The sequence below is a fragment of the Haemaphysalis longicornis genome, unplaced genomic scaffold (genome assembly GCF_048455015.1).
Source record: "Haemaphysalis longicornis isolate Haplotype H1 unplaced genomic scaffold, Haemaphysalis longicornis Haplotype H1 scaffold_10, whole genome shotgun sequence".
Taxonomy (NCBI): Eukaryota; Metazoa; Arthropoda; class Arachnida; order Ixodida; family Ixodidae; genus Haemaphysalis; species Haemaphysalis longicornis.
The window spans coordinates 49,591,209-49,735,387 of NW_027526204.1; the positions used below are offsets into that span (position 1 = coordinate 49,591,209).

Sequence of the window (144,179 nt, forward strand, 5' to 3'; positions counted from 1 at the left end):
TTGGCGGTGGCTTTGGGTGGATTGTGCGATTGGCGGACACCAATTGCAAAAACATGATTCTGTGATGTCGAAATAAAATTGCAGGAAGCGACTGGACTTTCCCACTGCTTCACGTATTTTGTGAAAAACCTGATTTACTTGTTTAAAATTTGCGAAAAATATGATGTAGTTGCTATCAAGGCAAAGCAGTCTTTTTAATGAACCAATGTTGTATGTTGTCTTCATGGCCCCTTTAATGCAAATCATAGCGGTGGAGGCAGGTTATTTGAGTTTTACGTAATAGCTCTTGTTCACTTGCACAAAGCCACTTAGGGTATTTTTTATAAATGAGGTCAGGAAGAGGTAAAATTTTCTCAAAATTGACGAATCATGCTAGTATTGAGACTTAGGGCAAAAAGAAATTTACAAGGGAATTTTGAGTATTACAATTCTTTTCATTGGTAACCTGAGGTCATTCTGACATAACGATGGGAGATGGGGACATATTGTTCTTTGTCATCGCGTGACAAACAAAAAACAAGCAATGATCTCACACTTTCATTACTAATTTTCCCATGTGATGAAAAGACCAAATGCAGATGTACACAATGCAGTGAAAAAGACAGGCTTTTTTTTAAAAAGGCACTGCTTCCCAAATGACCACTCTGCACTAGAGCTGAGTGTTTGTTTTAAAAAAAGGCTGTGTCTAGCGTTCCGTCCAGACGGAACGGCAGCTGTCACTAAAGTTCCGCCCAGAGGAAACACAACTCGCGTTGAGAGCAGTCTCTTGAATTTTACCCAACCGGCCAAACCGCTACCGCTCACTGACTAGCCAGAATCACTGATAATTATTAATCATTATTAATAAGTACAGATGGTCGGACTAACTCTAGCTCTATCCGAACGGATCTCCAAGCCATCACCCGACGCCTACTTCACAATATTTCAGTGAGAGCAGTCGGTCTCGATTTTTACCTAACCGGCCAAACGGCTTCTGCTCACTAACTAGCCAGAGTCACTGTTAATTATTAATCACTGGTAATAATTACAGATCGGGCGTAACTGGCGATGGCTACGTCGACCTTGGCTCCAGTGAGCGGAAGCGGTTCGGCCGCTTGAGTAAAAAACCAAGACCGACTGCTCTCACCATGTGAATTGTAAAGCGGGCGCGGCCACACACACACACACACACACACACAAAAAAAAAAACACGGTGCGAAAATCGAACCACGGACTACAACGTCCGTAGTCAGTGGCAGAACCACTACACCAAATCCCAGAACGAGAAACGGCGGCTAATCAGCTGGTTTTGATTTGGCGTTCAGTCTGGACGGAACTTTAGCAGCTTTTAGCGTTCTGTCTGGACGGAACGCCAGACACTTTCTTTAAAGAAAGCAAAAATAGGCTGTGATGAAAACATTTAGCAGCGATTGGCAAGGAGTGAATAAGAAGAAATTCTTTCGAGACAACTGTTTATACCTAATCGAATATTCTCACTCTAAACTGTCGAAGAACATCTGGTCAAGCAGATAAGTAATGAACGTAGAGTGGCTCTGCACTCGCTTCCCGTCTAGACGACGGAAGCGAGTGCGGACGAGTAGACGGTCTACTAATTTCGACGTCACATAACGCACATTAAGAACAGTCGCAAATGCAGTATTTCGTTAGAACTAAAAGAAAACACATCAGTACTCCCAAACACGGTCCGAACCGACATTTATTCCGGTGTTTTATTTAAACACTATGGATTTAAGGCTTTCCTAGTTCACAACAACTGATTAGAGCTACCGAAAATTCCACAATGGAACAGCTGAAGAGATTCACTGAGTAAACTTGTAAATCGAGCCACTGCGATTAGAAACTGGTACGTCGAAAAGGTGGGGGCTGTAAGAAATCCCCTTTCTGTGACGTTTCTGCGTCAAAAAACGAGGGGCAGAATTACTGGTCTTTGTTAAGCCTTCGCAGGCAACTGCTGTGAATACATGCATAGCACAACAGGGCTAAACACGCTTGCAAATACATGAAATAGATTAAAGGAAGACCAAAATACCTTCAAACACCATCACCATGCACTGCACTAGCGGGAACTCACGACGAAGCGCAGGACGCCGCTTCGTTGAGGTCCCTCGTTGCACCGAAATTCCAGTGCCCACACACAATCCTCCCCTCAGACAAAGACTGAGCACATAGTATGGTAGAAATAAGCAAATCCTGGCTTCCTGCCGCGTACAATACAAGTGTCGGATGCTGCTCTAAAGTTGAGAGGGTTAGTTTAGATTAAAAAGCATTGAACAAGTTAAATAAATTGAAATTACGCATGGAAACGCTCGAAAATTATCCCAACGTGCCTAGCCACACACCTCTTTGGCCGCCATTCCTTTGCCTTTGCTTTGGCTTCGGCTCCTATCGTCTAGCTGCTGGCTGTACCGAATGTTCAGTTACAGTTTTTTGTTGCTGTTGAGGTGCTTTACAAAATAAATAACTGTAGGAGATCCCATACACCACAGAGTAAGAGAGTCATACACCATACAGTTTCTCTAAGATACTAAGAAATTTTATGTCATAGACTAAAAAACGTACTATCGGCGTCAAATGAAACGCGAACACGACAGTATGAACCGGAACGGGCTAAATTGAAACATACTGTTCATAGAGTTCATATAATGGCTTGCTATCAGAATGTTTAGAAATCCACTTTTCCCAACCTTGTTTTTGTCATTTTGTCACGCGTCATTTTGGCTTGCATGGAAAGAAATAGCGCAATTTCTGTGTTCAGGTTCATTTTTCGTGTTCGCGTTTCATTTGACGCTGACAGAACCTCGACGTGCATTTGCTAGATCTATTTTGGTTTCACCCGTTCCTGCCAACCCTCACCCCACTGCTGAGCGCAATCGCTGCTTGAATAACTCATGACCTCATTAAAAGATGTCAAGTGAACTTCACAAGTTGAAGAGAAAAGTAGATTTTTATGCGCTACCTTGAGCTTGTCAGCTGCTTTAAAATGAGATTGAAGTTAAATATTGGCTTCTTCGTAGCATGAGGCCGTGGCTTAAGTTGTCAGTACGCCTATGTGTAATTGCAACACATATATTTATGGTTGTTTAGCAACCTAACCAAAAACAATTTTCAAATCGTTTTCGCATACTTTAGGAAGTGACATTTTTGTTAATAAGAGCTTTCAGACGTCTCACGTGCGGCTTGAGGAAGTTTAGCTGACACAATTATATGCAATGTGAAAGGTGCAACATTGCAAAAAGGCGGGTGCAGTACGCGAAGCAGCAACTTACAAAAAAAAAAGAATGAAGCCGAAAAGTCGAAAAAAGTGGCTGGAGGGGGAGGAGGAGGCTAAATCCTGCAAAATTAGAATAGGTGATATCTCAAACACTGATGGCATGGCTCCTGTTAGTACGTAAGGGTCACAAGTTTTGTATTTATGTACAACCGCGCGAAACTGATGCATGGGTGCCTTAAGTTACAGGAGGGTAAGGGTGGGGGTAGCCTGGGAGAAAATTTCCGAATTTTATTGTACCACCAGCCGCATTATAAACAAGGGGTTTTGGCTAGAGTTGGAACTGCGACTCACCACTGCGTCAGGAAATGCGTCGCGAACACGGCTAGCGGTTTTCTTTTTTTACCAATCAGACAAAAAAAGGGATGGACGTCCGCATGCGGAAGTTTATCATCTTTGCTCGGTGGAGAGATCGCCGAGAAAGTAAACTAAATAAAATTTTGTCATACCTTTCACCTGAATTCTGACACCTCTGTCTAGAGCTAAAAAGTGTCACTGACCATCCACCTCCACAGAGTGGAATGCATAATAACATTTATACGGAGAAAAAGCACCTATCCCCTTATCTTCGCTCTCCTACCCCTCCTCTTCCCGCAGTTACATTCAGCCCGACTTTTGAGCCGACAGTAGACTTTCGATTGATTGATTGTAGGGTTTAACACACCGACGCAATGCAAGAGATGAGGCGCACCGTAGTGGACGGCTCCAGATTAATTTCGACCACCTGGGGATCTTTAACGCGCCCCGAAATCTCATACACACGGGCGTTTTTGCTTTTCGCCCCCATCAGAAAAGCGGCCGCCGCGGCCGGGAATCGAACCCGCGACCTCGTGCTCAGCAGCGCAACGTCTAAGCCTTGAGCCACCGCGGTGGGTGACAGTAGACTTTCACTTCCTGCCCTAAGTTTTTAAACAAGCCCATAGTCTTGCACAGAACCGATGCTTCTTATTTCTATCTTTCGAGAGAGGAAAAATCCATAGAAGTAGCTCAAAAGCATTTTAGTAACCACAAAGGTCCGCTAGGCCGGAAATGTTCGTGAAAAAATAGGAAGCGACCCGTTCAAGAGTAGATCGCACGTGGGAGAAACCAGATGGAGGTGTAGGGGCAAGCATTTTTGTGTTTAGGCAAGAGGCGACCTCAGGCCGGATCTTCCTTCAGCAGTGTCACCCGTAACCTCCATTGGTGTGTCGTTCACTTTATAGATGGCTTGTCACTGACGATATAGAATATACTATTTAAGTACTTGGCCAACTGATAGCCTCACAAGGAAATGGTACGGAAGTAACTATTCATAATGCTCTCGTAATAATTCATTTTGGAGACAGATTAGATCACCTCGGCTGTGTTAAAACGGCGGCAGTCAAAATCGTGAAGAAAGTGTTCAAATGCCCTAGTTTCGCTACTTTGAAAAAAAAAAAGCCGTGATACATATGTTGTTGGGTGAGAATATGTTTGTGGTAACGACATCGACAAGATTATTAAAGCGATAATTGAAAGCATGCTATGACGTTGCAGGGAAACATTGCAGAACATTCCTTTAAATCTCCATGTTAAATCTCCAGAAAGCCATGTTATAACACGCATATACATTATTTCCAAATTCAGGACGTGCCCAGCACGCGATTTCGCACTTGAGGGTATTCACAATCGTCGTATGTATAGCTTCGATTCAACAACCTCTGTGCAACCTCGTAACGCTTGTATTATCCTCTGTGCATGTCAGGAGAGTTTTTATGCCCTGGGTGCCAGAAATATAGGGCTTCGCAACTTCCGTGGTTCCCACCATTTTTGATGAATAACTCACGTTGGTTCAGAGCATTCGCGTTTCATATACATTAGAGCGTAAAACCTTAGCATGGCCTGTAGCTATCGTAAAATACATATGTCGAATCCTCGAAGGGTTCTTTTTTTTGTCCAGGTACTGAATTCTATAGGAAATATAACCGAAATGAAGCGTCAAGGATGTTCCACTCAACAATAAGGAAACATCGTGTTTTCGGCAAAGCAGCTGGATCACAAGACATTGTGGCACAGCTAAGTATGCAGTCATAGATAGCAGGGCTAAGTGGTATGTTGTTATGATAACGCAAATTTAATATTATTTATTAACACAGCACATGTCTCAAATGAAAGGCTGATGTGAACCAGTAGCGCCACGTATCCCGGGCACTTAGCTGTATGGTAGGAGCTAATGCATGTGCGTGGTAGGCTGGGAAAATGAAAATTAAATGACTGGTCTACATGCTCATTGCCTGTTTTTGCTTTTATTCATGGGTATCACGCCTGAAGTAACCAGAGTGATGCGGTGCTTCCAAACACAACACGAATGCTCCTTAGATCCATTGCAAATGCTGCCGTTTTTCGTTTTTGAAAAAAAAAAAGAATGCCCTTACGTCGCCTTTGCGGCGCTAACTTAATATCCTCGCATTGATGAAAATGTAGCATTTAGGTGTACCTTTTTGTTTAAGCCAGCTTCGGCGCGAAAAATATGTTTGAAGTTTAAGTTAGCATCCCACACACTAGTATGTCAGTTAAAGCAAGTCTGATGTCAGCAGCCATACCTGCTTTATCAGAGCTTATTAACTAAAGGAGAGATCTTTCTGCCTATAATGGCCATCATTAGCTGACTCACAGAAAGGGAGATTCGCGGTAGAGGTCACTGCCCCCGCCAGGCACTCGTGAAGCTACATACCATGCTACTGCATGCCATAGAGTCCCCGTGGATAAGCGGCTCGTTCCCCCGCACCATTATATTTCCCGCCCACCGCGACCCCTCCTTCCAGAGGTCGTCACGATTCTCTGTCCGGAGATCTTTTCTAGATAAGTGGCCGCAGAGAAAACGAGCATTCCGTGGCCAGATGCTTGACATCCGTCTTCAGATCTTTGTTGGCCAAACAGTAAAGAATTGGTGTCCAGACTGTTGCCATTCGTGTTCCGCCTTCCGCTGGCCAAATGGGAAACGATTACTGCGTGGCCAGACGCTCTCTGTTCGTCATCAGACGTATGGTGGCCATGAAGAAAGCATGTACTCTGTGGGCAGATGCTTGCCGTTCATCTGGGGACCTATACTGGCCAAACAGACAACGCAGCCCCCATGGCCAGATGCTTGCTGTTCGTCTTCCGACCTCACCTGGCCAAAAAGGAAACAAGTAATCTGTGGGCGGATGCGTGCTGTTCGTCGTCGGACGTATGGTGACCAATGAAAAAACAATCTCCGTGGCCAGACGCTTGCCTTTGGTGTAAAGTCCTCGACTGGCTAAACAGACAAGTATTCCGTGACCAAATGCATGCTAAAGAACATAAGTTCTCTGGCAGTCCAAACTTTGCCAATGGCCAAACAGGCCAAGCACGATATGATTCACTATCAGTTTACCTAATTAACAAGTGCGTCTTGTATACCAGTGCGTCTTATACACCGGTGCGACTTATATACGTTTTTTTTAGAAAAACTGTCATTTTGAAGCGGGTGCGACTTGTGCAAAGGTGCGACTTATAGACCGGAAAATACGGTATTCTCCATCCGTGTACCTCATTAACAAGGCAGCATGCCTGACCTTGGGATGAACTAGCATCCCTAAGCCGTACCTGCCACGTTCGCCGAGATGGCTGCAGGGATATTTAACGAAGGGGGGGGGAGGTAGGGGGGAGAGGGATAGAAAAATAAGTAGTGACAGAAGGGAATAATTTACATGCATTTTTAATTTAGTTACAACAGAGTAGTACTGAACTGTTTCGCCCAAATTACTAACAAGCTCCACCACTGGTGAGTTGCTAATCTTTGACGCGGCTGGCGCTGCTTTTTCAGGAAGTCCTGGAAATACTGTAGGGCGTAACGATGTCCACTCTTACGCCTGTTTGCCAAAAGAACGCGACTGAGGCTTGTGTCACTGAATGCAATTTTTTTTGCTATGCTGAGCTACCTCTCGCATTCAGCGTTTCTGTGTTACTGACCGACCACTGGTACTGGCCGGTCATGCCTTTTAAGCTCTTCACTGATAACGATGTCAATTCGCGTAGGATTGGAGTGGATTGTCAGGCAGCTTTGGCGCAATGCGGCCAAACTTGGAGAAAGGTTTGGCAAAACGTGGGTGCTGATTCGGGAAATTTGTTTCGGTCGTACACTCGTACAACACCATGCAAATTCGGGATTCTCCCGGACAATTCGGGAAACCTGGCAGCTATGCTAAGCATACCATACCAGCATACAACTGCATGAAGACCTTTTTATCAAATCTAGAGAAGGCCATATAATGCACTACGTGCATGTAATGCTTTTGACAGTGGCCATCTGCTGTGGCTGATATGCTCGTACAGTTTGCCAAGAAACATGCTCAATAGCATTGCCAGAGTTTTTATTCGTCAACCTCTTCCTGTATTGCATGTTGACTGTAACAATTTCTGTACTAAAAAGACATATAAAACAAGGCAACTATGAAAGCAGGCAGACGAGAAACTATAATGAGGTTGTTCGGCTTGACTGGTACAAGTGTGAATTATTATTCAGGACAGACAAAAAGGGTGGGGGCGTCGCTCTTTACACTAGGAACACAATTTTTAATGATATAATTCCAGAATACACTATTGTGAACCCTAACTTCGAATCGCTGCTTGTAAAAACGAGACAATTTATTGTTTGCATTATCTAAAAAACTTTCTCAGGATTGTTAGGCAAATTTAATCGCTTGTTCAAACTTATGTTGGATGAATTCTCAGCGTTAGAGATTATTGTTATAAATAACTGAAATATTATTCTTCTGCTTTCGTCCAATTCAACTTCAAACGGTATTAAAGCACCTAGCCGTATTAGAGAACATATAGAAACATAATTCGGGCTATGTATAACTAATCTAGGTGAAAGTCAGTCAGGACAATAACAAGCGATTTGAGTGATCCCCTATCCATATTTTGATTTATTTCGAAAACCTCGCCCTTAGTTCCAAGATCAATTAACACATATTTACCGACTCATGTAATGGAAGATTCCAACATTCATTATATTTGCCACTTGGTAGCAAATGTAAACTGGTTGGAGCTATCTGCCCCAAAAAATCCGAAACACTTGCACAATATATTCCCACAATGAAATAGCACTGGGGGGCTCACACTTTCAGCAAGCTGCTGCCGCCGCCAAGCAGCTGCTCGGCTTGATGTGCGAGATGCTTGGCCTACTTGGTAAGTGTTTTTCTTCCTCTCTGCTGGATTCGGCTGCTTCCTGTTCCAATCGCCGCTCTTCACTCATTTAAAGCCCCTTTCCATCTGAAGACTGCTTTTTGACGTGACATTTTGGAGTATAAAAATCTCGAATTAAAAAAAAAATAAGAGAAAGACATAATACCACGAGCTCTCTTGGTTGCAATTGGTCTCTCTTGGTTCACCGTGGTTTCAACTGTCAGTGGTGCCACAGACGGTGCAATAGGCACGACACTCATGGCCGATAGGGTGCGCATCAATTGAACGGGCACAAACACCCTCGCAAGCGAGCAAATCTTCGACAAGCGAGGCATACCCCGATGAAAAAAAAATAAAGGGCCAGAACAGTGCACACGTGCGCTCGCATTATACGCAAGTGCTTAGTGCATCTGTGAGTTGTCACATGGTTAGTGCAACTGCTAAAACACTTGCACAGTTCATCAAACACAAAGTAATTACCACCCCATTTGGGGCCTTGAGTTACTTTACAATTGTCACTGAAGTTACTGAACAGTAGTGCGGTACTGTAAATGTTAGTGGCCACCTCGGAAAATGCCTTGACCATGTCTGCAGCTGGCCACTTTTGCCAACTATACAAATAATTTACATCAAAATTATCACGAGCAGATATCTGCTCCATGAGCGTAAATTGAAATTTGCGCATTGCTTAGTTACCACCTTTATAAAGGGCATCTCAGAAACAGAACACCAAAAAATGATTCCTTCCTAGGCAACCTCCCCGACACATGATGACATGGGGTATTTGCTGGTATGCATTTTCTCGTGCTTGAGAAGTGAACATTTGTCGGCAAAGTTTTTTTGACACATGTAACACACACAGGGCCCACTCTCCACAGTGAAATCTTTCATGACAAACCAGGTCAGATTAAAAAAACCTGTTTTGAAAGGTGTTATATCCCTGTCACATGGCAGATCTAATGATATTTACAGCAAATTTAATTCGCTCTAAATGTCATTAATTCGGCGCTACACGAGAATACCGAATGACATTCAAGGCGAATGACATTTACCGGCTAACTGAGGTCCCGGACCTCAGTTACACCTCAGTTGGCAGCCGAATGAGTAGTTTCGACAGCAGTAGCGCGCCCCTAGACAGGAAAATTCAGTAACAAACCAAAGAATACTGTTTCTAAAAACTGTCAGTAAACTTATATTTTCTTTTTTGTATTGTTGTTCTAATAAAAAAAGACCAGCAAGTGCTAACAAAAAAGAAAATCTCGTCCCCAGTGCGCATGCTGCCCTAATCCGGATTTTTCGCAGACTTGTCTCAGCTTGTGATGTCTACTGTCACCTAAATCGGTGGTTTTCTTGTTTTTATTTTAAAAAATATTCCTTTGTTACTCTTTTTTAAATATTACATGTGAAAACATTCTATATGCGCTTGAAATGTAATTTTGCAGTTTTGCGAGCTCACTAATCGTCACCACTATCACAATCAAATAGCATTTGTTCCGCCGTGTAGACCCGCACGGCCGAGCCGAATGTCATTTACAGCTAATGTCATTCAGTTTGAATGACATAACATTTGCCATGTGACGGGGGTATTACACACATAGGCTTCACGCCAGAGTGCATTCTTCCACATTAAGCCGGCTCCCTTTTCTAGTACAACTCTTCTGACAGACACAACACATGGTGTTTCTTCCCAGAGTGCCTTTTTTGCCTTATTAACCAGGTTTTTCTTTGCTGTAAAGGTTTTCTGACAAGTGCTAGCTGCATAGGGCCTTCCTTCACAATGCAATGCATTGTGGTTAACCAGCTTGGATTTTTTTGACAGGTGCTACACTAAATTACCCTCTCACCAAAGTGCAATCTTTCAAGCGTGTCAAGGTGGCCACTTTGAGTAAAGATATAGGACAGAGGTTACACACGTAGGCATCTCAACAGAGTGCACTCTTTTATGCACAACCAGGCCTCTCTTCTGACAGAAGCTACACACAAGGCTATTCACCAGAGTGCACTTTTTCATGAGCAATGAGGCAGTCTCTCCGGGTAAATGGCTTCTGACAGATGTTACACACGTAAGAACTTTCACTATAGTGCAATCTTTCATGCTTGAGCAGGTTACCTTTTAGAGCAAAAGTCCTCTGACAGATGCTACACACATAGGGCATCTCACCTGAGTGCCATCTGGCATGTGTAGCTAGTTGGGCTCTTGAAGTAAAGGCCTTTCGACAGATGTTACACACGCAAGTGCTTTTGCTAGAGTGCCACCTTTCATGATGCGTGTCCAGGTTGCCTTTTAGAGTAAAGCGTTTCTGACAGATGCTACACGCATACGGCCTTTCACCAGTGTGTGTTCTTTCATGTCCAACCAGTTGGTTTCTTTGAGAAAAGCTTTTCTTACAGATGCCACACATGTAGGGCTTCTCACCAGAGTGCACTCTTTCATGCCTGGCCAGGGCAGATCTGAAAGTAAACCTCTTATTACAGGTGCTACACACATGGATATTCCTGCCGGTGTGCAGTCTCGTGTGATCCTTCAGGCTGCGTTTTGTATGGAAGATTTCTTTACAAACAGTGCAGATGAAGGGTGCCTTTGTAGCACACACTTTTCCATAAGTGGTCTGGGGATCACGTTGTCCACAGGATAGGCAAGAATGCAGCTTCCCTCCAAACTGGATATTTTTGCCATTGGTGGAAAAACTAAGAGGGAGAAATGAGAAACAAGGTTGGAAATAATTGTGTGAGATTAGGAAACAAGAAAATTATGACAACTGCTTTACTTGAAAATTGCAGTGTTCATGCGAACACTCCCACTGTATACAAATCAGAAAGGGGCCAAGGTTGGCAAAATTTACTGAGCATATCATGCCCACATATATTCGTTGACAATCTAAAAAAATACTGAGTAAACTCTACATGCACAAATCACACACAATGTCCAGCATTTTGTATTGTTGTCAAACGAAACCTATATCTAATTAAGCCATCACAAACAAGCTATTGAGTAATCAGAAGTAATCTTTGAAGTAATCTTCCTACATGAATAATAACTGTTTCACTATATGGTCGAATAAAAAAATAATATCAGGTTCTTTTGTAAGTCACAGTATGGAGAAGCAGATTATTTCTGCACTTTAAAAAAGACAGCTTCAGTAAAGTACCCAAAAATCTCAACTGCTAAGCATTACTGCCCACCACTTGGGGAAGAAGCCTAGTGTCTGGTACTTGTAACAAAACTTAGGACACCTAAACAGTCCTAATTTGTCAGAGCATCAACACTAAAGTTGCACATTTAAAAATAGTTTCTCCCTTTTAATAATGAGGCTCAAACTTGTAAAAAGTGTGTCTGGAAATCTACAAATGCATTTCACTAGTCAGTCTGGACGCTGATCAAAAAAGGAAGATGACAGCATTATGCTTATTTGACAAGATATATAGCTCACCAACAATCCCACAGCAATGGGTAAAACAGTTCAGTTCAAATTCAACACAGCCAAAAAAAACCTAAGCTTTCGCTTTTCATCTGAGAAAGCATGAGCATCACTTCTGGTTGCACTGTGAAACCATATATGTGGGTGGGTATGTCTATCAGGTTAGTGGCCACCTCCACAGGGCATGTGGCAGGGAATAGTACAAGGTCCTTGCTGTTTAACCCCGTAAGGCTCATTAGAAACACAATTATGTACCAATATTGCCAAATTTTCTCATGACGTGAAATGCCTCAGCAACATCCTAAAACAAAAATCTTTGCAAAAGGGATTTACGGCACATAAGAATGTTTTATTGGTCATTCCTCACTCCACGTGTAATACCCCTCCCTAAGGCATTTGAAATGTACTCTGCAATAAATTCAGTCACTGTACATCAAGCCCTCACCATTATCTCCATCACCTGAATTAAACACGAAACCGACATCCTCATCACCCACGCTTGCACAAGAAAGCCGCACGAGAACCCAGCACCACAGTTACAGTTAAACCTCGATATAACGAAGTCGTACTTGGGGATGAAAATTTCGTTAAACCGAGAATTTTGTAAAATCGAGGTTTCGATTTTACAGTTCATTTAACAGTTATTGAGGTTTCAAAACCTTGCCCATCACCCAGAAACAACTGCTATGTAGTTACCTCTACCCTTAAAGCGAAATTGGTACTAAAACTGGCCGCGAAAATTGTGTGAATTAAGAGTTTCAACACTTAGGCAATTGAATTTGGATAGCCGACAGTAGTTAATGTGTCGCCGTAAAACCGGTGCTTTTTCCGCAACACCTCATTAAATATGATACCAGACTAGGTTTCCACTTTTTCTTTTTTTCATTTCGGTTACTACTAAACGCCACTGTTAGTCAATTGAACCCGCGTCCATGACCCTTGAACTTTACTCCGGCAAGGTGCTGGTTCGAAGTTATGCCTCTTTTCGTCCGTTCGGTGGTAGTCTTAGGCGCGGCACTGAGGGGTGCGGCAGGTAAACAGCGGAAGGGTGCTATGAAACTTTCGAAAAACTTTTTTTATGTACAAAGGCTCTCCAGTATGCGCGCATGATGCAACCACGACACTTGAGATAAAGCCATGATTGTGAGTTGAGTGGAGTACACGTGGACCACTTCACTGTGTGGAGCAGCGCTTACGTGCGCCCGCTAAAGCAGAAAGCCTACATTAAATATCTTCCGACCAAATTCGATTAAGGAATTACTTTTATGCCCAGTAAGCCCTAAAGAAACCGATTTCTCCGCATCGCAGCTAACGAACACGGGTGAAACGAAGATGACCACGTTCAAAGAGAGCAATTTATTGCCACCAGCACTCGATGTTCAAGCCGTAGCGAAGAAGTCCATAAGCAGTGTTGGCGTTTCTTGACCAGGATAGGCTTTACGTGACGCTCGTATGCTGACAGCGCTAACAAGGCTTGCTCTTAAACATTCGCGTGCGCCTACGTGCCTCCACAGAACGTCGATGGCATCCATCACTTTGGTGGCCGTCGGTTTCCCCAACACTTCCTCAGGCTCTTGTTCGGAACACTTTTCTTTTCCTTGGAGTGCTCATGCTGCTTACGAGACTTGCCTAATGATGCACCAACAAAATATTATTGTGGTTATCAGCGAGCACAACCTAGAGCACCAGCACCGTGAGCAAGGACGCGTAGAAAAAAAGCTTGAAGTAGGGCGCTGGCGTAGGGTCAGAATAGTGGCCGCACTATTAAACGGTCCATGACTGCTAGCAGTTTGAGCAGCTTCTTTCATCGCTTTTAATTGCTGTCAACCGCAGATTTCACCGCTTTTCTTTCATTGTAGCCTTTTAAGAGTTAATGCGAGCACTGAATGCTTTCAATGTAGGCTCTGAGAAGCAAAATAAAACGTGCCTCGACCGGAATTTCGTTCTTCCTTTCTTGCCGTGACTTCATTAAATTGGGAGCGCTGCACGAAATTACTTCGTAAAATCCAGATAAAACTACATGCATTTAGAACAATTTTGATAGAAAACTTGAAAAAAGTTGTTATATCGCGAATTTCGTTATATCAAGGTTCAACTGTAGTGTCATGTTTATAACGCGCGGGAAACACAAGGCATGCATTCCACCATCTTGTCTGCAAACTCTCAATGAATAAAAGCGCCAATGACGAAACCCATGCTGCCATCTATGCTTCACATAGAAAAGCACCATTTGAAGAGCTGGGCTGTAAACTTCTGCAAAAACTGTCCCAGAGGAGAGTGCAAAGAGCACTTAGATGTGATAATGCGAGAGCAAGTCCTCCGTATATGTACTGGTTGTGCATTAGGTTTGCAGGCTTAACGGTTCGACTTTCCGAACTGTAATTAGCCCACTTAGCTCTTCCACCTTTTGTTTATATGCGAAGCGTCTTTTAGTCAACCCTCCATCGTCCGGCGTCCGCACCTCTCCACAACAGATGTGATAACGCCGCTCTCCCTGTCCCCTCCTCCTCTCCACACCACCTGTGCACTAGCGCGCGCTGTTCCTCCTCTCCCCCTGCACACCAGCTGTCCAATCACGTGCATGTGCGCTGCTCCTCCTCTCCACTCCCCCTGCTCCGGAAATAAACCCATCTGCGCTCCGCTCAGTTGCTTCTGCGGTACTGTGCCGTCCGATGACTGGAAATGGACGCCAACGATTCCGTCAGCGAACTGGCTGGCACAACTTCAACTAGCGCCAGCCAGTACAGTGTCAGAACCGCGAGCACCTCCGAAGACAAGGCTGCACAGACGAGAGCTTGCGACGCCGAACGTAAACGGCAGCATCGAGCAGCAGATTCCTCGCTTCGAGAACGAAAAGCCGCTTTGAAACGCCAGCGGTGAGTAGCTGATCCAGATGGCGTTCGGCAACGTGACAACGCTTCGAAACGCCAGCATTGAACAGCGGATTCCTCGCTTCGAGAACGAGAAGCCGCAAAATGTTCCCCACTACTCAATAAATAAAGAAGACATTTAATACGATACTACACGTGTCTTTACTCTAACAACCAATTAACACGGTACTACTCCACGGCTTTTCATCCCCTCAGGGTTCCCACGTGGTAAGATGGTGTAATTTTTTTATACCCTCTGTGGATCCAGTTTAACCAGGTGTTTACATTTATACACTAAGAAGAAATTGCAAAATCAAACAGTGCCTTGACCACTTTGAGGATTGCCCTGAAGAGACGCTCCGTTGGAAAATGCCAATTCAATTTTGAGGTGAAAATCGGGCATTTTGTTGGTGGGTTCCTGGGACCTTGGTAAATGACTTCGTGGGGGTATTATTCACTAGTCAACAAAGACAACGCCAAAGCCTCAGCAAAAAAAGCTGGTGAAAACAACTGTTGTCCCGTGCACACAACCAGAGCATCAACCATCCACTCTGGGAGAGTGCAGAGAGGTGGTGACTGCAGACTCCCTCACTACCCATAACTGCCTCCATGCAGTGCCCTACGGGCAATGCCAGTTCCATAGGGTGTGTACCGGTAGCTGAACGGCATGTGGTGGTACACCCATGTGGTAGAAAGAAAACTGGTTTGTTCCTTTCTGAGGGACCCATGGCTAATGCAGTCATGGGTACCTGACCACTACACCATTTTGGGATGCAGGTAATATTGGCTTTGACTTCCTCTCCTGGCCTCTAAGGGGTGGCCACACACTTGACACCACACAACACATGCGCGAGGCGGCAAGTGATGGTACAAGTCCATGAGTCCCTCAGGCAACCCAAGAAAACTCAGGTGTTTTACGGTTGCCCTTGGAGAACCTCAGATCGGCTTTACTGCGGCATGCAAATGTGGTATATACCGGAGGGAAGCCCTCAACTGCAGGCACACTATGCGCAGCCGTAAAGGAAGCACATTGCATCTTGTGCATCCCAAGTTGGTGATGGATGGAGTATGCCCAGTCACACGCAACTCTGCAGGTGACACTCCAGTGAATGGGTGGTGCAACGTGCAACCACCACCTCCATCGACGTTCACCCTGGCACCCCAACCGACCGGCAGGCTGGTCAGTAGACAGTCCTCTACCACTCAGGAATTGTAGCAAATACAGTCGAAAGTCATGTTATTCTACCTTTTTCTCCCCAGGATGACCCAATAACGACCCCCTGGATGGGCCGATCAGTCTTCTGGTTTCTCCTGGGTTCGTGCAAACCTCTGCAGATTCTCTCCACCACAAAGCCTGCCTCCTGCTGAGCGGTGGGTAAATATAAATGTGTGATGTGATGGAGCACAACATAAAAAGTGTATAGTCAATCCCTACAAGATGCGATGTGCAACACAACAAAGGCGATTCTGGTTAAGAGTCCTAATCAGGATGCCGAGAAAAGAGAAGAGGAGGAAGATGGTGGGAACCGGACAGCCCAGCGCATTCGCTGTAAGCGGGCAAGTCGTCAGGTTCTGTGGCCTGTTGACCGGATGGCCAGAACCACGGTGTTTTGCAGCTGTCGATCGGACAACCAGGCACCACGTCCTCATCCTGTACAATGGCTCGAGGTATGACCATTGTGCCACTGTTCCCTGCATCCCCTACTGGCCTTAACCATGGCCCTGACATGATGACAATGCCACCATCGTAACTTCAACTGCCTTCTTCCCTGCGTCTGTGACTGGACCCATTCTTCAAATCTGCAAGACTCAACCGGCATTCACTCACTTTATCAGATTTAACTTAGAACCTTCTGTATTTAGGAGTTAACCACAGTATTTCCACGATCCAAGCGTATCAACTGTTTTCTATGCCTATTTTTGTTGTGCCTTTCTCAGTCTTAATTGCCACCCATAAATGTTCTACCACGCATAATTACAAAACTGTGTTACAGTCTCTGACCTGTGTCTCCAAGTACCTCGTGTGGTGTCCCAAAAACCCTATAACGTCAGTGTTTCGGTTTGCAATAAAGGTGGCAGAATGTGGCCGAAATTTTGTGGTGCTTTTTCGAAAACTTAATGGCCTCGGCTGATGCATGAACTGAGATGTGATAGGTGCCATTTGCATAAAAAAGCTCTAACCACCTCACTGTTGTGACATAGGTGACATTTGGCTCCCTTCCTCTAAAAAGATGATTTTTGTCAGACAAGACGCTGCAAAATGATTGTTTGTAGCAAGCTTCGTCATTCCTGCCACAGCGAGTCATCTTGCCATCCTGACTCGTGAATATGAATGCTCGTGCACAAAAGCTTAGGAAGGGCACCCCTTGAGAGCTTTGTGCCCGTTTGATATCAGTAATTGCCGGATGTCCACTCACTCGTATAGCTTCACTTTTTCTATTTGGTGTTCATTCACTCTTTGCATCTCTCCTTCACTGGACTACTATAGAATAAACTTTGTGCTTTGAGCCATTGCAGTGTGGTTTTTCCTGGTTTCATCGACAGCAGTTTATAATTCCTGTAAATGTTAGCCAACTAACCAAATTACCACCTTTGTCCCTACTTAAATATGCAGTGGATTAGGAATAGGCATGGATATCCTTTTGCAATTTTGGTGTAAATAATGTTGGCTGTGATAATATTGACATCCATATTCAGTGCAGGTTTCTTAATTCCACCTGATGCTAAAGAGGCTGTTTCCACTTGTACAGGATCATTATCAAGTACGTTTGCTGTATAAAACCTCTGGCACTCAGAAAAATGAATTCATGTTTTCAGCCCAGGGTCTGCGTACTGTTTTTTCTACAAGCAAAGACATTACAAGCATTGACTCACCCTGTATTACCAGAAGATGCATGGCAGGAGCACGTGTGAGAACCAGCTTTTGCCATAATGTCAGCACCATCTCCAGCTTTGTCCACATCCAGAAGTGAAAAAAAAGAAATGTACATTCCAGTCCCCTCAATGCAATTACCATTGTAAAATCATCAGAGACACTTTTTGGTTTAACGTTTGGGAAGTAGGATGAAGAAAATAATTGTGAATAAATATGACGACATACCTGTAGCCACTATATTTTGTATTTCTTTTGCAACACAAAAGAAAATATGCTAACTTGTGTTGAGCAGAAATATTTTTCATCAGCGGTTATCTTACAAGAAAAGTCTATTTGATTTGAAGAAAATGGTAGTACTACTTTAAATCCTAAAACTTCTGGTAAGAAAAATGGCTGAAACTAGGAGTGCTCATTTGCTTATGCAAGTCACAGATTCTACCTTCTTTTTTGTGATATGACGCCAAGCAGTCTCTGCCAACATGATTTCGGCTAATGCTATAAAGGCCAGCAAAATGCCGGAAGTATGCGAAGATTTCAATATTCTGTAAGTACCGTCTCTACATCTAGCACAGTCAGTGTGCTCTTACATGTTTGGTCGGCAGCACGTTCCGACTGTTGCCATTTCAACATCACAGCTGCCACAGAGACACCATTACAAGATCAGCATGCCATTGAGGGGTAGGAAATGGGTGGATCCAGGTGCCTACTTTGTGGTGGGGGGGAGGGTTCAATCATGTTGACGGGAGACGGGCGGAGGAGGGTGCAACCAACCAAAATGTAATTTGTTTTCAGTTAAACACCTAGTGCTTTTTTAAACAAGATGTTACAGACAACCATATGACTAGTTTAAAAAAGGCTCCCTCCTTGCTGCCACGCTGATGGCCGGAATAAGCCTGAACGACTGTCTACTCTTTCAAGCGGAAAAATTGGCTAACAGGAAAGAGCAAGTTGCACGCTCTCACTTAATCAGCAGTTGCGTTAGCCAGTATCACACCTAACAAAAAGAAATGAGGGGTGCTTTGCTCACCGCAGACATCAATGGTCCCCGCCGCGGTCTAAAAAATTACATGTGCCAAATACCAGTATCCAGGTTTGTGGAAGGGGGGCGTGGATTAGTTAGTGGCATTGGGGAGGGCCAATCACCCAACCCTTGGATCTGCTACTGGTAGGAGATACAAGTTTCAAACCAATATTGAAAACAGGTGAAGCGTGTTAGATATTGCCGCGAACCATGTATGGGTTTTTGTTTTTTTTTGCCGGGCCACGCCCAGCTGTGTTATCTGCGTTCCAAACAAAGCGCGTCTTACATTCTTTACTTTTATGCCGCACGGGCTATCACATTCAGGTAAGCAGACTGTTTCACCCTAACGTCACTAGCCCAGAATATTCTTCTGTGATCTACAATGTTCTGGATGTGAATCGACGGTTCCAGAAACACTTGCACCGAAAGATAAAAGCCTGCAGAGCAGACGCCGCGGCATTCATTTTACGACACTCGCCTGTGCTAGTCACTTTGTTGACCGCTGCTTCGCCGCCTCTGTATTCTTTTGAGTTGTTAGGGGAGCACAAGTTCGCTCCAATAAACTTGTTTCTCCTTCAAGACAACTGCGTCGTCCTTGGCTTCGTGACAATATGCTAGATAGCACCTCACATATGCATATAAATTACCCTAATACCCAAGGTATTGCATACACCCCGCAACCTGAACCCTCAAATTTAAAGAAGCCAGGTTGGCCATGTGTAAGACCAAACAGAAAAACTTGAAAAAGCTAAGCAAACATTAATTTTTTGTTTATCTTGCATTTCCCCACAAGAAATACGCTCACATTAAACTACAGAATGCTAGTTTCACCCAAGAAAATACAACAGTGTTACTATTTGTAAAATCTGCTTAACTCAACAGTGGGAATATTACACTGTGGGATAATGACACTTAAATTAACACTTTTTGAAGAAAGCACCGCCTGTTGCACAGGCCCAGGGTCGTATGGCAGTCTTCTTAAAACGTGTGCGGCCAATGAATACTATGGTACAAGGACAGAATTACCTCCTGGTCTATACCAAGCCCACAAAATCTTGTGCCGGCAAAAATTTGAATTCTTACTTTTGTTTCCTCAATCGATCATTTTTCTTTTGCATAACACCCTTTAAAATTGAAGAGGTGAAAATTTCAGAAGATGCAAGAACACCTTTTTTCATTTTCAGTGACACTTTTCGAATGATATTTTTCACAAATCACCGGTTGCTTTCGCAATGGCTGGGCAATGACTGTGGTTTTGACATGATCGATATTTGTGGTTGACAATGCTTAGAAATCCGAGGTGACCCAAAACATTTCAATACGACCGTCAGGTTCCCCTCAAATCAAGAGTAGAAAACTGGTATCTGACTGTGCTGTGTGTGCCGCATGTGAAAGAAGCCATTCATCTTTATTTGAAAAGCATATTTGTATGGGAAAGTTGAGTAGCAAAAGTACGCATCTTGTTTCAACCCTCACTGTATAACCGCAAGCGTAGTGTCTTAGATTCAAGCCCAAATTACTTGTGCTAATACCCTTTCTAAAAACGGCCATCTCACATGTTTGCTATGAAGACAGCGGTTGCACACAGTATAACAGCAACATCTTGCTATGTTAGTTAATACAACCACACACTAAACATTTGCGCACAAGAAAAAGTGCCGCAATCTCAATCACCCTCCCATCCATGAGGAAGGCAGCATGTACTATTGGTGTCAATGAAATGCGAACACGAAAATCTGAACCAGAACGTACATAATTGAAATACACTGTTCGCAAGGTTCATATAATGGCATGGTATTGGTATATTTAAAAATATACTTTTCCAAACTTTGTTTTTGTAGCTAGGCCACGCGTCATTTTGGCTTTCATGGAAAGAAATAGTGCTATTTGTGCGTTCAGGTACATATTTTCGTGTTTGCGTTTCAGTTGACGCCGACAGTACATAGGAACAGTCCAAAATTTCATTATAATGACCTCTTTTGCATCAAAGTTCTGCACCTCCCATTCACAAATATTACAAATGTACCTGCCAGTAATAAGGACTCATTCAGGATAGCCTGCATTTTATCATATGAAACGCGACCTTTGTGGCTGTTTTGTTCTCAGAACTGGCATCGCACTGCAGTGATTGGCCCACAGAAACTGTGTGGTATCTTGCTGGCTAATTGAGCTTCAACAGCATTGCATCATGCTTAATTATGACAGGCACTATGAGGATGCTTGGATTTTGTATTGCTCAGTGTCAGCATCACTGCCCAGATCCTCTTCAGAGTTTTTAAAATGTGTCCAGCACAACACCACCTACCACCACATGCATACTTAATGCAATTTACATTCCATACATGAAAAATCTTTGTGGCTTGTGGATACCACCATGCGTAAAGCAAAAAAAAATGGTACAAAAAATGATTTGCAATGCAGCTAACAATCACAATGTTTCAATGCTTCTTTCAACTCTGAAGAGTGCTTGATACTACAATGTTCATATGAGAAGAAAACACATCAACCCTAACCTGCAAATTCCTCTTCTGTTTGGGAGCTTGCACTGATGAAGAACGTCAGAATGGACTGCGTGCCTGCAAAGAAAATTCAGTCTGAATTGCACACCGACTGGCACTGAAATGAAAGAGGGCGGGTACCTATGGCACTGGTGGGAATGGTGGCTTGTGTCTTTCGGCTGCACGATACATCCCAAGTGGAGGCTTCATCCGCATCCACTGATGTTGCCTGTGCCAAGGTTGCTGTCGTCGTTGTGCCTTCTGGAAGAAAAACAAAAACAACCACCAATAAAATTTAGGTACTAAAAAGCAACAGGACTGCCCGTAACCCTAGTCGCAGTTTTACTACAGCTTCACTTACAGCAGATGATGGCATGCAGACCATTTACCCTAGACATGACTTCGGCAAACTAATGATTAGAGCAGCTTCCTTTATGCAGGGGTGATACAGCTGAATCAGATTTGGGAGCAGTTTCTGGAGCAGCGAAATCTCGATTTTGGAGCAAAAAAACCTTGACTTGGAGCATTCAGTGACATTTACCATGTCACCTTAGCTGCCTCAAAAAAAATCAAATTTTTGGCAACTCGGAGGGGGGGGGGTTTGAATGTGTTTTGAAGGGTTTTGAAGGTATTCGGTTTTGAATGTGCATAACACTGAAACAGCCTTTCAATAAAGTTTTTTCTACCAGGGTGTCACAAGGTACGAACTGCACTACCTTTTTACAAACCATTTTTAAATTCTTAGGCTTCATGCGTAGATAGTGTGGAGTGCCGTTCAAAATATAGAATTGAAAAGTAAGCAATGGTAAGGCATATTTATTATCATGTGAATGCTGAAATTATTATTTTTGTAATTCCAGACTCGGTAGAGCCATGGCAAAAGTTGCGCGATGCGAGATGACAGTCGTCGCACCGCACCAGCCCTCCCATTTCAATCCCTAAGGTGCACGTTCACTACGATCTTAATTTGAGTAATGGTGGAATGTTTAGCCACCTCCGTTTTGGCAAGAAATTTCGCTTTAGATAGATGAACCATTATTACTAGCGTGCAACAATAGCCCGTTCCACTATCAGACACTGCTTGAACATTTTGCGGGGATGTAGCCTCTGCCCCCACTTGTTTCGATCGTTCCGTTGCCGCCGCTCACAAGCTCTTTGTCAAAGGCAGCAATAACTCATCGCTTATAACATTGCAATGAGTCTGAAATTTCACTTCAAGCATGCACCGAGCCTCACACTCCAACTTGGCGAAATCACGGGAACCACGTTGTATTTGATAACTCCATCTTTCCAGTCACCCAACTTCCCGACACAGATCAGACGACTAAATGCAAACCCAGCCACCCCCATAACCAAAACCATGGTAGGTATCAATAAAGAGCACTTTGCTTGAACCACAACCAACTGGTTCACCCGGCAGCCATGTTCTCCAATATTTGCCATACCAAGATGGCGGCGCCCAGTAATGTCGTTCCGGAGATACAGCACTACGAATATTGCCGTTTTTTTCCTAACTCGCACAAGTTATTTGCCCCTGCAGTACACATAACTATTTTTTCTTCAGGACTTTGCAATGACTTTCGTTGAGAAAAGTTTAAAAACGCATGGAATATAACACATGCAACCCGACACCTCAACTTTCGAAAAAACTATTTCGGGGACAATTATAGCGGGTTTTTTATGCAGTGATCAATCAAACATTTACAAAGAGCATCACCTTGGGGGTCCTGGCAAATTATGCCATTTCGAAAAAACTATTTCGGGGACAATTATAGCGGGTTTTTTATGCAGTGATCAATCAAACATTTACAAAGAGCATCACCTTGGGGGTCCTGGCAAATTATGCCATGAGTAAGCATTTTTGCCCCTTGAAACTGACAGCAGAGTTAACAATTTTGGCTCTCAGACTGTTTTGGAGCAGTTTGGCACGCTTTTTGGAATTTTCAAGCTTTTGGAGCAGCCTGGTGCAGAAAAACAAATTTGTATCAAAACTGCACAATTGCGAGCTGCTTCAACCCCTATTTATATAAAAAACTGACACAGCATGCATGCATTTTTAGGCCCTTCTGTTCGAAACACGATTTTAAGCCCTATCAAACTATCGCTCTGCGTGCAACATACATGTTTCGCTGTTTTCTTGCAGGCATCCGTCACACAAGCTTTTTTCTTGGCTGTGTCAGCATTCCGTCAATACGGAACAATAAGGCATGCTAAAGCTCTGTCCACATAGAACTGACGTGAAGTGCGTACAGTTCCGTCCAGACGAAAGAAAAACCAGTTAAGTAGATGTTATTTGCAGCACTAGCATTTTGTGTAGAGGTTACGCCTCGGCTTAGGGGTAGTATGGTCCTGGGCTTTTTTTTGTGGCCACGGCTGACGTTCCGTAAAAGGTATACTTTACGTCAACTTTACACTTGACACAGATCAAGCAGTCGGTCTCAATTGGCCACACCACACCGTTCACTAAATTCAAGGGGACGTAGCCATCACCTGAGTTATGTCCAATCATCGGTAATTATTAACAGCGATTAATAAACAACTCTGGCTAGTCAGTGAGCAGATGCAGTTTGGCCAGTTGGGTACAAGTCAAGGCAGACTGCTCTCGCTGAGTATTGTGAAGGAGGCATGGAATAGTGGTTTGGAGTTCTGTTCAGACGAAGTGAGAGTTAGTCCAATCATCTGTAATTATTGCTGGTGATTAATAATTAAGTGATTGTGGCTAGTCAGTGAGCAAAAGCGGCTTGGCCAGTTCGGTATATATCAAGAAAGAATGCTTTCGCTGCATGTTGTGAAGCAAATGTAAAGTAGTGGTTTGGAGTTCCATCCTGTTCGAGTCCGATCACTATTTTATTACCAGTGATTAATCATTAACACTGGCCCTGGCTAGCCAGTGAGTGGGAACCGCTTAACCGGTTGGGTAAAAATCAAGAAAGACTGCGCGGCTCTCACAGTGAGTTACATTTCTCTGGACAGTGACAGCTGCGTTTAGTCAGGCTGGAACTCGGCCCTTCATTTCGGGTTCCGTCTGGTTGGAACTTAGTATTCCTTATCGTTCCATAGGATGGAACGCTAGACACAGCTTTCTTTCTTTACAGGTTAAATGGTTGCAGTGTCAGAGTAATGAAGCAAAATGTTTAACACACTCCCTATTCCTGAAATACAGGTAAAGTAACATTTTTATATGAAGCTATTTTTTCTTAATTATCTGTGTTTTAAAACCCTGGATATCTGTCATCCTATAATAAATGATATCAAATACATAATAATCATTATGTTTGGAGTAACATAGGCAATTCCTGCAGATTCACATTAGTAGCACTGAAGGATCCAGGGCCTTTATCTGCTGATTATGATGCTTTAAAAAGTAAATTCCAAGCAAAACAATCCCTTGCATACAAAGGTGATCATCGAAGGAACTCCACCTGTAATGTTTTTCTTGAGCATTTAGTGGCCGTTGACAGGTACAGCCCACATGCAGGCACATATGCCATTTTGTGATTTTAAGTGACAGAGAACCATTCGAGGCAATACATGGAGCTACTGCATCAGTGAACAGCAGATTCTTGCATATTATTTCTTTAGTCATTCAAATCCAGTGCACATCCTTATCAGGTTAATGCAGTGAGCAAAATCAACAAGCAACAGATGTGTCGCGGCAGCCAAGCAATTTTCCCACATCTTAGACATTCAAATTATGGGGGTTTAATGTGCCGAAGCTACACCTGAGCTATGGGGCGCGCGGTAATGGTGGGTTCTGGATATTTTGACCACAAGGGGATCTTTACTGTGCGCCAAAATGTTGACGCACAGGCGTTTTGGCTGTCCACCTCCATCTGAAAATTGGCCAATGCAGCCGGGATTGAACTTGTATCCATCTCAGCAGGATTTTTGTAAATATTACCAGAGATGTGACGGACGCAATTGGGGGGACTGGCTGATGACACTAAACGAACCTTGTGAGTAAAATAAAATCAGTGCTTCTTTTTGGCGAGGCCCTCACTTTTTCTCTATCATGTCCACCGTGCATCATAAGCCCGTTAGTACTCAATAAGAAAACATTCTATGACCCTCGACAACCTAGCCCAACAATCTTCCTTGAATGTCCATGATTGCTGCTGTACTCCATACCTCCAGTCGACGAAAACTATGCAAGTCATCACAATTTTCCATTTGCTGTGCGTTCCGCGTATTTTTCACGTGCTAACCAGCTGGAGGCATGGTTCTGGTCTCAAGGGCTTACCCCATGCAGCGGCTGTGGTGAGCGACGTGAAAAACATAACGCAGTGGGTGTACAGCAAACAGGAAGGCAGACAGATCTTTGCAGAAGCCACCACGAGTACCACATTGATGCATTAACAATTGCTCATGAAACCACAGGGAAGTTTTCTTAAGCACACAGTGCATTAGTCCGGCATGGTTGGGCGCTAGCACAAGCAGTTTTTCCCGCTCGCTTGATCGCCATAATTGAAATAGTACACAAAACATGATAAACAACGGAACGACAAGAAACGAGAGCCTAAATGTGGCAAATACTCGCACTGCAATTGGAAGCCCCGTAAAACTAACGTTAGTGTTGTATTCTTGACTAGGTAGCAGTCAGCCGGAGTGAGCAGACCGTCTTTACTGGTCATAGGATGTAGTCATAGAAAAACCCAGAAGGTTAGGAACTGCTCTTTTTATGTCGATAGCCACAGCAGAGAACAAGGCAGATAATGGCCCTAACTCAGCGCGCATGCGCAGGGACCCGCGGCACCAATGACCCAACATCCCTTCCCCAACACGAGGTTCATCAGTAATTAGTGGTACGGCTTGCAGCATTCCGGGGGTTGTCTTTTCCGAGTGCTGCGTCTGAGCCACAGTGTAAGATATTCGCTTTGAGGACATACCGTGGCGCCACCTATAAGTGACGTCACTTGTAGGACGCCGAATCGTGTTTTTTTGTTGTGGCCACCGTCTCGCCCCCTCCTGGTGATTTGATGCAAATTACGAAGAAAGTTGTCTGTAAACCAAACAATCCGGGCAAGCAATTGGCAACTCGCTTGTTCCCGGCAACATGGCGGCGTTCAGGTAGTTGCTACCATCGCGACCCACAGCTCATATACGCAGCCAGCTAACTCCAAGGACGATGCAATTGATGCCGAGAAAATTCATTATGAAATACTTGTGACAGGGCATGTGTGTGCAAGGAAACACCTTGTAACAGCGACGGAAACGCGTCGCTCACTTATGGTCTCACCATGCGAACTGCTCGTATTCCCTGGTAAATGAATGACTACGCGAGAACGGTCATCAGATTGCTTCGCCGCACATGCTTAAAAGTATTGTTATGTCTGCAGTTTGGCTTAATCAGTGCCTATTTCCCCTATGATGTTTTTATAGTCATGCCCGGATTTGAATAACGATCACTGCCATAGCCTGTACTCTGCACGGCTGATGTCTACTTTTCGCGACTTGTCCGCAATGTATCAACAGTATGAAAGCGAGTTTTTAACGCCTTAGCGGATTTGGACAAGGCTATATTTAGTTTTCATTAGGTGCTCGGCATGGTAATTTATAATTGCAGCGTGTTTTGTATGTTTACAGTGAGCCGGCCTTCCTCAAGCATCAATTTTGAAACTCACGACTGCTCACAGAAGGCGAGGCTGCGTACGAGGTGAAACACGTCGTAATGATTTCGGGTAATGGGGAGATTTAGAATAGGAGAACCGAGCGTTGGGGGCCCCCAAGAAGTTAGAGGAACGCAAACTCAACACGCGCGTGCGCGACAGGAGGGCCTTCTCCAACAGCTCGCAGCCGGCTTCGGATGCACGTAATCGAATGTTGGGAACTTTAGGCTTGGCATCGCAGCAGATATTTCATCGCCGTTTGAGTTGCGTGTGACAGTTCCTAACAGAACGTTTCACCGCGCTGGGAACTCTGTAAGCGCGGTAATTTCCGTTGAAGCGATCGATGATCAAGATACCTGCACGGTCTCGGCCGATTCTTGCGCGCAAGCATAGCCATCCTTCGACCGCTCGCCGCACCGTGCGGGAGCGGGCCGGCGCTGCCGGGATCAACCTCCGCGGCCGGTCGGCGTAAATTGCGGCAGATATTTGAGCATCGCTTTAAAAACCAGAGCTGATGACACTACCTATTAGAATTTTTCATCACACTAACATCCACTTTCACCAATCTCGAACTTCTTTTCCACAGACTTGTGTGATTTTAAAAAGCGGTGACAAGTTGTTACTGCCGCGACCTGCATCGGTTCGACCCGCACCGTCGGCCGTGCAGGCAGGCACGGCGGGTGCGTGTGCTTCTGCGAGCAGCTAACGCGTCACGATTTCCTGCTTTATACATTTCTTGCAAACAAGGGAAATGTAGAAAATTCACTCGGCGATCGTCGTAGTACACATTGCTGATCGGGGAAACATGCCGCTGCTTATGCTTCGGTCGCATACGTAATACACCACCACGCTCATGGTGTTTGCGGATAATCTACCACAGTTGATACGGTTATAAAGACCCCATGAGGTCAAACTGCGCTTGATGCACTGAGAATTAACTTCAAACGAAGGAAATTAACACGAAAATACTTTTAGAATTCGCTTCCTAAGCAAAGTGTCACGCGCTGCAAGCCACCTACGAAGCAAGATAGGAACGGTGATCCTACAAGTGATGTCAAAACGATCGCAGCGCCGGCCTCTCCAGTGGTGGGCCTCGCGGCCAATACTTTTAGGTGAGGACGCACCTGGCAAAACCCGTTTTCATCGTTTTAATCAAGTCGCTGAACGGACACCGCCGAGACCACTGACTGCAGCGCCCTCTACCACGAGAGAAATGAATCTGCTCAAGTGCCAGCTACTTGGAAGCATTCGGATCTTTTCCGCTCCCCGTCAGGTCTTCTCGGCAGCCTTCGTGAGCGGTCGTCTGCTCGCCGCTGCTTGGCCGATTCTGGCGGTGGAGCAGACGATAAATGGCCGTGCGACATTTCATGCATGTCACTTGGCATGTAGTTGCTCTTACAACCTGCTTTTTGCCAACACTTCGGGACGGTACCGTTTTAACAACTGATGTAGCGTTAAACTGACGAGCCTTCCTGGCAGCTTTCGTAACCAGTCGTCTGCTCCCTGTGGCGTGACCGACAACGGCGAAGGAGCAGACAATAATTTGCCGTGCGACATTTCGTGCTTTTCACATTGCATGTAGTTGCTCTTCTAACCTGTTTTCTGCCAGCGCTTTGGGACGGTGCTGTTTAAACAAGTTATGCAGCATTAAAGCGAAGTGCATGTGTTCCGCAGAAGGAAACTGGGGTAAGGGAGGCTTCACGCTTAGGAAAAGAAAGAGATGGGATGCAAATGCTTCATAAAACAGTACACATGGAGCTGTCAAGAAAAGGTGATGTTATTTAATGTTCTGCGCGATCCCAAATAGAGGCTGCAGCAGCCTCACGAGCCTGTTTACAGAAAAAGATGCTATTGAGTCGGCACTTCCCTGAGAGCTCGCTTGTGTAAAAGAGGTACTTTTCAGAGTTCGGAGGGGAAGTGCTGCTCGATGCACCGAAGAGGTGTGCACTTGCAGACGATGCCGTGCCATCGATCTTCCCTTCAACTACCGCACCCCCAGCAAAGAGAAAGCATCCGGCAAAGAAGTCACTCTGAAATACAGCCAGAAAGGTAATGGAAGCTGGGAGGGATGACACAACCGGTGACTATACAACCAGCGGTCAAGAAAACACGCCGGCCGAAAATGAATCAGTGGCCAAAATATTTACGGCAAGTGTTTTAAGGGATTCTGTTGTGACAACACTGTGTTTAGAGCCCTCAGTGGCTATCTTGCCCAATGCTGCGTGGAATCACCACACGATGCTTCAGGACGACAAGCATAGCTTCTGTTTTGTGGAATCAGCGCTGTCCACTTCCGGAATGCCTGTCTCTCAAAGTTATGGTTGTTCAACAGGTGCAGGGAACGGAGTTTATCCTAGCAGCATTCACACTGAATACATAAATCTCCGCTGCTGCCATTACAAACTTCTGCGACTTGCACCAACGGGACGACTGGAGCATTGTGGGTGCGGCATTAAAAGCAGTCCATGACCTCAAAATCTGCCCCGGAGGACCAGCACATGAAAAATACAGGAATGTATACCTTGAGTGTGGCTATGTTGATGGAAATGCTGTTTGGAGATAGGGCCAGTGCTTGGTCATAGCTGACGATGGACGATTCACCTACTGCGCGAGACGAAAAACCCTTCGCACGCACCAGTTGAAGAGCATGTGCAATGAGCTATGACGTCTGAGAATACACTAAAGCCCCCCTCTAAGCCCAAGGTTGACATTCTCAGAAAGCAACACATTGCTTGCTACAGGTCAAACTGAAGCCATTAAAAAGCAGAAATAAGCTGGCCAGAGAGCTGTCTTCCTGTCGCGACTAACTACAGATGATCACAGTGAACTTGCTGCGGAGCAGTTGAGAAGGCTCACTTTCCAGAAGCCCAACAAATGCACCTGGAAAAGTGCTTGCCAGCCATGCGCCATGGATTCCCTAAAGGGAGAAAATAGCCGATAAGTGGCTGTTAGTGTGCTTGCTTTTCCACGTCCAAACGCAACGCCAACAGGGTAAAGGTTTTTGCGCGATAATGATGTACCCCCCCCTGTTCTCAATCAAGACCATACTGAGATACATCTATGCTGTTGGAAAAAGCTGCGCCTTCAACCAGTCGTTCTTCTCTGCCCTAAAGAGGAAACTGCGAACAAAGCCCGAGTTTTGTAGGCACGGCATGCTTTTGGTGGACGAGATGCAGGTGCGTCAATGGAAGCGTCTAAATTCAAGGACCCTCAGATACGACTTAGTCGACCACAGCAAAACAGAAGCGCCGAGCTCTGATTAAGCGGCTCACACCCTAGTGTTCATGTTTTGTCCATTCGCTGACAGCTACGCACAGCCGGTGGTCATGTTTGCTTCAAAGAACACAACCCATGGAACAGTTCTGTGTTAGCTTCTCTTGCAAGCAATCGTCCTTCTTGAAGAGGCCGGCGTTGCTGTCGACAGTGTGGTGTGTGATGGGCCAGCCCAAGTAGGACAATGTGGAAGCTTCTGGGTGTAGTGTAAGTGGTGATGAGCACAACGGCAGGCATTACCTTGAACACCCCGTGGACGAAGAGAGAAAGGTTTACATGCTTTCTGAAGTTCATCTTTTCAAATGTGTCCAAAACCAGCTCATGAAGCAAAACCACCTGAAGGTAAACAATTAATTGGTCAGGTGGTCGCATTACGTGTGTAGTGAAACAAGACAAAATGAACAAAGGGGCTGCCAAGGTGAGTCCTAGAATAACACGACACATTTACCCATCTAGGCTACGTAAGTTTTTACCAACTCGATGGCTTGTCGTTTGAAGTACTACCAGGAAAGAGGTCTAGGACATCTGCAGGGCTGTGATGACACTATTGAGTTTACAAGAAAACTCAATGACTTGTTTGATGTCTTAAACGGGCAGCACCCCACTGAAGGAATAAGACAAGGCAGCAGTGGCTTCAGGGTCATGAAAGAAGGCCTAGAATGGCTTGACACCTGGAAGCAGCAGCTTGTAGGTGGGCACATAACTGAACAAAAGTTCCTAGCAAAAACCCCAGTTGACGGCCTCAGGGTGACATTGAAATCAACTGTCGACCTTCGCAAATACTTGCTGAGTGAAAAAAAATTCAAGTACGTCCTGACCAGGAAATTCAACCAGGATCCATTGGAACGGTTTTTGGGAAAGCCCGTCAGGCTGCGGGTGGCAATGACCACCCAAATATGCCGACATTTTTGCAGGTGTACCGAACACTCAGCATGTAGACGCCTCTGAATCCACCAAACTTCGGCAATTGTGAGGTTAATGAAGAGGTGCCCATTGTCGACTTTACAGCATTTCAGCATGCTTTGAGGACAGCAAAAAAATTTCTCCCAGACTCACCTTGCAACCAACCGCAAAAAATTGGATGGGTTCATTGAAACAGATGCATGGGAGTGCAATGACATCCTGCCTGCTGCTGGGACCTCTGTGGACACTACAGAGTGCGTGAACTATTACGTGACTGGCTACCTGCAGAAAGCGCAGTGCCGTCTGCGGAAAGCGCAGTCTCACTACCCCTCGGATAATGTTGGATGAGCTGCTTCACTGGAGGAATGCCAAGCGCGCGAAGCAAGCGCCGGAGACTGAAGAGCGAGCCGCTCGACTCTGAAAACGCCGGTAGCGGGACCACAACAGTGGACAACCTCCGTCTTTGGACGAATAGTATAATAACTAGAGCTAAATGAAAGGTTGAACAAGTGAAACCAAGAATTAACCAAACAAAGCCATGCTTATGCTTTGCATATCCAGGGTTAGCTCAGCTAAGCCGCAGCCATTTTTTTTCCATCGTCTTTCCGCTGTTCATCGTTTTCATCCCAATCACTTCCATCCAATTTGAATTTGTGTCCACGGGCACCAGAAATTTCTGTTGCTCACGATACGTCGCACACAACTTCACTGTTCGCTCTGTCTTGAGTTGACCTCGGCCACCGCACTAGGCTCCTAGACAACATTTCCATGCGCATCATTCCCAGGCGGGCCTCATGCAGCGACCTTGACACAAAGCGAAACAGGCACTGTTACGCGATTTTTCCGTGTTACACAATCCTAGCCAACAGAAAGTTTGCTACGCCGTACAAAACAAGGGGCTACTGCGCCGTACTCACACATGCAAAGGCCAGCGGTTTTGCGCATTGTGTTCTGCTCTTTTCGTTTACCGCCGGTGCAGCTACACGGTGCTCCTATGCGGTACGGCCACAGCTCCTGTGCTCCAATTACTTTTCACGGCACCTGTAGCTTCAAGCTCCCCAGTCTGCATGGGAACGCCCCCGTACATTCAAAGCCTCGTACGAGAACCAATACTTCACGAAAACACATTCAGGTACAATCAGAACTCCAGCCCGTCCTTTAGATTTGCATTCTCACACTTCAACCTGCCACTTTAACGTTCACCGTATAGCAGAGGTGGCTACTGTCACAGGCAAATATGTTATGAAGCACAAGTCCGTCCTCACCCTTCATGGTGTCTCGGTTGTCATTGACGTCGTCCACAGCTCGCACCGCATGTGTCGATGCAGCCTTGAAGACCCTCGCCAGATGTCCCACTTGCTTGAACGGACGGCGCTCGTCTTTCCGGAACGGGCGCGATCTTCCGTCGTGGGATGATCCGCCGCGGCGGAAACACTCGGCCGCTTCGGTGGGGTGTTTCGTTCCGTCGGCTGAAGCTCTAGCTGCGGGCTTTGCCCCGCACGTCTGACAACCAACGGCATTCACTTCCTCCGGTTGCCTAGTAGCTTGTTGAAACTCGGCCCGAGCTAGTTCAACACATTCGGCGATGTCGCATGCCGAGGCAAAGGTCAATGTGCTCTTCGTGATAAGTCCCGCTTGGGTGGGTTCGTCTTTTAACCCGGCCACAAAACGGTCCCGCAGCGCTTCTTCCAGAAAGGGCCCGAATTCGCACGATGACGCTAGCCTTTTTAATTCCGCGGCGAATGCAACCGCACTCTCGCCTTCGTGCTGGGACCGGCGATTAAACCGGAACCGCTCCCCAATCACCGTCCTCGACGGGACGTAATGCTCCTTGAGAACAGTGACCAGCTCGCTGTATTCCTTCTCCTCGGGCTTTGACGGAGCGAGCAGGTACTTTAGCGTGCGATAAGTATTTTTGCCCATGGCTGTCACGAATGTGGAGACCTTCAAGTCGTCGCTTACTTTCACGGCACGGACGTAGTGTTCAAAACGCTCCACGAAGGATTCGAAGTCCTCGTCCTCGTCGAATCGCTCGAACTGGCCAAGCGACGCCATGTTGCTGTCTCCGGCCAGCTGCCTCCAGGGTCACGGCAATCCCATTTTCGCCGCAACTGTTGTATTCTTGAGTTGACGGGGGCAGCAGTCCGACGGAGCGAGCAGACTATCTTTGTCACAGAATGTTAGTCGAAGGTGAGGTGAGACTCCAGCAGGACTCGTGGTCAATGACACAGAGTTAGTATTCACACAGAACAGGGAGGTATACAAAGTGTTAGCCAACAGGGGCTCTATTGTTCGGCCTTTACGCCGCGCTGGATAAACAGCGCTGCAAGCTTACGTTCAAACTCTATTCGACGGCTCGTTAACTGGGCTTTATATCGACGTCTTGTCCACAGTCCAATGCTTTTCAACATCTTTTCAAAAAGCAATGAAAGGCTGTGGCATAACCTTCGCGCTTATTTAATTGAAAACTAATTAAGATAGGCATTTAAAATATGACTTCAGACACATTCAAAATATGACCAACTTTGCTTTTGTATTCCCTCGTGAAACTTCCGCCAAAAAAGCATTCTAGCAGAAGAACCAAGAAAACACACTGAACGTTGCTGGGTAACTCTTTTTAGTGAGACACAAACGCATCGAACCGATCAGATGCCTCGTAAAGTTCGACCTTACCCTGTTTACGAGCTTCTGCAGCAAACGCATGCCTTCACTTGGCAGACGACACCACGAGACACGGCAAATTCGGGGGAGAATAAACAACTGAACAGTGAAAATAACGTAATGCTTATTGTGCAAACTTTGACGTAATATATACGTTTATTCACATCAATCAAACTAATTTATAAACATTTTTATCCGTTCATCCGCCTAAACAGATCACTTGGTTTAACTACTCTCAGCCTGAAACAGAAGTGCTAATCGATAAGGCCATGAAAAAATATGCATACCTAGCGCCCTCAACGGCAACCTCCTTCTCGATGGCTTTTGGAGCAATAGGGTGGCTTTTTCACTATGCGATTGTGCGTGTAGGAATTTTTGGCGTCGTGTTTCGTGGTTCTGTCAGTTCTTGGTTCTGTTGTGTTGTTGTGTTCGCAGTTTACATGCCGGCGAACAGGTGTGCGTCAAAGCAGTCTCCGCGGGAAGGTGTAGTTGAAGAAATGAAGTCATGCTAGTGCCTTGAACTAACGTCTTGTGTGCTTGTGAAAACCCCGGTGATCTCGTCAGCTACTGCAAGGAAGACGCTTCCGAGAACGTCTACCTTCGCGTTTCGCGTCTCTTGCCTAGAGGTCTGCATCCCAAGTTTCCTCCACGCACGTCCACCCTTCGGTGCCGTGACGCCGCTCAGCCGCCAGTCTCCGCCACGGTGGAGGAGTGATTACGCCTGGAAGTGTCTTCCGGAAATACGCGATTTCAGGTAGCGTCACTCGACCCATCCTCTCGTAAAACCTGCTACGGTTCCGTGAAGCGTACTTTCAAATCTGAAATAGCATTTAGCGTTCCCGAGTGGCCGCCAGTACCTCCGCGAAAGCTGCGCCAGCACATACGGGTTCTATGCACGCCGCTTTGCTGATTTATAAGATTCGCTGCATGCTTAGCATAGCAAATAGAAAATCATGGACGACCCGTGATGATGTTTGGCGGCTTTTTACTATAGTGTTGTCTCGAGAAAAGGCATAAAAACAGCCTTTACTGGACCAGCAGGACTTTTAGATGAAACACAAACTGACGGCAGAACCATACAAAGCTGTCGCGCTAACGCGCGTCAACCATGGCTTCTTCGTCCCCCCACCTTCCTGCATACCCTGGCAGCGATAATGAGCTCATGCCATAGTGCAAATGAGGAACACCTGCGGCATTCAAAAGCGGCGAGTATTTGAAGTTATAGCTTGGCTACGGACAGTCGCTCATTCCTCGTAGCCCAAGAAGTGCTAGATTTTGCGAACAGGGAATGCATGTTCTTTCTCCGAATTGGCACCCTTCAGCCTCTTGGCGAGGAGCTTAGCATGTTCTTGGAGCAGTTGCTGTTTAACTCCAACACTGGCCGAAAAATGACGGTGGGCTTAATTCCCCTGTGAATAATGACTGCTTCCTAGAATGCAGGGTCACTGTCAGTAATGACTGCTTCCTAGAATGCAGGGTCTGATGGAGGCGAAAAGCAGAAACGCCCGTGTGTACGACATTTTGGCGCATGTTAAAGATCCTTAGGTGGTCAAAATTAATCCGGAGCCCTCCACTACGGCCCGCCTCATCGCCTGAATTGTGTCGGCGCGTTAAACCCTACAATCAATCAAATCAATCTGGAATGCAGGGTTCCGCAAACCTATGTCAGGCATGCCCATTTGAACAGAGCACAACCAGCACTCTCGACTGGAAAAGCACCAGATGTTAGTCAAGATGACAGGATGTCTGCAGTCGTGCCTGGTGCTTGGACGTGGCTGGAAGCATGGGAAATGTGCTACTCAGCCTCCCACTTCATATCTGCAGACAAGCTTGTGCATGGGTTCGAGAACGCGAGCGATGAACACAGTTTACATCAAGTGAAACTACAATGAGCTCAGTAATTTGCGATTAGAAGGGTAGGTGTGGGGTTATCGACTTCTGAATCTTTATCAGTCGAGGCGTAGTAAAAACAGTTAAGCGTAAGCACTCTCTACGCCGAACATGCAGACTCAAAGAAAAGGAGACTAGGGCTCTCATCGATTACATCTACACCGGTCGTGCAAAAATGTAAGCATTGGTTGCATTCCTGCTTCAAGGAACGGGGCTTGCAGTTAGCTAAATGCAGGATGCTCCTTTCAGGATGGGTGGCAGCATACCTGCCAACCCGTTGGACAGTTCATTCATCGATCGAAGTCAGGCAGTGTTCAAGTACTGCCCTAAATTTTGCTTCGAAACAGCAAAAAAGAAAGCTCATCGTGCTTGCGTTTGTTGCACGGCCTGCTTCGAGTCTGCGGTTGTAGGAGGTGGGAACAGCGCAGTCCAGAATTTCGATGCGAAAACAATGCTGGCTAGTCCTTACAACAAGGTGTTAGCAAACCCACAAATCACATAGAAAACACCGTCCACACAAACATTCTTGCCAACACCACGTCACAAACCATGTTTCACGTTTGGAAACGGGGTGCCTGTGCGGCAGAGGACCTTACATATGGTGTCGGCGCTGCCATGCAGGTAGCGCTACCCGGTGGTCGAACGCCCAGTGCATACACTCTTTGCACAAATTAGCAAAGAGATTCACACAGCACTGAATTTGTTTGAGCTGAAGACATAGAACAGTGCTAGCACACGTTTCCCACGGCTAGTCTATTTTGAGTTGTTAGGTGCACTAGTGAGTGCAATGGAAGCACAGTGAGTTAAAAAAAAAATGTGGGCTGCAAGGAATGCTAATTTTTAATTTTTAAAACTGCACAAAAATATATTAGGGACTAGAGAATAAATCTTGCAACACAGGTTTAGTCTGCTAAATTTAAAAATTTAGATTTAGACTAAATTTAAAAATTTAGTCTGCTTTCCATCACAGTTTTAAAAATTAACCAATGTTGTGAAGCCGAGCTTGTTGCAGACCTATACTTTCATGCCTAATGTGTGACAATACTACCTTTTCACATTTAACCAAGCTCTTCAGTGCCATTCCTCTACATGATAAACTAATGGGCGTGTTTCAGCCATAGCTACACCAGCACCACCACACACATTCACTGCACATAGAGCAATGAGTTGAGATAGCCAAATGGAGTGGTGGAGTGCAGCACCTGCAAAAAAACGTGCCCTCCTTGGTTTTGCTGGCACAGCAGGCAATGAGTTATTTTCATAGCTAACAAGTTGGCCCGTTTAATTATTGGTTGCAGTAGCATGTTGGTGAACTAAATTTTTCATGCCATTTTCAGCAGGGATATAAACAAGGAATTGGGTGAATAGGCTAAATATGGGTACACTTAACGCGTAGTGCTGTTGTGTGAACTTTGACGAGTGGTTTTTTTTTGCTTGCAGAAGACGCAGCAGTAACAAGCGTTCCACATGCATCATCGTTGATATTAGGGAGCAGTGTCATGGCAACATCCACGGATGGAGTCTGCAGCCGGAATGCATCCTGCAGCCAATACACACAGGCAACCATTACCACTGGTGCCACAGGTGCTGTCCTTGTTGTGTCGACTCACTGGGTTCTATGCATAATGATGTATTTCCTTGTCAGGTTCACAGTGCTGCCTGAGGTTTCGCGATGATGCAAGCTCCCAGACAGAACAGGAATATCCAGGTGAGAATTCTGGCCTTTTCATCTTTCATATCAATGCATTTCGAATAATTTTTTCTGCATTTGTGTGCATTACGTATGGTGACAATCTGAAGTCATGTGGATAGTTCGTGTATGGGGAATTCAGATTAAATCAGGCCTGCCACTTCTAGGAATGACATGGGAAACAGGGTCTGCCACTGAACACCGTACCACTGTTGTGGCTAGGTGGTGTTGGAAAGGCGGAATTTTTATTTTAAACTAGAAAACAATAGTGGCGGGGTATCTAATGGTACAAAAAACGATTTCTGATGTTCTAGATTTGGTTGTGAATGTCATTAATGCTGTATTTTAGTTTGGTAGCTTTTTCTCACGTATCAGTAAAAATAAAATCTAGCCACTTTCCAGTACATTACTTTCTGCAGACCTTGTGTCAGCTGGACTTTATCTTCTGTTGCTGTGTGCCTGTGCCATCCATATAAGGAACATCTATCACAGTTTCTAAGGCATTGTGCTTCTAAGCCCAGAAATTCGAGATTGATGCTGGCCATTGTTGCTGTTTTTTGGTTAGATGCGAAAATAGAAAACACTATTGTCTTCATATTTTCACCGACTTCAAAGATCTTCAGGTAGTAAAAAAATCTTGCACCTTTTCAACTAACGACGACGATGGTTGACTGTGAAAGTTTCTTCATGTGAAATTAAAAGGCAAATGGTCAAATTCAAAGGTGATGCGATCAAAAGTCCGAACTGAAATACTAATCAAAGTAAAAGCTGACCTGAAAGTTTAACCATCTGCGAGTCAAAGTCCTAACTTAAACAACAACCAAGAAATTCCTCATGGGATAGCTTTGCGTTCAATCATTGTCATCATTACACTGAGAAATGCAGGATTTTTTTAGGCGTTTCCATGTGTCATCAGAAAAATTTGGCTTTTTTTCAGTGGCTTGTGGTCTGAGTTTGGTCTGTATCTTGTGGACGGTTTGGACTTCAACTTGTTCAGCTTTGACTTTTAATCGCATGCAGTTTGGACTCTTGATGGATAGTAGCAGCCTTGACGCTGACCGTTCGCCTTTTTATTTTGTTTGAAGAAATCTTCCCATCGAACCATTATTGCCGTTAGACTGGGGGCACTATTTATTGTCAAGAAACTTGACTTTTCTTCAGTGTGTTGTTGCCCGAGTTCGGACTGACTTGTTGAGGTTTGAATTTGATTTGCATGCAGTTTGGACTTGATCGTAGTGGCTTTGACTGTGAGCCTTTGGCATTTGATTTTTCGCAAAGAAAGGTTTGTGTTCCACCATTGTCATCGGTAGGTGGGAAGGTGCATAATTTATCATCAGAGAACGTTAGCTTTCCTGCAGCGGGTTGTCATCTGAGTTTTGACTTTGACTTGTAGGCTAGACTTTGACTCATTGAGCTTTGACTTTGGCTCGCACACAGTTCACACTTTTTATTCCAGTGGCTTTGCCTTTGACCCTTTGCTATTTGATTTCGCACAAAGAAAGCTTCATGTTAAAGCATTGTCAGGTGGAGGGGTGCATGATTTTTGTCTAAATTTGCACTACATGTACCCCTCTGCAAATCCAAACTGATTTGGCTGTGTTAGAAGGGAGCAATTGGATAGATACTAGCTTCATAACGCGAGAGACCTTGATTTGATTCCAACCACGGGAATTGTGTTTTTCTTCAGGTTCTTCAACGATCATCATCATTGTCAGTGAATGTTGGATTTTCAGTGTGCTATACCCAAACACATGGACAAAACCCTCAACAAGGAAAGGAGAGTAGCAAGAGCAAATTTTCCAAGAAGAAAGTTCAGAAATCATGTAAACACTGTCTAGGCTGACGCAAGTAAACGGCCACAAGGCTCTTCCATTGCAGCAGTTGTCCACTTCAAATGCTCCCCCATAGATTACGCCACGCTTAGAAGACAGTACACTGACGAAACCGAAATCAGTGCTATTCTGATGGCTATCAGATGGGGAGAAGGAAACAACAGGAGCTTAAACATCATCACGGACTCGACAAGAGCCATCAAAAACATCACTGCGGGGGTAATACCGATTGGCTCCAAACACATCATCCCAAGGGAGCTGAACCGTGTACACAATATTTTATGGTGCCCTGCGCACGAAGGCTTGGAAGAAAACGAGAGTGCTGACTCGCTTGCGAGAGGGCTTACGAACCTTAGTGACGCGGGCCACTCCTACGCCCTTCCACCATACAAATCCCGTGTAAAAGTTCTGAAAAGAAAAGGGCTTGAAAGGAAAATGCTACCCACTCCTCACATGGCACCAAACACCCACGATGCGCAAACATTGAGAAGAACACACACTTTCCTACACAAATCAAGGCTGGCGCTTATGTTTCCAGACAGATTTAGTGAGGACTGTTTTCAATGTAAAGAAAAGGCCACCCTTTTCCACACCATATGGAACTGCCCAGTTATATGGCAAACTGAGAACAATACATCTCATTTACTAGAAACGTGGGAGGCGACTCTGGCCAGCAAGGCCTTGTAAGACCAGCGCCAGCTGATCGACAGGGCCTGGGCGGGTGCAAAAGCTTCTGGGGCCCTGGAAAGAGGCCTCCACCCAAGTTTCTCACTTTAGCTCCTCCCCAACCTCAGTAAACTTTTACTGAACTGAACTTGGGCGCTCACGGACGTATGAATGAGACATAGAAAGCCTCGGATTAATAATCTCGAGTCCTCCACTACAGTGGCCTTCATAGCCTAAATGCAGCTTTGGCACACAACTCCCAAATAGAAAAACATCTTTAGGGCTACCATTTCTTTTTACCAACTCAATCTAAGAAAAAGTGTCAGGAAAAGATTCACTTTTTTGCATTCCCTGTCCTGCATGGAAAAAATTTGCAGAAATTTCCAAATGGGGATTGTCAGATAATGCATGCTGCTGTCTTATTTATTGAATTTTCCTGTTACTTTTGAAAGACAATGAAGTCAGGTGTTAATAGTGCAGATTGCCTGTGCTTTCATGCATTTACTTGTGCAGGTGCAAGCCGACCTCATCCTTCTTAACATTCCAACCATGGCATTCCACCTTAGCCAGCCTTAGCCTTAGCCAACCTTAGCATTCAAGCTGCACCATCTCATACACTGCTCATACAATTTGTGAATCCTGGTTTGGGAAGAAATAGATAGATTGGTGGATTAAAAAACCAGGAGCACGTGTACCTTTTACGGCACGAGAGTAAGGCTTAGTCAAGTGTGCTCATGTTGCTCCGGCTTTAGAAGGCCACCATCGTTATTCCTCTCTCATGGGCCCCGCACACCATGCCAACTGTTCTTCATGCATTGACTCTCGCTGGTAACGTCGCTCATTTTAGCTGTGGCATTAGCTGCCTCTCACTTCATTTGCAGTCCACTTATATTGGCACTTGATCGTCCTCATTCCTGTTCCATTTTTTTGCATCTTACTCAGCCCTGCACCTGTGTCACACTCCATTTTACAATGTGTGCAATTCAACTCGTGGAGAAGCTGGATGGTAGGTGTTTCAGGCAGGGGCAGCACTGTGAGCATGTAAAGCTTCCGTGGCTAGGGTGCGAGTAGTTCCTATGATATTGTCGCGAAAATGTAGTCACTTCTAAACAGTAACGAGTTATTTAATTAGAAAAGGGACCAAAAATTCTAGGCCAGTCTAATAGCGAAGCTGTGACAGCTGAGAAAAGCCCTTGAGAGACAACGTCCTCTTCTTCCTCAAGTCGGTGTGTGCGCACGCACCCACTCTCGAACGAGGAATTGATGGCACCGCCCCTCTGCACTGCCATTGAATGACTGGACTGTGGCATTTCCCCCCTCTTTGGAAGGAGCATCGTCCCGATGTTCGAAGTGCGGTTCACCAGGAAGTAATAGACGACGACCCTAGAACGAGATAACGCAATGCTTCATTGCCGAAGGGCAACCATCTCAGGGGTTTGCCAGAGAAAATGTTCTGTCCATCGCCACGTTCCGAATTCGCGTGGTGTAGACAAATGCGGCTGTTCTGTGTCATAGTACGGCTTTATTCGGACCATGTACACTACCTCTGGAGTTGGCCGGACGCGTCATGAGCAGGGCGCCCTTCCAGCAGGTGCCACTTCAGTTGACGTCACTAAGGCAGTGAACAACTTTATATGGCCCAAAATACTGACGGAGCAGTTTATCCAAACGTCCACGCTGTCGTACTGGTGTCCAAACACAAACTGCGTCCCCGGGTTCGTAGAACACGGCCCGCCTGTGCTTGTAGCGAGTAGCATCGAAACTCTGCTGACGTCGAATTCGCTGCTGGGCTAGCTGGCGTGCTTCCCCGGCTCTTTGCACAAAATAGTCGACGTCGCCGTTTTTATCCTCAGGAACCAGTAGCATGCAATCAAGAGTCGTAGTGGCAGTGCGACCATAAACCAGCTGAAACGGAGTCATTGCTGTGGTCTCCTGAATGGCCGTGTTGTACGCGAATGTTGCGTATGGCAATTGTTGCGTATCCCACGTTTTATGCTCTATGTCGGCATACATTGAGAGCATGTTGGTGAGGGTCCTGTTAAGTCGCTCAGTTAAGCCATTGGTCTGCGGATGGTAAGCAGTTGTTTGCCTGTGAGAGGTGTGGGTTAGTACCATGACGGTCTGCATGAGGTCAGCTGTGAAAGCAGTACCCCTGTCTGTCATGACAATCTGGGGAGCTCCATGCCATAAAACGATGTTGAAGATGACGAACTGAGCTACCTCAGTCGCAGTCGCTCTTTGGACAGATGCTGTCTCTGCGTACAGCGTGAGGTAGTCGGTCACCACCACAACCCGTCTGTTCCCCTTCGTGGAGGGAGGAAACAAGCCCAGGAGATCCATGCCGACTTGCTCGAAAGGGGCAATTGGTGGTTGTACAGGCTGAAGAAGCCCTGCTGGTTTCAAAGGTGAAACCTTCCTCCTCTGGCACTCGCGGCAGCTCTTTACGTAGTGCTGAACTGTTCACAGTAGCTTCGGTCATTAGTATTTCTGGCGGATCCTCGCCAGTGTACGGCTGACGCCCAGGCGCCCCGCTAAGGTTTCATCGGGGCAGGCGTATAAAATTTTCTGGCGCATCGCTGTTGGCACGAGTAGGAACGCATCCGGGCTATTTCTGAAATTCCGCTTGTGCAACACTCTGTTGCGGAGGTTAAAGGACAAGATGTTTCGGCCAAAGGCATGCGGAATTTGAACATTGAGGCCTTCTAAATGCTGGATGACAAGAGGCAATCCAGGGTCTTCTCGCTGCAGTTGGGCCATTTCAGCAAGACTGACTCCGAGAAATGGGAAGTCTTTGTCGGTGTCTAGGCTTGCCGAGTCGACAGGCGCCCGTAACAAGCAATCAGCATCGCTACGCTTCCACCCTGACTTGTAAACGACCGTCATGTCATACTCTTGTAGCCGGAGACTCCATCTGGCAAGGCGTCCAGTTGGGTCTTTTAGGTTTGCCAGCCAGCACAACAAATGGTGGTCACTGATAACTTTTAACGACCTGCCACACAGGTATGGCCGGAACTTATTGATGGCCCAGATGACGGCAAGACACTTTCTCAGTGGTGGAGTAATTGGTCTGCTCTTGATAGAATGCGGCTGGCATAGGCTAAAACTCGCTTGGCTCCGTCCTGCCACTGAACGAGGGCTGCACCAATACCGATTTACAGGCATCGGTGTGGATCTCTGTATCGGCGTGTTCTTCAAAATTAGCCAGTATTGGCGCTTTTTGTAGCCAGTCCCACAGGTGATTGAAGGCTACTTCTAGCTCTTGCCATGCGAAATGTACGTTGTCTTTCGTCAGCCGCATCAATTGTTCCGCCAGGTCAGAAAAATTCTCTACAAAGCGTCTGTAGTAGGCACAGAGGCCTAGAAAGCTCGTAACAGCTTTTTTATCACCTGGTCGTGGGAAAGCTCCTACAGCTGCTGTCCTGGGTATGGTGCGACACCTTTTGAACTGATGACATGTCCTGTGAACCGCAGCTGTTTGTAGCCGAACTTGCATTTTTCTGGTTTTATTGTTAAACAAGCCGAATTGGTAGCATTGAGAACCAGTCGAAGCCTTTGTAGACGGTCATCAAAGGTGGCAGAAAACATGATGACATAGTACAGGTAAACAAGACACGACTGCCATTTTAAACCGGCCAAGACAGTGTACATCATTCGCTGGAACGTTGCGGGTGCCGAGCAGAGACTGAGCAGAAGTACTTTAAACTTGTAAAGCCAATCAGGTGTGACAAACGCGGCCTTCTCTCTGTCTCACTCATCAACGTCAATCTGCCAGTGCCCACTTTTGAGATCTAAAAAAAGAGAAGTACCGTGCATTACGCAGCCGGTCCAAGGCGTCGTATATTTGAGGAAGAGGTTATACATCTCTTTTGGTTACACGATTCAGCTTCCTGTAATCGATGCAAAATCGTAAGGTTTTGTCTTTCTTTTCAACCAGCACAACAGGGGATGCCCACAGACTTGTCGACGGTTGAATCACGTCGTCTCGTAATGTTTTCGTTACTTTGCTCCGGGTGGCTTCTCTTTTCTCATAGGACACGCGGTGGGGTGCTGGTAGACTGGCTTGGTCATTTCGTGGACGATGATTTGATGTTTGGCCACAGGCGTTTGTCGAACTTTCGATGAAGTGGAGAAACATCCTTGAAGTGAAAAGTGAAGTGAAAATCCTCGAGAAGGAATATCAGCTGCTGTCGCCGGTCTGGTGACAGGTCTGGGCTGATGTGGATTAGCCTGACTGTGTCCTTCGGTGCCGATGCTTCATGCCAACCTGTTCCTACAGTGCAAACATCTGTCGCTTGAACGAAGTCATGTATGGAGGCAATGGCGATGCCTTTTGGGACGTGTTGAAGCACGTTCCCACAATCTGTCAGCACCGCATCTGTAAAGCCTCTACGCAGACAGATAAGGCTCTTTGCAACACAAATTTTCTATTCTAAAAGCAAATTCATGTTGACTTGTACTAGCCGTTCGCAACTTTCAACCACGTCCCGTTTTACGAGGACCATTACGCTGCTTCGTGGCGGTACCACAACGCTGGCATCCACTACGCGGTGCGCACAGAATTGTCGTGTTTCTGAATCGTTTCTGGCGATCGCTGGTTCTGTGGAGAATGTAACACTTGACGTCTGTAGGTTGATGATGGGGCTGTTCGTTCGCAGGAAGTTCATACCCGGTATGATGTCCCTCGAACATTCCGGGAGTACGATGAAAAGTGTACCACTGTATAGTCACCCTAACTGTGCATCGTCCTGTAGGGGGCCCGCCGTGCGAGTGTCATGCTCACTACTCTGCGTCAGCACCTTCCTCAGTTCTCTTGCCGAATTGCGGCTGTTACCGAATAATCCGCACCTGTGTCCACCAGCGCTGTCATGTTGTAATTGTTGATACTCATGGCGAGGTCACACGTGACTCTTTTCCCGTAATTTTCTAGCTGCGTCGGTTCCTGTATATGTCAAACATGATGGAGAATTTTAGCTGGCGGTCTTTTCAGCGGCCCCACCTCCAGAGGTCGCTGGTTTCAGTTTTCTCGATGTGGGCTGGGCGAGTGGCGCCCAGGTCAACTAGATAGGGACGAGGGCTTGGTGACCTGTAACGACGAAACGAGGCTGGCCTGGTTTCCGGGTGAGAGGGAGCATGCTGCGTGAACAGGTATTGTTGAATTTCGACAGGTCTTTCACCATAACGAGGGTAGGGTGCATCCGGAGAAAAGCCTCGAAGGACAGCGCGACGGTATGGGCACGACCTGTACAGATGACCAGCTTTACCACAGTGAAAACAGTTGTAGCCCGTCCGGCGCACGCCACAGGTCTGTCTTCTGTATGGCATTCTGTCCAGCAGGAGGGGCTGGCCGGTTTCCAGGCTGCCGATGAATAAAGACGCCAGTAGTCGTGCGCGCCGGTAGTAGCAGCGGCGAAATTTGAAGCAGCCGTATGGGCTTCTTGCAGAACCGTGGTGTATGTCGCCATGTTTTCTGAGATGCGTAAGGGAGGCTGCAGGTCGAGGTTCACCAGTTCTTAAACCGCTTTTTTTACCTCCTCTTTCATAAGTTGGGTCAGAGATGCCTACATCAGTGTGGCCTGAGGCAGTTGTAGTAGGTGAAGCTCCTCCATAATTACTAAGTGGATGAGCTTCCGCAACACGTCACGGCTGGTCCCCAATGCAGCAGATAACACGTTCACTGACGCGCAAGCAGGGTGACAGTCGTATTGCCTGGCATGGTGTACTATACGTCTTTTCCATCATCGCTTCTGTAATTACCACGGTCACGGTATGCGGCGGATTGTGTACAAGACCAGCGAAAACCTCCCGTTTTACACCTCACCTAAGGTGACGCAGTTTTTATCAGCTATGCTCGGGTCTGCACGTAGAAAAGACGGGATATCTCCTCGTGACGCCAAGCTAAATGTAACTGGTAGCGAAACTTCCATAGAAGCCCACACGTTCAGAAAATGGTGGCTTCTAACCCTGTCAGGGTCACGGACGTACATATACGTTCTCTGCAAGCACCTTCAAAATAGTCAATAACGTATATGTACGTCATCGCTTGTATATTTAAAAAGTGCCCCTTTTTCGCCAACTTCTTTTGCTTGGCATGTGCTGCCACACTGGGGAAATATGTCAAATTATTTTCTTGCACCAATGCTCTTTATATTTTTATGATTTACTTCAGCGGCGCGCCATCTATCACTTGCACATCCGGTAACGAGGGGGCGCACTGGGTATCGCCCACCGGGCGCCTCTCACTTATTGCGCCTGCCACAGACCAAGGGCACCTGCAAAACTGGTGAGGCTCTTTTCTCCTTTTTTTGTATTTTATAGGAGCGGTGCACCGGCTATCGCTCGCGCATCCGGCTGCACGCGCGCAGTGGCTGGTTTTAATATCATCCTCCGGGCGCCTCTCACTTTTTGCACCCGTGAAACTCATGTCGATCTCATTTCGATTCACTGGAAAGGTGCTGGCTTTGTTACTCTCCCGTTTATTGCTCACCGGGGAGCGGTTACACTTGTTTCCATGCAGGCGCTGACTTACACAAACGATGCCGCCGTGGTTGCGTTTCCTATTTCGGGGACAAACAAAAATCAGTTCCGTCTTGTTGGTGACAAGGCGAAGGATTATTGAGGTTTCACACCTATTTTGCTTTCCGGATGCTTGCACGACCATAGTTTTCTCCAGTCTGCTCACCTAAGCGGTTATCTGACACTATGGAAGGGCACGCCGGTTTCTCTGGTGCAGGAGAGTTTGTTGTCCCAGCAGTGTCCCTGTCACTTTTTGTTAACAATTAGTCTTTTGTTTCCAATTTCAGCTGGTTTCTTCTACACTTAAAAAAAAAATTCTCTGCTGCAGGTGAGTCCAGTGGTGATTTCTACGGAGTGGACTACTGCCCAAGTGCGGAATCAGAATCTGATTCATCGGATGTCAGCCCGTCGGACGAGAAGTTACTTACGAGTTCCGACTTGGATGTTGACGAAGGAGCGAGATCTCAAAAGCGTGCGCGGCGAGACGACGCTAACTGGATCGAAGGTGACTTTTCTCCGTCTGTGTTTCCATTCGACGCCACTCATTCAGGACAAGTGTGTAGCTCTGCATTGCCACCTGATGCAAGAGAAGTAGACTACTTCAAGCTTTTGTTTGATGAAAGGCTAGTCTCGCTGGTTGTAACCGAAACAAACAAGCAGGCTAATAAAGCTCAAGAGGGCAACCTGCGTAGAAAGTCACGCCTGCAGTCATGGCAGGAGACTGATGTTGCAGAGCTTTACTGCTTTCTAGCTGTTGTATTCTTGATGGGCCTGGTTCGGAAAAATACCCTGAGAGACTACTGGTCCAAAGACACAATGACAGAAACTCCATTTTTCCGGTCAATATTTTCGGTAAACCGCTTTTGCCTACTTATGCAAGCACTGCATTTTAGTTCCATTACAGATGTGAATGACTGCCTAAGAACAATCAGACCGATAATGGATGCAGTACAGGAAAAATTTTCCGCCTTTTTTGCTCCTTTTGAAAACCTGTGCATAGTTTAGTCTCGCATGCCTTGGAGAGGACGTCTTTCTTTCCGCCAATATATTCCCTCCAATAGTCATCAGTTTGGAGTCAAGATGCTTGTTCTTTGCGACGTTCGGACTGGCTACATCTTGAGATTCTTTGTCTATACCGGAGCCACTACAGCTGTGACGATTATGAAGGAGATAGGATTCACAGGCTCCATTGTCATAGAGCTGCTGAAAGACTTCCTGGACAAGGGACATTCCCTTTTTGTGGATAACTGGTTCACCAGCCCAGCACTGTTCGAGTTTCTTCTCAGCAAGCGGACGAATGCTGGTGGGACGTTACGTGCAAATAGGAGGGGACTTCCAAAATTTGCAGAGAAGCTGCATCAAGGCGAAGTGGATAGCTACCACACGAACACCATGCTGGCCCTGAAATGGCGTGACCCGACGAGACGTGCACATGCTGTCCACAATGCATGGGGCGGAGCTTGTCGAAGCTGAAAAGGTAGATTGGAAAACGGGTGAAAAGAAGAAGAAGCCGAAATGTGTGCTTGAACACAACCAAAAAATGGGACTAGTAGACAAAGTTGACATACAACTGAGCTTGTCCGAAAGTGTAAGAAAGACAATGAAGTGGAACAAGAAATTTTTTTTTCACTTGCTCGACTTGTCGCTGCGCAACGCATACATTCTCTTCTGTGGAAACGCTGCATCCACAATAACATTTGCTGACTTCAAACGGCGGGTAGTAAGCCAGCTCACTGAAGAGCATCACACAGAGGAGAGCAAGCAGGGAAGGCCAACTGGAAACAATCCGCTTAGGCTGACAGCGCGACACTTCATACAGATGTTGCCACCCACTGCTAAGGGAAGCAGGACCCAGAGGAGATGCCACGTCTGTGCCAACACCACTCGGCGACAAAAACGTCGCAAGGAAACGCGCTACATGTGTGTGGAGTGCAATAAAGCACTCTGTGTGGAGCCATGCTTCGAAGACTATCACACACTGACCAGGTATTAGTGTGAGAGCACGAACATTTTTTCCAGAGAAGTACCTGATGGGCTTATTTTGTATATCAGTGAACTATGTTTATTACAATGCATCATTTTGTAAAAATAGTGTAAGGTTTATAGAATTTTTTGTGTTACTCATAAATAAACCACATGTATGTAACAACACAAACGATCTTTTGTCACTTTATGCTCACCCTTAAAAAATACGATAATTTTTCCTTGAAATAGATTCATCCAAAAAATTTAAACCAGCAATAGCAAAAATCGACCCGGCCTGGGGGGTAGCATTTGGCAAAAAAATTCGACTCTCAAAGGGTTAAAGCAGTACTGACATGAAAATTTTGTTCCACTTTTATTGCTTTTATGGATGCTTAATGGTCTGGCGAACCCAAAACAGCACCTTAAATACTTCAGCACGCGATAATTAATTACATTGAAGAGCGTCAAAATCCTTTGTTTGAAATTCCTGCGCTTTCATCCCAAAAAGCGCATATGACAGAATCCCGGCATGACCTCACCGCTTTGTGTAGACGTCAAAACACTGCAAAGGCTGTTGGGGGCGTTGTTTCAACCGCGCCGCCACCGGAGCTGAACGGCTCAGCTGCCTGAAGGTGATAGGCCGACCATTGCGACGAAAATTCGATGACCGCTTTCAATAAAAGTCCTGATGCCTACTTCTATTGCGATTCCGGGCTATATTATCACTGCGTTTCCTGCGTGTGGAACTTTATTTATGCCAACAGTGCCTTTCTGGGCAGTGGTTATGCCTGTAGCTCTGGCCATGTGCGCTGGCTTGTGAATGCGCTGGCGCCCACTCGCCGCTTGCTGGGCCGCGCGCATGAAGTGACATCACGAGTTTTTGACGAGCGGTCTGCGCGTCTCTTCTTTTGGCTACCACGGGATGATGTCACGCTGATGTCCATTTGCTGAGTACCGCTCCGTGTGCTGTTCTGTCGGCGCAATAAATGAGATCCAATTAGAGTATGTGCTTCGCGTCGCCGGCCACTCATATTTCAGCCAGGGTATTCTGTTGATTAAACAAAGCGAACTGTGCATATTAACGCCGAAAATTGGTGTCAGTACTCCTTTAAGCTGCTCATGGGGCTTAGCACCATCTGTGTGAGGAGGGAAGACTTCCTGTGAAACAAAAAATCAACCAGATGTGACGCAAGATCCGGTCAAAAAGTGACGTTATTGTGGTTGCATTAGCGCGAAAATTTGACTTCAAAATAGCTTCAGCAGGCCTCTGATCACTGAGGGCTCATGTCATTGCCTTCTGACACAAGTTGGCGAGCCCTTGGCGTGTGTGCTTCAAGTCAACCTCAGCTTAACTAGTAGAGACTCGTGACTAGATAAACGTACTGAAGCATACTGTCGTATGATTCGCCCCGGTGTTGCTGAAAAAATCTTGCATTTTCTCTGAAACTTTATTCTGTATTCATGCCTTCCACTGCTATATAAAAGCAATCAGTTGTTTACCTTGATTGCAATGGGTGGCAAACAGAGAACCGGGCACGTCCTCCCCCTTCCCAAAATTTTTTTTTCTGCAATGAGATACAGAGCACACAATGGCTCGACCACTTTGCCTGCCCCCACCCCCTTCAGATCAAAGATGTGCCTCCTCCTCACCCCGATACAAATTTCTGCCAACGCCACTGCTGGGTTATTTAATTCCGTCGCACATACGCAGGTTGCGTGCGGGCTTTAAGTATAGATCAAGGTTATATAATGCTTACTGGGTTTGTGTGCTTCAGTTCTAAGAGAAGAAATAACGCATAGTCATGCTACAATCAAGACTTTTGAATTTTGTTCCAGGATAAGCATAGAACAATTTTACCACACTGTACAAAATCAGCACATATACAAATAGGTACAAAATGTTTGTGGAAAGTCACGGGTTCGATTCCCGGCTGCGGCGGCCGCTTTTCTGATGGAGGCGAAAAGCAAAAACCCCCGTGTGTAAGATTTCGACGCACGTTAAAGATCCCCAGGTGGTCAAAATTAATCTGGAGTCCTCCACTATGCCACGCCTCATCACCTGCGTTGCTTCGGCGCATTAAACCCTACAATCAACCAATCAACAAAATGTTTTTGGGCACTACATGCATTATGATTTTCTTTACACCGAAAAATTGACTTTACACGTACCAAATAGCATTATGAGCAATGAAAGCTTCAACAGCAGAACTACTTCGAAACAAGAGAAGATGACTAGGCACTGCATCTTGACGCAGAAAACCGAGCCACAAAAATGCTGGTTGACGAAAGTGCAGCGAGAACACCACTCTGAACTGCAACTGTCCTGGTGTCTTATCAAGTAGACATGGGTTTCTACAGAACTTCACCCAGGATTCACGGCTGCAATTTCCAGGTTACATTGTTTAGGCAAGTGTTGCAAATGATAAGTAAAAAGAAAAAATAGATCAATGCAAAATAAAGCGATGGCAGTAAGTAAAAACACATAGCAGGAAAGATCTGGCAGCAGCGCAGCACTGAGCAGCACAACACAGTGCTGCACTGGAAATATTTCTTGCTCATACAAGCGTGGGAAGCAACAATCACTACAAGCATTGTAATGCAATAGAGAAGGCACCGAGATAGACAATTAAAGCGAATGATTGGAATCCGAGAGGTGCACAGTATTTGCACTATATGAATATGCCGAGAAGTCCTGGAGTAATTGACACCACTTGCTCCGAGCCAACCTGAGGTGAAATCAAGAGATAACTGTGACATAACAAAGCTTTAGCCCATTTTTTTTCGAAGTACCACCACGTCCCCTTGCACAACCCCCCGTGCACGTATTAACAGTACTATAGTTTCGCGTTACCTGTAGCAATGAGAGGAAGATGGTGCAGGGAAATGCCAGGCGTACGGGAGTTGCTGTTGCAACCTTGTACAGCACATCGTTTCTGTAGGTATCGAAGAAAGCGCTCAGCTCCAATCGTTGGCAGATCGTCCCATAGGACACCATGCCTGCTGGGCACAGTACAGCGCACCTCGCAACTCCACGCACGGCAAACATTAAGTGCACACCAAATTAACAAGAAAAACATGCAGACAAACTTTAGGCGCGCCTTTCCGAACACTACAAGGACTGCACACAGAGCAATGACGTGCCATTCTTCAGAGGATGCTACAAAAAAAAGTTTTTTAGAATAAACAACGTTCTCATAAATTCTTTGCACACTGTGCCTACCGTAAAATACCGAGCAAGCGCCCCCCCAAAACTTGTCGATAATTGGCATAGAGATAGGGAGGGGGGCCTTATTCAGATCGGGCCCAAAATTTAAGATGGCGACACAAATGGCGGCGATCGCGAGGAAGGCACTGTAGCCTCCATTACGAAAAATGTTTATTTATGAGTCATGACACTTCTAGGCAATGCTAAAAACGTAAATTCTGACATTCACTTCAATCACTGGTAAATCCGCAAAATGATTCTTCTGAATCCGATCCAAAAATGAGGTTCAGGCCCTCGGTCTGCAGCTGGTTAGGGTCCTCGGGGACAACGGCACCAATGCCTGACAGCCGTTCATGGAGATTACCCTCCTCGCACCCGTCAAGCACGTTTGAGATGCCACACCCTCTAAAAGAACGTGTTAGTTTCTTCCGCGACAGAAGACCACGCCTCCGCTATGAAGTCGAGAACATCCTGCCTTGATGGCTTCCGCAGGTTGCCTTGGGGCGTTTTCTCCCCCTTTCACATAAAAGCCTCCCAGGTCCGGCGAAGACTAGCCTTGAAGGTCTTGTTCCAGAACACGTCTGCAGGTTGGAGCAGACTGGTGCAGCCGGCTGGCACGTAGACTACGTCGGTGTCGCGTTCCTCGATGGCGTTCTTGGCCGCTAAAGTCTGGTGTATGGATGCCGGATCCAACACGAGCAGCTGCCGCACGTCGTCAAAATTCGAGCCCCAGATCTTCCTCAACCACTCTTGAAACTTCTCCGACGTCATCCATCCGTTTGTCGACGCCGTCACGCGAACGTTCGCTACGGGTAAAACAAAATAAAAACAATGGTTTAAGTATGCGACCTCAAAATGCATCGCATTCTGTATTTGTACGAGACCGCGAATGAAAAGTTGTCCTTACCTGGCACACGGAGACTCTTTAAGGCCCGTTCTGGAATTTTCCCGCTCGGCTCCTTGAGTATGACGAACGCTGGTAGCTTGGGACCAGAGGTGCAGGCTGTCAAAGCAACCGTAAATCTCCGTCTAGCACAGCCGGTATTCACAATTCGTATCGTACTGGCTCCTACGAAGTCGTTGGTCCGATTCGCGGGCGCGTCAGTATGAACCATTGTCTGGTCCATGTTTGCAATGTTGTGCAAGGTGTAATCGTGACTGCTTCGCAGTGAGCCAACTGCAGAGTGAAATGCTCGCACGGCATCGGCGCAATCTTCGAGCAATTTTTGACTGTCATTAGTTACCTGTCGCGTGGATACTGCAAACCGTTGCTTCCATCTGTTCAGGTACTGGCTGGACGCCTTGAAGTTACCCAGTTGCAGCTTCTTTGCGATGAGGGCTTCCTCGGACAACAGTCTATTGCTCACCGCACGTCCGCAGTTCCTTTCGCTCTCAAAAAACTCGTACAGGGTGTCGTCGAGCATTTCACTGAAGACGGGGGCACCGCTGCTCAATTTGCGACGAACCTTTGATTTCCCGAAGTTTTGTTGAGCATAACTTCATAGTTCTTATCCCACTCACGTACCCTTTTACGGTCTAACTTGAAAACGCGAAAACTGAGGTGCACGTTTCTGCCATTTTTCCGATGCCAGTCCACTACTTTGAGCTTCCTTTTTACCGTGTACGAATGCATAGCGAACAAAGACAACCGCTCCCGAAAAAATGGCGGCGATGACTTGTAACGCCAGTAACGCGTTCTCGTAGCAGCAACGAATTGGGTTGCATTGGATTCGGCATGGGCTTTGAACACGGTGGCATCCAAAAGCCCGAAAAAAAAAAAAACGATTTCGGAATGGCGGGAAGTGAGAGGGGGCGCTTGCTCGGTCGTGTACAGAAATGCTAAATTCCGGGAAAATGCTTGTGGGGCGCTTGCGCGGGTGCAGGCACTTGATTGGTATTTTACGGTAAATAAATATCATTCGTAAAATATAAACATTGCTTTATTGTTGAATAAAACTTGTTTTTTTGTTATTAGTGTTTGTTCCCTCCTTATTGTTCCCTCCTCACTCCCATAACCCCCATGTTGATGTCGCTGGCAATGGGCTCTGAACCGCTTTTCGCCGGAAGCTTCGCGGCTATTTTATATTTACCTTAGCGATGCTTTCCTTAGGGCCCTGGTTTCTGGAGCGCAAAGCGGCTTCAGCCTTTACTTTGCGGTCACTCCGTGCATAGGTCGTCAGCAATCTGCACCGGAAATCATCCCAGCTTGTGAAATCTGCTTCGTGGTTTTTGAACCACGTCCTCGCGCCGTCATCCAAGGTGAAGTACACGTCATGAAGCTTCCGCGCTTGATCCCATTCATTGAATCGTATCGACACGCTCATACAGCTCAAGCTAACTCTCTGCTTCTTCAAAGACGTCTCCATGAAAAGTTGGAGCCTGTCGCGGCTTTTGGAACACGAACTTACCTAGCATGGGGCTGTTGCTTGCCATTTTTGGGCCTGCGGGGTGTGCCGCTGTTACCCTGGGCTTCGCAGGCATAAGTCCGTACTCAGGAGATACACCTTGAAGCCGACGACTGGTGCAGTCATGAACAGGTGTGAGCTGTTTCATACACCAGGCCTCCAGGGATGGTGTCCTTGCGGGGCATGCGAGATTCACAACTGGTACCCGGCTCCTTCACCAGAAATGTAGCGTAAATGAAGGGACTTGTCAATAGTAAGTAGTTATTTAATTACAAAAGGGACGAAAAATCCTATGGCAGCCTAATAGCGATGCTGTCACAGCTGAGAAAAGCCCACGAGAGACAACGTTCTCTTCTTCATAAAGCCGTGGTGTGTGCACACACACCCACTCGCGCAAACGAGGGATTTCCGGCACCGCCCCTCTGCGCTGCCATCAAACGACAGGAGTCTGGCAATATCATGTGCAATAAAAAACTCGTTGATTAATTATAGAGTTTAATGTGCCGATGCTACACAGGCAAAGAGGTGTGCTGTAGTGGGGGGCTCTGGATTAATTTTGACCACCTGGGGATCTTTAGTGTGCGCCGAAATCTCTATCACACAGGCATTTTCACTTTTCATTGCCATCTGAAAAGCGGTCGCTACGGCCAGGAATCGCACCCGCATCCTTAAGGACCAGCAGCATAATGCCATACCCACTGAGCCACCACAGTGGGTGCGATGAAAAACACTGGGTGAACACAAAGTAGACAGGAAAGCTGCTGTCTTGTGTAGTTTGTGTTTGTTGTCCATGTTGTGAGTTGCATGTCATACCATGAACTGTGTAAGCACAGGGCCACTGCAGGCAATGCCATCACTAGGCCGAAACTCAACTTCACGTCCCTTTCTTTGCACACACTTGGTTCTTTGTTCTCTTGTTGCTGTGGCTCAATGGATGGATGGCACAAATTTTTTGCTGACATGCGCATCTATTGCTCACTCAACAATGAAAATTTGGTTAAAATAAAATTTACCGACACTCGAAATATGTGTATGTGGGGCTAGGGCACATACTTCATTTTTTGCGTAAAACGGCAGAGAAAGATGATGTAATGAGAGGAGTACAGGGCAGAGCCCGTCCTGTGCACTTCTTTGTCCTTCATCTTTCTACACCACTTTACACCAAGATGAACAACCAATTCGCCCAACTTTTCATTTTATTGCAATATTTCATTCCAACAAATGAATAATTTAATTTTTTTCATTTAGTACTTTCAATAATGGTTAAAGGGGTACTGTCACAAAATTTTGATGGAAGGCAAGATAACTACGGAGATAGATTGGTGTGAACACACATACATCATCTGCAAAATGTCAGCGGCGAATACAGCCTAGAGCATATTTAAAACCAATTTTAAAGTGTGCGAAACGCAACCGAGCAGCCAGCAGAGGACCACGCGCAATCGACATCCCGTGGATATTTTGTAAATAAACAACATCCAAACAAGATGCAAAATTTTTGTGTCAGTGCCCCTTTAAGCTCAAATCAAATGGGAATCTCAATTGAGAGAAAAGAAGTTTGATATTCAAATAAATATTTAGTAGTGTGAGGAAAAAGCACATATTCTTTTCAGGTATACTCAGTGGTGACCGGGACTTGCCACAGTGCCAGTAACAAGACGAGGGTGCTTGGAGACAGAAAAAAGAAACATATATTGAAAAAAAAACACAGTGCACATCGAAACACATCTACAGAGTGAATTACACCCAAGTGCCAATTACAACTTAAGGTTCATTGTGAATAATTGAAATAGGAACAATGGTGCGCGAGGTTTTTAGTATATGGTCCGCATTCTAAGCGAGCAGCTGTGCCTGCACAGTAAGGATAAGTTACCAGAGGGGTTTCCCAACCTTATGCCTGCTGTGCATACATGGCCCATCACCAGGGAGCGCAGCATGTGCTAGAAGCCATGCGCACCGTTCGTATTTCAGTGTATCACAATAGTACTTAACACTGTGAAATACCAGTGCTTAAGAAATTGTAAAGTCCCCACTAATTGTTCAGCGTGATGCGGGGGTCTCCTCAGGGCATCGTAGGTTTGGCTAATGATGCGATGTGAGGTGTGACATGGTGCAGATGATGGCGCTGTGTGTTCCTGGGAAGTCTATAGAGAAGGCACTGTTGTCCTCGTAGACATTGGTCTGCTTGGCACAAGCTCATGACCAGGTGCCAGGTTGTAGCAGGCAGGAGGCAACCAGCAACGGCTCGTACATGACGGGCAGCAGGCAGCTGGTCGATCGAGGTCGGAGCACGCCAAAGCATCGCACTCCTCGAACCTCCTCCATCCACTTCTCTGGGCATTCTCCATTCCACCCTGGCCTCCCCAGCTCCTTGCTTGTGGCCACTTTTCATTGGCCCACATCATTCCCTCGCCTGGCTTGCTACTTCTTCTTCCTTGGCGCAACCACACTGAGGGCGATCCCGCAGCCCGCATTTGCGCCACGAGCATTCTTTGGGCGTGTTACTGCCACGTTTTAGTTGTCGTCGTCTTCCAAATGAGCACATTGCCTCACAAACATCAGTGTCTATACTTTATATCCAAAACTGAAATGCAATATCATAATGATGGCTTCGTGTAAGCATTCTCTCATACGGGGTTACTAAAGTACAGGGCTTTAGTTTTATTCTCATAAATTTATGTATTCTAGCCTGATAGGTGCACATAAAGCTTGCTTATCATAGTAAAAACAGAGGTAAAATTCTTTTGATAACTCCACCAGCTATCGCTGTGAAGCTTCTTCACTCTCCCCTGACATCAATGTATTCCTGCTATAGGCATTCAACTGCTTGCTGAGGGGCCACCTCATGAAAAAAAGACGCTGCTGGGCAACGTTAACCCACTAATATTTGTATGCAGCTTAATACTTAGCAGATGCTGGCGTCTTCCTACAAAGTGATGCAGCTTCAAAGGTGGCAACACTTTTGTCTGGAGAAAATGTGTACTGTGCATGGACTGGTAAGAAAATTGGTCAGGTATTACAAGGTTCACTAGGTTGAAATAGATAATGGGGGGCAGTAGTTTTGTGAAGGTGCTTGGGACAAGTTTGGACTTGAAACTTCTGGAGACTAGACTTGTGATTCGTAGGTGAAGTTCAGAGAAGTGCCTAACTTCTTTAATACTTTCATCCATATGTTTTATGTATAGTTTCATCCGGCTCTTGACATCTGATTCATGCCAACACGATGACATTCTTCCTTTGCAGTTCTTGATCAAAAACCAGTTTAGCCTGTCTCAGTCTCAATTGGCAAGCAGGTGTTAGACACTGTCTTGTCAATCCGGGATGCTTCACTTGTTCATGATAGGTTTACAAGTTATGCATCCCTGCCCTGGTTGTCATGACTATGTAATGACAGTATCCACGTAGCGCGTGTGTGCTACATAGTGGTGAAAACTTTGTGTACTGCACATACAGAACCATATGAACAAAAGTGGAAGGGGCTTCTGGATGACTTTTTTTGAAAACGGTGGAGTTTTGTTGAGGGTGCTCTTTTGAAAAGTATTTGTACATTCATTGCCCTGAATTGTGGCCTTGTACATAACTAGCATAAATAAGGTTTGCAAATACTGCACTAGCTGTATGTATGTCATAAAGAAAGTGAATTGTGATTTGCATAAGCTAATGAACATTTCCAGTGATCACATATTTCTTTTTAGTAAAAATGTCGTAATTTAAAGCGGTAATTATAGTGTCCCACCAGTACAATAGACTGCCATAAGTCAAGCTATTTAGGACAAATACATGCGTCAAAAATTACCCCATGTGCTTTTGCGTAACAGAACAGTGTTAAAAGTACCTGGTTGAGGTGTCCCACTATATCAATTCAGTTGAAATATATGCACGACTTAAAATATTTTTCAGTCACGATAATCATTCGTTGCCTACGTTCATGACTTTGCCAGTTTTAAAGACAAAGCTTGTAGTGCCCTATCTTGTGAAAAACTCATCTGGTTGAGACAGTGGTCGCGGCTATAAAGAGTAAATAAATAAAAACGTGAAATCCAATGGGACTTCAGCCCAGCGGCTTATGGGCTACCACTGTAATATCTTAGGATGTTGTAGTGTTAGAACAAAAATTTTATTTGTTAATATTGTTCCTTTTTTAGTCGATCATACCCTTTTGGCTATTGGCCAGGTATCACGAGCTTTGGGGGTTAATGCACCTGCTATAAAAAATGTACAATGTTATGAATTGCGAGTGTAAAAGTTGTAGAACAGTGTGCGCTGTGGGAGTAGAAGAAAAAAAGCTCGGCAAAGTGTTTTGCACTAAGCAACAAGGAAATTAAAGGGAAGAAACAAATGCAAATGTGATGCAGCAGTAAGAATGTTTTTAATAAATCTCGCCTAGCTTTTACCTTCCAAACTTCTCAGCACATCTAATTTTTAACACTGCGTTGGGATTTAAGGCTAGATCAATAGAGGTTCCTTGAGGGCTGCAGTATAATCCTGGCATCATGAAGTCTGACTTAGAGGCAAACATGTATGTTGTATTCAAGTATAGAGTCTGTTTAAGGATTTGTCTACGACTCATTGCCATCAGCTACTCCTACTTTTTATTTATTTCAGTCCTGGAAAATTGCAATGCTCAAGAGTGTTCCTTGGCGAAATTCCCTGCTTCAGGAGGTGGTGCAGACATTACAGCAGAAGCTGGTCCTCACACCTGCTCATGCAAGCCACATTCTGGAAACCCAGGGTAGGTTGCAACGCTGTTTTTTGTAGTGCAACAGTGTAGGGTCCACTTTTAAATAGTGGTTTATTTTACTCAGTGATGAGTAGTGCAGGAGGAAATGTAGTAAAAGGGGCTTTTGTTCAACTAAAAAGGAGTGCCAGTAGCCGTAGCAACTCCTGCAGATTCACCAAACACCCATATAATGGCGTGCATAAGTGCCAACCAAGATTCTTCAATGCCTGAATTGGAAGGAAGTTCCTCCCAAAAATAAAACAATTCGTCTAGACAAGGTCAAGAAGTAATTATGTCATAAGAATTGAAGTGTAGCAGTTCAATGCTTTTGCTTTGCTAGTTAACATTGCACTGAATCAAGACGCATCCTGCCACATATTCGCACAAATTTTTATGACTTCTTCAAGAATTCGTCTTGAAAGTAAGTGACGCTTCAGTTTCTGTTTTGCTAGTACATGCCATTCCATCATAACAACACAACCCTTCATGGGCTGTGCGGAAACTTTTCTGATGGAGGCGAAAAGCGAAAACGCCCGAGGTTTTGAGATTTTGGCGCACGTTAAAGATCCCCAGGTGGTAAAAATATAATTCGGGGCCCTCCGCTACGACGCGCCTCATCGCTTGTGTAGCATTGGCACGTTAAATGCTACAATCAATCAATCAATCAATCAAACAACTGTTCATGAATTTTGGATATTCTCAGCAAAGTTAGTGTACCGTGATGTATAGAGAACATGGCAAGGCACATAAAGCATGGAATGCATGGTTGTTAGCATGGAGGCCAGTCCGTGAAATTACATTTTGGTTCACCACGTACATCGCGGTCTCATGCATCATATGAATAATTAAGAGGTGGTGCACATGTTCGTGTGGAAACTCAGTAACAGCTGTGCCGACTTTGGGGAGACACCGTCCTTCCGCCCGAGAAAACTTCGTGTTGTGCAGAGAAAAAAGGCCTTGATCGTGCCTTTGTCAATTATGGATGCTGCCTTCTTCATCCAAACTTCCACCTTATGGCAGCATTACTGATTCTCCTATGCACTTGGCAACTGGTATGGGTAGATTTTGTAAACATGCCGCATGGTGCAGTTTCAGCACTCTTGGGGGCACTTTGGGGCAACATCACAGACCTCAGCTCTTCATACTTGATTTGTGCCTGGCTGTGGCAGGGTTTGAAGTTTGGGAGTTAGAAAAAGCGTACTGTTTTCATCAGCGCTCTGGTCAAGCTGCGACCAATGGGCTTCAGGCCAGGCCCGGCATGGGCCACCTTTTGTGTAAAAAACAAATTGAAACCCCGGTGGAGCTATGAGGGCAAGACAGCTAAAAGAACAAGTCAAAGCAAATCATGGGCAGCCCTTCGAATGTACCCAAAGACTGGAAACCTGGTTGCAGTCATACATGCAAAAGCAAGAGGTAAGAGAATTAGATGTGAATACAAAATTGAATGTTAGAAAAAATCGATTTCAGCTAAGTCATACAGTGACACACAAAGTCTGGAAAATATTTAGTCCACTACAAACGTCAGAAGAGATGAAATGGGCAGTGGTTGGTACTCAACGTTGAAGTGATGGTGCATCAAACGGGACAGGAAGAGAAGTAACAAAGTGCATGTGTCTGATTTTTCTTTATAGTCCCAATGCACTGTTCTCTTTTTCAAAGTGCCAAGGACGTAAAATGAATTGTCCCATTTGTTAACCTGGAAACACGCTTAGTGATCAAGGTAATGCTCTTGGTCAACACTTTAAGGGTGCATCCAGTTCTGCTCACTGCACAATTCTTGCTACACAAAAACTTCATGGAACAGCAGCCTCTGCAAATGTGGAATTGGAGTGAAGGGGATACAGCTGCCCATTCGCTCAACGTGAGCTCGCCAATGCCCTGTCAACCTACGCAAGAACAACTCCTGGGGGGCAGTTAAGTTGGTGTATGTCATTGATGTATGTTACCTTGTTGTGGTGTAAGTTTTGCGAGTAGGGGTCAGCGTACGTCCTTCCTGTGTCCCGAGCCGCTTTGCAACGCGACGGCAGTGTGCATTGTTCGCCTCCCACCGCTTTCACTCGGACGGGGGCTGCTTGAGAGGAAAATTGCCCGGGAGTTGTGCCCGGCGCCTAAAGCCGGCGGCGGCGGCGGCGCAATGCTTTGCTGTTTCCCTCACTGTTGTTGTTGTCGGCTGAGGACGGTACCGGGGGCACGGGGCGGCGAGACACACCGAGTGCTTCCGTCGTTAGCGGGACGAGACGTCGCCGTGTTGATCTATGCTCGACGCCGTTTGACAGCGGACGCGGCGCGCGTTTGTGGCGGATGATCTGAGGAGCCGGCCTTGTCTAGCAGTACTTAGCCTCAGTAAGCCAGGCGCCGGCGATGGCGTCGCGGTAACGTTCAGTGGCTGTCAGGGCGTTGACTCTTCCTTTCCCGTGAGAACGTCTTTCCTCCACCTAAAGGGGCAGTAGGGTGAGGAAGTGAGGGGATTCAGGCAGGACCAATGGCGAGGATGAATAGTCGGGGCGAATGGAGAGTACCTGTGTTCTTGGCTGTGATTGGACAGCATATGAAGTTGTGATTTGTGTATGCTGTGTTTGATGTTGATCGGGGGATTCTGGGGGAGACGGCGGTGGGACGACACGAGGGACGGTTGTGTTGGTGCACGCCGGGGTGAACGCCGTCGTCTCACGCACTGTTTACATCCCTGACTCTCCGTACATTAAAGTCTACTGCCACTGGAATAGGCCTCGTTGTCTTCGGCTGCACCACCGGTTCTCGGATCATCGAGGGGGCGCCAATTCAAGAACAACGGAATTACCAACAATCCGTCAACCTACATTTAACTGGGGCATAATGTGACTTTCAATATGTTAATGGGGTCATGAAGAGATTTTCAAAAACATTGTGTTGTGTGTACGCTTATAACCGTGGAGCCTTAATAAACATACAATGCATACTCGTTTCATTTCCCAATATCGGCAAATAGGAAAACAAATGCAGTTACAGTTTCACCGAGCCTTTCGTCCTCAACTCGTGAAGTGACGTTTCAGCAAGTCAGTAAGAAACCAATCACAGTTATCCCTCGTCTGCACAATATTTCGGCATTGACCGGGCTTGCAAAGGGTCAGATAAAGCTACGACATCAGCGCCATGATGAAACTCGCCCTGCAACTGAACGGGAGATGTCTGATACGACTGAGCAACATAGTCGAACTTTCAGTCAACAATGCAGGCTAGTGGCGCAGGCAGGAGTAACCACGTTTAATCGAAACTGGGCATTCGTAAACTGCGCAGTTTCGCACGAGTCTAAACTGTCGTTTTGCTAGCCGATATTATTGCACAAGTTTGTCGACGTCTGTCCACGTAGCCTGTAATGTGAGTTGCACGAACGTGAATTGTCTGACCTGACGAGATAAATGACCGAACACTTAAAATGAGAATTTATTACATAAACACGTTTATCGAAGGAACTTCGAGTAGTCGGAACTTAAAACCCAACCATCATTTACTTATCAAGCGCAAAAATAACTAGCGAGAAGCAGTGATACAGCGCCGAGTTGCCAAGTCCCACCATCGCGGAGTTCGATGATTGCTTTCCTGTTTCCTGCAATAAACAATGCTGTTAACGCTGTTTCTTTGATTGTATACGCTCCCCTTTGGCTTACTGCAGAAGTGTTCAACAGTAAGTTGGTGGTTAAAGCTGTGGGTGGATTAGAATTTATGAAAACACGACAGACTTCTGGGTTACAAACTCGAAGAGGCTTTTATGCAGCAGTTTTTTGCCACGCGCGCTTCTCACATTGATAGTGTAGCGGATAAAGTGTCCGACTAGGCTGGCCGTAACGTTGAACTGGTCCTGAGGCCACAAGTTCGAATCGCACACGGGGAACTTTTTTTTGCTTGAGCAGTTTTGGGCCATTTCAGACAAAAAAAGGCATAATTCCGAAGAGAATTCGGCAAAATAACGTGAAATTCAGCAGGGAAACTGGCTACAAACTGTACAAGCAGCCAGTAGGTCTGAGTTCTGCTGCAATGGTTGCCAGACAACTGAAGCGGTCACGGCGCCGCTCACGTGGATAAAAAACTTTTTTGGGAATGAATAAAGGATGCAATATTTGTCAAATATCGGGTTTGCAGTTTTGCAGAACAATATGCACAAAGAACGTTGAACGCGTTGAACTCTCGAATGTACTTGACGTGACGTCACTCTAGTTGCACTGCTGACCGATGACGTGCACATGGTCACTTGCGATGCACCTCAAAACGAAAATTTCAAAGGCACCTTGTAAATTCCAAAAGCAATGAATCGTGAAAATATTTGGAATTTATGTTCTTAAAATGTCCTGCAAGCAGATGAAATTAGCAAAGACAAATGCATTTTCTCTTCACTACCACTTTAAGGCATGTCCTTGAAGGCATGCTGGCAGAAAAAAAAACAATCAAAAACTGTGTCTACTATAATCCTGGGAAGAGGCCACTGTTGTTCAAATAGTAATAGAAGGGAAGGACCTCTTAGCGGGTAGCTATAGGCCATTCTCACTAACAGGCTGCCTGTGTAAGCTGTTACAAAAGATACCTGGCGTGGTGGCTGAGTGGTTAAGGCCTTCTGTGGCTGAGCCCAAAGATGCAGGTTCGATTTCTAGCCATGGCGGCCGCTTTTCTGATGGAGGTGAAAGGCGAGAATGCCCATGTGTTTTCGGTTCATGTTAAAGATCCCCAGTGGTCAAAATTAATTCGGAGCGGGCGACTACAGTGTGCATCATAACCTGTGTAGTTGGCGCGTCAGACCCCATAATCAATCAATCAATCATTTTACAAAAGATGAACAACCTTCTTTTACTTCGTTTCTTGGAACAAAATGTAATCGTAGACAATTGCCAGGCTGGTTTTGTTAAACAAATTCGAATAATGATAGCCTTGGTCGAAATAATGTGAAAGGTGCACTTGTATGTAAGCAGTACTGTATGGCTATTTTATACATGTAGAAAAGGCTTGCTGTCAAACAGGATGGGGAAACTTTGGGTCAAGTGCAGAAAAGTACTAAAAGGTGACCGCATTGACACATAAAGCGGATTCACAATTTGCTTAGTCACCATTGCTAAAACTATTGAACAAGTTCCACCATTCTCTTAATCATGTAGCTACTTCACATGGTTGGTGCTGGAAGCAACCGCAAATGCACAGTTGCATGGGAGGCAGAGGAATGACTGTCTACAAGTTGTTCAGTAGCTGTTTTTCTCACCATGTCACTCTTGCACTGGGACTTCAACTGTGCCCTTATCATGCCAATCTTGAATGCCTCTCATCTACTACCCGTCCCTTATATTATTAGTCAAGTCCTACAGGTGTGGACCCTTGCTCAAACTGCTGTCATTGGTAGTATTCGCAACTGCAAGACGCTTCGTGGATGGAGTTTTCCCAGGCTTTCAGAAAAATGAAGGAAGCTCACACTAACACGCAAGACTTGAAGGTAGCGAAGATGTACACAACCTTCACGACCATTGCGACCGTCCACAATTGCAGCCGATATGCTTCTTCGCTTCTGCAACCAGCTTTACTCCATTATTGTTGTGAGTTTCCTTCATTTTTTTGGAAGTGATAATCATTGGAAATCACCTTAGAGGGGCGTACACTATGGCGTGTCTTTCTTGTTCCAAGCAAGTTGGCACAATTACGGCGAGCGCTGGAGCTTTTTTGCCAATCTTGGCCAATCTCAATAGACTTGACAAACGTGCGCCGGTGATGCTAGGTGGTCACCGCGAGGCACGCACACAGGAGCACTTGGCATTTTCTTGGTTTTTTTAAATGCCGGGAGTTCACCAGAATCTTGGCCAATCTTTGCCAAACGTGCACCGGGGCGCTCTGGGCGCTCGCTGCGAGGCACGCACACATGAGCGCTCGGCATTTCCTTGGTTTTTTTTAACTGCGAGACAGCCACCGCGAGGCACCAGTCATGTACGCTCGGCATTTTATTGGTCTTTTTACTTGCGGACACGCAAAATAACTATTTGCTAAACAGCTTCACTGTTAAAACGTCAAGGTTAGCACGATTTTAGAGGGCGGGTGAACTTTGAGAACTTTTAGGTAATCGAATATTTAATCCCTAAAGGGGATGGGCTATGTTTCGGAGAAGGCTCTTCTTTCGAGACTTTGCAGCATCACAACACGGGCATTATAAGGTTTACTCGACCTTAGCTCATTTCGAATCTGTGGCAATATCTTAAATATAAGAAAAAATTCTCCACCCACAGAACGTTTCGTGTGCATCTTGACAATGTTTTATGACAAGCATACACTCAGCAATATGGTGTGCCTCATGGAGGTGTTCAAGTGGCCCACTTTTAGTTATGATGAATGAGTTCTATAAAGAAAGGTTTAACATCGCTTCACTCAATTTTTTAGTTTTCTTGTGTGAGATGTCCAGATAAGTTATAAGTCGGGCTGCTTGCCTATCTGTGAAAAGTGAGCTCAACTGAAACTGAACAAGTTATAAGGTACGCAAACCACAAGTTTTCAGTTCAAGGGGACATGCTCCTCGAAACAACCTTTTTTAATTATGGAGTTAGTAGGCTCGAATTTGCACTTTGTAAAGACGCACCTTGTCCTCACAAATATCGAGTCATTTTTTGCATAGCTGCTCAAAACGAATTTTCGCACAGGAGGATGAGTAGAAAATTTTTTTTCACTCTAAAAATTTTTACTGAAAATAATAAAATGACCAGCGTTATCTCTTACATACTGCAGAATGTAGAAATCTAACATAAAAGTTTTAACTTCATTTTCATATGCGAAAAGACAATGTGGTGTGCCCACATATCTTTTGTTGTTTTGTTTTATGGCTGTCGTAAATATTAAAACATACATTTCATAATTGAGATTTTTCAGCTCTATGCATTAAAGGGGACATCTGTGTAAAATTTCGTTGTAATACAACAATGCTAGGTGCTCCAAAAAGGGAAGAACAAATTCGGCAGGTCAACAAAAATGCCAAACTAAAAAAGCAGTTTGACGTTTATTTCTTTGGTATATGCTAGATTCTTGTTAAAACGTGATACTTGGTGGGGATATAGTTATAAATGTTCATTTTAATGTTCGTAAGTAAACACTGGGTCCGCACGAGTTGCTACCTTGCGGATTGACAGATATGAGACCGACGTCAGCCTGACCCATTTCCAAAGCAACTACTTGCTCAATTCCCGCCTCAAGGTTGACAGGGACAGCTTTAGTCAGGGCGCTTTCTTCGAACGGCACAGAATTTTTAAATTAGCAGTTGATTTACTCTGGTGCCAGTGCTTGCCTTACATGGGTGGGGGAGCTTGTTGAGAATTTCGCGGTATATTAATTGCTTTAGTGGCTTATATTTGTCTCTTCACAACTATCTTTGCAGTTTCCACTAACATGGGCACATAACAGCAAAGGTTTCTGGTTTCGGCTATGTGCACTGTGAATCGGAATTTTCTTGCCATGAGCTGTATTTTATGCTTTATTCTCAGCGATCAGTTTTCTCAATTTACAATTATGACATAATGTTTCTCTTGTATTCCCAGATCCCGACACACTGAGTAGGCCAGTGCACGTGTACATTTTCAGTACCTTTTCTCACTCTTGTACGTGATTACAATTTTAGAACACAGTTTTTAAAAGTACTGCTTTATTTTTAACACATGCTTGGCAAGAGCACTCAGGTGGTCCCATTTTATGCTATCATGTAAAAACCAATCGTTTTAATAACAATGACATTGAGTGGGTTGCAGTGAAAATACTTGCGCTCTTTACTGAAGTTGTCTTCTGTAAATCTCTATATACATGCCTCCCAGAAAAGAGCTTTGGATGCTGAAGTTAGTCTGTGTCTGCTAAAATTGCAACACGTTTTTTGTTGAGGTTTATGCAGGAATAAAACACTGAGTGCAAACTCAAAAAGTGACAAATTTTATGCATACAGAAATGCTTAAAATTCAGTAATGAATGCTTAACAATGTTTTATTTCTTTATATATTCAAGAAATTCCTGTTCCCTTTAGGAAATTGCATAGATGGTATCATTCAGACACACCTTATTATGGCTTGAATAGTCTAGTGTAGCTGTGTTTGCTAAAGATGTAACACTAGTCTTTCAATTAGATCTGATGTATATGGCTTACCATCGTTTTTTATACTAGCCATTAATTTGGGAACTATTAGAATTATATGAATGTAAAAGCTTGAACAACTCAATTCTCCAGATAGCTTCGTACTTTTGTGCTGTCTACAGATTTGAAGTGTTACCGTACACGCTATACCTTATTGGGGGACAGAAAACAGGTATGTTATACCATGTAGTTGGCACTTGGATGTTCTTTGTTCTGCATTTCCAGTTTTTTTAAGTGGGTGTTTTGTTTCCCTTTTTTAGAAATTTTTTCAGTGACAGCAATGGAATCCAGTTTGGAGGAAAGATTTATTCCTGCCTCTTCTGTCAGCAACACAACCAAGAGACCACTGAGTTGAAAGTGCGTGCCAGTAAGATGACCTTCATCTGCACAGTCTGCGAGAACATTTTCCCTTCAAGGTACAACCTCAACATTCACATGAGAATGCATACTGGTGAAAAGCCCTATGTGTGCAGCACTTGTCAAAAGGGCTTTGCTCAAAAACACCACCTGGTTTCACATAAAAGGTCACACTCTGGTGAGAGGCCCTATGTATGCAGCACCTGTCAAAAGAGCTACACTCAAAGACACCACCTGGTTGTGCATCAAAGATTGCACTCTGGTGAGAGACCGTATGTGTGTAGCATTTGTCAGAAAAGCTTTACTCGAAGAGAGAATCTAATTATGCATGAAAGATCTCACTCTAGTGAGAGACCTCATGTGTGTAGCATTTGTCAGAACAGGTTCACTACAAGAAAACACCTGACTACTCATGAAGAATTGCACTCTGGTGAGAGGCCATACGTGTGTAATATTTGCCAGAAGAGCTTTGCTAGTAGCCGCTATCTGGTTGCTCATTGCAGATTGCACTCTGATAAGAGGCCCTATGTGTGTAGCATCTGTCAGAAGAGCTTTACCCGAAAAGACCAACTAGTTATACATGAAAGATTGCACTCCGGCGAGAAACCCTTTGTGTGTGGCGTTTGTCAGAAGAGCTTTACTACAAGGAGCCACCTGGTAACTCATGAAAAATTGCACTCTGGCGGGGAACCTTACGTGTGTAATATCTGCCAGAAAAGTTTTGCTGTTAGCCGCTACTTGGTTGCTCATTGCAGATCGCACTGTGGTGAGAAGCCCTAAAGGGTGGTGGGGGTGAAAACATTTGTCTTCATTGTGTGGTGGAAGAGCAGTCTGATTAAATGGGGTCTTCAGTCAAGAGCTTCAGTGGCATATGCTATCTAGTGGGCTGGCTCGATCAGGGCACCAGCATACACAGTTTTAGAGGGTGATAGTGTGGCGACAATCAAAGCTCGCTGTAACGAGTTCCTAGATTGAACAAAGTTTTTCGCGTCCCCATTGCTAGCCCCATTGAAACCCATGTTTTTACAACCTGGATGTAATGAAGGTGCTGCTGCAGTAAACCTTGATAAGGCATTGTTTTCTGCTATTTATCTGAAAAACCGCAGGAGAAATGCACTAATACAGAGAACTTCGCCAGCACCGCAAACTACCGTGCGTTTCCAGTGTCACTGTGGTGCCAGTTAGGTGCTAGGCCTGCCTGTTGACTTCCAGCAGCGTGTCTGCACTGCCATTGTTGGATTCAGTTCATTGGGGATGAGCTCTGCTGCTTGGAAACGAAAAGTTTTGTCTTTCCAAAGCAAGCTCACAATTTTAAATTCCGTCCCTGCCGGTGAGAAATAAGAACATCCCACCCGGTACGGTACCCTAGTTATCACCCTCTCACCAATTTTGAGTGCGGGAAAAGAGAATCAACTTCACAAGAAGATGTTCTTTGTGCATGAGTTTGGTCCTAGAAATGTGTTTGGTCCTAGAAAAGCACCGAAAATTGTCAAAAGCCAAATTGATACTTAACTTTCGTTTGTGAGTACGGGTGTAAGTCACCTTGCACATTGTTTGGAGTGCCGTGTAGTGACTAAGCTCGTAGGAAAGCAGCAGTCGGAAATCCCGCAGTTTCTCACAGGAAAATAAATCCTTGAAAGGTGAGGTCACGGTCACTGATGTGTAGCATTTTGGTTTCGTTTCTACTTAATTCACGAGAGCCTTAACTCGAAACCTGCATGCAACGAAAAATTTTGAATTTTTGTCAACTTCGTTATATCCAGGTTCAGCTGTATTATAAACTGGGCATTTGCTAGGGTGTTGGGTGGAAAGAATAGCCGTTGGCAGGGTATGTTTGGAAGCAGGGATTGAACTGTACTGAGACAAGACAAAGTGAGGAGTAACAGACATGGGTGCGAACTGTTTAGTATTGGAAAGGAAGAATATGGTTATAACAATGCACCTAAAGACCACTCCACCTACCCACTGCACGTTCCACCAATTTCTGTTGTATTTTTTCTAAACTGCGCTTTGAATTTGTTTCATTTTGAATTTTTGATACTTTGCTTTAAATGTTTATGTTATAGCCAAATACTTGTCGCATTAAAGGGGTTGTGAGATCAGATTGGTTGCATGTGCATTCATCGTTTCAAACGTTTCGTATTTGTTTATGAAGCATAATGCATGTTCTCACATTCACATGTTCTGAGTAACCAATTTATTATCGGACGATTTATGTGAGCAGGGTTTGGATTCTAGGCACCGATTTGAGCAGTGACATAACACTGTTGCAAGTACGCTCTGCCGTGTGTGTCTACCATGCGGCGCTGTGGTACGCTGCAACTTTTCTGTGGCATCTGCTCTCGCACTCACGTTAAGCGGTATTCACATGAGGGAATGTTTCAGTGGAGAAATCCGAGGGAGGTCGTTGCGTCACCGCAGGCGGACTTCTGCTCGGTCAGCTCCTTCGCTCACATGGAGAATGTGACTGTTGGGTGGATATCACTGTTTGCAGTCACCAAGTTTTACAGAACAGCGGAGCTCCCGCAGCACTGTCGATTCCACGTCAGCAGCAGCTTGTGCTAATTTCTCTCCGTACTCATCTTGTCAGTCGCCCAAAAAGCGGCCGTGGACATGATGCAGGTGCTGTGAGCGCTAATTGCATCTGTGGCCAGAGAACGATGCGCGATTTAGTCGATGGGGAGACACGTGCTAGGAGCAGCTGGCCAGTCTGCCTGTGGATCCGCCTAGAGATGTCAGGCTTAACACTGCTGTGGATATTCAGTTACCCCTCTAGTAAGCGGTGCAGACGACGATTTTTAATGCAATTCGCCGTCACATCATTACCCCTTTCCTCATATGTGCAACTTTGTTTGGGACTCGGGTCCCATTTAGTGCGGCGGTGACAAGCCATCGCTCGAACTAGCTGTGCCACTTTGCAGCCGTGACCGCCACCTGCCCAGTGACCATGTCGCTCCCTCAGTGCGCCTGTCATCTGGACGGTGCATTTTCACGTCTAGTGTAATAAAGAGCAATCAAAGTGGAGTGCCTGGAACTGCTCTAGAACTTCAGTCGCGGCCTGCTGCATCTCTGTGAGTTGTCTCGGCGGAACTTAAGAAAACCTAAAGGGCCCCCCAATTTGCCTGGACAGTGGTTCATAACACAACAGTAGCCAGCTAGTACTTCTTAGTGCAGCAGATGGGGCTCATACATCGCTTGCAGTTTGCTGCTGATCCGACCAAAAAGGTAATTAGGGTTCACGTTGACGGCGCTCGAGTTCCTAACGTGGTATGATGTCACTGAAATTTTATGCTGGAAATACATTGATGTCATGGTTAGTGGCGCTAGTGATGGGTACTGGTAGCTAGAACGAGCATTTATGTACTTTTTAGAAGCAAATTAAAATATATAATGAAGTTTGCTGTACCCAACAGTTCATGTTGAGTGTCCTTGCATACAGAGGTAGCCTACAGCATGCTTTTTACAGCCTGGAAATTTGATGTCGCAGCCCCGTTAAAGATCTTTTTAAGGTTAGTTCAGGCTGATTTGAATTGTTTTTAATGTTTTTGTTCTTTTGTAATAGTGTATGTGCCTTCTTTTATGTAACTCTCTCTCATGAGGACCTTTAGTGTTTTATGAATAAAACTTTGCATATGCACTCTATCAGCAGTTCCCTCTACCCGCTTTTTGTGTCTGTGGTCAATGGAGTGCTGAAAAATGTGTGCCTTACCTCAGTGCTTGCTCGTGCAATGTTTTCTTACATGCAGGTATGTTGATACTTGAAGGCATAATAAACCCCGCCGACTGGTGATCACAATTCCGGATTTTTCTCCTTCCCACACTGAACATCTTGATAAACATGCTCCCAAAATGTCTCTTGTTTTGCATGCCTGTTATTCAAATCGCCCACAGTTCACTACCAGGTTGTAAAAAGGGCTCCCACATATGCCAGGTATCACACCTAATCTCACTTCTATGTTATTCACCTGCACGAGTGCTCGCACCACCAGGTAGATCCTCTCAAGAAGAAAGTTTTGCTTCTTTGCTTCTGCCATAGTCACTTAGGAACACGGTTATATGAGAAAGTTTGTAATTATCAATGGATTAAAGTGTAAATACAAATACACAAGTTTCGGCAACAGAAGTTTATTGAAAAAGGGTGGTAAGCGGTACAAGTCGCTATATGATATCTTGGCAATGACATTTGTTTTCACTTTCCTGTCCCCGTCTTTGCGTCGTTGCCAATAAGCTGTTTACTAACAGACAAAACAGGTGCTAAAACCGAAAAAACGGGTATAGCTGCCTAATACCCGTTGTTTGCTGTTTGCTGCGACCTGGGTGATCATTTAGGTATTTTTATATCGCTACTGAAACACAACAAGAAACGATCTGCAGATCACGATTACTACTACAATTAATAACGCAAGGACATTTGGATAGTTTTCGAAATGACCTGTAAATGTCGGCTGGGGTGAAGTATTTTGTCTTAATGACACCAACATGGCCTACGATGTTTTTATTGAGAAACTTTCCAAAGTATATAAGAAGCATTTTCCCACTAAAAAAGCAAGCCAACGGAAAAAAATAAGAAAACCATGGATTAGCCCATCATTGTACCGTCGCATCAAGAAAAAAGACAAGCTTTACAAAGCATTCATTTCCTCAAGAGACCATTCGGATTTTGTAGAATGCAAGAAGTTCAGGAATGAACTGAATAGTGACATTAGGTCCGCTAAGATTCATTACCATGCCGAAATGTTTGAGAGCTGCAGTTCTCGTACCGATGTCTTATGGAAAAAGTTATCAGCAGTTATGAATCCATCTTCTCCGACTAAAACTAACAGCATCACTTTGAATGACAAAGAAATTACGGCTCGGCACTGGCAGACATGTTTAATAGATCCTTTCTTGATGTTCTCCTTCCACACAGTAGCCCAGACGCACTACAGTATCTTGATTACAATAACTCGTCAAGTATTTTTCTTTCTACCGTTAGTACAGAGGAAGTTGTTTCGATATTTTCCAGCTTTAACAACAGTTCTTCTTCTGATCCTAATAGCTTTCAAATCACACCCATCAAATACGTCGTTGATTTGATAGCCCCTGTATTAGCACCTATTTTTAACCTGTCCCTAACATCGGGCACGTTTCCCTCGCGTATGCAAATCGGTAAAGTTGTACCGGTTTTTAAAAAAGGAAATAAGAACAATGTCCCTAATTACCGCCCCAACAGTTCTTCTTCTGATCCTAATAGCTTTCAAATCACACCCATCAAATACGTCGTTGATTTGATAGCCCCTGTATTAGCACCTATTTTTAACCTGTCCCTAACATCGGGCACGTTTCCCTCGCGTATGCAAATCGGTAAAGTTGTACCGGTTTTTAAAAAAGGAAATAAGAACAATGTCCCTAATTACCGCCCCATATCTTTACTCCCTGTTTTTTCTAAAGGTCTCGAGAAAGTAATTCTAACACGCCTAATCAACTTCGCAAATAAACATAATATATAACTCCTTTTCAGCACGGATTTATGAAAAATCGTTCCACCGAAACAGCTTTGTGTGCCCAAAAAAAATTCATTCTTCGCAACTTTGAAAATAAAAACGTAGTACTTGCCCTGTTTGTCGACTTCAGAAAAGCATTTTACTGTATTAACCACAAAATTCTTCTAGCCAAAATGAACAGGTACGGGGTAAGAGGTGAAGCATTGGATCTTACACAGTCTTACTTGTCTTATCGCTGCCAATATGTTGACATTCACGGAAGTACTTCAGAGCCTTTACAATTTTGTTGCGGCGTACCCCAGGGCAGCATATTGGGACCGTTTTTGTTCATCCTATATATCAACGATATTATTAACATTAACATTAGCTCACATGCATTTTTTACAATTTATGCTGACGATACGACGATATGTCTCAGTGGTATAGACCCAAACGAAATAATTGATCAGGCGAATCAAACACTCTCTGAACTCGCAAATTGGTCAAACCAGAATGCGTTGCAAATAAATGTTTCTAAAACTAAAGCCATGTTCTTCCGGCCTAAGGGCAAAACCTTTTCTATTTCCAAGAATTTAAAATATTGCTGTGGGCATATTGAAATAACACAATCATTCAAAACACTAGGTGTGTGGTTCACAGACAAATTACCATGGGAAACATGTGGATCAAGTGTGTCTTAAAGCTGCACGTTTTATTGGCATTTTGTACTGTCACCGTGATCTATTTCCAAAAAGTATCAAATTGCTTTTGTTTAATTCATTATTTATGTCGCACCTGAATTACTGTACTCTCGTCTGGGGGACAGCTACAAACACAAATCTCGCGAAAGTGCATCTTTTACAAAAAAAGGCTTTGAGGATAATTTGCAATTTACCGAGGGATCACCCAACAGCAGAACTTTTTCACGTCGCCAACGTACCGAAGATATTTTGTATGTATCAACTGCGACTCGCATTACGCTATAAGCACGAAGTAAAAAATAACCTATGTTTTCTCTGTGACCAAGCTAAGCTGAAAGCGCATGCCCAAACGTATACCTTGCGCCACAATAAAAAATTCGACATGACGCCTAGAACCAATTACGGCGTTCAAATGTTGCGTCACACCCTTCCTTCTCTTTTAGACAGCTTAGCCAGAACTGGATTAGATATTTACTCATTCTCCCTATCACACCTGCGTACTTTTTGCTTAAACATGAAGGCATAATGAAATGTATTCACCTTTTTTTTGTTGCTTCTCGAGAACGCTGTTCCATTATGTGCATTTTTTTTCTGCTTTTTATTGTTGCATTTGATTGAATTTAATTTGAATTGCTAGCATGTGTACTTGAATTGTTGCACTTTTTTAATGTTACTCTTCGAAAACACTGCTGCATTACATGTATTTGCGCTATCAGGCTTGTCCCTGTTGTGCTCATTTTTGTGCTTTGTTTATGTAAAGGAGTGTACAAATTCACAGTGTAATATGTTATACTGATCAGTTCTTTTTCTTTAACATTGTGTATATGATTTACTACTTTGCTTCGTTACAAATCCGTGTACCATTCTTTTTTTGCAACACAGGGAGGATTGTGATTGCATTATTGTAAATGCATGCTGCCATACTCTGCTGGTCTGGGGAACATTGTCAAGCTCGCTGGAGCTTTATTTCCAAGCCCACTGCTCCTTGGAGTGGAAATAAGCAAAATTGAAAAATCGAATTGAAATTGAAATTATTACACTACAATGCAATCTGTGACATCACGAATCGGGAATGCTAAAATAGGATAGATAAAACTTGTCTAAGCATATTCATGAAAGAAACAGCAAGAAGATACATGTTACAAGAAAAAAAGAACCTGTCTCCACACTGGATCCGAGATGAAGAAGTGTGTCACGCAGCCAATGTCGGTGCTCTCATGGCGATGGCCACCATTATGTAAATAGATCGCTTCACTCTCAACAATCGTTCCTTATTTCTCCTGCTGCCGCGTAGCATGTTTTGGTGGAAGTGCGGGGCATCATCCCTGGCCTGCCCTTACCCTTCACCAACTCTATGCCCCTGCTGAACACCCATCGATGCCTCCTGGAATGTGTCGGACTGCCCCAGCCCTGGTGAGACACGAACGCGCCCATCCCCAGCTTCGTGTCCCCAGCCAATGACCTGCCGACATGACGAGCCGCGACGTGACTGGACGAAACGCCATTCCCCTGCCCCAGTCCCCGGCACGTATCCAGTGGCTTTGGACGTTTCATGGTGGCGTCGACGGAATCGCTGTTCCGGGCCTATCTTCATCCAGCCCTACATCGCCATCAGTAGCAGAAAGACTTCACCGTGTATAGTCACATAGCAATATAAATAAAATTCAGGCTAGAAGTTCTGGCCACAGGTGTTAAAAACGACACTTTTTTGGGGCTACTTCAAGTCGAAAATTTTCGTTGGCCTGTTCGTGTTTCTTAAAAAACACGGACAGGCAGACCACAATTTTATGGTGGGAACTCGCGGCAGGTAGAGCGATCCATCCATAAAAAAATTCCTCAGAGCACCTAAGTCTGGTTAAGGGTGAAAGCGTTAAGACTTCATCTGCGATAATTCTAAAGAGCTTGTGTGCTACTCGGTCAGTTTGCATATGTGAGTTTAAAGACAACCCTTTTGGAGCAGCATTAAGTTTCTGGCGCATTTTGTTTATGTCACTGCATTACAATCTGCCCCATGGTTAGGCCGTACCCAGAAGCACATGATCAGAGTGGCCAGGGCAAAAGACAATGTTTATTGCCCTGCTTAGACTTCACAAGAACGAAAGGTAAGGCAGAAAAGAAGCTGACAGGCACAGTAGCGCCTCAACAGCGGTGCTGACGAAGCAGTCCATAACATTTCTCTTTCCATAGACTGTAATTTATCTATTTATTTTATTTATTCGATTATCCAGATCGCCAACACTGGCATTACAGTGGAGGGGTACATAAAAAAAATCACAATGCAAGCAAAAAAAGAGTAACGCATACATGAAAATTACAGTGCAAGCAAAAAACAGTAACAACATCCAATTTACACTAATACATGTGGTCACACATTTTCACAAAGCCTTCACAAAACGCTTCATTATCAACACTGACTGTTGCAGACGGCAAGGCATTCCATTGCCGTATTGTCTTGGGAAAGAAAGATAACCTAAATAATTCGATATTCCAGCTGCGATATTCTCGTACTTTATGGTTCTGGTCGTGTCGCTGCGATATGTAGTGTGGTGAAAGTAAGTAGTACTTCTCCCAGGTTATCCAAACTTGATTGTAGCAAATATTATGAAACAACTTAACCACTACTTCTTCCTCCTTAGCAATTCCCACCCCAAGGACTCTTAAATTTGTCATACTTTGAAGTCTCGCGTAATTTCCAGAAACATAACGAGCTGCTATGTTCTTTACTTTTTTTAAATTTTGTTTTATCCATTGCTGTTGGCGGGTCCCACATGGTGCTTGCATATTCCAATACCATTTTGACGTAGGTTTTATATAATAGCTCTGGGAAACATTGGGCGAACTCTATGGTGTTTCTAAGCAGAAATGCCAACATACGACAGGCTTTTGAAGCTATAAAATCAACATGCAGATACCAGCACAGTGTCGGAGTAAGGAAATCACCTAGATACTTAAATTGACTAACAGTTGGCAACGAGTACCCGTCTATAGCGTAAACACTTTTCAAGGCATTTCTTTTCGTAAAAGGCATGTGTACAGTTTTTTCAGGTTTAATGTCGTGCCACTTGTGACACCACAGCTCAATGTTGTCAAAATCACGATGTACCGCGCGGCTATCCTCGACATCTTTCACTTCTCGGTAAACTACACAGCCGTCTGCGAATAAATGCATAGAGGAGCCAATGTTTTCCGTTATGTCATTTATATAGATTAAAAACAGCAGAGGCCCTAAGAGGGACCCCTGCTGGACACTGATGTGACACCAACGATATTCCACTCTGACCCGTTTATAGTTACAAATTGAGACTTTAAATTTAGGTATTCTTCAATCCAATTAACAACTTGTTCATTTACATTCAAAGACCACAAAATTGTGTACGAGCAACGCGTGACAAACCAAGTCGCAGGCTTTTTTTTGAAGTCTATAAACTCACAATCATTACAGAGTGGCTCTCAACAGTTTTGCTGATTCATGAAGAAATTCCGTTAATTGAGTTACACAAGACACCCTGGCGAAAGTCGTGCTGATTCTAATTGAGCAATGAATGGCACTCTAAATTCTTCAATATGTTTGTGTATAAAATATGCCCTAGTGTTTTACAAACAATGCTCGTCAAGAAAATTGATCTATAGTTGACAACCAAATCACGTGGACCCGATTTGTGAACCCGGACAACTCCCGCCATCTTCCAGTTATCTGGTGGGGAACATGTGGCCAACGATTTTGTAAACAATACAACCAAGAAAGGTGAAACCGATTTTGCACACTACTTTAGCATCTTTCTGGGTAATGCATGAGGGCATTCAGCCTTATGTTCTTGCAATCCTTGAAGAAGGACAGTTATTCCGTGCTCATCTACTCGAATTTGCTTCATGTCAGTAATGTCCCCCACCTCTGGACCGGAGAAGATGGTAGGAGCTGAACGAGGTGAGAAAACAGCTAAAAATCATCAAAGCAATTCGACTTTTCAAGGTCTTCTATCACCAATACTCCGGAATGTTTAAGTGAAAGAATACTGATATTATCTTTACCATTACGTTTTATGTAACGCCAAAACTCCTTTGGGTTTTTCTTTAGTCTTGAGGGAAAGAAGTCAAAGAATATCTGCTTTCCTTTTCGAATTTCTACTTTCAAAAGCTTATTAACAGCGTGCAACTTAGCATAAGATATTGCGTTGGCTTCTTTCTAGATTTTTTATAAATCCTCTGTCTTGTATTATAAATTGAACGAATTTCAGCGTTAAACCATGGCTTACTTCTGCCACGTTGTGCAGACTGTGTCAAAGACGGCACAAATTGATCGCGTACTTATTCGTAGCATGTTGGACTTAAAATTTAACCATTGGTCGTTCACATTGAATGTTTGGGAAAGCGCTTGAAAATCTGGAAAATAGGCGTGTAAAGCTAAATCTATACCCTCTATATTTGCTCTTGCATAGTGAAACGTATCCTGTTCCACCCAGAAGAAATACAAAGGGAAAATTTCATTACAACCCAAGAGGCTGCTGCCTTTTTAAGTAGCAGTTACCTGTGTATGAAATGACAAGAGTGAAGAATTATGTGTCAAGAACGGCGAGATGGTAGTGATGACATCCATAAATGCTCTGTTGACTTGTCGATCATTTGTAATTGTTCCAGTCTTCTGGAAAAAAACATAGTACCATCAGTTGCACATTGTCCGTGAGGTCATCATTTATACTCACTTGCTCATGTTTTGTTGGTCTTTTCGACTACAGAGCGTAGATGTCTGAAATAAAATACCATTTCCGGCTCAAGACCATTTCTTTTAATTGCGTATATACAGAGTTAAATGGCAGGGAATAATAATAATCGTCAATGCCTCAGTTTCAAATGTCGAAATGCTGTAGATTTCCTTCTACCAGCCTTAGGTTTCGTAAAAATACTAGCTTTCCGAGGCCCTGGCATATGAGGTCGAACACCCGAAAGGTAACCGCACGCTCTCATGAAATAGAATTTACAGAAATGTTCACTGACATAGGGTTGGGCAGTGTCACTTTGTCATCTTTGTGGTTGAATGTCTGGTACATCTATGTTGTTTTCGCATTTATCATGAAGAAATTACTGCACACCGTACTCAGTGACTGCGAATAACTGCTAACAGAGCCGGAAATGTTTGTTTGGAAATACGTGGCTGCGTAGCTTTGGTGCTCAAGTGGGCTTGAAAGATGGGGCCATGGTTTTAAAGGTTTACTCCTGTGAGTGGTGTTCGTGTGCATGTTTGTGGTTGTGTGACTACTTGGAGTGGCTTCCAGATTTTGTCCAGCTGATTATGCAGGAAATAAATAAATGAAACAAAACACAATCTTTCATCTGCTTCAATTTTTCACGTACCACACATTATTCCTGCTGACTAATGCTCACGGTGTACCAATCTCAAACTGTTTGCAATTGACGGTGGCAGCCTTGAGTGTTGGAGTTTTACTACTGGTCCTGGAATTGTGTTTGCAAATCCTGGCCATAGCCACAAAATTGTAGATATTTGTGAAATTTTGGAGCACTTTAGCGATGGGAGGGGGTGTCACGTAGACGCCAAATGAAAATTGGTGAATTGGACGGGCAGTACCATTGGTCAACCCACGTGTTGGGCTTGGGAACAAGTAACAGCAAGGTAAGGCCAACATCAAATTTACAGCCATGAATACCATTTCAGCCATTTTTTAATGTAAAGCCAGCCATGCTCTCACAACATTGATGTAAGTGACAAAGAAAGCAGGCTGTTCCAGCAAATGGGAATGTTGATGAGGAGTTAGCGGCTCTATGCAGCCAACGCGAATTCTGTAGCCTGGTTTGGAAGCCAATTGAAATTGTGCTGGCAGTCCCAGTTGCAGGGTCCTGGAGACGGTGCTTCTTTCGGCTAGTGAGCCAAGAACTGTTCGAGTGACCCAAGCAGCCTTGACCAACTGGCAACCATTGGCATTGCAGCGGGTGCTGGTCGGTGGCCAATGGAGTCGGCCTGCTGGTCCTGGTCAAATGTAGGGCTGTGGTCTGTAGCCAACCAGTCGGGCTTTAGGTTGGCCGACGACGTTTGGCGAAGGCCGTTTTTTAGTTTTTTCCGCGGCACGTCACCTGTAAGAGCGAGAAGTTAACCGAACCTCGGGCCAAGCTACACGGCCAACCACAACCGCCACAAGCACAGCCTCAAATATTCGGTAGCCTTTAGGCTTTATTTGTTCTTTTGAAATCATTGCACGCTTGAAATACTGGCGGTGGCGGAAAGAAAAGTTTAAAAATGTATTTTTTCGCGGTTGTTATCCGTGCAGAATGCGACGCCATTTTTGATGGTGTGAATATATGCGCTAAAAATTAGATATACGTCCGGCGTACATCAAACATGCCCAATAGTTAATAGCTGCAAATAAAACCTGACTTTCTTTTGTCAAATACGAGAACATCAGTCGAAATAGCGGCTGGAGAAACTGCCCCAATCTGGTACAACTCTCTGCCGCGCCAATCGATGGCGCCACTGGTATTTTGCTTCAGCAATCCGCGGTCGCGGGAGCAAGGTTTGTCCGGGTCCCTCTTTACTGCTGCTGAGGTAAGTTTCCCATTCATTTTCACTTAAAATAACCGCGCATATTAATATCATATAGAGCGTATTCACATGACGTCACCGCAGCGCAAAAAGTGTGCTGGCAACCAGGGTTGTGCAAGCTGGCTATTGCTGTTACACGTGTTCTCTACAGGTTGGTGATGCAGGTGGTCAGGGAGCGTCTACAAGGATGAGTTGAGGCAAAGGGGGTGCTGGGGGAGCTGCAGGTGGGCTTCTGACCCAGGAGACACCTTGAGGACAATCTGTTTGTCCTCACACAATGTATTGAGGTTGCCCAACAGGCCCGGAGCCCCCTGTACGTAGCATTTCTGGACATATCGAAAGCCTATGACTGTGTGGACCAGCAGATCCTGTGGTCCATTATGCAGGATTTGGGGCTTGAAAGCAATGACATTGCCCTGCTTAGAGCTCTCTACTCAGGGGTGACAGCACAAGTGGAGTGGGATGGGCATGTTACAGTGCCAGTGAGTGTGTCCTGTGGACTTCACCAGGGATGCCCGCTTCTGCCGGTACTCTTTATGCTGTATGTGGCGGGGCTGACTCAGCGACTGAAATCTTCGAGCCTGGGATACGCTCTCTAGCCCCATGAGGAGGGGCAGTTGGTAGCACGGAGGTTTCCAGCACTTGTGTATGCGGACGATTTCGTTGTGCTTGCAGGCTCCCCAGGTGAGCTGCAGCAGTTGTTGGACATGTGTGGCACAGAGATGACACGACTGACAGAGGCTGAGGTTTAACCAGGCGAAATGTGTGGTTATGGCGTGGGGAGTGGGTGCGGAGTGTACGCAGGTGGACTGGACACTGCAGGGAGGTACAATCAGTCGGGTGAAGTCTGTGAAGTACATCGGCGTGAGTCTCAGCGCGACGGCTGACTACCTGAATCCTCACGAGTGGGGAATGCGGCCCGCAACAAGGCGGCCCGCAACAAAGGGTGCGTCAGGCGCTGTGCATCAGGCGCTGGTGCGTCAGGCGCTGTCGACCTTCAACCAGTACGAAGTCTTGCGGGCGCTGTGGAAGATGGTGGCGGTCCCGGGGTTGACATACGCCAATGCAGTGCTATGCCTTTCAACAGGGATGAGAGAGTTCCTGGAGAGACGCCAGAGAGAAGTGGGCAGGATGGCGTTGGGGACCCACTGACAGACACCAGTGGAAGCCATCCAAGGCGAGTTGGGCTGGTCATCATTTACAGCCCGGGAGGCGGTAGCAAAGGCAGCATACGAGGATAGGCTACTGCGCCTCCCTGAAGGCAACCTAGCCTGGCAAGTGCTGGTGTACCTTCCTTTTTCGGGGCGGTAGACGAGGTGGACGCGGCGGGCTGTGAAAATGCGTCGAGTTTTCGACCTGCCGATGGTCAGCCTCGCGACGGCAGCAACAGCGTGATCAAGGAAGGAGGTGCATGAGCGGGTGCAGAGCGCTGAAACCAAGATATGCATGAGGCATGCCAGCAGAAGTCTTCCCTAGCAGTCTACTGCAGGGAGAAAACGGAAATCTGCAGGGAGTGCTTGTACGACAACTCCAAGGGTGGCGGTCTCCTGGCGGAGGCAATTAAGGTGTGGTGTGCTGCGCACGCGAACGTGGAGAGCGCGCTTCACAGCTAATTTGGCAAAGAACTGTGCGCTGTGCGATTCTGCGGAAGAGACGAAGGGGCACGTGGTGGTGGAATGTCCGGGTATTTTTCCCACTGCCCGTAAATCGCCGCTGTATATTGCACTTGGGTTCAGAAAGCCGGAGGAAACTGAGACTGCCGGGGACGGCAGTGGCGACAGCCTGGGTGCAGCCACGGCCACTACAAAACGGCGGTTGGAGTTTTGGTGGCAACACGTTCTTCGGAGTTCTGCAACGAAGTTCTTCATTTGGTGCGACAAAAGTGTAGCGTTCTCGCATTCTTGGTTTATTTTTTGTTATTATTGTTTTTGGCACCGCCGCGCCTCTAGGCGAGGGCGATCCGTTATAAAGGGCATAGCCGTCATCACCATCACCATCGCCATATCAGTGGCGGCGACCAAACTTGCTTTGGCGAACTGGGAGGCGGTGTCCTTACGTTAGTGTTGTTATCGTGCACGGAGTTGACAGTGACCAGACCAGTGGTGTTGTTTGGTTGTGTTTGAACACTGATGCTTCAGTTTGGGTGCAGGCGCTATAAAGTGCAATGAAGAAAAAGCAGCGGTGGTGGCGGTGTCGATCCGTTGCTGCTCGAGAACCTCGAAAACCGACGCTGTGCTTCTGCCTACAGTGGAAGGCTCGGACATTGCATATTACCTTGTTCACACGATTAGTTCCGTGAAGCATCAACCCTTCAAAGCCGTAAAGTGACTAGGTGACCACAACCGTTTGACTAGTTAGTGGGTGATCGTTCAGCGGCCACAGCTGAAGCAAGTTGGCTGCGGCGGCGTTGTGCGCGGAAAGGTAAGCACTTTTCGCTACGTTTTAAAAAGACCTTGCCCGTACCACTTTGGATTAGCCGGAGTTAGTGTTTATAATTTCGTACGACAGAAACACCGGTGCTGGAAGCTAGCGATCGCACTTGCAGCAACTCTTGCGAGACTGCGGAAGGACGGGGCGAGGCAAAAACGCGAAAAACAACGGTGCGCTAGTCCTGTCTCGTTTGTTTCGATACGTTTGGCTTTGTTTCATACGTTATGTTATGTACTGATAAGATCACACTCGGGCGCTCTCCAGCTAGCGGCTAAAAATGCTCGAATGATCGAGCGCTATCGCGAAGCCCGTGTTCGTATCACGACCAACTATACCGTTGGTCATGGTTCGTATGGCGCATTTCGTGCTCGTCAGAGCTCGGCAGCGTTCGAGCGCAGCAATAAAACGGGAACGCTCGCAACTCACTCCCCGACAGGGTAAAGCTTTTCGTGGACAAGTGCAACCACGTCGCGAAAAAACTGCACGGAGATGGCAGTCAGGTAAATCAGTTTCAGCCCTCCCGGCCTAGTTTTTGTTGAGCACCTCGTAAGCATTATTTTGCTCATACTTAACTTTTCCTCATTCGCTCACGGATTCTTATGCCCCTCCGTTTCAGTTCAGCAGCCCATTTCATAGCGATTGACTGCAGTAACCTTTACACAAGCTTTATTATTAATGGCTACAAGTACTGTTGACATTTGTTTTCACTGTGCCCAATACATATTTCATCACCCTTTAACCACGCTGTTTACATTCGCAGGTGAACAACTCCTAGGCTCTGTCAACAGAGCCACTGGAGCCATGGCTGCTGCTGAATGGATGTAGAGGCTCAATGTGTCCGACTCACCTCAATGCTTATTCTTTGTCGACGTATGTGTGTAATGGTGCATCAATTAGTAGTTGCGTAGTGGAAGCATTATGTTGTGAGCACATTGCTTATGATCTTTTCTTGTAAGGATGCAGTCGCAGCGTTTCTCCTGGAGTTGCCGCTGGTGAGCTTAAAATGAAAGTTGTACCCCACATGTGTCTCGTCGTTCTTTGTTCCCTATCATCGCTTAATGTTTGCAAATGTGGGTATCCAAGTGTTCATCTCATTTTTAATCTCAATTGCCATTTTTTTTTGCACACTGAGGCAGCCCGTTCACTGTGTCTTTCTACTTGTGTAAAATTTGATTGTTTGAATATTTATAAGAACCACTTAGCCACAGAATGGTCTATGAGAAATGAGAGACGTTTATTACATACGTGAATTTTAATGTACACAAGAGCAAATATGCACACGTCTCAGAGAGACGAGATTGTCAGTCTCTGATTCCTAAAGCAGTCTAGCTCATGTTACATTTTAACCACCCACAACTGCCAATAATATATGCTATCATCTCGTGGCAAGGCAAGCTGCCGAGTATGCTGTACTCTGTCACCTTCCTGTTGCTTGTCTTGCCTCTCCAGCTTTCACAAAGAAAAGTCATGACTCGCTCTCGGGCAATCCCAAATAGAAACGTGGCAGTATTGTGAGTCTTGTAGCTAGACGACGTCTTTGCACTAAAGGTGGCCTGTCAATAAACACTTCGAAACCCATGCTACAACTGCCCCCAAAGTTCCAAATGCTTATATGAAGCACGTTGGCACGGTGTGCCGTAGGTATCCTTGTTTTGGTCCCTTTGCAATGTAAGCAGATGCACATACACATGCGCCCCCAGCGTTCCACAATCCTTGTCCGAGTCGCTTGACTGACCTGCAGAAAAGGGTAGGGGCTGTGTAAATAGTGGCATAGTTGCACGTCTTGTCCTCAAATGCAACTACAAGCTAAACCATTTTGTTTTGAACGTCCTGGTATGTGTGTACATCTTTCACAATCACTGCAGTTCTGACCTTGCAAACAAAAGGGCAGCCAGTAAGAAACAAAGAAACATGAAAACTTCACTGCAATAAATTACGACCTCTAGCTGTGTCACCGATGTCAACGCATCTATTCACACTGCTATTGTTTGGACGATTTGTGCTGGAAGGTTGCAGTACTGAGCTAGGGCATGCAACTTCATGGTGCTTCTTTTTTTCGGCTCTCATGGACCGTCATTTATGCCTGCAACAATTGTACGGAAATTCCTCACCCTTCAGCTAATGCAGTGGCAATGAAAATATCCATGGCACAACGGCATACATTTCCATGCACATGAACATAACAGGGCAGCATTCAGAATAATGTCTCACAGTGTAATTAGGGCACAACATCGCCTTTCTGCTGTCAGTACTGCTGTTGCAAATAAACTGGTGGATGTAATAAAACACAACCAAGAAGATCCACCTCACTATGTACTGCACCTGTCTCATAACCACTAGGCAGACAATCAGGGCACCACGTGTCCAACTTGTGCTACAAAGAGTGAGCAAATACCTCAATCGAAGTAGCTTTGACGTACATAGGTTAAGTCTTAGATCCACGTCTAGTTAGTGTGATCTATCAGGTAGTTTACCCACAAAATGCAAGCAGACGCAGAATTGTTGGCGGCGATAACAGAAAACAATCAAGAGAAAACATCGAGGGGTTTTATTTATTCAGCCCCGAGCTGTACGCGTACTGTGCATGTGGGAAGATAACAGCGTACGTTTCAAGCTTTTTCACAGAACATTCGAGCTGCCATCGCTTCGCAATTTCCGCGTGAAAAACCCGGGTGATAAGGCAGGTGATTACGGTCAGGACGACACCTACTGTCAGATGAATTTGCGGTTGATTACACGACTGCGAGCACCTAAGCTCGACGATTGTCCCTGCGCATTGCTTGTGCGCGTCGTGGGCAGTGACGATTATGCGGAGGCACTTTCTGCCCTTCTGACACGCAACTCAAACCTATTAACGCGCACACGCAAGACTAGAACCATCGTTCATTACATTTTTTGTGTTATTTTCAGGCCCAGCGAGATCGCGCTTGAGAAGCAAAGTGAGAAGCTCGATAAAGTGCCAGCGCGCTTCTCCCGCCAACGCGCTTGCTCGGCACGTTCGAAAACAGCGCATGCACATGCGGAGCTGTAAATATACTTACCAGAAACTAAATGATCGAGTAAACTTTGGTGTGTATCTTGCCTGTTGATGCCACCGCCGTTGACAGGATGAAACCACCCCGAGTGCACTCGGCGCGACGCTTTGTCGACGTCTATTTCGTCTTGTGCACAGCGTCAGACGCCAAAAGGAAGCTCACCAGCTGACCCGTTTCCACATCCACCTCGATCACATCGACGTGTTGCAGCAGTTTACATAGTAGTGAAGTACTATTAACCGCCCCCCACAGGCTGCTAACCAATAAGCCCACCAGAAAACTACCGCCAACGTTAAGGCGCATCGCCGAGTCGCCCTTCCCATAAGGCCTTGCGGCATCGCGGCTGAACCGCTTGTGAATGCTTTCTATAACAGAGGCCAAGCCTCTGAAGGCTGAACTGGTTCCGGAGGGTTATATTTTCTGCAGATTGGTTATGATTGCGCTCTAACCCGGTTGACCCTTACGATGTTTTACAGTGAAATCTCGATATAACGAACTTCAGGGGACCGTGGAAAATTGCTCGTTATTCTGAAAGGTCGTTATAGTGAAAATCGCAAAATTTAAGAAAACAGATAGTATTTAAATGCCTAAAACGACCTACGTGTACAGCAGTGCATCCTTGGAGTCATTTTTCACAAAAAAATGCACTAGTGATCCTGAAACAATGCACGTTTATTTAAAGTGGTTGGCGATTTTCATCTAGCGCGAGTAGCACAAGCTTCCTAGCACGAAGGACACAAACTCTTACACATTCCTGGGGAGTGAATCAGTGGCCGTGCGGTTTTTCCCAGGACATGTGCGGAGTTTGTGTATGCTGTCCACCACATCCGCAGTCGTCGCGTGCTCGTCGTAGTCTTCGAGTGCTGCTGCGGTACCCTCAGAGGTGGTGGTGGTGGTGGCCCGAAAAATGGCGCATACCCACTTAGGGGGATTGGCCAAGAAGAGTTATGTTTTCATTAGAATAAATAAAGCGAGGCAAAATAATGGAGCAGAAGAAAGAATTTGGTCTAGGTTAATGAAAGAAAGAGAGAGGAAACACGAGAAAAAAAAACACAGAGAGAAGAATAGGAAAACTATAGTAAAAATCAGCCTAATCGGAATGTTTTTAACGCTGCAGACGAGCTGTCTCCGAAATGAAGGAGTGGATGGCGTTGCACACGTCCCTATGGCATCGGCCCAGCCTAGTCCCCCCAAACGACAAAAGCACAGGTACAGTTAAAGGCAGTCCAAGACGTAGCAGGGGAATCTCCAGCAGCCTTCTCTGATGGTTGGAAAATCGGCGGCAAAAAAGAAAGAAATGCTCTTCGGATTCAATTTCTTGGCAGAAGTGGCACAAAGGGGTGGTTATCAGATTTGCCCTGAATAAATACCGATTAAGTGGTGGCACACCACAACGAAAAGAAGTTATCAATACTTCGCACAAGCGAGTTTGGCATAAACTTCTCTCCCAGCGGTACCTGAGGTGTTCAAGTTCAGGAGAAGTGTTCAGACCATGGTCGGAGGCATCTTGATTGAACAGGTATTGGCGATAGCGTGCCAACAACACGCAAGAAAATGGGGGAAGAACCTCGACGAGCGGCAAATCCAGAGCTGTTTTAGCTAATATGTCAGCGGTTTCATTGAGGGTTAACCCACAGTGGCCGGGCAGCCGAACGAGCCGAATCTCCCGCACATGAGTGGGGACGCAGGAATAAAAAGTTTTGGCAATAGGATGTAAAGTTTCTGAGGAGAGAGCCATGCACACGGACAAGGAGTCGGTGAGTAGGATCACGGAAGAATTCGCCGGATCAAGTTTCAGGATTGCAAGGAGTAGAGCAAGAAATTCTGCATGAAAAATGGGGATAAAATCTGGTAATCGCAATGAAAAAGACCAGTTCAACGTCTGAGAGAAAATGCCCACCCCAACCTTTTCGTCTTTTTTTGAAGCGTCAGTTGCAATGACCACGTGGGATGGGTATTCGGACTGGTGAGCCAGGAGAATGTTATTTAGTATGTTAGGCGGGAGAAGCTTAGCGTTTTTAGGGAAAATATTATCAAACGAAATCCTTACTACTGTGGATGGTATCTGCAAGGCGGGAACTGACAGGAGGGTGGTGTTTAATGGAGTAAGCAACGAATTGGCAAAAATGACCTGTGGGCGCCGGAGACGAGACCAATATATACCAAAAAAGGACCTTGCATGCTGGAGGAAAACAGCCTGTGGTCTGGCCAGCGGGGACTCAAAGAACTTTGCGAATGCATTAACGGTTAGGTATTTGAACCTGGAGTTCAGCGTTAGGACTCCGGCTTCTAAGTACAACACTCTAATCGGGACGTAAGGGGGCAGGCCTAAGCAGCAGCGCAATGCTTGACGTTCAAGCTTCACCAAAGGCAAGAGCTTATAGGCCGCAGAGCCAGAGAACAAAACGCACCCAAATTCTAAGACTGGGCGAACATACATGCGGTAGATCATCAAGAGTGTATCTGCTCTCAGACCTGAGCGCTTGTGGCTAAGGCTCCTCAAAAGAGCGACAGCGCGGGAGCCTTTCACTGCAATGTGCTCAATGTGGAGACGCCAATTCAATTTACTGTCATATATAACTCCAAGGTATTGCATCGTTGTTCATGCCATCCTCGCTGCCATCTTCACTTCTTCATCCTGAACACTCATGGTCTGGGCAATGTCCTCTGTTGTCAGCTCCGTGAGCAGCGGCGGAACGTAGAAAAAGTTGGGGTGAGCGCGAATAGCGCGGCCGCGGCTTTCGGGACGGAGAAGGCTACCCATGCTTCATTTTTTCTCTTCTCCTCACCTTTTTTCTCCCTCTTGCATCGGCTGCCGCATTCCGCGGAGCAAGTTGCAAGACGTCCTCTTCTTCGCTTCGCTTTGCCGTGTCGTCTACTAGCACACTGCCCCGGTTGCCGCGATTGTTTAACGGACTTCTAAGGGTCTCCGGCCTTGAAAATATTTGTTTGTAGTACTGAGGTGTTGTTAACATGGCACGGAACTAAATAAAACGATCGTTATTTTGAAACGTTCGCTATTCTGAAGTACGTTGTAGTGAAATAATTTTACATTAAAACTATAAGCAGTCGGCGTGGGATTTCTTAAACGCTCGTTAATCTGAAAAGTTCGTTAATGTGGTGTTCGTTGTACCGAGGTTTGACTGTATTTTTGTTTGTTTACAAGACCACGTTTAGCACCAGTTTGGAGAGGGGGATAAACTTTATTACATCATGAGACTCAAGAGGAGAGCTTAGTTTACCTCACTGACAGGCGTAATTTGTTTGACGTCTGCTTGGTTTTTGTTCTTGCCGTGTCTTAGATTCACGTTTACAGGCATTTCTTGGTGTCGTGTTTAGCCCGTTCTACGTGGTTCGAATGTCGCCAGCGAATTCGCAGCTGTGGCGCCGCTCGTGCGGGAAAACGAACTATTTTTATATTTTTCGTGCAGCGACAAATTGCCAAATGCCACGAGGCATTCAGGGTAGAAGATTGGCTGTTCGAAACATTTGGCAACTTGCCAAAGCAACGACAATAGATCATTTTGAGGCACGAGCGGCGCTGCAGTTGTGAATTCGCTGGCGAAATTCGCATCATGCAGAATGGGCTTTTGTCGGCAACTTATTGTTAATTTGCTTGTATAACTCCTCCGAGCACGGTCTGTCGTTAGCTACGGAATATTTGTTTGCACGTTGTCTTCGTAATGCTCTAGTCTAACCGAATGGCACAGAATCGTGATGTCACTTGCATGATCTTTGTGAATTTGACGTGCATGGTTCGTGCAGGAAGCTGTACCACGCTCCTCCATTAAGAGTAAGAGTGAATACTTGCTAAGACTTTTGGTCGTGATCTCATACAGTACCTTCGGCCACTATTATCCATCGGTATTTCTCAGACACTTAGCGTTTTACCCTCAAAATACCACATTGTTGTCAATCGAAAAACAAACTATTGATTGATTGATTGATTGATTGTGGGGTTTTAACGCGCCGACGCAACGCAGGCGATGAGGCGCGCCGTAGTGGAGGGCTCCGGATTAATTTTGACCACCTGGGGATCTTTATCGTGCGCCGAAATCTCGTACACACGGGCGTTTTTGCTTTTCGCCTCCATCAGAAAAGCGGCCGCCGCGGCCGGGAATCGAACCCGCGACCTCGTGCTCAGCAGCGCAACGCCTTAGCCACTGAGCCACCGCGGCGGGTGAAAAACAAACTACAAAACATTTAAGGCCAGTAAGGGAAGATGGTAGCTACGGGCTGTTGCACCTCTATAGCACCGTAAATAATTAATGTATTCCCCAGCAGTCTCCTAAAGCTTGCAGCACTGGAGCAGACATAATATTAGGTGAGCATTGCCTTGACACATTGCCGATGTTATCCATGCTTGGCTTCAAGGAAATTGTAAGGGTGGCTGTTGCTTCATTTAGATGATTTTATTCAGGTTGGAGTTAGGTGGACACAATAATCGCTGTTGGCGCTTAGTAATTGTACAGCCAAATATTCTGACTTTTTTCTTGTGTTTATATTTTCTGCGCTGCACATGGAAATGTTCTACAGTGAGTACGAACTTGCCCAAATATCGATTCTTTTGGTGGAGGAAGCTAATTTCTCATTACCCCTAACTTCTGGCTAAAGGTGGAGGGCACAGAATATATTTTTTCCTGTCAGACACTAAAGAAAAATGCTGCGAAATGTCTTGAATTTTCAGGTTGCTTGAGGGCCAACTACCGCGAAGTGTCGCACCATGCAACCAACGCCGTGATCAAGCAATGGCTCATTGGTACTCAAGACCGGGAGGGGGGCCGACCCCAGAGGCGTCAACAAAAGGCTCAAGGAGTACACAGATCTGCTATGCCTTCGTGAAGCTTCGGCATGGCGGGCGTGGGCCTATTAATTTCAAAGTTGCAAAAATAAACATGCTAAACGGAAAGTGTTGTTCATCATTTACTTGGGTCCACTGTATGATTGCATTCACAAGCTACCAGTCCGGCTTCGCTTTGTACAAAAAAAAGAAAAAAAATTATTGGTAGTATATTGTACTAGCCAGGAAAAAGAACTGCCATGGTGGTGCCAATGAAGAACCGATGGCCATCCGCCATCGGATCAAATGCGGCCCTGCTGTGGCCCGAGGTCGGCCAGGTTAGCCAATGAGGTAGGCCCACGTTTGGGGCCATAGGTTGCCCTGCCGGAGGCCAATGTCAATCCCTATGGTTGGCCCAACCTGTTTGGCCGTTCCCGGGCCAATGTCGGCCAGGTTGGCCAACGCCTGATGGCCCATGGTTGGGCCAAGCAAATTTGGTTACTTGGGTGATGACACATTAAAAAATGGAAAGGGGGTGGCTTAACCACCAATCTGAGAACGGCTCGATATATTGGCGTTTGGCAAAGTTAGCTAATGCAATGTACTTTACGATGTCAGTGACCACATTACTGACAAAATGTTTATTGACCAATTGTTTTTAAACTTTACGACCAGCGCTAACTGTGCAGGTGTTTACACAGCGTTAAGTTTTTCAGCCGTACAAGTGCTTACACGCCCTTATGCTGTAAATAGGCACCTTAGCCAGTGCAGTACGACTGCTATCCTCAGGTATAAAATCTGCGCTACGTATAGCGAGAGACGCCCGAAAGCCTGCAGGATGTTCATCAAAGATATTGGAGTAGGAAGGCGTGGGGATTGAGCGCAGGATTTATGGGCTCTGCAGTGCGAACTTCCCTTATACGCTTTCCGAGCTGCGCGTCACCGAAACGTCTTGGGGTCTGCCTAAGTCAGCGTGATCCAAATGGGGTTTCACGTCGCGCTGTAGTGTGCGGGTGCTGCTCTAGCGCTATAGCGAGCCTGCGCAATGTAAGCACTCTATACGGGCCCGTTGTGTTGTCTTCGGCTAAAGAAGAGTTTAATATCAGTGCCCGCCCTCAAAACTGCAGCGCTGACAAAATTTACGGCGTTTCTGGGTGGTTCAGAGTTCGACGGTACCGTCCACGCTATAATATATTAAGAGGGTCCGAGTCCTCCAGTGAAAGTGTTGGCTTTCTGCTTAGAATCAAATGTAACATAGAGAAGGAGACGTGAATATGCCTGCATGATCGGTGATTGCGGTCCAGAGCACTCAACCACAGAGCTCATACGAAGAAACGAACTGTAGCAAACGCGTATGCGTCACGCCGAAACCGAAACTAGTTTATTGGGAACTACTTTGGCGCAGTAACACAAAGCAGTTCGCCCTCCCTTCCTCCGCGTAGCTTTGTCTCCATTGCCGCAGAAAGTTGTCCCCGAGTATAGATATTTGCAGACATGTTTAAAATTTGTTCCTAATCTTCGGCCGTTTTTTGTTTCACTGTGTATCACGCATCAACAGACATTGCAGAAGAGTTCCACACCAGCCTGCCTGACCCTCCAGTTATTGTAGCTTTCGGTAAGCTTTTCCTGCTTACTTTCCTCTAACTCTTTTCTTTATTTTTCTGAAGGGTTTTGATAATTAGTTTTAAATTTATTACCTTTATAAAAAATGCGATATATTTCAAGCCCCTAAATTTGGGTGCAGGAATTTGGGGTAGTAGGAATGGCTGGCCCGAACTATATATTTTGGCTAAGCATGAACTGTGTTAGGTTGGGCAACGGTCTAAATAGTGTTGCATCATGGCGGCCATGAAAGCAGTCATAGTTGATTTCACCCAACCGGACCAACCGCTTCCGTCAACTGACAAACAAAGTAACTCTTTTTTTTTCTTCAATTTAAAACTGAGTTTTCTTTGAAAACTAAGCTTTAATGTTTTATAACCTTGTCTGAAGCAGCACATTACAAGCAGCATTCCTTGCCAAAAGTTTACGTACCTCAATGATATAAATGAGCTACTTTGAAGCTTGGTATAATATTCTGCGTAACTCGAACTTCAATACATGGACTTTTTTTGGTACTCTTAAAATTCAGGGCCCCTAATATTGCTCGCAGCACAGCCAATATTCTCGAAGCTATAGATGTAAGTATTGGTGTTAATAATTTCCCTAGAAAATGTTGTTAAAATCAACGACAGCAAGATACATTTTTAACGCCGTCGGCACATTTTTTTTGGCTAACTCAGACCTGCGTGCATGATTACTTGAAGTGCACGGGAAACGTTGCGCAAGAAAGCGATATGGCTCACCCGCATCGCGTCGCTCGTACACCGCAACCTGTCATACTTTGTTTATCCCCGACACGGCCCGTCAGGTCGCTCTTAAGAATAAATCTAAAGTCACAGGCAATAACTACAACGACTGGAGTTCAATCGAACCAGGTTGTGTATTCAGCTGATGCTCGAATGAGCAGCGCCTACGCAGTGTGCGCCTAATCTTTTGACGCGTCGCCCGTTTCTTTCCCAAAGCTAGCGAGCCTACTGCCAAGCTTAGCAAAAACTAAGCGTGTAAGCATCGCAAATAAGACGAAAAGTGCACTGCGCCAACCGCTATCACAAGCTCGAACACCGCGTTTCACCCTCCTGGGTAAAGTCACGTGCACCACGAATCGATCGTGACCTTCGACTTTCGAGCCAAGCAACTTCCCTTAATATGGCTTGTGATCTCAGGCATTTCCACCACGATAATGTCTGTGTTGAATACCACCGGAGATAAGATTATTGAACAGAAACTTGGCCGAGCGAAGCGGTGGAATTTAACCCAGAAACGCGCACTACGCAGTTCAGGAGGCCGCCATCTTGAAGTGCGCAGCGCCGCCCAATCAAGAGGGCCGTTTCAACGCGCGCCGACCAAAAGGCCAACCGCGCTTGAGCATCTATATCTACTTCGTTTGTGCGCCCTTCTTTTTCTGCCATTCGTGCGTTTGTGAATGAACGAAGATAAAAGAGACCGTAAGAACCGGAAAGAAGATCGCTCGGCTGATCCAATGGTACCAAAAGGCCGCGCCCGGTGGCACCGTTGCGGAGATGCAGCGCTCAGAAAAATGCCGTTTATTCGCCCATTTGCGCAGACATTTTGTGAACGCGGCTGGCAAAAGTATTCCTTGTGCCACTTTGCGACGGTTTTCTGCGGAAAAACGTTCAAATGCACAGGATACAAAACATAGAAGCCGAATATGTGGCTTTCAAAAAACAATGTTGTGGTCCTTTTTCCGAAGTTGAAAGACGCGACCCCCCTTAAACTAATAAATCCAAATTTTCGACAGTAGCCGAATATTCGAACCCGTTCGAATAATCAAAATATTTCGAATACATAGTATTCGAAGCGAATACGAACATACATATTTAATATTCGAGAAATATTCGGAATTTTTGAATATTCGCACACCCCTAATGAATTACCCTGCTAATTTTATGAGTAATAATCGCGTATTCATGCTTCTACAAGGAGCACAGATCAGAAAGTTGCTCGTTTCTACGGCTGCAGCCTGAATGTGTTACGGCCTACTGCTCTTTTGCCCAGTTCAGTTCGTAAAACTGGCGACAATTGGAGCGAAAGGTCCCCCACAGTTTCAAGTGCCTGGTGTTAAGCGTGCTCTGGAAAACCACCTAATATGAAGCGTGTGTTGACTGCGCAGCACTCTGTTGAAGGCAGCGCCTGTCTAGTAGAAGGGCCTAGGTACCAAACAGTCACGTTTGTTTTGATGTAAACGGCCGCCTTTATTTGAAGTGGGTTGACTTAGGACTTGAGTGGGCATGGAATGGCAGCAGAGACGATGGTCGCTAGGAATCCTTTCTGTTTTGTGTTCAGTTGGCCGCAGTTCTTTACGCGTGCCGTTATGCCTGCCCCAAACCTGCGGCGCAGCCAAGTGCTGCTGACGCTCGCGTTGTCCTCGAGATAACAACGCTGTACCCGGCACCATGTGACCTACCACCATACGTGTCCCCGCAAGGGGACGCTGCCCAAGCCGCCAGAGGGACCCCGACCGCAGCTAGCATGGCCTACCTAAAGGGGCCATCAAGACAAAACACAAGTTTTGTTCATTCGAAAGATTGCGTCGTTAAAATTATACTGACACCACATGTAACACCCACGTCGCTCAAATAAGCTATACAATTAGGAAAAAATTTGCAGGTGACATATACGTATGGGTCTCAAGATGTAAGACGCGATAGCGTTACTGGACTCCCAGGGAGCATTTTTGAACGCAGTTGCTGTATTCACGATCAATGCTTCAGAAGCACTGAAGGTAAGCGAGGAGAGAGAGAAACTAGCAGCGAAGGCTTTTAATCACCGTGGCGCAGGAGAGACAAAGTGCCTCTGCGTTTCTGTTGCTTACGATGTAAACGTAAAAGGTTGCCGCTGCAGGTTGATTGTCGGTCAGTTTGAGCGAGAATGTGTCAGTGTGAGTGTATCAAAGTGTTTATTCTGTGATGCTTAAGGGGGACGGAACAGAGAGAGAGAGAGAGAGAGAGTGTGTGTGTGTGTGTGAGTGTGTGTGTGAGTGTGTGTGTGGGTGTGTGTATGATGATATTTGTTACTAAAGAGATAGTCGAGCTGTAGGAAAAGGGGGCAAAGAGATGCTGGGAGCTCGAGGGTGGAACCTCAAGTCTCGGCGCCAGATGCAGCAGCTTCTTCCCTTCCCCTCTCATTAGCTCGCGCTGATCTTGAGGTAACGAGCTGGCCAAGGCTGCCTCCCACGTCTTAATAGAAGTGTAATAGAATGTCATCTTTGAGTTGTTCTCCCCTGAGCATGCCCTTGCACGTAGCTAGGTTTCGTGGAAAAAGATGGGCGTTTCTTTGATTTTAGCACAGTTAAGTAATGTGTGAGGTTCCCATCAACTATCTTCGCCTATATACATTTGTAGATTCTTGTGTCGGTTTATCCTCCACAGAGCTTGCGATTCTTCGGCATTGAGACCTCCTTGTAGCAGGGGAAAAATTGTGTTCCTAGGCGTGGAATGAGGAAACATTCTTGTCGTTTTTCTTGGAGAGGAGGGCGGTATCCGTGGTTGCAAGGAGCATGGTATGTGAGTCCCCGTGCCTCTTGGTCGGTGCCTGGTTCTCTTCCCGACTGTTGTACCTGGGCGTCCAGGTGACGTTATTGATTTTCTGAATTGTGGAAGGGAGTGTATTACAGAAGCGTTAAGGTATTCTGCCTGCAGAAAACAGGTAATGGCCTTTGAGAGCCTGTAACAAGGGTACGCCTTTTCGATACTTCCTCTTGTAGGATTGCCCTCCAACTCTGTTGATTTGTTCCTGTACTTATATGGGTCTTGCAATCACGAAAATTGCCTAAGTAGTAGAGTAGGGCAACTGCTGCCTCGTACGTTCGTATGTGCCGGAGTCGGTGTATACTGTGGTCTCATGAGTTTGAAACTTTCGTCAAATGAACTTGATCCTGACCTATGGCTGTTCTTGTGTGGGTTTGGATCCACGTTTTCGGTAAAGGATAATTTTTATGCGGAGTCATCGAATCGGTGACCAGTCTATCAAGGCGCGCAGGCGTATATTTTCAGAGGGGTAACCTGTGTTCAATGCGATTGCCCATCCCAATTTCGTTTTCTCATACGTTCACTTGCTGCTAAGACTGTGGTTTCTTTGATTGCTTCCACAGTGCTATGAAGACACAATTTGAGGACCAATCCATCGTCATCATCATCAACATCGTATTCAGGTCGGCTGCAGGACGGAGGCCTCTCCCATCGACGTTCACAGCTCTTGTCCTGCACGACCGGAGTCCATTCTTTGTCTCCAATGTTGCTATTTCCTCTCTCCTTCGAGTTAATGGCCTTCCCCTTCTAGACCCATCTCTGGCTGCCCATTCTGTTACCCTGCTGAACCACCAGCAGTCAGTTCGTCTCGCGGCCCTAATTGCGAGGTAGACGACTGCTCTATATGCTGCCCCATCGGTGGTCTTTTCTCGTTTTCTTCGGCGCGGAAAAATTTATCGTACGGTTAGCTCTGCGATATCAAGCTCATGATCAGTGGCTGAATGAGAGCTACATCTTCTTTCTTTCTTTCCTGCCTCCGCTTGATTAGGCATTTGATAATGGGGGTAATTGGCTACAGATTTTCTCTTTTTCGGGGATATTGAGTTCGGCTCTGCCAGTTTACTCTAGAACCACGCCCACCACCCTCACGTGACTGTTCTCTGTGAGGACATGCGTACGGGTTTTAGGATGATTTTTAACTTGGCCGCGCAGCGCCCTCTGTCGTTTGCCAAACAGAGCTTGCAGCGGAGACAGAACCACGGGAATGTTGTAGTGTAGTTTGAAAATTCGTGTGATTAGGCCTTTGTGTTTTATGTTGGTTCGTTTCTTCTAACAATCATTGCCTTCCGTGAGTTTTGAAAGACTGGCGTTAATGCTTTGCCCCTCCCTGACCCCCCGTTTTATTTAAGTGACCCAATGGTGGTGAAGGCATCAGTCTCGGTGAAAACACTCAGGGGTGACCCACTGGGTAAGGTGTCGCGCTGCTGAGCCCAAGGTCGTGGGTGCGATTCCCGGCCCCGACGGCCGTCTTTCTGATGGAAGCAGAAAACTGGCACGGTCGTATGTCGATACTTTGGTGCACGTTAAAGATTTCCAGCTGGTCGAAATTATTCGAACAACTTCTGCTACTGCGTGTCTCCGAGCCCCGGTTTAGCTTCGGCTCTTGAATTACCGAAATTTTGTTTTTATTTTCCGGTGGAATGACGCATTGATGTGGTGGCGTCAGTTGCGGGCATGGTGGCTGACCGTGTCTGTGGAGTATGCAACCACCCACTTGGCATTCAAGGAACTTCAATGTGCAGGCGCGGCACCTGCTGAAAATGCGTGTCCTTTCTTTCATCTCCGCCGTAGTATCACTGTCCTCCTTTCCACACTGCAGCTACCCTGACTCAGGCCAGCCCTAGAATCTTGCTTCTTCAGTCGTATCTTGCGGCTGGGAGCGTTGACGTATTTCCGTTGACACTTCATGAGCACCGCTGATAGCGGACTGCTAGCAGTCACGGGGAAATAGAAAAAAACCGCCATCTCGCAGTGAATGATAATGAGTGGGGCGAAGCTCCAATGCTTATCGGTTAAACCGTGAAACATTCGCCCACACATCACATAAAGACTCGACACGTTGTTTTAGGGGTGATTGTATATACTCTTATATACACGATGTTTATTATTTACATATCAATGCAATTATATACACAAAATGTAGTCATTTACATATCGATGCCGCGGTGTTGGACCGGAGCACGTGCTGTACATGGGCATGAAAGTCATACGGCACAACGTTTCCGGGAAGACTATGACGTTTCGCGCCAACGCTACCACCAATGCAATCACACGGCAGGATTTCGAAACGGGCCGAATGAGCTTTCTTGGACAGCGTGCTCTGTCGAGACATGGCCTTCATGAGGGACATACCCAACCCGGTCGCATACTGGTAAGCCCAACCTTACAGCTGTGGCCGAACGAGCGATCGAAGAAGTCGCGCTTGAAGCGCGCGTCGGCGCCACCAACCTCAGGTAGCGGACGCTTTCGGCGCTTGAACGCTGCTTCCCGCGCCCGCTCCGATTCTGCAGCGGAGTTGCGGAGACGGAGGAGGACAGGTGTGTGCCGCGCCGATGATGATGATGTTGATGATGCTTAGTGGCTGCCCCTTTGTAACGGGATGGTGTTGAAAAACGGCCTTAGTCGCAACGCCACTGTACAATCACCTCGCCAAAAAATACAAACAAAATAAAGAAAAAAAATGTAAAAAAAAAACTTTTAAGAAAGTTTTGGGCTAGTCTGACTTCTTCGCATGTCTTCCCAGATTGTTCTCTGCTCTTTTCCCACCAACATTCTAACCTCCTTTAACTAACCTCTACTGCTCTCCAGTTGACTTTTCCGCTAACCTTAAAGCCAAGGGCTTCCGGAAGCTGGATGGCTCCATCACTGAGGACTGGACGGATACTTTTGCACTCCGTTACAATATGTTGCATGGTTTCTGGCTCGTTTGCGCTGCCTGCGCATAGTTCTTCCTGTACCGGCTCGCGGATAAGCGTTTTTGTCCGCAAGCAACCCGCTCGGGCTTCAAAAAGCAATGCACTCCCTTTGGTATTATCGTATAATTTTTCCCTTGTGATCTGCTGCTTCCCAATCCTGTAGATATCCAAGGACTTCGCATCCATCCTCTTTTTCGAGGTCGTTGTCTGTGTGTCTTTCACTTCATTTTTTATGGCCTTGGTCGTTTCCCCTGCACTTCCAGGTTTCATATACTTTGTCTTGAGCATTCTGGTTCTTTTCCACCGCCTTGAGCGGTGGCACGCCCTCTAGCGGGTGACCTATGAACTATTGCACAGCTGCGCCTCTGGCGGTCGCCTCGAGAACCAGTGGACACGGCGACGGCACGACGAGGGACATGCCCCGAGCAAGAGGAGCTTCTCCCCTAAAATGATCCTAATAACGCTATCGCGTTAAAACGGGAATGGCCATGCGGCCGACTAGCTCATTTTCCGCAACAGAACCTATGATGTCATACCAGCCAGCTCTGCGTTTTGCAGAGGCCGGCGAAAGCAAACGGAAATTAGGCAGAGCTCATAAGCTTGTCAAACGAGCTATTTGCGCTTAAATTAAGGCGCATTTTTTATAGCAGTAAGAATTGGGGGGGGGGGGGTACACAGTGGAAGTTAGGAAATCACACGTAAGCATAGAAGTACGGATGCGTACTGGTGTTGGTACTGCACGCAATCAGCTTGCTTTAGCTTTACTGCAGTCCGCCGCTTTCGAGTTGGCTTACACGCACTGGCCGATTGGCGCAAGCGACGTTGCCTTATGTGACCTTTTTGTCCAGGATATTTCATATTTTACTAAACGATTACTTTCTACACTAAGAAAACAAGCCAGGCGCATATACGGTCGAAAAAACAAAGCAATGGCAGACAACGCTCCGTGCATGAGTATGGTAGCGCTATCTGGGAACACAGACGGCAAGCAGCGCTGCAGGCGAATCACGCAATGCAAGTTAATTTGTATACGCGCGCTTATGACTTCATGGCTGACATCCCGCAAACGCATGATTGAACGGGGATTCAAAATTTTAACCTAAATTGATTAATTTCACTGTGAGTACGGCATGATTCGTTGCCGGAAAATTGGTACGAGCACTATAAAACACGATATCTTTCGAATAAAACAATTTATATTTTGTCCTTATGACTCCTTTAGACAGCCCTCGAAATTCGTCGTAATTGAGTGGGCATGGAGTGGATGAAGCGACGATGGTCGATAAGCATCCTTTCTGCTTTTTTGTTACTTTGGCCGCAGTTCTCCACGCGTGCTGTAATGTCTACGCTGAATATTCGGCGCTGCCAAGTGATGTGAAGATCGCCTTGTCCTCGAGATAACAACGCTCTACCGGGTGCAGTGTGACCTACCACCATACGTGTCTCCGCAAGGGGGCGCTGGCCAAACCGCCAGAGGGACCTCGACCGCAGCTAGCATGGCCTACTTAAGCAGCCCTTGGACTTCGCTGCATGTCAGTGGGCATGGAATGAAAGCACCGACGATGGTCACTAAGAATCCCTTCTGCTTTTTTGTTCAGGTTGGGTCTGTGCACTCTCTTTATTTCAAAAAATCCAACAATATCTGCGTGCTTCTTTTCCGGTGCTCACAAGTTTTGGTGTTTGTGTTTTATGAAATTGTGCATCTTGTTTAACCTCGTGCACAAGGAGGGGACGTTCAACTTAACCGTGGTCCCCCAAAATTGAACCCTACCACCGAAACTAGACAATTTTGGTCGGCAATTAACCGCCGTACTAAGTACCTAGACGAATGATATGACCAGCTTTTGGAATCTATCAAATAGGGGAAAGAAGGCCAACAAAGTATTAACACCAAGGTATCCGACGTAACAATGCGTCTTTCCGCTGAGGGAGTAAGCTCCCTAGACGTACTACATGATGAAGCAAATTGGGAAGCGATGATTTTGTCAGCTATGAAGATGCGGCGTGACGATACAACCTGGTGTTCTTGGAGTATCTCATGGTGGTAAAGAGGCGTGGGCTGACACAGAAAATTGATTGATTGTAGGGTTTAACCCACCGATGCAACGCAGGCGATGAGGCGCGCCGTAGTGGAGGGTTCAGGATTAATTTTGACCACGTGGGGATGTTTAACGTGCCCCGAAATCTCGTACACACGCGCGTTCTTGCTTTTCCGCTCTATCAGATATGCGGCTGCCACGGCTGGAAATTGAACCCCTGACCTCGTGCTCAGCAGCGCAATCGCTTAGCCACTGAGCCACCGCGGTGGGTCTGACGCAGAAAATAAAATTAGGGGAATTCTTTCTGGCTCGCTCAAACTGCAATTACCGCAGGAAGCGATTAGCCGCGCACATATATTGGGAGCGTTTGTCAAAAATAAGCGCAGGCAAGTCATTGTCCAATTTGCTTTTTTTAACTAAAGACTCAATTTTTTCACAAAAGTCTAAGTCGCGCGGCACAAACATTTCAGTTACCGAAGACTTTTGGATGGCAACGCGCAACGTACGCAAAAAGTTGCTATAATTCGTGAAGGCCACCCGCCAGTCATTTCCTCTGAAGTGCAACAACTTCGTAATCAACAAGACGTTAGGTGTATTGTAGTATTGCCGATCCTCACATTGAAATTAAACTAAAGGATCGACGTTTTTAAAACCGATAACAGACTAGGCCAGGCTGGATCGGGTTCCCCAAACGAAAGAGAACGGCAGTCTCTGAAGTAGCTAGATGTGCCCACACAAGCTGATGGTTTTGGCCGGAAGATGTCCTTTCTCCTTTGCAATGTTAGGAACGTAATTAACTAGCATGACGAATTATTATTTCTTGTTTATGCCTGCCTGGCAGATATAAGTGCACTGAAGGAAACTTTGTTGTCAGCGAAGATTGATAGCAGGGAAATTTCCCATGGTGTAAAACACTACGTTCTTTACCGGTTCGACCGGGGCGGCCGTTCAGGCGGTGGTGTTTCAGTTGCAGTATCAAATGAATGTGTCTCTTTCAGAAGTAATGTCGCTACGGAACTAGAATTGGTATGGCGTGCGTTCGCATGTACCACAAAGACTTTGTTCCATTCCACCAAGGCACCTCGACCCTGTGTCATGTGACCTGACTTTTATGCAATATAACAAGAACAAGTCACCAAGAATTGCGATTCTGCAGCATTTTTATTTCGTGCAGGATAAGTGCCTTTGTGCAGAGTTTTGCACTGACGCGTCCAAGACTGCAACTGCTATAGATTGTGCTCCGCGTGGGTCAAGCTTTCATGTCAGTAAAACAATGAACCTTTGTAGCAGAATGTTCACAGCGGAAGCATACGATATTTTAACGGTAATAAATCACGCAGTTCAACTTAAAATTTTAAAATCCATCGCGTACACGGACTCTCCTAGAGCTGTGCGTGCACTTGCATCCGAAAAGCGTTCTAAAAACTTTGTCATCAATCTTGTTTTTATGGCTATCATGTCTGCATATGCATCAAACCTTGAAATAACTTTCTGTTGGGTCCCAGAACACTGTCGAATTGCCGGAAACAAAACCGCAGATCGAATGGCCACTGTTGCTGCACTCTGGAATACAGCACCATAGTAACAGTGCCGTAAACAAACATGAAGCCACACATCAGACACCAACTTCGCAACAGATGGCGAACACACTGGAGTGAACAGACAGATAACAAGTTACACGTTATAAAACCACACAACTGACACACACAACAAATACACAGAAGTTGCCCTTGCTAGGTTACGGATAGGGCGCAGACATGTTACACACTCGTATCTGCTCACGGGGTCTTCAAGACCTCGGGGTGGCAACAATCCGTAGTTGACGTACTAATTCAATGCAAAGCACTTCACACAACACGACGCAAACACTTTCCACAACTATACAGAATACACGTTCCACTACACCAAGCGTTTTTCCTGTCTGACAATCTCATGTTTTCTATAAATTGCGTTGTTAAATATTTAGAAGAAGCTAAGCTTTTAGACCTAATTTCATACCACGCATGGTCACACCATGGCCCTATACACCAGCCATGCTCATTGTCAATTTCTGATTTTACTTTTGTTTTTGCTGATCTATCTGAGTGTTTACGGTTTCACCTTTCATGTATAATCTTTGTTTTGGCGCTCTTTTCCCCAGATAGCCTTGCGCCACTAACATCCAAGCATCATCATCACTTCGTTCTTTGTAGCTGCTATTGGCCTCCAAATTATAAATCGTGCTTTTCCGACATGTTTCGTGGTGTTTTAAATAAGATACCTATTACTTTAACAGGATGGAAAGTTGGGCGAGTTGGTTTTGATTCATCTTGAAAACAGGCTCGGAAAGACGTTGACCAGGAAAAGAAATACACAAGACTATGCGCTAGAAATATATAGGGCAACCAACTGACACAACCCAACTGAATAAGATGTATACGGAGAATATCAATAAAAATTACCCCAGTCACAAGAAATATAACCTATAAAGTGCCATCACCGCCCGAGTCGTCCCAGAAACGCCAACTCTGTATCTTGCAGACAGATTCAAGGATAACTCACGCACATCGACCCCTGCCGGCTGGTATTCCAATCCCTCATTCTCTACCCTTGTGTCCTGGCCCTATGCCTGTGTATTTCTTGTGCCACCGTGTCCTGTGTATTTCTTTTCTTGGTCAACGTCTTTCCGCGCCTGTTTTCAAGATTCCTATTTGATTTCCTGCTGCATTCTTGTTTGTTTTGGGAGACTTCAATCTACCCGATATTTCTTGGTGTGTACACGAGCCAAGTGCAAGCGACGGTTAGATCAGAAGTGCATCTTTTGTCCGTGTGTGCTCAGATTTCAATCTGATCGAACTTATTAAAACCCGACCAGTGTTACTCCTACCAGCTCAACTATTATAGACTTGGTTCTCACAACTCACCCAGATCTCGGTTCATCTATTCCTGTCGTACCTGGCCTAAGTGACCATTCAGTGATCCATTTCACCATACCCAACAACTTCGAAAACAAAAGAGATTACAAACGAGCTGACTATGCTGCAGTAAATAGGGAGCTAGAAATATTCACTTAAAATTTTTTTCGCAATTTCGTTCAGCGTTCTGTAGAAAATAATTAGCATCCGTTCAAATCTAAGGTGTCCGAGGTTTTGTTATTGCGATAGTATGCCCGTTGGCATAAATACTACGTCACAGGTATAGATTAACCCCCGTTTCGCGAAGAAACGCAAGTAGGGAGCGATGATACGGTCCCCTAATCCACCGACGAAAGTCAGGTGGTCTGCCAGGGTGGAGGCCTGTGCCTCGGAGGTGTCTTGTTCTCGCCGCTTCTAATGCAGGGCAAGTTTACAGTAAAAGTTCAGTGTGCGCATCTTCGGCAGGAGCCGTGCAAAAGGGGCAGTTCTGTGCGAACGGGGAATGGTAACGGGGTGGCCACTCCCGGGTAACAGCGGGAGAGAGGCTACACCAACACAAAGTTTTCGCCACAACACCTCCTCCCAGGGAGCGAGTCTGCTACGGAGGTCCCTTTCACACGGTGGAATTAGAGCTCGTGTGGCGTGACGAAGATCTTCTTTCCTTTGGAGAAACTGTTCTGGGGTGTCTACTGGCAGTAAAGGCAATGATCGTGGAATAAATGCAGTGTGGCAGGCACCATCCACCGCAATGTGAGCGGGGGGAGTATTTCGCCGGACCCACCAGAGCCGCAAAGGGCAGGGGGACGTGTCCAGAATGTCATGAATGTCCCTCGAGACAGCTGAGTTGTTATTTACTCGACGTAAATCACGTATGGCCACCGTGGAGCCTGTATAAATTTGTAAAGTAGTCCGTTCAGGGGCTTGATGAAGAGCCGCAGTTAGTGCTTGCAAGCCGTCCCGGATGGCTGTAAGCTCGGCCAGCACAGACGGCAGGGTGCGGCGTGTTTCGTAGAAGCACATTTTACAGGACTCTCGTTGGGAAGGACATTTCAGTGTTGTGGTCACCACGTCACCCTTGCCCCCTGCGTCCACAAATGACTGCACCACCTCGGTTTGAGAATCAGCCGCCAGTTCTTGTGCGACCGTGAAAAGCGTGTCAGAATGTCCGTTGGATCGATTGTGAAGTCGCGTTAGTGACCTGTTGTCGGTCACCTGGTGGTATAGCCAAGGGGGCCTGGTAACAGCGCAGGTTAGAGATGTGGGTAGCGAACGACTTGTGTAGTTTTCTAACGCCGCTGCCTCAGCAACAAAGGTGAGTTTATGCATGTGGGTGGACCGACGTTGATGGACAAGCTCATTCACGGTGTTAACTTGAGCTTCAGCTTCAAGAGCAGGGATCGGTGCTATCCTAGGGAGGCAGGTAATTGCACGCATTGCGGCTCGGTTAATTGCCTTAGGTCGAGCCCACTCCGCCTGGTTCAGGTGTTGGAATTGAGCCTGGTAAACAAGCCGAGGCTGGAGTACAGACCTCAACAATAGACGGGCCAGTTTGGAACAGGAGTCACCAGACTTAGGTGAGATACGTCGGATGAGGTGAAGCATCTGTCCCGCTTTTTGGCGAGCGGAACGTAGCCATATAGACGCTGACCCAGACGCATAAATGTCTAACCCCAGCACGCGAAGTGAAGTGGCAGTGCGTACAGGTCGGCCGCAGAGTTGTAATGAGATTGGAGACACCTCCAGTCAGCGGCGGCGCCAAGCACTGGCCACAGGCAGAATTTAGCTGTCTTTTCGGCGGAACGTTTTGAGCCAGCATATTCACACCATTTCTGCGAGTCACGCAAGGATTGTTGAAGGCACGCGGTTTGCCGAGTCATGTCTGAATGTGCAGTCGACACTGTGATGTCGTCCGCGGACATCAGAAAATGCATGTCAGGTATAGAGCCGAGATGCCAGGCAAGCGGCAACATAATATTATTAAAAAGGAAGGGCGAGAATACCGATCCCTGAGGCACTCCGCGGACAGGCGTAAAGCGAGCGTAACTTGTCTCACCAATGCGAACAGAAAAGGATCTTTAAATGCATAGCATTTTAGTAACTCACAATGTCACGCGGCGTTGGCGTGCCTTGTCGTAGTCCGCAGCCAGGCCACTACACTATAAAAGAAATAACAGTTTCCGGCGCCCGGTTTCGAACCCATGACGCCGCGGGCGGAACGCAAGGTGCCCGGCGCACTACCGACTGAGTCACGAAACCGACACAGATTTCGATGCTCCGAACGCGCCTTATATCCTTCACTCATTTCTGGTTTGTTTCGAAAGCTCCACACGTTGTCCCGCGCCTCCGAAAGATGGCGACACGGGTCCCGCGATCGAGAGATACGACTTGCCGGCGCACCCCCTCGGAAATGCTGTGCATTTGATCGTGCCCCTCGCGAGGGGGATGTCTTTTCTAGTGGACTGCGCTGACGTCAGCCTAGATCGACGGGACTGAAGAGAAACGCATGCGCAGTAGAGTACGGACGGCGGACAGCAAGGGAGGGCACCGCACCGAGCATGAGATGCTTGGCATCTAAAAGCTTTTTGTGAGGAAGTTCCCGAGGAAAGAGGAAACTTTGTCTGGGAGCAGAAAGCCTTGGAGAATTTCCAAAATGGCTCCGTGGCTTACGTTGTCGTATGCCTTTTGTATATTCATGGTAAGCACTGTGCGCACTTTGTGTGAACGGCCACCTAGTAACACCATTGACGAGAAGTGGTCAAGCCCATCCTTGGTAATTAGACGGGTCCTAAACCCGATCTGCGCCGGGTGATACTACCGGAAAGTGTCGATCCACCATTGAAGCTGGGTTGCCAGTATGCGCTCCAACAGTTTGCACTGGGTGCACGTCAAGGCTATTAAACGCAAATTAAAGGGACCCTGGAACACTCTTTGAGCAGTGCAAGTAAACTTGCACGGCGTTGAGATTACACTGCCAGGAATACCTGAGCCAAATATTACACGTGCACGTGAAGCGGTGAGCGCGCAAATCGATGTGAAAGACGCGGAAAAACCAACCGCTCTCTCTTCAGTTGTCCTCATTATGCAACCCCTGGCATGGCCTAAGGTACGTCACATAGGCCATCGCTGCCCGATCGGCTGTCACTGGTCAACTTCGCGGCTAGATTCTCCCATTTCCGTCGTCTTCATCGCTGTGTACGAACCTCTTCTATGCCTGAACCTGTAGGCACAGTTTTGCCGTTTCTTTTGGGTTTTGAGTGCCCGCGGAGTTTGTGTGATGAGCGCAATTCTTTCCTTTTAACGTGAACACTCGACTGCAAACCTTTATTGCTTCAAAAACGCCCTACCAGCCCGAGCGCGCACTTGCGAGCAGGCACCCATGCCTGCTTTTTTGTGGCACCAGACCGGAAATAAGCCCCTCCGCGTTGCGGAGAAAAGGAGAAAACTACCCGGCATGTGATATATCGAAGGCCGCCGAAGAGAACGCCGCGAGCCGCCCCCCTCTCCGGGAGAGAGCGCGCAGCTTTCGTCGCGTTGTCCGCGGTCGAGTTGAGAGGGAACGATTATGCGCGATTTCTCATCGCGCGTAGTTTCGTTAATTGTGAACGGATTTTCATACTTCTTGCGGGAGGAGATTTCTGGGACAATAGACTTTATCCCAAAATATATTACTAGTAGTCGATGGCAAGTGTTGCAGGGTCCCTTTAAGGAGCTGATCGGGTGGCTTACGAGGCTTCGGTATCGGGACCATATCAGCGAGGAGCCAAGTTTCTGGTATGCGACCAGAGAGCCAGACATCGTTAATGGAGTCAAGGAGATTGTTGAGAGCTGGATCGTCGAGGTTCTTATAAACCTCGTACGTAAGGCCATCTGGCCCTGGAGCGGACCGATGTTTGGCGTGATCAATCGCTGCAAGGAACTCGGACATCGTGAAAGGCTATTGGATTCCACGTACGGCACCATCAGGAGGTGAGGAACCTACGTGACTTGGCAGGGGAAACGGACATGGGCTGCTGGCCGGAAGAATGTCAAAGGCAGGGAACAGGGCGCGGGCAACATCGGCGGCAAATTGAACAGGATCTCTGTTCGATGCCAGACATGCACTGGCCGCCGCATCCGGAGTGCGGCCTCCACTTTCCATCGCCGTAAAGGTGCGCCAGATGGATGACGTAGTCGCTGATGGGCCGAGCTATTCACACCAGATCAGCCATCGCTGCCTTGAAAGACGCTTCTCATGACGCCTGGCAGCCGCAGTCAGACATTGCAAGCGTATTCGGGCCTCCAAAAACGAGGCATCTCGGGAGGCAGCCACTTTAGATTGTTTGCGCTGGGCCCATAGCTGTAAGAGTCGAAGGTCAGGCTTCGGCCGGGATTCCTCTACGCATGTGTCATCACAAGCGCTTCGCAGGGCTTCCTTAACGTGAGTGATGGGGTCCGGACTTGGCACCGTGGGCATTGTGTTGATGTTATCCCGGAACATATCCCACTTTGTTACCGTGCAGCTAATTAAAAAACATTATGTACCCCTGCGTATAATAGCAAATACCGTTCAGTCATGGTGGTTGACACCGACCTTAAAGAGAGTACAGAGTTTTTACAGTGTAGTCCCTTTCAGAAAGCCACACATTGTAGGTCTACTGACCGAGCGGTGTACAATGACAGTCGGTGAATATTCACACGTGCTTGCCGTGGCGGGGCGTCCTTTTGTTAAAGGTACCCTCCCCTATATGCTTAGACATGTTCCACGCTGATTATGGCTAACGGTCAGCGGAAAAAGTGAAAAGAAAATTGCATTGATGTCAGAAGACGATGTTGTGAACCGAAGTGAAGTGTGCTGTGAAGCATTAAGGGCTGCATTTTCGTCGGTGTTTGTAACCTGTGTACTATCCCGATTGTCCCATTTTCCTGCCTGCAATTTTTTACCCATAGATTCAATAGTTGTAGACTGGGAGTTGTCAAATTGATAAAGAATCTGAAACCTTCTTCCCCCGGAGATGACGATATTAATCCAAAATTCTTAAAAAATACTGAAATATCCGCTGTAATTCTGTCTAACTCCCTTTTCCAGTTTATGGAAACTTCTACAATGCCGCAGGATTGGAAGGTCGGGAAGGTGGTTCCCTTGCCCAAAACAGGTAATACTCACAACACCATCCATTACAGACGCGTATCACTCATCAGTGAACGTGTAAAGTTGTTAAGCAGATTATCTATAGTTATTATTCCACTTTCTCGAAAGCAATGCCTTTTTCAGCAAGCACCAAAATGGTTTCAGAAAACATTACACCTATGAAAGTCCGTTGCATAGCCTCACTAACGACCTATTTAGCGCCCCTGACCGTTCTTCAGTTATCGACTGCGTATTTATCGACTTTGCAAAGGCTTTCGATACCATTTGTCATAACCCTTTACAGCCCAGCCCACACAAACGTGTGGGTCAACAAATTCGTTTACAAAGCGGCATCTGTTTCGGTTTCGGTTTCAGAGCCCTGGGTAGTCACTGAGAACGCTTCAGAGACTTTATTGGTTTCGGTAGTTCACTCATTTCGCCACCAGGGGGCGAGAAATCGCACATTAAAAACGGCGCCCAAGCCGCCGCAATCATGCTAGCCGCCTTCACGATGAAAGCTGGTATTTCTTCTTGCTATGCTCGTATTTTTTGAATAAAAAGCGTAAGACGCGATTTTCAGGACTTGGGAAAACACGATCGGCTAAAAAACACACCCGTTCCCTTCGTGTGCGTTCCGTCATCACGCTTGAAAAATGCACCCACACATTTGTGTGGGCTGGGCTTTCGTCGTCACGAAAAGTTTGCTGGGCGGCACACGGTGGCGGGCTCGTGCACTGAAGCGCTAGCGATAAATAATTTGTTCTTGCTTTCTTGGTGTCTCATTTATTCGCGGTTTTGTTCTGGTTCATTGGTAATGTTTTCTTGCGCCTTAACCTTCAACTCGTTGCGTAATTACGTGTGATAATAGTATTAATTATAATTATTAATTATTTTATTTAAAACTTCATTATTATTTATTTTCACAAAATCCTATTTATAATAAAAATACTCCTGAAAACAATATAAAACTTATAAATAATACGTAAAATTGTAGTTTTTCTGCGCCTGATGCCGTTTTTAAGCTATTCTTACTACCCGCAGATTATACAAATAGAAGCCCAGCCCACACATATGTGTGGGTTTGTTTTCTGTGTGAAATACTCTGGGCTTCCCATTTTAACTTGTCGAAGCATCAATGGGAAGGGGTAAATACACAAAATTTAATTACTTGTGGCCATTTTTTCTAAAATCTTTATGTTGGGCAGGGAAGGGATAAGCTACTACTGTATAAATTAAAGTCGCTTAGTCTAGATGTAAATATTCTTAAATGGTTTGAGAGTTTTTTAAGTAACCGCGCACAATATGTAGTGGCTAATAACTTTATTTTCATTGACATCTCTGTTCCACCTGGTGTGCCACAAGGTTGTGACTTAGGACCCCTATTATACTTCATTTATATTAACGACTTGCCTAAGACACCATCATCAACTATTAGACTTTTTGCAGACGACTGCGCAACATACAGAGAAATTCCTAATTCCGCCGTCCAAAGTGTGCTACAATACATGGTTAATCAAACTGAACACAAATAAATAAAAGTATTTGAGTAACCCGTCAAAAATGTAATCCTACAGCGTGCACTTACATACTCAATCAAGACCCCCTAACCAAAGTGTCATGTAGGTAACAAATATCTTGGCGTATATACATCTCGGATAACCTTTCTTTGCAAATGCACATCGAACACATCACCAGTGACGATAACCGGATACTCGTTTTTTTACGGCGACATTTTGCTCTGCCTTCAACGCATTTAAAACCCGTTTTATATAAAAATTATTTCGGCCAAAGCTCGACCATGCGTCGTCGATGTGGCACCCACATGTCAACTCGCTACTTTATGATATCGAAGACTTCCAGAATCGCTCCGCACGCTTCATTATATCTCACTATTTTCGCACGGGTAGTGTCACTTCCTGAAACTCTACCATAACTTAGTTGATGCGTCTGTTCGCTGGACAATATCACGACTTTATCTTTTTTATGAGATGTATCACTCGAATTTAACCCTCAAGGATTCCATGCTTTTTCCGCAAACTTATCATTGAACAAGAAACGACCATCAGTTCAAGGTTGGCGTACCCAGCAGCCGGACAAACTGCCATTTCAACTCATTCGTTTCTAAAACCAGCTCTAAGTGGAACTACCTCCTCACCGGCATTGCTTCTATAATTATTCCAGTCAATTACAGGGCGGCTATTACTGGGCATGTTACCAGAATTTTCCTTCTCTTTCAATTTTTTTGCTTGTATTCCGCCGTTTTATATCAGCCCTGCTATGTTGTTTCCGAGTGTGCAAGAAGTTTTATGAACCTTATAATTTTTTTTTCCTTGTTGCTGCTTATATTTGTAGTTTATTTATTTTACCCTCCGGGCTCACAAGAATTGTCGATGCGAGGGGCTCACATAAAAGAGAAAAAAATAATGTCTAAAGCACGTAACTAGTTTAACGATTACACACAAAAATATACAATAATGTTAAAACAAACGTGGTAAAGTAAATGCACAAAATGCAGCCATAAACGCAATAACACTCGGAGCAGAAGAAGAAGACCAAACGGTAAACAGACAACATTCACCGTAAAAGAACACAAAAACGGTGGATCGACAAAAGCATACAATACACAAAAAAAGAAATAAACACATCGAAAAGTACTCGTTTGCAGAAAGTATAAGACAAAAACATCAACAACAAAAAAACTTACAACAAATTTGAATTTGCAATGCTTCCCGGAAATGGTCAAGGGTTTGTAATGCAAACTAATGAAGCAGCCAGGCGTTTCCACTCACGGCACTTTTTCGGCAAAAAAGAATAAGAGTTGGTGACAGTGTTTTGTGTTCGGGGTATCCACTCTGTGACGATGGTCAAGATGTTCAGATATGAAACGTGCGGGTTGTATCGAGCATGAATTGAGTACATGGTTATTATGATACACTTTCTGTAATAGGCACAGACGAGACAGTTTTCTACGTTTAGCAAGAGTAGTTAAGTTCAGACTGAATTTCATAGAAGCTGCACTGGCCTCACGATGATAGTTAGAAAGTATGAATTTCACGGAACGGTTTTGTACAGCTTCAAGTTGGTTAGTTAAATTCGTATATCCAGGATCGCAAGCTGACGAAGCATACTCTACTATGTGTCGCCCGTAAGTAACGTATAACTGTTTTTGAGAGAAGAAGGTGCTAAGGAAAAAATTTGCTGTAAGTATCCAAGCATGCAGTTAGCCTTAGATATAAAATCAATAGTTGATGTGTATATGTCAAATATGTAAATATGTTTTATATGTCTATCCAAACTCTTGCTTCTTGCCTTTAGAGTGTTTGCTCCCGCACTCCTCACTGTAATTCCCATTTCTCTTGCGTTGGTGGGGTTTTCAGCGTTTTGTTGGCGTAATAACCGCCGAAATTCATTAAGAGGCAGGAGCTCGATGAAGACACGTCCGCTGGAGCAGGGTGATGATGATGATCCTCCAGATCCATCTTTCGTCCTCAGAAGTAGTTTCTGCCGTCGGTGGCAGAGAGTGCAATCACGTGACTGCGGCCGATTGGCAAAAAATGAAAGTGGGTGATAGAAGCGCGCCACATTCAAAGCAGTTGGTGCTCGTATTAGGTAATAGAAACCGTCCACTTTTCGGCACAAAATATCCTCAGCCCGGTCCATCTGCGTACCTGCTTTTAAGGCGACAGCCTGGCGATACGTATTAGCAACTTCTTTTCTACTACATTGTATTTGCGCTTTTTACTCGCTTTAGTTTTTTTTCTTTTGGCACGGATTAATTTTAACAGCTTCTTTTGCTGCTATTACGTCTTTGAGTCAGTTTTTTCAATTTAATTTGTTCGTCTTAGTGTGCAAGCGACTCGAACACACCACAGCCTCCTTAGCATCAGGGTTCTGCGAGGTTGGTGTGCGCCTGTCCTACTCCAGTGACATCACGTTCAGGCTTCACTTTGAAGCACTATTCTGGAAATGTTACTTTTCAATTTCACAGTGTTATGAATTTTGTGAACCGGGCATGTTAGTTCCTCAAAGCTCCCAACTGCGGGCCAATCCCCCAAGTGGCCATGTTTTACGACGGAAGGAAAAGCGGCAAGGATAACTTTTGAGAATTGTTTGCTATATTTTATTTTCCTCTTCACAGCTTTTGTTCGAAGAAGCTCCCCACAGTCGTTTTTTTTCATAGAGCTCAATCCCCTCACAACGCTCTCGTCTTTCGTGCCCTTCCAACTCCTTTCTTATCCTCCCTCTGGCGTGGGGCTATCTCAGTGGGGTGGGGCTGTCGTAGTGGGGTTATCCCATAGACTTTCATACTAATATATACTAGAAGAAAATCTGTCGCTGCAGCCGCGGGCCGCCATGGGCGGCGCCATTGCCGCTAATGACGTTCCACCCTACTTGGCTTAGCTAGCCATATGGCGTCTTTTTTGTCTCGAAGCCAAAATCATCATAAAAGGGTAACATTTTTTTTCTTTTTCATCGTGCAGGAAGCTTCTAATAACTACTGACAAATTATTATTTTTGGAGGTTACATTTTATAAGAACAAAACAAATTTTATGAAGATTCTACAGTAATATTCTTGCTTTTTTTCACCCATAACCAGCTTTTCAGCCTGTTAATGAGTCATTCCAAGGACAAGTGGATCGTGCCTGCCTGGTTTATAGGGGAACGCTCGCCGAAGCACGGGTCCCTTTGACAGTGGCGCCAGATTTCCCTCCAGTTTATAGTAGTATGAAACTCAATGGGTTATCTGGTTTATTCTTGGGAATGAGTACTGAAGGTCGATTTCAGATGGTGCTGCATGCAGACGATAGCACGAGCCGTACTTTATCAACGTAAGCGTCCCCAATACAGCGGGCTGAGTATTCCAGGCGCGTTGCGCGCGATTCCGGCGCTTTCTCTCGTGGTGTATTCAATGCTAAACTATCTCTACTTTCATAACCCAAGCAGCTGGAAACTCGGGAGTAGGCGTAGCTCGGGCCTTCTTTATAGCGCCCCTGCTTCCCCGAAGTGTCCTTTCTACAGTTCAGTGGTGTGACAAGAAGATGTGTGATAATTAGGGGTTCTGACAAGAAGATGTATGACAAGAAGCAGAAAAAGTTGTTCGTGTCATACGTGGAAAACGAGGTCTACGCCATTTTTGTGAAATATGAAAAAGTCGCCGTGTGCACATTTCCCGCTTTTTTGTGCAAGCCTGATAGAGGTTGGTTAAGCCGATAGCCGAAAACTGCGTTTCAGACATTTGTGGTGCTGCGAAGAATGCCTTCAGCTCGGTTTACTTATGCGTTCTGTGGTCAGCACCTGGCAGCACCCAGCTGTCTGCATTTCGAGAAACACGCTTGTTCTCTTCGGTTTCATGTCTTTTGTATGCAGCGCATGCTTTGTTATTTGTTAGGGTTAAGGTTTCGCTCATTCCTCACTAGAATTGAACGTTGTTCTTTGATGTAGAGTGTTCTTGATCTAATTCTAGGGTCCCGGAAACAATCACGCGGAGAGATAAATGCTTGCAGGCAAAACCCCACTGCTATGTTTTCGCCGGCGTTCTTTTCGACTCGTAACTGGATGTTTATGGCGACTGGGTGTTAGCTTTATAAACCGGTTATTGGCTCGACCCACGAACCCAATTATGAATTGTCCGCATCACGAACGCTGACAGGAGACGTGATTAGATTAACTTTGCCAAAACTATACATTACAACATAAAAGAAAGAAGATGGTGGTCGTTCGGACAATTGTCACGGAGCGCCGACGCTGCACACTCGCAGCTCGGCATTAACGGAACGGGCGGAAGCTGCCGCCCTCAGTTATATTGAAAAACAAAAGAATTCACAACAAAGTTCACATCAAGGGAATCAGTTCGCGTGAAAACAAGGTCGTGAATGAAGTCATGCTGGACTTTGTAAACACTGTGTGGCAGAACTGCCCAGGCGGCTTGTATGCCAAACGGTTCCGTTTGGTCCAGCTGGAAAGCCTTACTGGTCACTCGACTGTTCATGTTAAGGAACGGCTGGGCCATGCTGGCCCAGACATAGCTGTTATTCTGGACCGCGTCACAGTCATGCTGAAGCCACTGAATATCAGCGTCCATCGGCCTTTATTAGTTTGTATACCTGGCAGTACACGGAATGAATGGGTAGCGGTGGCCACAAGCGGACTCCATGTCGACTGCTCCAGAGGTCACCTCTTGCAACCGTGCTTGGCGGCATCCTGTCCGAGTAGAGCTCGGTGTCGACCGACTTTGTTCCCCTAAGTTTCAAAGCCACCGGGATCTACAACAGCTTGCATTGTGTGAAGACTACTTCTTGTCGTTTAATGGGTATGCACCGCAACACTGCACCAGGTCGGAGTCCGAGTACTCGGCCAGCGTAGACGAATCATTGTTACGCGGACTATCCCATGTCCTGTACTGCGACACTTTCCGTTCAGCAATCGCAATAATGTTTTCACTCAAAAAGATTTTTGCAGACTGTACCCATGGGAGGAACTTGAAAATTGACCCTCGTATCTTAAAAGCAAAAAAAAGTGCGGCTGTTATACGCGTTTATACGGTGTATCGAACCGAAACTTGCAGAAACAGTAAAAGTAAGTGTCTTTTCCTCCGTTTTCTTGCGTTTTTTGCTGCTGATCTTTACGTGAATGTGACTGCGAGCGGCTCTGATGGGCTACGACAGCTGTTACAAAATGCCTTTGGCCTAAGCAATATTATACAAGGACACCTAAAAATGTCAAAATATTCATTTTTAGTGCCGTCAACCACGCTGACGCAGTTCATCTCCGAGCATTTGTTTCGTAGGGCTTTGTAACAGCTGGCTTGTCCCGCCACGATCGGACGACATGTGTCATCTAGAGGGCCAGCTGCAAAAAAAAAAAGAACGTAAGAAACAGCTGCTAATGTTACTGCTACGGCGTGTTTCTATTCCCCATCTGCCTACCTGAACAATTTTGTCGATAGTTTTGCCGCCCTTTGTTATTTCCATATCGGCTAAAGCATTACAAATGAACCAAATTTCTGGGGAAGGCAAAAACATTCTACTCTTCCCGTTTTCCCCCGTGACATGCACTTGCAGTGCCAGGGTCCTTTCTAGTATATCTTCCTAGAAACTCTGTTGTAAAAAATGTCCACTATTCAGCCCTGCGACAGTGGATTCCCAGCGAGGCTCTTGTAAACCACTACACGTGCTGATTTGGGGGCGTTTGAAACGTTCCTTGCCGTCTCGGCAGGCTTGTCACTTGCGCTCGGCTTCTTCGGCCGCACAGCCTGACGCATGCGCTCGCCAGAGAATGACGTCAACACCGGTTTCCGGTTGCAGCTGCAAACCTAGTCTTTACCAGCAAGACATAGACATGTCCCATTGTTCACAAGCGCCTCATGTATATCTTGCGGTTTTTGATGCTTGTTTCGTGGTTTTTTAAACGAATACTGCACTCTATGTTGTATGCGTGATGGCAAATAATGATTGCGCAGGCCTTCTCTGGCAGCAAATGGTGGGTTTTGCCTGGCCTGACACATGCGCTCAGCGTTTTGGGCGAAAACTGCTCGATCCTGCCTGGTTTATTTGTTTACGACACTAAAATTTTCCCACCACCGAGAGGGTAATAGCCTCGCTGTACAACAAAAGAAATGAATTTCGCTGCGCTGTCCGAGCACCGCGTCTAGTAGCAGCGCCAGCGCACCGCTTTATCGCGGGCCGCGCGCTCCCCAGCGGCTGCCGACGACTCCGCTCGCAGTGCGGCAGCGCTCTTGCATGTCCCGCATTGTGCTGTTTCTACGCTTGGAACATTGCTATTAACTAGAGCAATCGGCTGTCAGTATCTGGCACTTTTGGCTTGGCTCTCAATACCTGCATCAATCGAAGGCGACTTGGCATTCCCCGAAAGGGTATGTTCCAAGGTCTGTGTGAATAAACGTGCACGGGCCATTTCCACCCGCCAATTCGTGCTATTCTTGAAGGAAAACGAAGCTCCGGCCTTTTGACCTGCTTGTATCGGACCGTCCAGCTGCCTCTTTTGGCCTCCCTGCAGTTCTCTAGGAAGGTGAGCTGGGAGCGTTTTTCGTATTTCCTTTCTGAAAACGTGCGGGGGATATACACGAAGGTGACCGCACCCGGGAAAACAGATGAAATATCCTTACGGCGCGAACGGGATTATGCCCTCGCATTTGAGTCGTGCTCGGTTTATTAGTATATCAATGAATACTCAAGGTATCACTGTTTGTGAGAATAACCCACAGATTCCGATGTCTTTTTTTATCTTTGCAAGTAGAACTAGCCTTCCCCACTGCTGCGACGGGTGCATGCGTCGTTGCCCGTAGTGTTCCGACCTAACCAAATTTGGTGTTCTTGGCGATATTTTTGGTTGCTTCATGCCAGCGAACTGCATATAACAAGGGAATCTCTTCCCATCATAACTCATGCACTTAGGCCACCTCTGAATACCATGTTCGACGTATTGGGTTTGCAGCGCTATTTGCATCTATTTATCCATTTTATTTCTAGCAGCGCCCTTATGATATACTGTCTCTTGCGTGTTAACTCTGGCGTTTAATTTTTCTGCAGCCTAAATAAAATCGCCATCAAACAATAAACTGCTTTGTGGTCGCATGACCCTTCCCTAGTTCACGTTTAAAGTCCAACAGCAACTAAATTTTCGGCTCCCTAAATGCACTATTTTCCGGTATATAACCTTACAAGTTGCTAACTGCAAAATTTGGAGGCGCAAATGTGCTTCGCTGCATCGTAAAGGAAGATCAAAAACACTCTTTTAAAACCGAAACTGGACAAAAAAAGGGCGGCCGTTATGGACGGCCGGACGTGCCGTTACACTCAGGAATCGAGAGGGCGCAGCCAGCGGATTTTCCCACAGCTCCCTGTGAGAAGACGGCGCGCATTCGATGTTGTTCTGGTTGTATGTTGCTTCAGACATTTAAAACATGCGCGAAAAGGGGTTGGGAAGTTCGTGCAACCATTATTACTTCTTTCTGAGCTGCTGAGACGCGCTTATAGTCGTCCGGTAAAACGAAAACACAGGCATCGCGAGACGTCGTGGCGAAGCTGATTGCACAAAAGGCAGTGTTGAGCGCTAGATGGGCGCCGGCCCAGCTAATATGCCCTGTGCCGATCGAACCTTCCTGTGTTTTTGAGAGAAAAGAAAAAAAAAACCACCGTGGAAGGAAAGTGTCGAAACATGGCGGCTGGTGTGTAAGAATTTCGTTTTAGGGCATGTTGTGAAAGTTCAAATCCAGAATTTTATTATTTTTGTTTACACGGGCAGCTTTGTTCCTGTTAGCAGAGTGCCCGCACCAAATCTTTAGATAATGATGCCATGCAGCGACGAAAGCACTGCAGTGTCTTCACTCGTGAAGCACTGACCTTTACCGATGCTCAGTGCTGCGAAATGTGGCCTCGTTTTTTGTTTTTTTTCCTAACTGGCGAGAGAAATGTTGCAACAGCGGCTAGTATTTATTTGTTTTTTGGTGAAGTTGTTTGAACTGAATCGATTTCGTGTAGGGCGCCGCGTGCTGTACTCGTCCGGGCCCCGACCGGCCTCGGGTCGGGTCGGCGCAGAGCTCTTCGATGGCGTCAGCGTACGCGCGCTCTCGAAAAGCCGACCGGTCGATCGTGCAGTGGGCCGCACAGCTAGCCGCCGTACTCGTTCACACCCCGACCGGCAGCGACAACAGCGTATCCTCTCGCGCCGGCCGTTCTGCTCGTAGAGAAGCAGGGCCGCGAGCTTGCAGCGCGCCGCACAGCCGCCGTAGTCGTGCGCGCGCCGACGCACCGAGCGGTCGCTACAACAGCGTGCCGTCTCGCGTCGGCCGTTCTGCGTATTGCGGACTCAGAGACGTCCGGCCGTGACGTTACAGTGCGCCGCACAGCTGCCGTAGTCGTTCGCGCGCCGCCGCACCGACCCGCCGCGCCAACAGTGTATCGCCTCACGTAGGCCGTACACGCGTTTCGCGTGCTCGTCGAGTCGACCGAGACCCTGCTGCCGCCGTGGCGACCACGAAATCGGCCGTTGTGCTACTGCCGTATTCGCTCTAGACCGCCCCGGCACTTTTCGAATTTCCTTTTTAAATACAGAGCATTTCAGTAACTCACGATGTCACCCGCGTTGGCGTCCGTAGTCCGCACGCTCACTGCGCATGCCCGTCGAGTCGAGGCGCTAGCGAACACTCTCTCGCGAGGGGCATTAGATTGGATTCGAACACTCTCTCCCGAGGGGCATTGGATTGGATTCGATTGGATTGGCTTGGATTGGATTGGCTTAGCTTAGATTGGATTGGATTTGGATTGGATTGGATTAAAGTGGATTGTGTTGGATTGTGTTGCGTCATAGCCGCGGCACGTTGCGTATAGCCGCGGCAGACGCGCTGGGGCCGGCGCATGTGCAGTACTCTCTCTTCCGCGGTTTCCTCTCCTTCGGGCGCGCTGCGCATATAACCGCTGTGCCGTTCTCCGGCGAAGCAACATCCGCGCTTGGCTCAAACACCTAGAGTCCACGCCGCTCTACAAGTACGCCAACGTCGTCGACTGGGACCGGCTTACGTAGTCCCCTCAACGTATATAAGCGGCGGAGCGCGCGTTCGGAATTCAGGCAAGGGCGTCTTTGCTTGGCTTTCGCTTGACGTGACGCTTTGCTTGACTCGAGTAGATGCGACGCATTTACTCGAGTTTCCCCCGTGGGAAGATGCGGGCGGCTTTCTATGTATCGCCAACCCAGAGTTTCTTCAGCTTTTCGCATTACGGAAACGCGTGAAAGCAATTTTTCATGCATGAGGCACGAATTATACTGCTCACTCACGTGAGGCCGCACGTAAAAGGGCTACTGAGGAGAGGCGACGGCCGCACGGGAGTCCTTACTGGCACGTCACATCCGGAAGTCCGCCGCAGTGGCGACAAGTTGCGGCGACACTCCACGAGGTGCTGCGTCGGCTGAAGTGGCGTGTTTTCGAAGTTTTAATAAAAAAACTGCGCGTTTGTGTGGTTTAACATTCGGTCACAAGGGACTTTGGAGGTGCATACCACACATTGAAGCAGAATTTAGGGAAGGTAAATTTTCGTGGCACTTGGCCTTTAACGACGCACTCTCCTGCGGTGCCATCCATCGTTGCAGCCCGATATGTTGTATCGACCTGCATTAGCACTCAAAAGACCCTACTCAACCTAGGTTATGCACGATTAGCCTGTGTTGAAAAATATTATTCAATAAACTTCAACCATCTGTTTAGGAAAGCTAAAGTATGCCAAAAAAAAAACGGCTCAATGTCCCAAGTAAGGAGCCGTTTTTCTGCGAGGTGCAGAGCACGCGACCATAAAGAGGGTTTTTTCACCCGTTTAGAATTGCCATCCTGATCCAGCGTATTACAATGATTTTGTCATCGTGCCAGTAAGTCTAGCGGGCGAAAACACACCGACAAAAAATTACGCGAGCAGTAGCTTGCTAAGGCCTAAACGCGAAAACCGAAAATGCAAATTAACAGTAGAACTGTATATTTGTGCGTGTCAAGTGTACGGGTATGTTTGTGAAACTGTATGTTCGTGGAACTGTGAGCCTAAATTTGTGGTCCGTCAAGGAAAGAACAATCGCGCTAGGTTTCAGGAAGATTTCGCCGTAATACAGACTTGCTTTCTCGTTTCTTTGTGGTTGTAGAAATCTCCCGGTTTTTCATTATCTTCCAACCGGCCCATAATTTTGATGACTGATGGAGTAGTGTTCGAGCTCATTACGGAGTCACGGTAGATTTGCATTGCAATTTTGCTGAGTGAGTGCGCAAATGCATTTCGGCAAACCCGCCGTTATTCGGAAAACTCGTGCGCATAGCCAGGTCAAAGCAACCTCTGAAAAAACAGAATCCGACAAAACCATCGAACAGAACAGCAATCGCAAACCACGCCACGAAGGAGCACGCGAAAAAAGACCAAAGCGTCCAATCAGCACAAAAAGAGAACAGCGCTCTTTTATGGAGCCCCTCAATAGGCAATAATTTACATTTTAACCAGTGTAAAAACATTACAAAAAAGTATAAAATTCTCCTCATTAGTCGGTCTGAACACCTCTTTGTTGCTTGGGAAAAATGTTTCAATTTTGTGGCTGGCAACCATAACATGCTCCGTTTTTAAATTTTATAGTGTATTGTGCCATTTCTCAACACAAACAATACGTAAAAGTTTTTTCAAGCGAAACTTGTCTCATTTTTGTTCTATCAGGTTCATGTCGTAACTGGACCTCAATATTTTACTGTTTAATCAATATTTCGTTACCCCGCGCGGTGGCTTAGAGGCTAAGGCGTTGCGCTGCTGAGCGCGAGGTCGCGGGTTCGATTTCCAGCCACAGCAGCCGCTTTTCTGATGGAGGCGAAACGCAAAAACGCGCGTATGCACGGCATTTCGGTGCACGTTAAAGATCCCCAGGAGAGGAAAATTAATCCGCAGCCCTCCACTACAAAGCGCCTCATCGACTGCGTTGCGTCAGCGCGCTAAACCCTACAATCCATCAATCATTATTTCGTTCCGCAGTGTGCACGTTTAAATTGTCAATTTATCGGCAATATTAAGTGCGCAGTCCACCTATATTATCGCAATGCCGCTGATTGAATATTACAGCCGCAAAATAGCAAAGTATGGTTCCTTTTATATTGTGCAGTAGCCAATGATAACGCCGGGTGGAAGGATTTACGTTTGCTTGAATGAACTAATGCTCAGCATTAAACTTCCAGATTACACAATGAGCGAAGAAACAGCCAAGAAATAGACCTGCAGACCCGCATTTATCTGTTGCGGCCTCGTTTTTCGAAGCATTGGAGTATTTCGTAAACACTTAGGATGAGGCAAGGAACGATAACAATAGCGACCACAAAGCTTTATTCTTTCCCTGGCATGTACGCTTGCCTATGCCACATGCACAAAAAGAAAACACGAGACTCGCATGAAACGAAAGGTAATATAGCTTAGCATGGGGGCGAGCTACAAACATAGACAAACAAAAGATGAGAACTTTGATCACAGCAGTATGACGTTTACACTACTTTGCTGCTTATGTATTGCAAGCGCCCGTGTGCATTGGAACTTTGCTGCTTATCTGTTGCAAGCGACCGTGTGCATTGGATACCTTACTCACAAGAAAGTACTGCCCTTCTGAAAAGAACTCGACCTAATATCCGGTGATGTCGTATCTCTATACAAATGACGGGGATCTACGATTAAAATCTCATTCACCTTCGCTTTTGCGGGCCTCACAAGTTTCCTCGAACAAGTGAGAGCCTTAGTTTACTGTCACGGCTACCATCATTTAGCGATGGCAGCAATGCTGTAATCAGCGTCCCATGATCAACAGGGTGTTTCGTTTCGCAAATGTCGTATTTACCCAGCGAAAAGGAACACACACACGCACACAAACACTTACACACGCGTGCGCACAAACACACACGCACGCACACACACGCACTCACACGCACACACGTACACACGCACACAAAAGCACTAACACGCATGCACGTGCACACGCACGCACACATGAACGCACGCACACATGCACGAACGCACACACAAGCACACACACACGCAAGCACGCACACACACACACACACGCACGCAAGCACGCACACACGCACGAACGCACAAACGCATACACGCACGCACGCATGAACACGCTCGCACACGCAAACGCACGCACGCACCCTAGAACAGACCCACACATGCACACTCACCCACCCACACATGCACACACGAACGCGCACACTCCCGCACACACACACACCCACGCTCACACGCGCACACACGCACACACGCACATACAGACACGCAAGCACGCATACGCACATGCACGCACACACGCACACACAGACACGCATACGCACATGCACGCACGCACGCACACAAGAACACACACACTCGCACGCACGCGCACGCACAGGCAAGCACGACGGGTGCACACAAGTACAACCGCACGCACACACGCACACACACAATCGCACAAACGCACACAAGTACACACACACGCACACACGCGCGCACGCACACACACGCATACAAACGCACACGCACAAACGCACACGCGCACACACGCAAACACGCGCACACACACGCATGAACATGCACGCGCACTTGCATACGCACGCACACGGACGCACGGACGCACAAACACACAAACACGCACGAATGCACGCCTCCACGCACACGCACATGCACACATGTACACAAGCACGCACGGACGCACACACGCACACCCGCACACATACATACAAACACACACGCACATGCACGAACGCACACACACACACACGCCAACACGCACGCACACGCACACACACACGCACGAACACGCACTCGCATACGCACGCACACACACGGACGCACGTACGCACGTACTCACACATACACGCGCACGCACGAATACACGCATTCATACACACGCACATGCGAACACGCACACGTACAGGCACGCACAAGCATGCATGCATAGGCACGCGCGCGCACTCTCACACGCACGCAAAGGCACACACACGCACGCAATCACAGGCACACACATGCACATGCACAAGCACAGGTACATACGTACACACGCACACGCGCACACGCAGACAGGCACACGCACGCACGCATGCATGCCCGCACGCACGCGCGTGCACGCACACACAAACGACGCGCGCATGCGCACGCACACGCAAGCACAGGCCCGCACTTGTTCACGCGTACGCCCGCACGCACACGCACGCACTGGCATGCATAGGTACTGGCGCACGCATGCACGCACGCACACGCACGCACCGGAACGCACACGCACGTGCACAGACACACGCACGCACACACGCCCACGCACACACACCCACATGCAAAGGCACACGCCCACACACGCACGCACGCACGCACGAAAATAAGCACACGCACACACACACACACATGCACGCGCGCGAAAACACTGACACGCATCCGCAGCACGGACACAGGCACGCATGAACACAGACGCTCCAACCGACACAACACTCCTATACAGAAACATAACACACGCTGAACACCCACACCCGTTCGCAGGCACACACACTCGCACAAGTACACGCACGCGCACCTACCTACCCACGCACACATACACACACACACAGGCACGCAATAACATCCACGCACACACACGCACACGAGGATGCACGCACGCATGCACACACACAAACACACAGACACTCACGCAAGCACACGCACACAAATGCACACACACGGACACACACATACGCGCACACGCACAGACACGCACGCAGACGCCCATGCATACGCACACACACACGCGCACATGCAGGTGCACGCGTGCATGCGCGCACGCATAGGCACGCACACACGCATCCGCGCACGCACACACAGGCAAGCACACGAGCATGCACGCAGGCACAGGCATGCACAGACACACACGAACGCACGCACACAGACACACACATGCACACACACGCACACGTACACGCACACGCACGCAAATGCACACACACGCACACGGATACACGCAGGCACACACACAGCCGCACGGACCCACACACGTACGCACACACACGCACGCACACAAACACGCACGTACCTTCACAAACACACCCATGCACATGCACACGAACGCAGGCAGACACGATCGCACGCACGCCCACGCACAGACGCACACACACACATTCATACACAAGCACACAGACATACACGGGCGCGCGCACACACGCTTGCATAGGTACTCGCGCACGCATGCACGCACGCACAGGCATGCGCACACACGCACCGGACCGCAAACGCACGTGCACAGACACACACGCACGCACACACGCCCACGCACACACACCCACAGGCAAAGGCACACGCCCACACATGCACGCACGCACGCACGGAAATAAGCACACGCACACACACACGTGCACGCGCCCGCAAAGACTGACACGCAGCCGCAGCACGGACACGGGCACGCATGAACACAGACGCTCCAACCGACACAACACTCCTATACAGAGACATAACACACGCTGAACACCCACACCCGTACTCAGGCACACACACTCGCACAAGTACATGCACACGCACCTACCTACCCACGCACACATACACACACATACAGGCACGCACACACACGACGCACACACACGCACACGAGGATGCACGCACGCATGCACACACACAAACACACAGACCCTCACGCACGCACACGCACACAAATGAACACACACGGACACACACACATACGCACACACGCTCAGACACGCACGCAGACGCCCATGCACACGCACACACACACACGCACATGCAGGCGCACGCGTGCATGCGCGCACGCATAGGCACGCACACGCGCATACACGCATCCGCGCACGCACACACAGGCGAGCACACGAGCATGCACGCAGGCACAGGCATGCACAGACACACGCGGACGCACGAACGCACGCACACAGGCACACACATGCACACACACGCACACGTACACGCACACACACGCAAATGCACGCACACGCACACGGATACATGCAGGCACACACACACACACGGACGCACACACGTGCGCACACACACATTCGCACACACACACGCACGCACACAAACATGCACGTATCTACACAAACACACGCATGCACATGCACGCGAACGCAGGCAGACACGATCGCACGCACGCCCAGGCACAGACGCACACACACATTCATACACACGCACACATACATACACGGGCGCGCGCACACACACGCGCAAGCACGCATGCATGACCGCACGCACTACAACCTAGACAACACTCACATACACTGACATAACACACGCACAACACCCACACCCGAACGTAGGCGCACACACGTACACACACGAACACACAAAGCCGCCCACACACCCACTCACATAGACAAACACACACACGCACGGATGCACTCGCGCGCGCGCAGCACGCACGAACATACGCGCACCAACAGACACAACGCTCACATTAACAAACACAAGCACAACACCCACACCCACACCCACAGACACAACACTGACATGCTGCACGCAAACACAACACCCACAGGCGCATAAGGTAAACGCCCACACACAACACATGCAGACACGCTCACACAAACACACGCACGCACACACGCGCCAAACACATACACAAGCGCGCGTACGCACGTACGCAAGCATACACATACGCACACACACACGCACAAACACACACCCTCCATCAGACGCAAAACTCACAAAGACATAACACACGCACTACAACCACACCCGCACGCAGGTACACGCACACGCCACACACACAGAAGCACACACACGAGCGCGCACGCACTACACGCACGCACGAGCGCACACACACATCAACAAACGCGCACCAACAGACACAACACTCACATACACATACATTACACACGCACAATACCCACACCCGCACGTAGGCACACAGTCACAGCACCCAAAACGTATAAGGCAAACGCGCACAGACAACACACGCACGCACGCACATACCCACACACACGCACACGCAAGCACGCAAGCTTGCATGCACGTGCGCACCCACACACGCGCACACACACATACACAGACACGTACGCACGAACTCCCGACACAGGCACACACCCACGCACGCACGCACAAACAAACGCGCTCCAACAGGCACAACACTCATATACACAGGCATAACACACACGCAACAACCACACCCGCACGCTGGAACACGCGCACGCATACACGCACACACGCACGCGCACACGCGCAAACAAGCAGGCACGCACGCAACAACAGGCAACACTCACATACACAGACATAACACACGCACAACACCCACACCCGCACGCAGACACATGCACACACAAACAGATACAACACTCACACGCCTGCACGCACACATAACACCCACAGACGAATAAGGCAAACGCGCACACATAACACACGCTCACACAGAGAAGCGCGGACGCGAACGCACGACACACACACATAGGCACATAAACGCACGCAGAAAAACACGAACGCGCGCATGCACACGAACGCACTCACACACCTGCACACACACACAAGCAAATGCGCACACAGGTGGCCACGAGCGATCCCACACGCGTGTATACAAAGACACATACAAAGACACTGCTATCACGCGTGCACATGTACGCAGGGACGTGCATTTACGCACTCCAGCGCGTATGCATAAATTCGATGTAGATGCCATTCAGGTTCGAACGGCTTTATTTCTCTCAGCGTCAGTTTCGCTCCGGCTCTGTTGCGGATAGCTTGAATTTTAATCAATTCGGTTACACTATATGAGGAACGGATGATGTGCTAGTTATACTTCACGAGCCACTTCATTGTTATGCCTCTAGCAAACACGCAGCAGTAGCAGCAGCAGCAGGATGAGTTGCTTATTAGGCACGAAAATGCAAAATGCGAGAAAACCTGTGTCAACGTACTCCTCGAATGATCACTGTGAAAGGGCAACCTTCTTTTTTGTGTTCTCGTGCTGAGAAACACCTTCAATATAGCGCGGTGCTTTTCTTTGCTTCTCCGAGCCAATCAAGTTTGATAAGCTGTGCTCTTCACTAAATTTTCTCGCTTAATTTGAAGTCGCTCCATCTTGACACCCTGCAGCCGGCGGCAGTTATTCGATATTGCCTGTTTTGCCTTCTCTTGATACGTTTCCTTAGGCATAACCGCAATGCCCTCTTCTCTGTCACAAGGCAACAGACGCATGTCCACTCTCCCTAGAAGCGCTGCGGTTTGCCAGGAGGTAACGAGTGCTTTTCCTTGGGGCAGTCTTGAAAATGTCAACGCCTTCAATGATACAACAATAAACTTCCTCCGTACTTGCTATCGAAATACTGTTCCTAACCGAGGAAAAGAGCTCAAACTTGTGTAGAAACGCGTGCACACAAAATCATGGCCCTTGCCGCAGTGTACCTACTGCTTGGGCAGGGGGAGTTGGCGCTTCTCCAAGGTGAAGTATGCAATGCGGATGGAGGCGGGGGTAGCCCGCCACATGAAGGTGGCGGTTTGCGTACCCACACTTGCACTAAAGCGCTGGTTTTGTTTTTTTAGGCAGTATGAATCAACAGGCCGAAATATTGCCATTGCTTTAGCGTTATTATCCAGAGAAAAATTCAAGGCTGAACAGTTTCGCAGCATGAGCGGTAAGCGATGCCCAGAAAGACCTCTTCCTTGAGCGAACTGACAGTTGCCCTTTTAGTTACCACACACACCAAGTATAACGTTCTTTACTTAACGTTCTTCACTTTAGTTGGTAAATGTTACTCTTCGACAAGGCGCTAACTCGCACCTATTTGTGTATTGAAAAGAAACAAAAATATATATTGAGTGCGTCTCATGTGCTGCGTTTTTCGCACCCGAGATAAAATAAACAAATAGCAGTGAGGTTCCGCCATGTTGTCCATTCCTGCTGCCTTTGTTTCTGTATAGACTACCTTCAACACCAACAGAAGAACCAGAATGCTGTTTTAAATATAACAGTGTGAATTGATCCTTGATTTTTTATACATCGCATAAGTTCTTCTTTCAACTACTTTTTCAACAAACGCACTAGGCAGACTCAACATTCTCTAAACAAACTTCTTGGAATTTGTTTTCATAGGTGACGCCCGCAGAAAAACAGCCACCATGACTGAAATGTCCGTGGCCTCTGAGGGTAAGCTCACAGACAACTTTCATTCACCTTCACTGCTCTCCAGAATTGGTTTCGTGTTTGTTCATGGTGAAAGTATTGCTTTTAACACGAAAGTTTTTTTGCCCGGGTAAACAACGATATTGGTGACGTGATATGCGCCACGCAAGTGACGTCGTCACAAGAAGTGTCATTGAGGCGGTGGCGCTCGGTTTCGAACCCACGAGTCTGTGGCCGGAACGGGAGGTACTATTATGAGCAATATGAAAGGGAACATAGGAACGCATGGCAAACAGCCTCGAAATAGACTCGAAGCAATACGCGGATGGCACTGTGAAAATCAAAGGGGAGAGGCGGGCGGGCTTCCACTAACTACTGGCACTCCCACCACGCTGGAATTTCCGCAAAACAGCAGCTTACGTCATTTCACCGATAATATGGTATCGTCCGACAGCCGATAAGACGCACAGCGGAGATGGGAACAGTTGTTATAACAGCATCCCCTTTCCAGTTTGTTTCCGGCGGCGGCCACTGCGTATTACGCATAGCTGGGTCTGAAGGTGTTTTCTATGCGTTCCTGTGTACCCTTTCATATTGCTCATATTAGTATTGGTGCTCTTCCAACTGCGCTACTAACCTTTTTTATTGCCTGCTTTGGCACATACAGAACATTCAGACATTCATAACAACCGTAAACAAGACTTTAGTTGATGGAATATGTTTAATGCTCCTTAGGGGTACCAAGGATTCCATCTCTGCAAGACATTCGGGCGGATTCGACACATATTTTTGATTTTCCACGTATGCACTCATTGCCTCTCTAAAATACTGTCCCGCGCTTCGCGCATCGATGTCAGAGTACCTTGCGGACATTTTTGCCTTCCAAATAGAGGTTATTCCAACAAGCATGATCAGGTCGTGTGGCATACCATCCTCGATTTCAACAGCAAGTACTCTATGCCTTGGGCATCCACAGGTAGACGCTTTTTCAGAGTCGGAGCACATCCCACAGGCACACAGCATCCCAACAATCGATAAATACATGCTCAATTGTTTCAGTTTTTTTTGCATATCAAACAGGCAACTCCCCATTGAACGAACAAGTCTTTTTCTCCTATCCACGTCTTAATGGAGAGGGTTGAAGTATGCAGTTTGAAGAAAAAGGTCTTTACGCTAGGAGGTACCTACTTAAAGGGACACTGAAGTGAATTTGTCAAGGTTTGCTTGCACTGCGTAGACTGACTCAAACTACGGCACTTTTCATCGTTTATCCGGTTGACAAATCGGTAATTATTTTACAAAGCGCGAAAGAAGAAAAACTACCATGCGCGGTTTGCGGCGGCCGCACTCGAGGCCCATAGGCCACTTTCTATGCCTATGGGGCACCGCGATTGGACGATTCCCAAGGTTAGCAATCAAACAGTTTTGGTTTCGGTTCTGTAAAACACAACCGATGGCGTTGTTGGATGGGAATTCTCAATATCTCAGTAATCATCGTACCGCGCTTCTGTCATGTTGTCGGCTGTAAAATGCATAAGATAAGCCTCCCGGGATGGCTTGGAATCGTAGCATTCACTAGCAGAGGCCTACGCAGTGCATGAACGCCCTCTGCGTCCCCGCAGACGCTCAAATGCCATGTGCTTTTTCCCCATATTTGGAGCTTGCCTCACTCATGCCTGTATCGTAAAAAGCGTGTTCTCACCAGGCCAAGGGTCTGTTGATACTGCCCTGTGCCCACTGCCCGCACGCATTCGGTGCTTATGGCAACAGCACGCCAACGAGAACTCGATAGCGCGCCAGTGCCAGCCTGCGCGCGTTCTGTGAACTATATCGTGCAGCAATGTACGTTGCGACCCAAAAACACATGAACGCTGTGTAGAAAACGTCGGCGCAAAACGAAAAAGTTAACTCATAAAAAAAAGCACGTACCCGCGTGGATTCGAGCTTGTGACTTGCAGAACACTTACGATGACATACCTAGCGCTCCAAACCACTCGGCCACAGGAGAGCGCGGCCGACCTTGGAAATATAAGGTATATAATGTATAACCAGTTTACACTTTTATTTCGTTTTAGCATTCCTAGCTGCTTAGGTGACTATTGGTTGTTTTGCGCTCGTGCAGTAAGCATCCCCCAAGTTTCCACAATATCTCACGTCTAGCAATTGCATTTCTTAGACGGAAAAGCGTTCGCAGATGCGTGGTCGTGCTGCTGGCCGCTGTGCTCGTTCGCCCAGCGCAAAAACGTGCTTCCCGCACCCTATTTTTACGCTGTACGGTAAAAATATCAGTTGTTTAATTTCCTTAGTGCCCATATTGACTTCGCTGACTCTTCTCCCGCCTTCAATAGGCCTTTTATGTTCCTACTGGCGTACCAGTCAGCGAAGCGTCGCATGTGCGCTTGTGCAGCGCTTGTGTGAAGCGACCTTGACTTGGAGCTAGATACAGTGTAAAAACTAACCAAGTAAAGAAAGACACATTCTTCCATTCACAGACGTGTCCTGGCTTCGTTTCAACTGAGCGAACGAATTGCGACGACCCGTCGACGGCCGGCGGACGAAACGCTGGGCCGACTGACTCTGTCTGAAGGTCGGGGAGCCGTGCAGTAGCGCAGCCAATTGCGAGCTCGGCTCTTCCCGACGTCACACGAAAACGCACAGAAAATGGGCGAGCATAAAGGGAGGAGGACCGCATTTTCGAAATAATTTTTCTACTAAATAAAATCGCGTAAACGCGCCCAGAGTGGTCGAAACATGGCCTGGGGACTCCGGATTACAATTTGCGCTAGTAATCCCGCAATGTTTACATATCACTTCAGTGTCCCTTTAAGCTCAACTTTTTAAAGCAAATCTTTACCCCTTCCTACTCCATAAATCAATCGGTACAATGGTTCAGAAGGGACTACATCACACACGTCTTTATACAACTTTCCTATTTACTTGACACAAGTATTCAAAAGAAAGTTGAGAGAAGAAAAGAAAAGAAACGGCATGAGAGTACAACTTCTCCCATAAAACCATGTAGGCCGCCAGGTATAACATTGGGCGTTACTTTAATATCCGGTAACGCCCTACCCAAGCGCAATTGACAGACATTTCTTAATGTTGGATCCTTAACATCGCAGAGAAACAAGAAACGATTTACAAGCCTATTGAAACGTTCCATGGGTACGCAATTAAACGAATAAGAAGTTCATACGGAGTGTTACGCCCCCAAACGTAATGAAAGTAGATATTACTACCACAAACAGAGGAATCTTATGAGTTCGCAAAATATGAACGTTTAGCACAGTTTTGGTGTTTTTATCTTCAATAAGAAGCGAAATCACGCTCCGTATGATTTCCGTATACTCCGTATATACGGAATTCATACGAACAATGATTTCGCGGTTCTAGTGATCATACAGACGTAAAACAGGTGTCACATTTTCCGACAGGTATGCACTGTTTAGGTTCTTGTTCTTGTTTTCTTTCGTTCTTGTTTCTGGCGGCTTTGTGTCTTGGTAAGAATGTACTCCGCATTCCCATAATTCCGAATATACGGAACGTTTCAGCGTGGGTAAATAGGACATGCAAACAAGTGTGCTAGTCCCAAACCTCCGTCCCGGACCCTACGAAACAAGTTTGTCCGGCTTGTCCGTTCCGAGTTGGACCCCCATATAAACACAGCGAATACACGATGCAGTCTTTGAACATTTGCTCGGGAACAGTGAAGAACTTAAAGGGGCACTGACACAAAAATTTTGCATCTTGTTTTTTTGTTGCGATAAGTAGCTAGTGACCTACTTATAACCTGTAGAAACCTCATTTGCTTCAGCGTGCGACGGTTGTTTAATTAGAGGCATTTTCAATGCGGCCAGTCGCAGTTTCGGTTTCAGCGAGTGCCGCGAAACGATGGATTTTGTGGATTTTGTGTGAACAAAGCTGACCACGTGACCGTCGGAGGGATATTACAGTTACAGAGCAGAGCCGCCGTAGCACTGTCGAATCCGCATCTACGGCAGTTTCTGCGAATGCCCCCCCCCCCCCGTACTGATCTCGTGAGGCGCCTAATTAAAAAGCGACCGTGGATGTGACGCAGGCGCTGCGAGTGCAAATGCTACCGCTCGTGGCTAACGAACGACGCGCGACGATCGAGACGGTGGGTGGCAAGATGCGCGCTGGGAGCAGCCGGCCGGTCTGCCTACAGGTCCGCCTACAGATGTGTTCGGCTTAGCACTGCGGCGGATATTCGAGTGCCGCTCTCGTAAGCGGTGCAGATGACAATTTTTAATGCAACCCGCCATGGCATCATTAACTCCTTTCTCATGTAAGCCACCATGGTCGGGACTTGGGGACAATTTCGTGCAGCGGTAACAAGCTATCATCACTCGAGCTACTTGCGCCGGCGTGGGCCACTATCGCGGCCGTGGCCGCCGCCTGCACAACGACCGTGCGGCTTGCTCAGTGGGCTTTTCGTGCCTCCGGCGCGTTTCCGCATCCAATGGTAATAAACAGTAATAGAAACAGAGTGCCTGGAATTGCTGTAGAACTTTGGTCGCGGCCAGCTGCCCGATGAGCTGACAAAATCACGGCGCCTCCGCCGCCAACGATCGGGTCGTTCGTTCTCGAGAGCAGAAGCTCCGTCCTCCGGCCCTCCGATTGGAGCGGCGAGCCGGCAGTGCGGAAGCGGCAAACACAAACTCGTGACGTGTTTGGATGTTGTTTATTTACACTTGCGCGTGGTCCTCTGCTGGCCGCTCGGTTGCGTTTCGCACACTTCAAAATTGATTTTAAATATGTTCTAGGCTGTATTCATCGCTGATATTTTGCAGATGATGTATATGTGTTCCCACCAATCTACCTCCGAAGTTATCTCGCCTTCAAAATTTTGTGTCAGTGCCCCTTTAAAGGACATACCACAACCTGCTTACAAAAATAGGTTACAGACAGTCGTTCTTGAAAATATTGATATAGCCCATCTTTTTCACATTTCTGCCCTTTTTTTCGTTACATCGCCTCCCTTCCTACAATACGGATCGCTGTTTTTATAAAACTCCAGAGGCACACCTAGGTACTTTGCCCGAGTACTGATCGAATTCATGTTAGCGAAGATGCTAGGGGTTTATGGCCAGTTTCTATGTCAAAACCCCAGGCATTTTTTTCAATTTATAGCACTCTGATTTGCCTTACAGGCTCGTTTGCCGATTTCCACTACCGCATTCGTGCTTTCGACATCTGAACAAAAAACAGCAGTATCGTCCGCATAGGCTAAGAGTTTAACTCCTGCCCCACGCGGCGAAAATCCTGCTACGCTGTCACTGCGTATAATGATTTACCAGAGTGAATAAATGTACAGACAAACAAGTAACCGGCTCAGTGGCCATCCCTGGCGTACGGAGAGCTGTACTTCTATGCTTTCTCCCACAACCTTATTTACTATTAGCCGCGTCTTGCAACAGTTGTACGTCATGGCCACACCTATCCGAATAACAGAGCCAACATTCGCATAGTCTAAAATTCCCAGCAATGTTTCATAGGGAACTCTGCCCTTCTAAGTCTCTCACTACTTAGAACTCTTTCTAAGTTTAGTTTAAGCATTGCTACGTTGGTTCCTGTTGCATCGTAGCGTTGCTCACGTCTCGGTTCAGAGCGCCTGTTGCACTGCTCTATGAACCCAGAAGCGAGCAACGCTACGAACGCGCCTTATGTCCTTCCCTATAACTCATTCAGATGGTGCGCGCCGTCTAGGAGAGGCGAAGCGAAATAGCGCATAATGACGCTAATGAGTGCCGACAGTTGGCGCCTCGATGCCACCGCCTTCGTGTTCGGGGGACGCGCGTGAATTGACACACCCTCCCCGGTTTTTTGTTTCTTGCGTGTCGGCGTCAGTTCGTCTGGTGGGGTCAGGCTCGCGAACCCTTCGCACAAGAAGGAGTTTCCTTTAATATTCACCTGCTCCTGTGAAGGCCCCTTTCTTTCGTGTTTTGCTGATTCCTATGAAAGATGGATCAACCACAATTTTTTAACCTTATATCGGCCGCTGTGGCCCTACATCAGGCCTGAAGTAACAACTTGAAATTTAATGTTAAGCTACTTGGTTAATGAGTAAAAGCTTGTTGCACCGTCGGAACGTTTTTCCTCTTTCAAGACTCAAAAGATCACCAAGAGGGCAGTAATCGTTCTGGGTCTCGCAAGATTATCATGCTGTACGAGATGCTTTCGAGAAGACGCCCTGAGGTGGTTCCATAAGGGATCACATACGGTCAAACTTGCAATATCTGGCCACTAGATACGAAAATTCCGCCCTTTCACGCTGAAGCGCGTTGAAAACAGAAACTTTAGAAACAAGGCCAAACTCGCGTATGCACTGCGCCGTGAAAGCGCTGTCGAAGGACGCGAAGGCTGCGATCCTGAAATAAAAATAAAACCCCGCCAACACACTGCTGCAGCCTCTGAAGAAGCTTTGCAACAAAAACAAGCCTCGGCTTAGAAGATCCTTCACCCGTCGTGGTGACTTCATGGGGAACGCGTTGCGCTACCGAACCCAAGTTAGCACAAGTTTGTTTCACGCAGCGGGGCAGCCTTTCAGACGGAGGCAAATAGCAAAAACGCCCGCGTGTCGAGGTTTCGGCGAACGTTCAAGATATCTAAATGTTCAAAATTATTCCGGTGCTCTGCTCAATTGTGGGCCTTACAGCCCATGAATAGCTCTGGCGCGCGAAACGTCAAAATTATATTTTTGGTAACAGCTGTGAAAGACCTTCCCAGCAAAAGATTTTTATCAGACACTCCTATTTACTTTACGTCATCACGCCGTCAACGATGCAGGAGAAATTATGCCCGAGCTCTTTTTCGTGGAAGGCTCTACGAAAAGGGTGGTAAGATCAATGAAGTCTTGGCTGAAGAATACATAGAAGCAAACGCTTTGGCGGGTTTGCATGAAATACCTGCGAAATAGTGCGCAACAAGACGAATAAAGAAGGCGATGAAAACACAACAGCTGTTTTTGTCCTTACAAATTTATGCATTTACTGCGCGGTAGTAAAAGAGCGAGGTTATCGACAACCATAAATAAAAAATAGCGAAAATATTTTTCTCATAAAAATGTATTTATTTCACAATAATACAAAACGTTGCAATTAACGTTCTCACAGCAATGAGAAGTAAGCTTCTCATTTGCCTTTCAGATAAACACCGCGCATGTGCGCACCACGCATGAACCAAACTCACGTTCATGGTAGTGTATCCAGGTGAATACAGGGCTTCTTTACGCGTGTCGGCTAGTGTCGAAGCTTCATGCGCCTCAACGATCTCACGTGTAGTCTAGGTGTCATTTGTGCAGACAAGCGGACATTGAAAATGTATGGCGAACACCGGCCGCAGCTCCACCAGTATATGACTAACTTTCAAGTTCCTGTTTAGGCCTAGTTCCTGTTTAAACGAAAGCACCAGTTCGGATTCTTTAAAAACCCAAGTCGCTAAACTGCATTGAATAAAGAATGACTTATAATTCCGATTTCTAAGAGATATGATCGACCTCTGTTCCATTTTTTTGTACATAGCGAGTACCGGAGAAATCGTGGCACTATTCCTAGTTTACAGAGCGCCTTTGAGAGGTGTGTGTCTTGCAACGCTGTACTCACGCTTTAGCTACTTTCGAGGCACGTGCGCTGGGATTATGAACCTAACGGAAGCTTTTGCTAGTATTTGAATCAGCATAATCAAAAGTGGTGAACGTTACCAAGGCAAAAGCTTGCTATTAATATTATATTTGGAAGTGCGCTCTTTACGTACCGTCTCCACTTCTTGACGAACACACAAAGTGTCTTTTACTGGCATGTCAACCTATTCACACGCTCTCTTCGGTAACCGAGGCTGTGTTTAGAGAAGTTAAAATGTATAGCTGGAGGAACGGAAGGAGTGTTCAAGGGCAAAAGACAAAAAATAGATGTAACGCCGTACGATTAGGTACCAAATAGCTAGAGATAGATCTGGAATCTGTGTAAGGTAAAGTGTTTTTTTCTGCCCTCAAGTACGCATAGGCTTACTTATTACGGTGACCAGGTTGCCCACTTCCGGCCGTCTATTGTTGCAACACGCCTCAAGACATAGATCCCTTGCCTGTTGTGAAGGGGTGGTCCACTCTCTGTTCCATCATGGTGGGTTGGATGGCAGGTTGAAGAGACGGTGCGTTGCCTTAATCACTGACAGGTGCATACTCATGGCAAGGTGCGGATGAGAGCTTGGGGAATGCGGTCATTCACTGCTGTACGAAGTGTTCGCCAAGGTTAAGTAACAGCTTCGTTATGTACCGTAAAGGACATCCAACTTCGAGGAAAACCGTTCAGGCGCCTGAGGATGTGGGACTGGGTGCGAAGTACGCCAGTTTGCCCTTCTTTTGTTCTCTGCAGAACTACTGTAGTTTGAATGCGCGATTACGAAGTATCCTTCCTAAGACATTTTGATGCTGACCTAAAGTAAGCAGCTTCAATCCCGGACGCAGGAGCTTCTTTTGAGCTTTAGGTGAAGCGCCTAAAACACCGTGGGGTCAGGATTTCGGCGCACATCAATGAAGCACAGGTGGTCAAGATTTTACCGGAGCCCTACTCTGCGGTGCGCCTCATAGCACAGGTGTAGCTTGGGTGCGTTGAAAACCGAAATTTTTATTTTCGAACGAAGGACCCTGGCGTCTACTACAGGCGAACACACTGCCATGTAGCTTCGTACTGCACCATATTCACCCGACTTTATATCCGTCACCTAATTGCCCTGCGTGTGGTGCGGAGGACACAGTCGACAGTCTAATATGGGAAGGCCATAATAACCCCTCCGTGATCCCCTCCGTCGACGTATGGGAGAAGACGCTGGGCAGCTCGGACCTGCAGACCCAGAATATCTCCCAGAACGAGCTGCCATGGTAACCAGCAGGCTGCGGCAGTCGGACGCGTAATGCACCTAACAAGGGTTTTGAATAAAGTTTTTTCTCTCCGTACGGCATTCACCACTGAGCCGACGATGCACCACTGTCAGGAGGCGATAAGGCTACCTGCGAGGCTTTACGTCTACAGGGGGACTATTGAGATGCCAGTGACGATACATGCGCGGACAAACAACACCGGGACATCGCGTCATTCAAACGAGACTGCTTTCCATGTGCACGGGGGCAGTTTTAATGGCAGAACACTTACGGGGATCGCGTTGTCGTCGTAGCCCACTAACGGTCGATGTCAAGCGACTGCTGGAATCACGTGGCGCAGAGAGATGACGGACCCAAGTAGAGACTGGTGTACCTGTCGCCAGGTCGTCATGCTAGTCTTTGAAATCACGCGATTTAAATAGTAAGAACCGTTTGAACTTCGTAAACCACTGGCGCGTTGTTTAGGGCAAATAAAACTGCAGGTAAATTTCAAGCAAAATCTGTGTATATGACCTGCAGCCCCCGTGTTTATTTAGTTAAGAACGCGCGTTGGGTTGGTTTTTACGGTAGTAAGCGAAAAAAGCGGCCCCGCGAGAAAACAAATGGCACGTTTGGAACGACACAGAAAGGTTCCAGCCGTGCAAGAAAAAGATGGCGCGTTTAAAATGCCGCAGAAAAGGTAGAGCCACGCAAGAAAAAAAATAACCCGCTCGAAGTGGCGAAGAAAGGCCCCAGCCCGGCATAAAAAAAATTGCGCGTTCGAAGTAACGCAAAACAGCTCCAGCAGACAAAATTAACGCAAGCGGCACAAGAACCGAACTCCCGATGACGTAGTTTCAGGCAGGCGGCGCGCGAGCACTGCAAAAGCGGGAATTTGAATTGCATATTCATCAAAAGAGGATTTAGATATGGTGGCGGAGAGATTGATGGGTGGTAGCAGCGAGCGTGAAATGGCGCTACAACAATTATGGCCATGCACCTCCGACAGCTTTCACATTGATTGGAACAGTTTTAATTATTTGTAATCCCGCTAACGCGGAGAAAAATAAATTACCAGTGGCCAAGCTCGGCTATGGCAGGACATACGTAGCGTGAGCTAAGGTTCAGCTGGTTATTCTTAGTTTTTCAGGTTGTCCAGAATTAGCTGATTATCATGCGTACAGCTGCTTAAACGATTTCCAATCTAATCCAATCCAGTCCAATCCAATCCAGTCTAGTCTAGTCACTGCTCCTCGCGCATGCGCAGCACGACTCTCCAGGAGCCACGCGAAACGGCTATCGAGCGGCTCCGGCGCAGCGTCAGACTTGGCTAGTGCGCAACGGGGTTGCACGGCTGGGCAGGTCCCTGCGCCAGTGCGTCTGCCGCGGCTATGACGTCACTCCTCTGGAATGCGTGGACCGCCGAATGTGCTGATCCATTTCTCTACACACTTGTACTAAACTTGGATTGAATTTATTATCCCAATCTAAATCCAATCCGATTCAATGCAAATCCGAACCCATTCAATGGAATCCACACCAGTCCTATTTAATCTAATCCTAGCCAACCCGCGCGCTTGTGCAGCACGGCCCTTCTGGGTCCACGCGAAACTGCTCAACCTCGGTCAGTGCAGCTTACGCTACAAAATTCCACTCATATGACATACGCAAACCTGACGTGATAATGTACTCATTCCGCCCGTTTCTATCGACCGCATTCGTAGCTGTCCCCGCGGAACTCTAGCCCATTTCCAAATATTGAGCGAAGGTGCGAGCATATATACTCACAGCGGCTGTAATTCCAGGCTCGCAAAATTACTTCAGAGTCAGTTCCTTCGCCTAGCCACTATTTTATCACGTGCCGGTTTTTGGAACGGTTTGTCTTCGATGGTTGGGAACTGCTGATGGCGATATTCTCGTCCTTTATTGTTAGCAGAACGCCACGACAGAGGTTTGATTTTTCGCAGGGGTTCGACCTGGCGCTTCTTGTTTCGCGGATGAACTGCTGGACTACTTGTAAGAGCCAGGTTTTCTCTTGAGGCGACTGAGTAGAAGGGCCAGGAGCTTTGAAGGGCTGGATACGTGGTGGCTTCGTCTTTGGTTGAGCTCGGGCTACCACGGCCCTAGTTACGCCTTCATCTTAAACGTCGAAACTGGCTCCTCAGCACCCGGTTCTTCTACCGAAACAATTGGTCGTTAGTTTATTACTGCTAAAGTTACTGAAACTTTCCCTGCGGAGAGCGTCGAACTTTCCGTGGGGGTCTCAAGACCTGTACCTTGTCGTCAGAAAACCCCCTACTTTTGCCGTCAGCTCAAAACACGGGCTAGTTTTCTAACTTGGTCGACTTTCCGAACTAGGTCGACTTGCTCAATAAATGGGCTGATATCCGTCCCTCGCGAAACGGCCATAGTTTATTTCAGACACTAAAGCGCCCCTAGTACATGTTCATGTAGGATGTTGGGCCCCGATGTCATGATGGCATCCGCAAACGGTCTTTGCTGCTTTTCTTAAGCTCTCCTGAGCAATCGGTTGGATGTTCTCGCTTCAATGTCTGAGCACAAAACTGACGGGTCACGTTGCAGCTGCTGCATACAACCGCCGTATGATTACACTGGGCACAGTGAATAACTCGGAAGCGTTACTTCTCGTTATGTCACTCCGGCAGTTGCTGCTAAAGCTCCCAGACAAATTTCACAGGTAGCATTGAAGCGGTAAGTTTAAATGGCCGCCATTCTCGCCAGTCTCTGCATTTTCGTGCATTTTTGAGCAATTTCGGTATGTTCTGAGCACTTGTTCACCTCATTACGTTAAGTTCTTCGGCCAGTATTGTTGCATGCGGCGACCACGCGATGCGGAGATGATTTGGAACTTTGACACTCAAGTCGCGCTTTTAAGATATCCAGTTCTACTTTGCGTAATTCTCACTCAGTCTCAGCTTCTTTTAAAGCAAAGCTTTTGGTCTCTACCAGCCAACGGTGTTGTAGCGTGAGCCACAACAAACTCCCGACGCGGCTGAGGAGCAGGAGGGCGCTTATCATTCACGATGTACTGTGTAGGTGGCGCGTCGAATGGGCGCTATTATCCAGCGTTCCCCGCGCCCCGGAGCCTGCTCACCCCGGCGGGCACGTCGGCGGGACCCATTCCGTCGAACGTCTCCTCTGCTTTAGCGACGGTTGTTGTGGGCCTGTTTTGGCGCAGCTTCGCGTTCATTGCACGCGTCCTTTGCACGGCTTGAATGCATCTAGCCGCTACAAAAACTCTAATTTTTGCTCACTGCTTTCCATGAATGGGACGCCGTTCTATAAACTAGCGAATGCCAATTCGGTTGTATTTCAATAGTTATTACAAAAGGCGAAACGAGCAACTCGTGCTGATAAACAGCGATTATAAAAGATCTCTCAGCTTTATCGCAATTCTCAAACACACTAAACTGGAGTAGCGCCTGGTGGCAGGCTAGGTGCTTATATATCGTCGGTTGGATTGTGCTGTTTGAAACGCAAGACGGACTAAAAAGGACACACACACTTGACGTATATTTAAATTGACTAGTTTATATCGCTCTGAATTGGAATCACTATGCCCACGCAACAAATTGTTTCGGTGTCTGCGCTTGTGTCGCCCGGTGGTGTAGCCCTGAGCTATCTCACCAGGATGGCTAGGTTCCGCTGCATCACCCTTCGAAAGACACTCCTTTACGTTTTCTTTCCGCCGACGCATGGGTACAGCGGCGGCGTTCGCCGCTCTAGTCCGGCCGTGGCCGATGCCTGCTGCGTTCGGGAAGCCGCGGCCGCGAATTTTAGGAAACGGTTGGCAGAAACTCTGGTTCCCCTCTTTGTAGAGCTACGTTTGGGAATTCAAGTTACACCTCATGGGCAATTTTTGTGGGTATGGTTTATAGCTTTGCTTTCCCACCACCTTCACAGCGCGGAATGGAGCCATTTTGTTTTGCGTCCCTTCTACTCTCACTCTGCTTTTTCTGGCTCCCTCGAGCATTCTGGTTGGAGGGCTTCCGCTTCTCTGCTTTCTCTCGCTCCAAATGAAATTGTCTCCAAAGTTATTTCTCTCTTTCCGTCTGAGCTGTACCGCATTCTTCATGCGGTGCGGTTTTTTCTTCTGAACTGTCTCGCTTTCTTCTTTTTTTCTGGCTTACCCACTAAATCAGTTTGTAACTACATACGCCTAGCCTGCAGTCCAACGGTACAATTTTACTCTTGATCCATAATTGCCATCGAATGCACCCAAGACATACAATCCACGTTAAACTACAGCTAGAAGATGTATAACGAGAAAGGTCACTGCGAAAACGCTAACCGGGGTACGGAAACAGGTACAATTTATGTGAGATGTCCTGGGGGTGTTCCTCAATGGGGGTGTTCCTCTTCCTCAATGCTCGCACATTGCATGTCCTATTGCGGACGGCAGAAATCAGGAACAGAATGAGAAATGTTTTTTTTATTTTCCTTAGTGGAAAAATTGTCACCGTTTCCTAAGGGTGCACTTCCACGAAGATTGGAGAGTCAGCCCTGGTGAGGAAACAAACCTATCGCCCCTACTGGACACAGACGACGGCGGCGTGGTCCTCTAATTTGCGGCTGTTGCCAAGAGAAGTGGAAAGAAGTAGACGTGTAGCCCAAATACCCTAAAAATTTGAGCAGCTTCGCAGTAGTGGCGCGAAGATTGGGCAAACAGCGAAGCTGGCGGCTACACCTAGCGTATTGTTGGTTCGGCTAACTTTATGCGTGGTTATGCGAGGACGCACTGCCTGGTTTTCCGCGGTTATGCTGCGGGGCTGCGTCAAGTGTTCAGCATGGTGCCGTCGTTAGTCCCACAAAGACCAATGAAACGCCGCCATTAGAGTACGTACCATGAACGCGTGAACACACGCTTTGCGTTGAAGCTCAACGAGTAGCGGAGGGCGCAGCCGGAGGAGCGTTTTTGCAAAATGTTTGATCCAGTTTCGTTACAACCGTTGGGCTTGTACGGAACGCTAATTTGGAAGTAGATATACGGTATCGCTTCGCGGCCTTTGGTGTCTTTCGTTTGGCATTATTCTCTCTGCGCCGTAAAAATTGCACCACTTGTCGAAACAAGCGATAGAGTGATCCACTCTGGCGCAGATTTCCAAGACAGTACTTGTGCAGTTATATCGCTCCTGCGGGAAATGGCGACACGAGCGCGAACTGAGCACGATGAGACACAGCAACGTTGAAGCGGAGGCGGCGCGCGGGATGGCGCCAATTTTCGGCGAGGTTGCCCTGCGCACGTTCGCCAGCCCAACCATAAGCCTAAACAGCACCGCTAATAACACAACAGAGCCCTATATTTCGAGAGGCGATCTACGGTGCAGGCACTTGAACATGAACGAGAGGTAAATAAAAATAATGGAAATGGGAGACAGTTAAAGGTTACTGAATGACGCGAACGAGAACGCTACCAACAAATTTTAGAATATTCAGGAATTGACTAAACAAACTGTTCGACACGTATGTAACACGCAAACGTTCGATGATATTCACCGACAGAGACAATGATGCACCGCTGCCCGGAGGTGATGTAGCTACCTTCGAAAGGCTTCTTCTGTGTAGGCGAGGCCGTCTGGTGAACAACACGGAGATTAAGGAATCCGAGAGCACGTTGGAGTCTCCAAAGACGCGTGTCACCAATGTCGATGCACGCATGGACAAAAAAACCTACCGCGACATCAGGACATTTCAAAGGTGTAACAGTTTGCAGCCTGTCTGCATTCTTTCCCCGGCTTCGCGAATCGCCCACCGTGTCTTGACCCTTGTAAACCTACCTGGCTTTCGTGGTATCCTACAATGTTCTCGTAGTCTGATATCAGTGGCTGGTCATGTTTAGTTTACATTGTGCTCTGTCACGCATGAATTTACGCAGTCCGTATGAGCGCCAGCGGTCGAATGATGAGTTCTAGATGACACGAGCCGGAATTTTCTCGAGGGAAATCGGGAGAATAGAAAGGAAACATGCAATGAATCGAGGAACTGCCCCGTAATAATACACGCTGTACACGTGAGTTTGGGACAGCCTGCTCAGGACAGGGCACTGGGTCAGTCCTTGAAGCTTTGTACCCAAAGGAAGCCACTTCGCGAAAGAGATTAAGATACTTTCTTTTCATTGCTCTTTCTTTGAGTTTATGGCCATCAGTCATAAGCGATTCCCAATGTATAGGTGTCCTGCTTTCCAAATAGAGTCGCTACTATGTCACGTTAGACCACCCCAGAACAACCACACGGATCTTACCCGCTCGTAAAGATGGGAAGATGGCGTTGCCCGTGTCCCTGCATGCACGGTGAATGAAGCTTGTCAAGGCTGCAAAAGGGACGTTTAGTTGGCTAATAGTCAAGGCAGCCACGACGGAAGCCGTGCTAAGATGCAAATCTTTGAGTGCGGTACTAGTGCAGATATGTCGACAGGATATAAAACAACTGGCTCCAATCCACGCTGCGAAGGTTGTTCGAAAGCGAAGCTGTCAACGACACCCACAACAATTTCCCATTCGACGTCACTTGAATTGTCACACATGAGATTACAAAGACTGAAGCCGGTTATTCTGCCCATCGTTTCATGGAATTGGCGGCGGTGGCGGCATCCCGAACGCTCCAGCGTCGGCCACAGGCGGGGTAGAGAGTAGCGGATGCCGCTGCTGTAGCCAGGTGGAGCGTGGGAAGAAAGAGAGCGAACACGAGCGTCTTTCGAAGAGTGGGATACCGGAATCTAGCCATCCTGATGTACCATCTCGGTGCTACACCTCCGAGGGATTCAAGTGCAGATACCGAAACAATTCAGCATGTGATCTCATTTATTCCCATTTATACCTATTTAAACAAGTTAGATGGGTAATTTTGAGAATCGCGAGAAAGTTGAATGAACTTTTCTAATTGGTATTTATCAGAACCAGTTGCTCTTTTCGCAATTTCGTTATTCCTGTTAAAACACAACCGAATCGGTACTGAACAATTCAGAAAACGGTGTCACATTTGTGGCAAGCAGGGACGAAAAGGTAGCCTTTCTCTAGCAGCCACATGTGTGTGTGTGGTCTAAATTTTGTTTTCCTGCCCTGCAAACGTATCCCTAACGTATCTTGTCTGTTAAACCACTGAATTCCGTCGGGTCCGGGTTACCCAGGAGGTGCTTTAGAACAAAGTTATTCAAGCCTTGCGAAGCTGCTCCAAAACAGGGCCTAAGCAACAGTTTGTAAAGCACACAACAAAGCCGACGGGATGGGTCCCGCCGACCAGCCGGCCGGGATGACCAGGCTCCGGTGTGCGGGGAACGTTGGGTAATAGCGGCCATTCGCCGCTCCATGTGCATTGTGCTCCGTGAGTGAGTTGCGCCCTCCCCCCACTCAGCCGCGTTGGGAGTTTTTTTGTGGCGAGCGCCACGGCGAAACGTTTGGCTGGTAGAGGTTGAAGGCGTTGCTTTACAAAATGCTCAGTTTCAGAAATTTCGCGCTTCTTTATTCATTTCTTCTCAGGTAACACCACAAAATATTTCTTTGTTGTGGGATATCTTTGCAATTACAATACCCTTTGCTGTGTATAATTTCATATTTTGATATATAAAGCAGCGGTTGCGCCCACAGGTCCTAGAGCACATGTTAAAATTATGAAAGCTTTTAAATTTAAATTGAAATCCGTGAGCTAGCGCATTTCGAGAACATGGTATAATATGAAAAAAAAAATATTCTATTCGAAACACGCCTACCACGTGTGCTTGCCTGTATTCATCAT

At 46.6% G+C, this 144,179-nt stretch overlaps 3 protein-coding genes and 1 pseudogene across 7 annotated transcripts in view; 3 read left to right on the plus strand and 1 right to left on the minus strand.

Moving 5' to 3' along the window:
- Positions 1-7,493: 7,493 nt before the first annotated feature.
- Positions 7,494-33,115, minus strand: LOC144158478 (uncharacterized). 2 transcript variants are annotated; one of them, XM_077689377.1, is made up of 5 exons: positions 32,168-33,115; positions 21,262-21,378; positions 21,136-21,198; positions 17,601-17,694; positions 7,494-11,125 (listed from the first exon to the last, which is right to left on the minus strand). In XM_077689377.1, exons 1-5 carry the CDS (start codon positions 32,955-32,957, stop codon positions 10,423-10,425), a joined length of 1,767 nt encoding a protein of 588 aa, XP_077545503.1. In that variant the 5' UTR covers positions 32,958-33,115; the 3' UTR covers positions 7,494-10,422. The 2 variants fall into 2 exon arrangements, with proteins under 2 accessions (XP_077545503.1, XP_077545502.1); XM_077689376.1 differs by having other exon boundaries at positions 7,496-11,125; positions 21,262-21,381.
- A 760-nt stretch (positions 33,116-33,875) lies between these two features.
- On the plus strand, positions 33,876-70,876 carry LOC144158506 (uncharacterized). Of its 4 annotated transcripts, none has more exons than XM_077689418.1 (8): positions 33,876-34,317; positions 36,894-37,037; positions 37,099-37,161; positions 45,808-45,921; positions 46,483-46,659; positions 58,335-58,461; positions 66,820-66,975; positions 69,838-70,656. In XM_077689418.1, the coding sequence occupies exons 2-8, from the start codon at positions 36,953-36,955 to the stop codon at positions 69,989-69,991; spliced, it is 876 nt and encodes a 291-aa protein (XP_077545544.1). In that variant the 5' UTR covers positions 33,876-34,317; positions 36,894-36,952; the 3' UTR covers positions 69,992-70,656. The 4 variants fall into 4 exon arrangements, with proteins under 4 accessions (XP_077545544.1, XP_077545542.1, XP_077545545.1 ...); XM_077689419.1 differs by lacking the exon at positions 69,838-70,656 and adding an exon at positions 70,663-70,876 and having other exon boundaries at positions 33,877-34,317; XM_077689416.1 differs by lacking the exon at positions 69,838-70,656 and having other exon boundaries at positions 66,820-67,853.
- Positions 70,877-74,549: 3,673 nt separating this feature from the next.
- On the plus strand, positions 74,550-102,921 carry LOC144159828 (uncharacterized; annotated as a pseudogene).
- A 12,816-nt stretch (positions 102,922-115,737) lies between these two features.
- Positions 115,738-144,179, plus strand: part of LOC144157727 (uncharacterized) — a 159,782-nt gene continuing 131,340 nt past the window's right edge. The window contains exons 1-2 of the mRNA XM_077688508.1: positions 115,738-116,008; positions 127,523-127,576. The gene's annotated coding sequence lies outside the window, so the exon portion shown is untranslated. The remainder of the gene's footprint in view (positions 116,009-127,522; positions 127,577-144,179) is intronic.

Bases quoted from the DNA above. Each gene is read 5' to 3' on its own strand.
- LOC144158478 (XM_077689376.1), bottom strand. From the start codon at position 32,957: ATGGCGTCGCTTGGCCAGTTCGAGCGATTCGACGAGGACGAGGACTTC. The intron at 21,199-21,261 runs GTACCCGCCCTC...TTTTCTTTGCAG, and splicing joins CATTCCCACCAGTGCCATAG to GCACGCAGTCCATTCTGACG. The intron at 11,126-17,600 runs GTGAGTCAATGC...TCTCCCTCTTAG, and splicing joins GCATCTTCTGGTAATACAGG to TTTTTCCACCAATGGCAAAA.
- LOC144158506 (XM_077689416.1), top strand. From the start codon at position 36,953: ATGGCAACATCCACGGATGGAGTCTGCAGCCGGAATGCATCCTGCAGC. The intron at 37,162-45,807 runs GTGAGAATTCTG...GATTTACTTCAG, and splicing joins GACAGAACAGGAATATCCAG to CGGCGCGCCATCTATCACTT. The intron at 46,660-58,334 runs GTGACTTTTCTC...TATTTATTTCAG, and splicing joins CGACGCTAACTGGATCGAAG to TCCTGGAAAATTGCAATGCT.